Below are 144,179 nucleotides of genomic sequence, written 5' to 3' on the forward strand. Positions count from 1 at the left end.
ATTTGAATATTACATGCAGCTTTAGCTCATAGATATCTTCAGGTGATAGACACTGTCCTATTTTTACTTTATTATACTTCTTGTGAACTTTGCCTTTGACTATTGTCTTCATTGCCTTGCAGGGAAATGCGATGGAACTCAGCCAACCATAAAGCCACATTCCTCACCGTAACATCTACCGAAATAAACCAATCGCATACATTACATGCGGTTTCTCAGTCGAAGCTAACATAGTAACCTAATTAAAAATAGATTCATATCATATCCATTGACCGCTTGGATTTAAGGGAGGTGAGGAGGTTAATCATAGCCCGTGAGAAGCAGACTGTAATTGATAGCGATTCCTTAATTAGTTCAGTTTTAGTCAAAGTTATCTGTGTCAATAAAAACATAGCATGTATGCTATAGGATTGACAGTAAAGATATTTTTAATAGTCTCATGTGTAACCTTGACTCATTTTTTTTTTTTTGATTGACATGTTTTGTTCTATTTAAAAACTGTTCTTAAAGTTTAGTTGAGTGGAAATTTTCTTCACCTTTATGTTCCTTTGTATCAATTATGCTTAGCTTTGTCACAGTTCAGCAAAACAATATAAAATTTAATTAAATGAAGAATAAAAATACAGAATATGCTTATTTCACATGGCCGCCATTTTAAAGAACGGAAGCGAGGCAGAGGTTGGATGAAACCCGGTGTCACGGCTACACATGGAAGATAAAGAAGGATTAACTTTAAGGGTGTTTATTGTGTGATGCAACAACAGCAGAGAGGTTAAGCATGTGAGTGGTGTAGCAGAGGGAGGGTGATCTCACGCACAGTTCATATGGTAAGTTCAGTTCTTCAGTAAACACCAATATCCTAATAGTCACTTCCCTTAATCAGGTGTATGTGCATACTAAGGGGAAAGGGGGCATCTACGGAAGAGCACAGGATAAATCAGGAGAGTTGTCAAGGAGAACCATTCGACTTTGATTCCAGGCAATGAGTCAATGAATGAGGTGAGTATATATAGTAAGCTGGTGATTGCAGGTGTGGGTGATTAGTAGTCTTGTGAGGGTTTACGGGTGTGGTGTGTGGTGGATGGTAACTGAATGAGGTGACTGGGACTGTGGAAGCGAGCAGAGGGCGTGACACCCGGGAGTATAGGATCAGCACTGTAAATATTGCAACCACATGCTGTGGACTAAAAACTTCTAGCTGTTGCCGTGATTTCACAATGCAGAAATGGTGTAAATATCACTTTAATATCATTCAATTAAGTTTAATCTAAATAAACAGAAGCATATCAGGCATCAAACAAAAACACAATCTCTGTAAAATTAATGCGCTTAAGTGTCCTCCTAGGCTTCAGTTCATGGCACTAGGTTAACACTTTGAGGACGCTTCTCTGCTTCACCCTATGTAACCCGGTAAGCGATAAAACGATGCAGTGCTCTGTAGCACACCTTCATGTTGTTTGTAATAGTGTTGTCCCAATACTGAAGTTTTAAAGAATTCCATTTCCTGCTAACATTTAAGTGACGCTGAGCGCATTTTTACACACCACTGATTTGCAATAGTATTCACCAGCGCTCAACAGAAATGACTGTGATTGGCTGTGAAGCTCATCAGTTCACAGCTCTTCTCTATGTGCAAACACAAATACAGGGACACTGGAGCATTTTAAAGCCACGAAGATCAGTTGATTCATCAGCTGGCTGCTTGTCTGTGTTTGCACTCGGCAATACAGTGGCAAATCAGCGGTGTTTAGGAATGGCATCAACAGTGCCTTAAATGTTAGCAGGAAATTGTCGTTTTTTTACATTTCAGTATCGAAATTCAGTATTGTGATAAGTTAATGAACTGATTCTTTCATCATGTTAGACTTGAGTTTGATAAATGGCATCTAAAATGTGTGTTTGGGAAAGAAAATGTTAGCTAACTAGAGCCATTTCCATTAACTTTACTGAAAATGAGGATATCCCTTTTTATTTTCACTATTAATTCACAAAGGACTTTCAGGTCACTCGGAAGGATGTGAAATTATAAATTTGTGTCACTTTTGCATCGCTGATAAGATATACAGCCAGGTACACAACATGTACAACACCGCAGCCTCAATTGCGCTTTTAAGTATGGCGGCTGCGTGAAATCAGTCTATATAGAAATAGCTTGCAAACAACGTTTTAAAACATCTTTATAAGAAACATGAGTGAAAGTGGATTACAGTAAATCTACACAAGTAATTAGTCGATGTTGATGCCAAGAATGCTGGTAAGGTTAATAATAGTGTCAAAAAAGAAAAGGCAAGAACATAAATATGCAGTAATAAAATCAGAATCCTTCTAGAGTTGCTCTGCCAAGAGAAGGGAAACAGCAAAAAAGAGGGAGACATGAAACCTTAATTTGGGAATCTATTACAGATCCTCCGCACAGCTCTTCTCTCTCCCTCACCCATAAACACACAGAAATGTGTTCAAGCGCCAGGATCCTTTATAAGTTTCCCTTCTCCAGGAGTAATGTGCTCTGAATGGCTGCTAAAATGGGCCGGGAGATTTCATTCCCTTCGCTCTCTCTCGACGCCTCACCTTTGGCCCTTCGATGATATGAGTCCTCTTGCTTTTCTCCCCACGCCAGTGATGGGAGGCTGAAATAAGCCAGAGCCAGCAGGGAGAGAAGGGAATAAAGCTTATTTACAAAAGCTCAAGCATGGCAGGTGTGCTGTCCACCACCCAAATTAGCCAATCAGCTAACCATCAGTCCAAGAATTCCCTGCAGTACAGCTAAAGTTGGACTGAATAATGCAAAGGGCTTTGGAATGTTGCTTTTGTGCTGTAGAAAGCTTTCCTGCTTTCATATATAAAACGCTTCAGAAAAAGAAAGCGGTTACAGACAATTACAGTCATTATATTAGAAACCTCAAATACAGCATTCTTGCTTCTGATTTAAGAACTATAGCTTGAGCTGGAAGGCTGTTTATTGTTTTTTTAGTGACTTTTTAAGCCGTTCTCATTAAAAGGCAGATCACTTGAAACCCTTCAAGACCTGGTGTCACCGATTTACTTTCAGTGCTCTAAGTTGAGATTTTCTGCATAAGCTCATGATTTTCAATGTGACACAGAGCATAATCCATATAAACAAAATCCTTTAAATGTTAAATAAACATCCTGGCAAAGCGAATCATTTCTTCCTTTGACAAATTTTGACTTTTGGCATTGATCCTAAAATGACATCATCCCGACGAGGGTGTCGAGCATTTTTCTTTCTTTCTTTGCTGGCATCCTTATGAGTGTGTCTGATCTTTCGACACTCGTGCAGAAAAGAGTGAATAAATAATGAGTGAAATAACCTCCAGGCATGAATCTTACAGATATATGAAATATTCATATGATTCTTAACACAAAACGTTTGCTGAAAGCCAAGCAGCGTGCAGATGTCATCCAATGGATGTATGTATGTAAGGTCTTATGAGAAATCTTGTACAGTGCTGAAATGTTGATCTCATTTGATTTATTGAAGTGTATGCCATAATTTGACCTGTGGCCTTTTAGCTTGCGAGCTAAATCTGAGTCATATTTTGTGCGAAGGTCTTCAATTTTTTTTTTTAAATTACTATTATTAAATCTACCAGATAAGTGAAGCATAATGATTCAGTGTCGAATTTCTTAATTAAAACACTTCTCTATGGACTGTATACTTACATGAAGCCTGCAAGTATGCGGTTTTCTTGTCGCCTGATGGCAGATATTATCTAATGCTATGCACACAGCACCAAAAATGGCAGTCGAGCGTGTTCAGCATAAGTTTTGAGACATCAATATTTATAAGTGTCTGTACTTGTGCGAGCACAAATGTTTACCCCATAGCTCTTGAGCGCAACACTCAAACAAACCAGAGTAAGCAATCATTCTTAGATGCAAGATACAGAGTATGGATGTATTCACAACATGCTGTCTTGTTTAAACAGAAGCCCTGTTTATACCTGGTATAAAGATGCGTTTTGGTCAATGGGATCACAAGTAGGCAAGTGAGACACATTATCGTTTACAATCTCATTTTTGGCTCATAATGTCATTGTGGTCATATGTGGGTTTTTTCAGATCTCATTCATTACTTTTTCTTGAGCTTATTCATCAGGGGTTGCCACAGCGGAATGAACCACTAACTTTTCCAGCATATGTTTTACACAGCGGATGCCCTTCCAGCCAGTACTGTGAAACATCCACACACAATCATTCACACACATACATTACGGACAATTTAGATTATTCAATTCACCTATATAGCATGTCTTTGGATTGTGGGGAAAACCGAAGCATCTGGAGGAAACCCACTCGAACACAGGGAGAACATGCAGACTCCACACAGAAACGCCAACTGGCCTGGCCGGGGCTTAACAAGCAACCATTGTTGTAAGGTGACAGTACTAACCACTGAGCCACCGTGTTTCTGTTTTTCAGATCTTTTGATCTAATTTTATGAATGAAGCACAATTTACATATAAACTTGAAATGAGAAAAAAAATTAACTTTAAAGACAGCAGTAGCTCTACTAGCTATAAAAACTACCCTGAGTAAACTTCCAGGGTTTGTGTTTATTTTGGGCCTGTAATAATAGAATAGTGTGTAATATATGTGTATGATGTTCTCAAAATGTTTTTGTAAAGTCTGAGTAATTACATGTCCAATTGGCCAGTTTTGGATCTGAGTTTCAATACATGTACACTGTAAAAAATATCTTGCTGCCTATAATTGTTTACTTGAATCAAATTAGCTTTTCTAGCCTTGCCAACTTGCATCAGTCAAACTGATTAAAACATTAAATTGAACTTTGTATGAGTAAACACATGTTTAAAACCTGAATAACTGATTAAAATTAAAGTAACAAAAACATTGTCATGACTTTTTTCTTTCTTTTTTTCTCTAACAAAAAATCTAATGAAAAGTTTCACTTAGCTATTTTCTGTAGGGTTTACAGTTTGAACCCAAAAACGACCAGTCTGTCAGATGAAAAAGAGTCAGAGATTCAATTAAAAAGAAAGTTTACTGAAGATAGTTTGCCATTTCATCAAGCAGAGGACAGCTTCAACATTTACAAAATAGTTTGTAGGGCGCTCATCTGACTTACAGTACAAAAACAAAGCAAGTATTCTCTTTATACAAGACCGGAAATGGTGTGATTCAGGTAAAAGATTCCGATTGGTTAAAGCAAAGATACACAGTTTTAAATATGTATGTCACTGTGGGGTCAGAAAAGATGTTCAGCATTGAATTTTCCAATACTGTGTGTATAAAGATCCTAATTTATGAATTATGCAGACAATTTTTGGGATATATTTCAATGCATTCAGAATATATTAACTGTACTTCAAAGTCCAAATGAATTGCTTTTGTTTTTATACACAGTATAAGTGCACAGCATCTCATGACATGGTGGCAGCAACACTAATGCTATTGAACTAATGCTATCTTACTTTTTGTGAAGACATTTGGGTAGCATTATGTAAATGTTTCCACATGTAGATATGTGAGGATTAGGTAATCCTTCTTTTTAGGAGAAAAAAAAAAAAAAAAAACCTTTGTGCATTATTTTGAGCTGTATAATGTGGCAGACCATATTAATACACAAACAGCACAATAATAAAAATGTATAATTTCACTCTTGAGTTGTTGATCTTTAGCATATATTCTACTGAAAAAGTGTTCAAATGTTCTTCTGGAAGTCTTTGTAAATGAAAAATCATAAATACAAAGATTTGGATCATGTTCACGTCTGTACTTAGCCATGTACATCTCAGATAAAAAATAAAAAAATAAATAAAAAACATCAACAGAAATAGAAACAGGTGCAGAAATACTTTCGAAGGAATACAATCCAACTCAATGCAATACAATAAAATTGTATTGTTAAGCATGTTTAAAAACAACACAAGTTGACCAAAGTGCTCCACAATTTTATTTTGTGATACATACATACTCAAAACACATACCAACAAACTGCACCAGTGGTTCCCAACAGAGGGGGTCATATTTTATTTTTTTTATTAGCAGTGGACAATTAGGAAAACAATCATGTTGCTATAGTTTATTATATCTCCTGGCTGAGCAAAATAATAGACAAATTTGTAATTCATCCTCCTGATAAAAGACAGAGTCTCACTTATTCACCTTCAGCAGCTAATAGCAATGCAAACTGAATCCAGGTGAGGAAGCTCCAAACGCTTCAGGTCGCAGCGCTAGCAATACTGAAAACACGAAATGCAGAAAATACCAAGATAGTTTAATAATTTTTTGCCATGAGCAACGGAGATTGTCAAAGAATTATTTAGAGAGGATGAATCAAACAACTGGCCAGGATACTATTATCAATTAATAGGGTGAAACGTTGCATTGCAACAATGTCAGAAGACGTGCAGGATAAGCTTTGTGCATGACTTGAGGATGATATGCATATCTTGCCCTGTAAAAGATCTCTTTACGTATTGATCAAATTATTGTTTACTGCCAGCAGTAATCCTCACACTGATTGATAAAGCATATCAAACAACATACATGTATTAAATAGTAATAGCCTATATTATATTTTTCCTACACATATGAATACTGATATTTTTGTTACGGAACTTCAAATAGAGCTAATTTAAAGGCCAATTTCTTACATTTTTCAGTTGCAAATGGCCTACTGATGATTTGCATTTATATTTTAAATGTTTGACTATTATTTGTGCATAAACATATCTAGATATATAATAAAAATGTGTTTGTTTGTTTGAAAAAAAAATTTTTGTCATGCTTACAGCAAACTTATGAGAGATAATATTATTAAATGAGGGGGAACAAACAGTATTTTCCGAGGAAAAGGGTCTCAGGTAAAAAAATGTCTGGAACCACTGCACAGCAAAAGACATCGGCACACTGCCACTCTTTAAAGCCTTTAATATCACTCACAACATTTCGACCAGCATGGTCTTCATCAGGTAAAAAGTCAAAAAATATTTTGCTACAATGTTTATTTTTGATCGAGGACCTGCCTTCAAGGTTTTTTAGATGTGCGCACATTTCTGTTTTTTGCTTGCGTAACCCCTGCACTACACCCTTAAGCCCACTAAGGGCATTTATACTAAGAACAATACAAAGACCTACATTATGTTTGGAAAGAGCCACCATTAGCAGAGCAGCATTTCATTACATGACTTCTAGACTTGTTCTGTGTCTAGATCCATAATAGCCATTGCTTTGACCCCGTCCCTTGTGGGAGTCGACGAAGTGAAGTGGAAAATCCTCTTGATTGGAGCACGAGCTGGTTTTTACACACTTATACACACACACACACACACACACACACACACACACACACAGTAATGGGTGTGAGAGTGTCAGAGACTGTAAGTGTGTCTCTCACCTTCCTGTCCCTTCTTCTGTCCCCTTTTCAGGTCAGTAAACCGTCAGGCGACTACCGACCATTTCTGCAAGGCTAAAGAGAGACAAAGAGACACGAAAGAAACAGGGAAACGGGACCAGACACCTCCGCGGAGGGTACCAGACAGCCAGGGTGTTGAAAGTTAATGGAGCACTCTTTCACAAACACTCTTCTCTCTGGGGGCCTCTTTCTGTTCTCCTCCCACCGCTGAGCCTGCCTTTATTTTATTTACGAAAGGCCCCTTTATGTGCTTTCATCAGTGCTGCAAATTATGTAGCCCGGGTTAATGCTGGATGTGACCAAGGGATTCCCTTCTGGTAAGACGATGCAGCTGAAGATAGTTTGCAGAACTGGCTCTTAACATTGGCCATGTCATGTATTCCAGTTTGTGCGAGACAGAAACGTGCTAGCTTGGCCTTTTTAAAGCGGTCCTCTGGGCTATGCCCCAAGTAATCCCCCCTCATTTCGATGACCCTGCTGGGTAATGCAACACCCCCCCCCAACCCCCCCACTCCGAGCTCTGCCTCGCTTTTTTTCTCTTTCTAAAGGCCTGTAGGCTAAAGCCAAAGAGGCTGTGGTCAAGTGTGAATGTTTGAGAAAACTGTGCACTGCATAAGCAACAAGCTTGAGAGGCCCCCTGTGTGAGAGTGTGTGTATTTGTAAACGTGTAGGTATATTGCATATGTCAAATGACATTACTCTACTGTAGTATTTAGACAAGACAAAGAAAGTTTTTACAGGGAGTCTACATCTTCAGACTTTTTTTAGAATCACAGCTCGTAACTTTATAATAACTACACACTATTAATTAATTATTAAGCATTAGCACATGGTGAATTCATTATTTGTTAAGCATTAACTCTACATTAATAGATGCTAGTAAGCAGTTTATAAATACATCTACAAAGGCTGTATTCTTGACTTAAGCACATTTATAATGTGCTTAATAATTGTACTTTCACAGTTTGTTACTAATTTGTCATTTCTAAGTTAAGTATTACGTTATTTACAAATAATTTGTATTTAAGAGTAGTTTGTAGTTTTTAGGTTCATTGAGTTAGTACATGATTACTCTATTAAAATCAATGTTTGTATATATTATTTTTCAGGCATATAGTAATGGTTATGTTAATAAATTCTTTAATAACACAACTTCATGCAGTTTTGTGACCTAATCTAACGTGAGGACTATTAATTTGTAATATTTCATAAATCCATTATGAATGACAATTAAAGACTTAGGACCAAATATATATTACATCTTTGCAATCTTATCTGAAAAGTAAAATTACTGTAAAGTTTAAACATTGCTGAATAACAGGAGTGTCAAAATATAACATACAATTGAACAAAACAACAACAATAAAATAATTCAACTGTATATTTTGATACAACATTTTTAGTTAAAGTTATTAATTGATGTTTAAACGGCACAGTAATTTATTTTAGATAAGGTTCCAAATATTTATTTTCCTTTTGATACAGTTTCATTTGTATATCTTCAAACGAATAGAAATGAATAAAGTCATTTATGTTTTTTTTTCCCCAGTTAAAATAACCGAGCCTTTAATTGTCATTTTGTAAGGAATTTATAAAGTATAAATAGTCCTCACTTTAGATTAGGTCACAAAACTAAATGAAGTTGAGTTAATAAAGCATGTATTAACATACAAATTAACTTTTAGTGCTGTATATGCCTGAATAATAAGAATTATGTGTTAATTTAAAAAATGTATTAATCATTTACTTTTGCATGCTAAATAATCTTTGAAAACTAACAACTATACTTTGATAAGTTGTTTTGTAAATAATGCATTACTTAATTTAGTGATGCAAAATGAATCATTAACAAAATATAAAAACACAATCATTAAGCATTTAGCTGCAGTTATAAACTGCTTACTAACATTTAATAATGTACAGTAGAGTTAATGCTTAATAGATAATAAGTTCACTATTTGCTAAAGCTTAATAGGTGATTTATGGTGTGTAATTATAACGTGTAAAAAAAGACTGAAAATAATCACCTGAATTTAATAATTTGGAAAACTAATTTGGTGACCCAAACCTTTTGCTGAAGTGTGTTTTTCAATTGCAATTCTTCTTTTTATAAATGTTTTACTTGTAAAAAAAATTTATTAATTAATTAACTTAAAAGTTAAACTGTGGGACATAACAGCTTTTAAGCCTGTAAAAGAAAATGACCTCCAGTATTAATAAAACAATGTGAAAAATAAAGTTACTGAAATGTATAATTTAGAACAGGGGTGCCCAAACTTTTTCTTATAAAGGGCCAAAAAACTAACTTTACTGAGGGCTGTGGGTCAAAGTAAATTGTAGACATTAAATTTGCCATGCATGGGTAATTTCCTAAAAATAACAAGAAAACATTGCTCTAAAACATGTTAATTAATGATGCAGTATAATTTTAAACATTTTATAAAAAACATATAACAGTAAAAGCATAAGCAATCTCATTTATAACACAGTGGAGTTCAATGATTACACCAGTCGAGCTGCTCCTGCCTTTACCTTGATTTGCTCACCGACGTCTTCGCGTTGACCTCTATCCGATAGTATTTATGTTTTGAAAGTCTGATTCATTTACAACATTTAACTGAAACCTTTCATTTTAATTGGCTTTTGTAGCTCCTCAATAAAACAAAGAAACTAAAGTTTACAATAAATTCAAAATGATGGTTTTCTGATTAACTCTGCATCATTCTCCCTCTCTTTTCAGATGGGGTGGCGGGCCAAACCAAGGGTTCCTATGGATCAACTTTGCTCCATGGGCATTAATTTGGGTATCTCAGATTTAGAATATATGATAATAATATCCCCTGATCTCAACTTTGTTAATCATTAATTTACAATGACATTAATATTCTATACTTTACTTACAAACTTTTAAATGGTTGTTAACATAAAAAAGTCTTAATTTAATACCCCAAAAACTTACTTATTTTTTTGGCAAAATTGTTTGTTTAAAAAAAGATAAAAATGCACACATTTCATACATAATTATCCAAGCACACACTTGCACATGCACGTCACTTTCTAAAAGAAGGCAGAAAGCACTGGTGCGCAGAATAGTGTGCTGGCCACATTTTAAAGTGAATGTGGTTACTTCATTCGTTCGGTGGCCATGCCCTCCCACCCCTCCTCCTCTCCTGTTATTCTTCTCCTCATGCTGCTCTGTTATTGGAACTGATGGGTTTATTGAGACTTTCACACTTTGCAAAAAGGGGGGGAAGGGGGCCGCTGATTTCGTTTGTTTTTCCTCTCTCTTTCCCCTCTCCTCTGCTTTTTCTCTTTGCCGCTCTCTCGAGATCACTTTGGCATCCACCACAGTTCTCCCATGCATGACTATTTACATGTTAGCGCTTACCATAAATTACAACTGAATATAACAAATGAGTAAAATCTCTGGGAATTAACTGAAAGAAAGACGCAGGAGGCCGGAGTTGGTTGTCACTCAGGAACTCGATAATTCAGTAACTAAAAGGTTTTGAGTCAAGTGTAATTAAACAAATGTGTGTTTTGTCTAGTAGTGCTTTAGTACTCCAGTCTGTGGCAAATAGTTCAGATCCCTCACAAATTAAAGTGACCTTTATGGTGTTCAGCCTTTATTAAATTAATATAAAGTTAGATGTGTGAAAAAAATGTGTAATAAATGAAATACACACAATACAATCACAACCTAACAGTCAACTTTGTTAAATTAAATGAGTGTAGTTAACTCAAAATTTACTAAAAGTTAATTCTACTCATTTGAAAAGAGTTTTAAACTCAATAATGAAGGTAATGAGTTGTTTAAATACCTCATTACGTTAACTTGAATGGAGTAAGTTCACAGTACTCATTAGGATTAGTTTTTGAACTTAAAGGTCTGTTGCAATCAGTTTCCTCAAACGGTTTGAGTTACCTTAACTTTTTGGGTTTTACAGTGCAGATTTCTTTTACATTTTTGCTATTTCATAAATCATTCTGTGGTTTTCTTTGAATTTCCTTTTCATTCCCCTCATACTACACACATGGGGTGCGTTGTCACAACACTTCATCATCAGCTTGCAGCTTTTCACTCCTGAAAGTGAAGCTAAATAGAGGTTAGACATATGTTACGGTAACAGACAAAACATAACACTTGTTGCTTTTTTGTTGTCACTGTCCTCACAGGAAGGAGAGAGGCAGTCAGTGTCAGGAGAGCCGAGATAAATGAAAGTGTGGCTAAATGGAGGGAGCAGGATGGTAAATGAGGCATACGAGAGAGGCCCCCACTGTGAGCCTCTACACTTACACAGGTTCAGCATAGATATTGCTGAATATATATTATATTTTATCCAGAAGAGGGCAGGATCCATGTGTTGTTTATGTGTATAACAGTTGAAGTCAGAATTATTAGCTTTCCTGTTAAATTTAAATTCTTTATATTTTTCCTCAAGTTCTGTTTAACAAATAGATTTTTTGACATTTCTTAACATAATAATTTTAATGACTAATTTCTTATAATTTATTTATTTTGTCTTTGCCATGATTACAGTACATCATATTTTACTAGATATTTTTTCAAGAAACTAGTAGCTTAAAGTGCAAGGTCTAATTAGGTTAATTAGGTTAACTGCAAGTCATTGTATAACAATGGCTTGTTCTGTGGTTGGTAAAAAAAAAAAAAAAAAAACTTTCTATAAAAAAAAAAACATAAATACCTTGCTCTATTAAACATCACATGAGAAAAAATTGTAAAATTATAAAAATTACAAATTTTGCAGAAGACCTTATCATTTTGCCCTCAAATTATAGTGTTTAAATAAGGTGTAAAGTAGCTGTTATAAAAACAAAATGTAAAAACAAAATCTTAGCAAAGATTTAAGTGCATACTTAAAGACCTAAGTGGCTGTTACTCAACACCAAAAATGAACAACAACAACAAACTGACGATCTCGTGGAAGCTGGTTATACCAAATAACCTCAGAAGAATAAACTAGGAAGACCACGAGAAAACCCAACACAACCTGTGAGAAATGAGATGCAATAATCTTCATGTTTTTTTATGAGTTTTAAGGCGTCTTGACCACAATATATAGCATTTAAAAGCCTTACAGTGATACTTTTGCACAATACAAAATAATATTAATAATAATTGAATGAGGCGAAGCAGTGGCACAGTGGGTAGTGTTGTTGTCTCACAGCAAGAAGGTCGCTGGTTTGAGCCTCAGCTGGGTCAGTTGGAGTTTCTTTGTGGAGTTTCCATGATCTCTTCACGTTTGCGTGGGTTTCCTCGTGTGCTCCATTTCCCCCACAGTCCAAAGACATGCAGTACAAGTGAATTGGGTAGGCTAAATTGTTCGTGTATGAGTGTGAATGAGTGTGTATGGATGTTTCCCAGAGATGGGTTGTAGCTGGAAGGGCATCATCTGCATGAAACATGTGCTGGATAGGTTGGCGGTTCATTCCGCTGTGGCGACCCTGGATTAATAAAGTGACTTAGCTGACAAGACAATGAATGAATTATATTATTTTATATGACTCTCAGCAAATAATATTCCATGTGTTTATGCCTTCATTAAAATGTTCAAGTCAATGTTTACATCTGAGATAAACAAGTTATATATCCAAACTGTAAATAGTGAATATAAAATGCTCTTCCAGCCTTCTTTACTTGGCCAAAATCACTTGTGGGACCTCAAGAGAGTACACAGACTCAAAAGTCTGCATCCTGCATTTAGATACTATCATACATTCTCTGTTCTTGTGGTCTTGAGTATCGCAATTGAAGTTTGGCAGGTGATGATGATGATGTTGAAGGCAAAATTGCTTAACAATACATTTTGAGAAAGATCCATTGTCAACCAAAAAGAAAGAACCAATTCTGAACTGCCTGAAGTGAGCTGTCAGTACTTCCAACTGCACAAACCTGTTTATGTTTGTAACAAATTTGCATCAAGCCAGCATATGGGCTACCATGAGCCATGTTTACTTTGACCCTCATGACATTGTAATTGTAGCGAAGACCTGGAAGACTTTGGTTCATGTTGTTGACATGTCACTTTGCATATTCTCCCAAACAGTAAGTTAAAAATGTTGCTGAGGAAGTGCACATTAATGAATGACAAATTAAATAAAATCTCACCACTGAAAAATACAGTTTCGTATAGTCGTTGGGATTGATTAGCTGCTTCTTTGTTACTGTTGGACTCGTGCTCAAATTGAACCTATTGTCATGGTTTAGATCTTGGCACATACGGTACATTTGCTGTAGAAGCATCAAGAGATAAGAATCAGACACTTAATTTCTGATATGTGCTGTAAGTAGTAGATCAATTACACCACACTTGGTCATATAATCAGAGCAGAGTCTTCAACTGAATTAACAAACTTCTGTATTTCTGACACAGCTTGAAAAGATATTATGCTGAAAAGTCTTATGTTTTTTATATACAAATTTTGTACTGTTATTAATTTTTTTAATGATGAGCTTTTTTTCTATCAGCTGTAACTCTAAAATGGTTAAAACAGTTTACAGAAAAGTTTTATAGTATTTTTCGTAGTTGAGTTTGGGACAAGTTGATTATTGGTTTGGTTTCTGTTGCAGTGTCTTCATTTACCCCAGTGAGACAGCATCTTCTGCAGGGACAAGACCATATAAGAACTAGTCTGGGATCAGGACTAAAGCATATCTCACTTTTATAAGGCACAAATGATGCTCAAAACATTACTGTGAAGTTGAAAGTATGAATTTTACACTGCTAGTTGAGATACAGAAATTGGGGGAAAAATAAACAGGGGAATTCAGGGGGGCTAATATATATATATATATATATATATATATATATATATATATATATATATATATATATATATATATATATATATATATTCTCTCTTTAATTTATTCCTAAAATGTTTTTCCTTCTTTTATTAATTTCTGCTTTCATTTTCCATTTATATTTTTGTTACTTTAAACTGTTACCTTTTGTAGTTCTTCATTCTTAATTAAATTACTCAAAAGCACACTTTCGGGCAAACCAGATCGCAAGATCAAACCAGATCTGGCAAACCATATATAATATAATATTTGTTTAACTGGTTAAACAATATTATTATATTTTATGCAAATATTGAGATTGTGAACACTAGTTTATTCACTTTATATCCTATAAACTGTTAAACATTTGCGTTTGTATAAAAGTATAATTGCGATATGTTGCGTCACCGCGTGATTACGTAAGAAAACTCGTGAATCAGTTTGAAATTGAATCTCTAACAAATTAACCAGTTGGAGCCAAGGAGGGTCAGCAAAGACGATTCAGTCTTATCTGGGCATCAAAATCACGACGAGAATAAACAGGTAACGTAACGTTATATAATGTACAGCTTTTTGCTTTAATGTATCGCCAGGAAGCACTCATTTTGTTTTGTTGGATATGCCTTTTTGATTCTTAAAGTGACCGTAGCCGTTAGCGTCCACGGTTTCGGCTAAAAATCTTCTCGAATGTTCATCTTCATCTGAAAGTCAAACTAACCCACATCTTGGATGACCGGAGGGTGAGTAATTTAATATCACACTTTCACTTTTGTGTGTAACGTTAACGTTATACTTGCTTATAACCTTATCCTTGAACATGTAACGTAAGAGAAGTCGAAAAGAAATCATATAAAAGCATTTTACCGGTCAGTGGTTGCTTAGGCAAAAACGAGTATATTTCATATTTCTGTTCATAAGTTTTGTTCGTGTGATATTTAGCATTTGATAGTTTATTATGGACGTAACGTTACTAAATATTTACAACAAAATAATAACAATAACATAATAAACACTGCTTTCTCTTTCAAGGTAAAATAAACACGTTTTACATCACAGCCACCACTATATATATATATATATATATATATATATATATATATATATATATATATATATATATATATATATATATATATATATATATTACAGGGGTTTGTTTTCTGTTCTTATTGCATAGTTTTATTGTTTGTTAGCCAAGTTTGGTCCCTCATGAGCTCATAGTGAAAAGACAAAAGCTACAGGCAATACAGTGGTCTTGAAACTGAGCCAACGTTACCATATTCATCATGTTAATATTTATCTGTAAACTAGTAAGAAATGCTTTTTGATTGACTCGTTTTTTTTTAAAAGAATTCCTTTGCTGTGTAGTGTATATTTCTTTTTAAATTCAAAGTGAACACTTTAACACAAAACATTGCGTTATGTCTGCAGAACATGTGATAAAACCTTACTCACTATATTGCAACAGTGTTACTAAATTTTTTTCCGGCTGTTTTAGTCCCTGCTCCACTGCCCAGGGGAGGCTGACCCAGTCCGTCCCTTTTCCGCCACTCAAGTCAAGTGACTATTAAAGCGATGTGAAAACAGCCAGCCCTTCGCCCAATCTTACAAAGCCTCCCCCCTACTGGGCCCATAAGACCACCAGAATCAGCTGGGCGTGTATCTCCACTATAACCCGTGAGCCTTCTTTATAGACTTGAAACCCTTCTGGATTTCTTTCTTTGCTTCTTTTGATCTTTCTTTAAGAAGTTGGCACCCCATGCCACAAATAAATTGTAAATAAATTAAATATGCATCACAAACATCTTAGCACACTAATGTATACGCAAATCAAATTATTTCATTTTAAAAATGAGCACAAATAAGTGGACCAGTATGGTCAATGCCACTAATAGAATATAATAGAATACAAGAGAAAAGAATTGAATAGAATAGAATATGTAATTATATTATATTGAGTAAAACACTTTACTTTATACAAATCATATTTGTACAGAGTTCAGAAATTACTGGATCAGCATGGCCTGTGGCACAAATTGTAATTTATAATGAAACAATCAAATATTTAATTTCTCTTTTAAATATAATAAACTGTAATAAAAAAGTGTAATCATACATTTCATCACAAATTAAGGGATCAGGAAGGTCATTGTTATAAATTATAAATTATAATTGAACTGAATATAAAAGTAGTTATATTACTTTGAACAAATTTTATTGCATTTCATTTAAAATAATCTAATTAGCACAATTTTATTTTGTATTACAAATTACTTGATCAGCACAGGCATGTCACAAATTAGGATTTATGATGAAATAAAATAGGATATTTAATTATACATTATAGCCTACTGACTGTACTTTATACAAGTCATTATATTATTTACATACCATATGATTAATTACTAGAACAGCATAGTCAGTCACAAATGATCATAAAACTAAATACAAAATTCTATTATTTTGAATTTTTTTTTTATAGATCATGATTTTATATACATAAAATCACAAATCACAGCATCAGTATGATCACTCAAACAGATTGGTTTATTTAATTATAGTCAGGTAGACAGTGTAAACATATGTATATGCAAATATACACATTTCTAAATGTATTTTGTTTATTTGGTTGTTAATTTACAGTGTACTTCAGTTTACAGTGTACTTCAAATGCACATGATGCCTATTTCATTTTTGTCCTGTTTTTTAGTTTAAAGGAATCTGATCTTTGATCTGCTTTGAAAGACAACCATCATTCAGAGTATTAAAGACAGCAGTTCTTTATTCTAAAACAAAATATTTCATTCATTCATTCATTCATTCATTCAATTACTTCATTTATTCAAAAGACCCTTAACTTTTAGTTTACATCAGCATTATTATTATTTGTATTATATTATATTAATGTGTTGCTGTTTTTATGCAAACAGTTTTGTTTTGCATTAAGAAACTTGGTAACACTTTACTGTAAGGTTGAATTTATTTATGTTAAGTTGTGCGTTAACTAACATAAATAATGGACAATAGATTTATTACAGTATTTATTTATGCTTGTTAACATTAGTTAATGAAAACACAGTTGGGTAAAATGGCTTATTACCTGCCTATTAATAAGATTGTAACTGTTCATTAGTAGTTATAAAGCATGAGCTTATTCTGCATCACAATTTTTTTTTAAACCTTAACACAACTTCTGCCTTCCTAATCATTAATAATCAGCTAATTAGTAGTTCATTAAACTACTAGTGTTAGTTTATGGTTTATTAATACCATGAAATGTGACCTACAGTAAATTAAAGTGTTACCCACAGGTGTTTACTGTTAGTCCATGCTAACTCACACTCCATTAACTAATGTTATCAAGCATGAACTAGCATTTTAGTAATGCATTAGTAGATGTTGAACTCAATAATAAATGACGTAGAAGTATTCTTAATACTTGGTTTATGTAAGCAAATATACATTAACTAATGAAACTTAATTGTAAAGTGTGGCAAGAAACTTAATCCATGATCATCTTTGAAGGACAGCTGGCATTCAGAATATAGCCGCAGCAATTCATGGTGAACAGCTGCAGTAAAGTCCCGCATGTGCATCTGGACTGTGTTTCCAGACCTGGAAATAGAAGCGTGAAGCCGTAGTAAATGTTTGCTCTGTAAGGTGGCTTTAGGAGAAAAGGCACCTGTACCGCAGCCCGGCCTAGTTTAATTCTCCTCCTAAGCCACACGCTTCCTGCTCTGGGACAGGCCTAATTAAGATGTTATTGGATGGAAGAGGGAATGGGAGATTTGGAAGCACAGTGGAGCGGATTTGAGGGTATACAGTGGCAGAGAGGGACCAGAGAGAGGGATAAAACATACGTGAGGGAACGCACAAACATGGACACAGACACTTGCTTTTACAGTAATGCATTATGTAGAGCATAATCAACCGCAGACAGATTGAGGCACAGTTTCTACAGGTGGAAGATTTACATAAGAGAGAAACCTGGAGTTTATTGATAGTGTGAGGCTGCCTGCTTTAGTGTTTGTTCACATTTTTTATTTTTTTTATCTCGTTCATGACTACATCTATCAATTACAGAACATTCACCTGTAAATAAAGTATAAAAATGTTAAAATAATAAAGAAAAAAAAACATGAAAAAAATTGTGCAGAAAAGCAATGTTTGTGTTAAAATGTTCTTGCCATTTATAATATTTTAAGTACAGTAAGTCATGGTTGTATTAAGCAACCATTTAACTTATTTATTGACTTTTAAAATCCATATTTAATAAATTAGTAAATACTTTAATTCAAAGTAATTTATTTTTGTGTGTGTAGATGGCCAGTTAAATAACATCTCTCTGTTGTAATCTAGTTTATTCCTTTAGTTAAGTTTTATGACTGTTTGATAGAAAAATAACGGGTTCTTTACTGTAAATGCAGTGTGATTTAAATATGTTTTAGTTTTAAAACGCATACGTTTGTTATGGTTAAGCCTTCCGTCCACACTACACTAGAGTTTTCGAGCCCTGAGCATTTTGAAAATGATGAAGAGGCTGTTTTCAGATCTTCTCAGAAACACCAGGTGAAATGCCAGTGTGGATTGTTCTAAAATGTCGTTTTAAAACTAAAACATATTAGTGTAAACGAGGTCTAAATGAGGGATAACAAAATGTTTTGCACTCCATAAAGAGTAGACTTATATTTCACAATGTCTTGCTTTAAATAAATATATTTCACTCACTAATTTAAACTTAACACATGACACAAATATAACAAATGTGCAGACATGCACTATTAATACTAATAGAAAATAAATGCTCCATATTGATACAACCAACATTGTAAGTAATGATGCAGCTCAATAAGTCAGTACGGTGTTGATTTACTGTCTGTAGCTATGTTTGATTGATTCATCTTAGTCAGGGAATAATACGTCTGAATGATTCAAACCATTAACATGTTATTTTGTACTATTTGTTTGAAGAACCAACTAATTTTTTGGGAATCACACTACACTGGTCTTTGTCCCATACTGCCACAAAGTGTAAGACTAAAGGCCAAAGTTTTGTGCTCTTTAACACAGGCTAAAGCCACGTAATCTGCAATAGCACATTGGGGCTAAGTGTATCCTATCATACATCATGTTCAGGAATTCAAACTTCCAGATTTCATGCTCTTTGTGCATGTTGTAATACATAGTTTATTATTTAAAAGTAGATAAATAGAAAACAAGTAAATAGGCAACTGGTCAAGTGCAAATACTTTGTGGATATTAAGACATGTCCTAATTCACTGGATATTAAGACATGTCCTAATTCACTGTATATGTTTTTAATTCTCTAAAAATTATTAGCTTACAAGAGTTCTAGTACTTGTTCATGAGTCATAGTGCACTAGTCCCTTGTATGCTTGTAGATGCACTACTTGACTATTGAAGAAATTGCATGCCTTTTAAATGCATCACATTCAAAACGAAGTATGCATTCACAAGCTGAAGTATGTCTTTTTATTGTTACTTTTTTATAAAAGGCATTAATTCAACACAAAACAGTTAGGTTCAAACAGGGTTTTTTCTTTCTTTAAAAAGACATTTGTGAGTTTACATGTCGCATGATTAGATGTGTGTGAATGTTTAAGAACAGACTTGTGGCTTCAGCACACACACACATTCCATGGGATGGAGAACATTTCAATGATCACTATGGCATTTGTCAAGTATGATAGCTATTTTACAGTCACACGCACACCCACATATACGGATGCACACACACGGGTCAATATACACAAACCATACACACACACACACACAAAAAAAACATTTCTCACTTTATCAAATGGCAGGATTTGTAGGCACTCAAATAAGAAAGAAAAGCAAAGAATTGTCAAGTGGGTAAACAAAATGAAGTACTTTAGACTACCAAGTAGCTGAAGTTTTCTGCACACTGGAAAAATGCAATCAGAAAAATCTGTATATTTTCTTTATACTAAAGTCAAGAAATAACAAAAGTGCAAAGTGTTGTAAAACAGACCAGGGTGTAGATTTTTTAGCTTTTCATCGAATCTTTCTCTTCTATACATGGGAAAGAAGTTGGACATGGGATTTATACTTCCTGAAAAAAAAAAAAAAAAAAAAATTATATATATATATATATATATATATATATATATATATATATATATATATATATATATATATATATATATATATATATATATATTTAAATATATATATTTATATATATATTTATATATATATATATATATATATATATTTAAATATATATATTTATATATTTATATATATATATTTATATATATATTTATATATATATATATATATATATATATATATATATATATATATATATAAATATATATATTTATATATATATATTTATATATATTTATATATATATATATATATATATATATATATATATATATATATATTTATTTATATATATATATAATTTTTTTTTTTTTTAAATAAAGTGATCATTGCATTAAATAGTTAAATAAATTAATTTAACTTTTGAGATTTCCTGCTTATAAATGAGTAAAAGCTTTTAGTTTAAAGGATAAAGCATAAAAAATTAATTAATTAGTATTTTTGGGTGCATTGTAATACTTGAATAGTGCATTTTAATTTGCTATGACATTTTTGTTTTGATGGTGTCACGGTGGCTCAGTGGTTAGTACAGCAGGAAGCCTTATAGCAAAAAGGTTGCTGCTTCCAGTCCCAGCTGGGTCAGTTAGCTTTTTAGTGTGGAGTTCTCCCGTGCTTATGTGGGTTTCCTCCGGGTGCTCCGGGTTTCCCCCTTGAGTCCAAACACATGCGCTCTCGGTGAATTGAGTAAACTAAATCGGCCGTAGTTTACGTGTGCTCATGTGAGTGTATGGGTGTTTCCCATTACTGGGTTGCAGCTGGAGGGGCATCCGGTGTGTAAAACATATGCTGGATAAGTTGGCGATTCATTCTGCTGTGGCTACACCTGATGATTAAAGTGACTAAGCCAAAGGAAAATGAATTAATTATTTTTTTTTATCCAAATATTTCTGACAAGATTTAATGCTATATTAATTATTTTTACACTGTTTTACATTATTTTAAAGCATATTTTTGAATGTGTCTTGGTTAAAATGTTATTATTTACTGCATTTTATTTGACCAAATTAGCCGTCTTCACTAATAAACACTACATAAACAAAACCTAAATATGCAGAAACAAATTTATATAATGCGGCCAGAAACCTAAACATCTTTTAAGTAGCACCTAATTTTGATCTAAGAGAGCATTTGAAATATTGCTTTGTCTTATCATACACGGCACTGTAGATCAGTGGGCAGGTCTGATAAAATGTGTCACAGACAAAGACAATCTATTTGTACAGTACAAGCACCAGTTTCATACTCAAACACACACGCTATCATTCATATGGTGCTTGTTGAGGACTATAGAAGTCCCAGTGCTGGGGATTGAAATCCATTATGACAGCAACATCTCCTCTCACCTTTATACATTTGCTCATCCTTCTCTCTCCCAACATCAGCTGGTTCCCTCCACTTCCACTACTCTAAATATCCGTCTTGGATTCCTTCCCAGAGGCCTGACTGGTATATATTCCACTACTCCATTCATTCTGGGAGCTTTTCCAGGGGAATTTTTCAAATGACCGGATATTTTCTCTCTTTCTTTTATTTGTAGTCTTTTACTTAGACCATGCATTCTGACACTAGAAATATCCTCTCTTTCTCTCTCCCACACTTTTCGTGTGAAAAACAGAGCTGGATTCTGAATCCCAGCATTTTTCTTGCTCCTGTGGGGATGGTCCAAGCAAGTCCTAGCGCTTTCTTAAAATAGAAAGAGAGAGAGGGGGGATTTGACACTGTTCTTTTCCTCATTTTGTTGTGTGTGGTTTGATGTAAAGCCATGCTGAGTCAAAGGCGCAATGTTGCCAGGAATACACTCTCATCACTTGGTTTTAACTTACTTAGAATTGTAATACTGCCATACAAATTACTGCCACTCAGATAGATTGAGAGTAGGTAATTTGTATGAGGAGATACAAGTTTCATAACTGTTGCAGTGATCGTGTTAAACACTCACAGTGGGGCCGCATACACACTATATTCTAGTATCAGTTCACATTTTAGTTCCTCATTTTGTTCTGTGCACACACAGTTCAGTAATGTGACAACCATGTTAACTGAACTGAATTTACACATATTTTGTGGCATACACATACACTCACTGGCCGCTTTATTAGGTACACCTATCCAACTTCTCGTTAATGCAGTTTCTAATCTGCCGTTTTTTGGCAGAAACTCGATGCATTCAGGCATATAAGATGATCTGCTGCATTTCAAACCGAGCGTCAGAATGGGGTAGAAAGGTGATTTAAGTGACTTTGAACATGGCAGGGTTGTTGGTGCCAGATGGGTTAGTATGAGTATTTCAGAAGCTGCTGATCTACTGTTTATTTCATGCACAATGATCTCTAGTGTTTACAGAGAATGGTCTGAAAAATAGAAAACATCCAGTGAGCGACAGTTCTGTGGGAGCAAATGTCTTGTTAATGTCAGGAGAATGGCCGGACTGGATCCAGCTGATAGAAGGGCAACAGTAACTCAAATATCCACTTGTTACAACCAGGGTATGCAGAAGAGCATCTCTGAATGCACAACACGTCCAACCTTGAGGCACCACACTGGGTGCCGCTCCTGGCAGCTATAAACAAGAAACTGAGGCTACAATTTGCACAGGCTCACCAAAATTGGACAATTGAAGATTAAAAAAATGTTGCCTGCTCTGATGAGTCTTGATTTCTGCTCCAACAGAATTTGCAGTAAAGAATTTGGTGTCAACAACATGAAAGCATGGTTCCATCCTGCTTTGTATCAACGGTTCAGGCTGGTGGTGTAATGGTGTAGGGGATTTTTTCTTGGCACACTTTGGGCCCATTAGTACCAATTGAGCATCGTGCCAATGACCATGTCCATCCCTATATGACCACAGTGTACCCATCTTCTGATGGCTACGCATGAAAACGTGCCATGTCAAAAAGTGTGAATCATCTTAGACTGGTTTCTTGTACATGACATTGAGTTCACTTTCTCAAATGACCTCCGCAGTCACCAGAACTCAATTCAGTAGAGCACCTTTGGGATGTGGTAGAATGGAAGATTTGCATTATGTATGTGCAGCCGACAAATCTGCAGCAACTCCATGATGCTATGATGTCAACATGAAACAAAATCACTGAGAAATATTCGCAGTACCTTTTAGAATCGATGCCACGAAGGCATAAATGCAGTTCTGAAGGCAAAATGGGGTCCAACTCGGTACTAGTAAGGTACACCTTATAAAGTGGCCGGTGATTGTATATTTTGGTGAGAAATCACAGGAAACAAAGTATATCTCTTCATTAGCACTGACACATTTTGATGCAAAAAACAGTAAGAACAAGCTTTATGATAAACTCATATATCGTTGAAATAAATAAGATGCATTTAAATTATCTTAACATGCCTATATGGATGAATAGCATCACTTATGCCCAAAGATGCTGTAGAAGCATTGCTTAAATTAAGTGGACATGGCAACAGTTCAAGAGATCACTCTGTTAAAGAATGTTAAGACTGCATTTTCAAGTCTTTCATTTTTAAGTCTCGATGCACAAATCTGATCTTTTGACCATATCCATTTTTTCCCACTGTATGTTTCTGTTTACTGATACAGGATTTACATTAATCCTAACCTAAAACTATTGTTGGGGATTGCTTTACTATTGACACAGGGGATTCTCTGGTTTTGAATGTTCCTTAAAATTATTATGTAGGAAATTATTCATCCATAATTCATTTTCTTGTCGGCTTAGTCCCTTTATTAATCCTGGGTCGCCACAGCGGAATGAACCGCCAACTTATCCTTCAAGTTTTTACGCAGCGGATGCCTTTCCAGCCGCAACCCATCTCTGGGAAACATTTATACACACACATTCACACACACACTCATACACTACGGACAATTTAGCCTACCCAATTCACATGTACCGCATGTCTTTGGACTGTGGGGGAAACCGGAGCACCCGGAGGAAACCCACGCAAAGGCAGGGAGAACATGCAAACTCCTCACAGAAACGCCAACTGAGCCGAGGTTCGAACCAGCGACCTTCTTGCTGTGAGGTGACAGCACTACCTACTGCGCCACTGCCTCACCTTCATCCGTAATTCATATGGGAAAACAACTACACTGTAAAATAATCCTGGTTGCCTTAAATTTGTAAGTTGAATCAAATTAACATTATGAATCCATTGAATTTATATTATGTTAAACTGACTTAAAACAGCCTGCATTACTTATAAAATTAAGTTAGATTGTGATTAACTTAGTTTAAAAAGTTACAATGACCTAAAAACATGCTGTCAGTACTAATTGATCATATAATTTTTTACAGTGTAGAGGTGGGTTTCATATTAATTTGAGTGATTTGGGTTCCGATTCCAGTTCTGCGTATCAAATCCAATTCTTATCAATTCAAAGTTCAGATTTCAATATTTTTAAAGAGATTTTTTGTTTATTCTTACCACAGTTATACTATGACCAGTAAAATGTAACTGTTAAATAAAATCTTTAAATAAACTGTTAAATACATTTTACTATATTTGCTCACCCTTAAATAGTTTCAAACCTTTATGAATGTCTTTTTTTCTGATAAACAAAAAGTGAATTTTGATGAATTTTGAATTTTCATGTTAGAAAAAGCAAATATATACTATAGATGTCAATGGTTTCCAGCTTTCTTCAAAATATCTTCTTTTGTGTTTAACAGAAAAAAGTAAAGCTTTGAAGCAATTAAAGTGTACAGTGCTTTCCACAGGTTAAAATATACTTGTGGTGGTAGCTAGATTTAAAAACAACATTTACCCACATGACATAAAATGTTAACTATATGCCACAAACCAAACATAATAAAATTTTTAACAATAATTTTATTTATTATAACACTGTTATGCACTGTTTCTTTTCAATGGGTTAAAGTAAAAAAGAATGTTGTAATAAAAAAAGAAATCCACTATTTCTTTTTTTATGCTATTCACGAGTCATGTGCACACAGACAGGTTAAATCTGCCTCTCAAGTTCAAAGCAAACTGGAACTTAAAACATTTCAAATATGTATATAAAATAGCTTTTGCAATATATTAACATCATCAAACTTAATAAAATATACAGCAAATCAGCAATAAATGACAGAAAAGGAATAAAAACAAACAATATCTCAAAAAATTTACAATAATTACAGGATTAAAATGTGTAGATTATTTAAATAAGGCAAATGCGGTTGATTAACCATTACTAATGGTGTACGTATATTTTGCAGCCAGTTTAGACCAGTCATTTCATGCTCTCCGAGTATCTACTAAACACGGAGTCATTCAGATTAAAGAACGAATTATTTCATGTTTCATTCGCAAAAGTAAAAAGGTAATGCAAAAATGCATACGAGCTTTAGAAAGTGGAAGCATATGTTGAATCCTGGACAATTTAGGAGATTTAGAGGCCCGGGCCAGACGAATTTTTAAATCCCAAAAAGGCACATCTATGTGGATCTACAGAGCATGTCTGAGACTGTCTATGGGAGTGCTGACAGGTCTCGCACAGACAAGGCCCGTGCGCACCAGGACACTTTTTGCTCATGTTTTCCGCCTATGTTTAACACCTCGTGACTAAATTAAGGGCGGCAATGTGATCGTGCACACCAACACGCAAAACGCCAAGCATCATTTTTAAAGAAACGCCTCATGCTCGTTTTTTGTTTTGATGAGCTGCATCAAAACCTTCTCCACCAATCAGATTGGAGCTTTTCTTCACGTGCACGGAACTGCTGAAGGTACAGTAAACGTCACTTGGATGCGCTTAAGCACTTTTTCTTCTGTTACAAGCGGGTGTCAGACGTTTAAAGTTGTGTAGCGCCATCTGTCAAGAAGTGATTTTGCATACTCTTCTACTCGACGCAAGTGAAAATCGATTGGGATTGAATCCGGAAAAATGCCTTGAAAAATGCTGACGATAAAGCCAAACGAAAAGCATCCTGGTGTGTACAAGCCTACAGAGCGAAATGGGAGAGTTAGAGAAGATTTTCCACTATTTAATAGATTGTGGATGTTTGGTTATATTGGGCTGATACTAAAAGAAAGTGTAAAAGCATGTTAATAATAGAAAAAAATGTGTTATTAAAGATATTTGGGCCATTAATAAACCTGGGCAGTAAAGTCTATATGTGGGAAACATTAGGGTGAGTAAATGACAGAATTGTTCATTCATTCATTTTCTTTTCGGCTTAGTCCCTTTAATATTCAGGGGTCGCCACAGAAGTATAAACCTCCAATTTATCCAGCACATTCTTACACAGCGGATGCCCTTCCAGCCGCAACCCATCCTTGGGAAATGACAGAATTTTTATTTTAGGAAAACTATCCTCTTTACTGTGGGAATTTGTTAAATAATTTAATAGTTTAAATGTAGTAGATCATATTATGGTTTCCACCACTGTCGCAAGTCCTTGCAGTTTCACTCACTCAAATACATGTAAGCATAGCAGTGGCATAAGCATATATTTAATTGACACTTAAATAAAGCATGTTGTATAGCACAGCATTTTATAACAGAGACAAGCGAAATAACATTTAACTATAATTTTCCTTGACAGTTTGTATTAATACACAACACTCTTTGTGTCACTCAGGTGTTCTGTGGATCCAGCAAAGATGTCAAGCTAATTTTATCATATCATAACTCTGAAATGAGACTAGACACACATCCTGAAATTGTGTCCGTTATTTACTGACTGTAATCTGTAGTCAACTAAAAGCTCAACTGGTGTAGGATTACACTGGTGACACACTGTGGTTATGGGTTCAGTATAATATAATATAATACACTTATAATTACACAAATCTTTATATCATAGGATTATCCATTTATTTACAGCCTAAAATGAGGTTGAGGTTGTCAAAGTCATGAATATCAGATGTCCGTAACACATGGCCTCTTGATATGAATGAGAGATTGCCATTCACAGTATGCAGTCAGTAAACATGCTCTTCTGTAATTAATAGATACGGATGGGAATTTTGTATTGGTGTTTGAACCCTTGGTGCTAAGAAGTGTGTACTGGCTGTAATAGGTGGCTTAGCTTTAAATGTCAGAGAAGGGTCTCAGGTCCCAAAGAAGGCAGGGGGAAGGGCACGATGAAAGGTCACACAGGCACCGACGTTATACCACAGATCACTTTTGTGGATGACTGGCCCTGTAGACACTGCACAGAAGCAATGTCCTTAAAGATCACCTGAGGCGAAGACCCCCACTTGACTTGACTCCAATCTTCTCAAGACCATGTATAGTGTGCAAATGACATTTTATGATTCTTAGATCTAATCTGGCGCAGGCAGAAGTGAGAGGAATGAAAGGGTATACATTATTAAACGTATAAATGAATCAGTTATGTAATGTACATTAAACGAGAACCAGACGTCATATCCCAGTGGCATGGCATCAGAGTGGTCAAAGACTAATGTAACATATAATGCCTAGCATATAATATAATATAATATAATATAATATAATATAATATAATATAATATAATATAATATAATATAATATAATATAATATATTATAAGTTTTGTATATTATAATGTTTGACAGTGTTATTCAAGCATATTGCTGTGATTTAGCTTGTCAGTTCTATACACTTGTATAAGCTTTCCGTTTCATTTTTTTGTAATAAAAAATTAAATGTGCTTTTTGCATATTAAGAGAAATATTCATTATAAGGGCTGCATACTTCATTTTCAGTAATCTTTTTTTTGTACATATACCTTACAAAGGTAAATAAAGACTAATATTCCTTGCTGTAGTTTGACTTTTTATCAAGTACTTTTGTTATCAAATTATAGTGTTTCCATCCAATAGCATGTTCTTTAGATTATGATTATTGAAGGACAGTCAGAGTTTTTTTAAGAATAATAATTCTGAGTAATAGCTGAGACAAATACAGATTATATATATATATATATATATATATATATATATATATATATATATTTTTTTTTTTTTTTTTTTTTAGTTATCTGTATTTATATACAGACTACTGCATTACAACAGAAAATATATATATATATATATATATATATATATATATATATATATATATATATATATATATATATATATATAAAGTTATGGGCGACATGGTGGCTCAGTGGTTAGCACTGTCCCCTCACAGCAAGAAGGTGGCTGGTTTGAGGCTGGGTCAGTTGGCATTTCTGTGTGGAGTTTACATGTTTTCTGTGTGAGCGTGGAATTCCTCCGGGTGCTCTGGTTTCCCCCACGGTCTAAAGACATGCGCTACAGGTGACTTAAATAAACTAAATAGGCCTTATGTAAATATGAATACATGAATGCACAACGTTTGGTAAATTCAGCAAATTTGTAGGAGCTATTCTAAAAATAAACAGCAATAGGTGAAATCTGTGAAGTAGTCAGCTTTATTTTCACAATTGCTAAAGGTGTTTTAAGGATGTAAAACCCCTCACTACACTATTTTCTTGGATAGGCATTAACATTTTCACACTTTTTTCTCTTGTTAAACACTCGCTTACCTTGTACTTTTCTTTAGCATGTCCAGAAGTCCAACTTTTTGTGCTATGGTTAGCATTTTCCTCTGCCTTTTGGGTGCTGCCGAGAATGCCTTTTACAGTGCAGAATGTTTTGTCGACATTTTGGGGTTTGTTGGGGAGAAAACTTGCAAACATACATTATAGCACTTTAGAGTCACATTGCAATTGATCAAAGAAAGGGCACGAAATTAACTTTTTTTCTTAGTAGCACCGGTGCTCCTAACCGGACAAAATTTAGTTGCACCCACCAAAAATCATGAGCACTGTTACTACACGTTTTATATTAACAGATTCTATAAAATATTAACACTCTAATCAGTGGCAAACTCTGTTACCTGAAAACTCCGTCCCACCAGCTTTACAGTTAATAGCTTTAGTCATTTTCATAGCAGACTTAAAACACTGGAAGTCTTTTATTCACTCTTTACAAGTGTAAATGCTGGATTGACATTCATTACATGATCACTAATCAGATCTGCCATTATTTGTAACTTAAGGTGGTTTCTAAAACTAAATCTTTCTGTGTTGTTTTTATTCTTTCGGATCCAGATTTTTACATTTTCGTGGCTGTAGCTCCCCGTCATCCGAACTGAGTGATTGATAGATATTAACCAATCCATTCTTGTTCAGTTCTAGCGCAGTGGGCCAATAAGAAGAGCTTGAAAGGTGGGGAAAGCATTGCAGCCTTTGTTTACTCCAGCAAGTTGACATGTCAACTGTTTTAAACCATTCCCGAGTGCTACGTTTGGTGTTTTTAGGTGCAAAGATGCTTAATGCGTGAAAATGCGTTAACATTTTGCTGTGAAAACTGGTCGCACGACATCAATTTTATGCACTCGCACAAATGCTCCCAAATATATTTTGAGGTCGCATAGATAAAATTTCAGGCGCAAATGTGACCAAAACGGTCACAATTTTGAGCCCTGAAAGATTTATGTAAATTTGGCAAGCTGAACGTATTCTGTACTATACAGGAGACGCGGCACAGAGGAGATTGATTGACAATGGTCTACAGCCAATCAGGAAGCAGAACACAATGCACTGTTAAAAAAAAGTCCCACTTTATATTAAGTGGCCTTAACTAATATGTACTTACACAGGGATAATTAGGACATTAATAGTTTGTCACAATGTACTTATTGTGTAAATACATGTATTTAATCAAGCATAAGTGCACAGTAAATACATGTATGTAATTACATCTGTAATTAACTTTTGTAATTACATTTGTAAATACACTGTTGACCATCCCTTACACCTTAACCCACCCTTAAACCTATGCCACCAAACCTGTCCATAACCCAACCACTATCCCAACTCAAAAGCACCACAAGTGTTCTCAAATACATTATAAACACAGTAAGTATATTGTATTTATTTTTTTATGTAAGTACATAGTAGTTAAGGACACTTAATATAAAGTGGGTCAAATTGCACAAAAAAAGTCAAATTGCACAAAAAAAAATTCGCAAAACTGGAAGACCGCGAAAGATGAACTGCGTTATAGCGAGGGACCACTGTATACCATACATGCAAGTTTGTCTGTCTGTCTCATCATGTAAGGCTTGCAGACGAGGTATGAAAAGGAGACTTAGAGAGACAGTGAAGCAGACGTAGACTGATGGAACGAAACGCACATAATTAGACAGATACATGGCTCTTCCCTCCTCAGTGGCTGTGGATTTATGTGTTGAGTGGTGCCAGGAGGCCCTCAGTGAGATGAGATCAGGGCAACTGTGTTGTTTCAGGACCTGTATTTTACTGTTGGCCAGCAGTTGGCTCTTTAACCATTTGGAATGCTCCACATTCCTGAGGGTTAATAATACTCAGAGGGGGCTGCAGAGCGAGAGAGAGAGATGGGGGAAGGGCTTCAGTGTCCGATGGTGGTCACCCACCATTTGTCATTAAACACCATGGCCCCGCTCCTCTTCAATTACTGTTTACCCTGACGAAACATTACCCTCTGAACTTTGTGTCCTTTTGTCTCCCTGAAGCGCTCTGATTTCTTCCAAATCTACAGATGCACGCTTGCACTGTGTGCTCTCATAGTTTTACGTTTCAAGATGAGTTTGAACTCGCTCTTTGATGAGAAGATGAATGTTTGCTTTTGTGAGTGTGTGTGTGCTCATTGAATAAATGTACATAAGCATGCGAGTGTTTGTGTTTGTGTGTTGGTCCACTGTTATCACAAATTCCCGTCTCTCTCTCTCTCGCTCGCTGGTGTTGTCAGGGTGTTTGATGTTTGTCTCAGATAGCTGATGAGTATCAGTGCTCGTTAAGAAGATTAGAGAACGGGCTCATTTGCATGTGTTCGTTATCTCATTAGATTGATATCGGGGAGAGAAAGGGCTTGACCGCAGTGCCTTCACACTCTGCTCTTGCTTCAGGCAAACTGATGCATGCTCTGCACTGTAAAGTATTACTCACAATCAGCTCTGTTCTGGGCCTCTGCGGAGCCCAACACATAATTAGCAAGTTTTTCGCATGCTCCTTTGCTTAAGAGGGTCAACATTTTAACCTTACTCTGCCCTACATGAATCCACAGGAACTTTCAAAGGGGGTTTGCTTGTATCTTAATGAGAAGAAAATGTATCTTTAAGCAAAATTTTACAGTTAAATGTTTATTTATTTTATTGTTGGCTTGCATTCTGCATATATTCATTCTGTTCTCGAGAATCACGGTGAAGGTCTTGTAGCACTTAAACTAGCTCATTAGCTCAAAGGTCATTAGCATCATAGAAAGCAAGTCGCAAGGACAATCTTTTACTCTAAAAATGGCTCATAAAGGATTTTGCCTGTTGTGCCTGGACAGAAAAAAAAAATCTCTTTTCACTTTCAGTATCAGCTGCAATTATGGGAAAAAAGATGATCAGTGATTGTGTGGAAAAAGAAAGTTAACATTCAATGTTAATTTTTAAAAATTAATTTGAGCTTTGTGCCGATTTGATCTTGATAACCTGGATTGAATTTGTTTTAATGGATCTAAGTGGAAATATACAATGAGGCTATTCGAATTTCTAAAAAAAAAAAAAACACTGTGAAGTTTGAATATGTCTACATATATTTTTTTACTTTCTCCAGTGGTCTACATGTTGACAGTAAAGGTCACCAATGTTCTTCCAGTGAAATCAAAGAATGAAGTTTTGGGAGAGTTTTCAGAAAAGTTCACTTGGAAAAGTTCACCATGGCTGGTAAATGACTTCAAACTGCTGTCGATCCACAATTATTAGTCAAAGTAATAGGTCTTCAGCAGGGGTGGCCAACCCTATTTCTGGAGAGCCACCTTACTGCAGATTTCATTTGCTACCCATATCAAACACACCTGAACCAATTAATTAGGACTTGAACACCACGTGATGATTACAGGCAGGTGTGTTTAACATGGGTTGCGACTGAAATCTGCAGGAAGGGGCTCTCCAGAAACAGGGTTGGCCACCCCTGGTCTACAGCATGGAGAATACATCCACCACTGAGAGAGGATTAAGTGAGCTCTACTGGTGCTCCTATTGACTGTTGCTCGTCACGCATACCTGGTCGCCAACAGCCGCTGTCACTCGCATAGGTTGGCGGAAGTAGCACACTTTCTGTTAAAATGGGCTCGAGTCGCTCATAGTGTGAATGAGGCTTAATGCTGATTTATACTTCTGCGTCAAGCGCAGTCTTATCGCGGTCGCATAGCTGACACGCACCTCTCAAAATATGTAACTGCACATCCCAACAACGCATAGCACAAGCTCTGGGGGCTATATGGATGTGTGGGCGGTGCGGAGAGCTGCGAGCCCAATAAAGTGAGTGTTTACAAGTGTGGAGTCCTGTGAAAGAGCTCCAGTGAAAAACTTTTGATTTGTGTTTACCTTATGGTTCCCACCTCTGTAGGAGCGAGTTTTAGCTACTTGTAGTGTTTAGAAAAAAACAAAACACCTGTGAAGAAACTCGACACAGAGGAACATAAAATCCTACTGCCAGCTAGTGTTTTGGAAGTGTTATTGCAGTGCAACATTAACAGAACGCAGAAGTATAAATGCACCGCTACGCGCAGGGCCGCCGATCACTCGACACAGAAGTATAAATCAGCCTTTTAGACATCTGTGATTTAAATATTAACATTGGAAAGCTGATTTATAGTATAACCTTTACATGTACGTCTGATTAAAAGCATCATGTATCTGCTTGTTGTGCAGTACAATACTGCATTAAAGGAATAGTTCACCCCACAATTTTAAGTTCTGCTATTTACTTCACCCTCCAAACCTGTTTAATTTTTGTTCTATTTGAACACAAAAGAAAATATAAATATTTATTTTCCCTACTATGGATGTCAGAGGTTACAGATACAAGAAACAAAAAAATACAGGGTGAGTAAATTGTGTTTTTATTTTTAAGTGAACTGTCCCTTTAAATGGCTGCATGTATTTACATCTTTAATACTGTCCCAAAATGTGATGTGCTGTTAAATTGGATTCACAGTTAAGCTTTTATTTGACAATCTTTACATTTTACCACAATTATGAGCCAGCTAATATATGCCTGTTATTGATTTGCAAACTAATGGCAAAATTAATTAAGTTCCGTCAGCACAAATTCAGATTCACTTTATATACTGTACATGCAATGGAGTTTCCTGCTTGGGATGGATGTGGATAAAAATACATTCTAAAGCAGTGGTCTCAAACTAAATTCCTGGAGGGCCACATCTCTGCACAGTTCAGCTTCTACCACCTCCAACTTACTCCTGCTTAATAGTCTCTAGTAGTCTTGAACACCTTAAGTTGATCATCTGTTTTTGATTTGGGATGGAGCAAAACTGGGCAGAGCTGCAGCCCTCCAGGAATCTAGTTTGAGACATTTGAGCTAATGTTTACTGAATAATCATTATATGTTAAATGTAATTTGCCTTATCTATCTTTATGCAAAGGCATATTTAATTGTTTGGTTGTATAGGTATTTTGTAATAGACATGTTGACCTGGCAGCCAATGAGCATAAAGCAGTATAGAGTAGAGGGGTAATGTCGATCATGCAAATTTTATTTAACTGAAGGTCAGAGGATTCCTCAGAGGGCATGCTCAGTGCTCTGAGTTTGGCCAACATGTTTATGTAATATGATCAAGATACTATCTGGGACTGATTTGATAATCATAAGTGAAGGAAGAAGTCATTCTTAAAAGTTAAAATGTTGTAATGTTATATGATTTTCAGTTGATATGATGTCTACATGGTCAGCATTCTGCTAATGGGGAATTTATTGTTGTATGACTGTGTCTTCATTTAATCAAGGTTTCAATGTAACAAATGATTTCAAAGTGCATTTTAAGTCCACTGTGTTAAGTAAATTAAACACATTAACAAAGCTAAATTAATTCAGTAATTAATTACTTATTTAACTTTTTTATTTTATGGTCAATTTAATGTGTTTTCTGCAATCTCTTTGTAATTATTTGTAATTTACTAGTTGCTAGTTAAAGGTGAAAGACTGTAGTTTTCAATTTAGTAAATGTTTGCACAATGCAATTTTCAACTAATAACAGAAATGGGCTGTTCATTATGTCTATGTAAACTACAAAAATGTGATTTAGTAAAATCACTGATGTGATGTGCTTGCAGATTATGTATGAAGTCTATTTAGGCATCCATGAATGCTTTACAGTGTTTCTTAGTACATGAGTGCTCAAACTTGGAGGGCCGGGGTCCTGCAAAGCTTAGTTCTAACCCCAATCATACACTTGGGCTAGCTAATCAAGTTCTTACTAGGCTTTCTAAAAACATCTGTGCTGGGGTCCATTCTTCATACGTGGATTACTCAGTTAACTGGATTTGATTGTTGACGATTTGACATGATCCACGATCGTTTCGTTCTTCAAAACTACTGTGAGAATTGTTGTCATAGCAACAATCTGCTAGCTCAAACCTGGTCCTAAGTAGGTTTGTTTATATAAACAGGATTAGATCGGCTCAGTTCAAGCAAAGATAATATAGAAAGTATGTACCGAATTCTGATATTTTCTTACAGTAGTAGTTAAATACACTTAGGAAAATACAATTTTTTTTAAAACTATACAAAGTTATAGTTATTAATAAAATAAATAAAGTTATATATATTAATAAAACTTATGGAATCTGCACCCCTCGAAATGAAAGTACAAAGACGGATACCTGGTGGTGCAAAGAGAAAACTTATTGATATGAACTTTTTAGATCGCTTTAGTACAATTTGTGTGTGATAATAGACATGCACAATATGTGACTTTTTTAAAAGCAATAATACATTTATGCAGTCATAAACATGTTTTGACAGTTAATATGCCAGTGATTTGATGCTTCACAAAAGTTGCAGACACCTTTACCAATATCAAAATGCTTTTGAAAACATCCAGTTATTCTTTTCACCGATTAAAAAAAATGGCTAATATAATACTACGATGCATACTATAATAAGGAAAAATTAAATGAATTGCTCTTGACACATGAAAGAACCAAGCATTATTATTGCGTATCATATTTATCAAACCGTTGACTGCGAATTTGATGTAATTTTGCTCACATGATAATTGAATATTAATCAGGTGATGTCATTACGCTACTGTGCCGTCAGCCAATTGTTACATTGCAGATCATGATTTCGAGGATTGACAGATCTGTCCTACACAACACACGCAGCGATCTCAGATCAGTTCATCCAGACATTTTAATTTGATTCGCGAACTTGTTTAAAGAACCAAATTAGCCAGAGATCAGTTATCAAGATTAAAAGATCCAAAATTTGCCAAATCATCTTATATCATTTAAGCGAATCACGAAGAACAGAACCCAGGTGTGTTGAGGTAAGTTTGGGCAGCCCTGGTCTAGAATTTTTTTCCAACTGTGGTGGCAGGCCTTTTACACTGATTTTCTAAATACCGATGTCCTTATTTCAACGACAAATGTTGTGAGCGCAGTATTACAAGTCGAGATCACATGCTTGTATTACATTAATAAATCTCTTTGCCTGGCAATTTTCTCTGTTCTTACACAAAACTTCTTGCATGCCCTTCAATATATACTTCTCAAGCTCAGATTTTCTTGTGCACTCTCAAATAAACACTGCTTAAGTGCGATTTATTTACATGTAGTGCGATTATGTAACATGTCTGCAACATTTATTTAAATTTGCTGGGAATATTTATTAAGGTCTCCAGTAGATCTACAAAATGACAGAACGGCATTGATGCGTCCTGAAGCAAAGTAAAACAGCCATAAACTCCAACAAGTTAAATTTTTGTATGCAAAACCATAGACCTTTATCTAATAAATAAAGTTTTATTACAGAAACTGTGCTCATTATAAATGAAAGCTACATCATGTTTGCTGGCCTCATGTATTGCGCAGCCCATTCAGTCAGTCAGTCAGTCAGCATGTAACTTTAAAGAGTTAAACAAATAATGCACAGCACTACTATGATTACAGAAAAGTTTTCTCTATTTTAATTCACTTACTTTTTAACCAGTTTCAGTGTGATTATAATTCGAAATAGAAAAAAAAAAACAATGACAATCATTTCAGTCAAAAGGTGTAACGTAGCCCTGGCGGGAATGAGTTTTTGTGTCGCGCCCTGTCATGGAAGAATGAATGTAGCAGAAACCATGCTTGACAATTAAAACAAAGTAACATACAACAGCACTGTATGTATGCAGTTAAGCGTATCTTTACAGTAACTTCAAATTCTGTTATGTATATATTTAAAACCTTTCAAAAAACTAGTTTTAGGTAGGGCTGCACGATTAATTGAAAAAAGATTGCGATCTCGATTCAACTCTACCCACGATCTTAATTCAGCTTTTCTACTATTCAGCCAATTATATTTTTAAGATCAGGAGAGAAGTGTAAAGGCGGACGCACAAGTCTTTACATTGTTTTATATTCGTTGCTCAGAAACATGGACACCGCCAAATGGTGTGAAGTTTTACATACTGTATTTATAAGGTATAATTCACCAAAAATGTAATTTCTGTTATAATTTAATGACGTATTCACGGCCGCAAAATAACACATGACCTAATGCACTGTTGTTTACTATAGAGAGGACGGGTGTGCCAGCCAATGATGTCTACTTTAGTAAACAGAACCTGCATAGGCTGTGAATAACAGGTAATAACGTTGCAAATAACTTTCAGTTTGTTGCAAACTGAACTCAAAGTGACGGCAGCCAAGACATGAGCGTGCTCTGCTGTGAAAAGTGAAACTGAAAGTGCGCACATTATTTAAATGACCATATCTCATTTTAGAGTTATGATTACGACAAGCATTTAATATGTTTCTTTAGCAAACACTGAGTATTGTGCATGAAAATACATTTTTAAAAGTGTCAGTATAACTACTCTAGCCTATTTAATGTTGTGTGTAAGGCAAAAGGGAATGTTAATAACAAATTTCTTATTTTACCAGTGAAAAAAGGTCTAATAATACCTTTAATGACAAATGACAAGCATATCTCTTAAACATAATAATTCAACTTCAGAATTATGAATAGTTGTATTCTGATGTCATCACTTTACTGTGAATTAACAACCTGGACAAAGTCCACCATTCCAAGTCATTTTAGCCAACAGTAGACCTACACATAGGTTTAATATTATTATTATGTTGTTTATAATAATATTAATAATAATGTTATTTATTAATGTTGTTTTACCATATATTTGAGAATAATAATAACCTTTAGTTTAGTTGATTAAGCAGAAAAAAAAAAAACTCATTTAAGCATGATTCTCATTTTAGCCAGAATTGTGCAGCTCTAGTTTAAGGGTTCCCCCTCCCCCCAGTTTTCAGGCCATTTTTCTTTTTCTCTGTCTTGCAGCATGGGTAGCAAATTCAAATGACTTAAGATTCAACTTAAGAAAAACTTAACTACATGCATGTTATATTGACCATCACATGAATAAGACACGCTGCAGTACCTCTTACCAGCTTACAATTTATAGCATTGGCCTCCTCTGCGTTTAACATCTCATATTCAACAGTCTGCAGAATTTAAGCCTGTCCCATTGACCTCTGCGGTGTGGTGAAGCTGACAGTGACTATGGTTTCATGCTGCTAATCAAATTCTAGCTGTGCGGCGATGTTTCCCTGAAAAGTCCTCTGCATTGCCCCCAGCTTTGAATTGAAGTGTGGAGGTTCTGTTTCGTTACAGCTCATAGGGAATTGTGTAGTCTTCTTACCTGGAGGGCAGAGGATAATGGTGATGACAATGGAACGAGGTGCGTATGCATTAAGTCGAGGGGGTGCGAATGCGTGCACGGCAGCATGTTGTGTTACGCACCTGACTATCCTCTCATGTGCCATAGTAAAAATCCCCCCATATCAGGGTATTAAAGCAAAGCATGAAAGTTATTTTTCATGAGTGTGTGATCCCTTAGGTGAGCAGTTAGACGGGGAAGGGAGGAACTAGACATCTTCTTACATCTTTATTCACTTCCTCAGGCTGATTTCTTATTTATCAGGCTCCCTCTAGGTGGAGTATTCAGGTCCCAGCGCAGCCTTCTCTGCAGGTACCACCACTGATAAAAAAAATAAAATAAAACACATCCTCCCTGCCATCTTCTCAATTTGGGTTCAGGTAAAGCACTTCCGTGCTGAAAGAACTTAGTGCCACTCTTTACTTGGAAATCTCCATTTGCGCCCAGATGTGACTGTCCGACAACTGTAAACGTTTGGAAATCCACGGTCTCTTCCTTCTCTCGCTCTCCCCAACCTGCATTTCTGGGTCATGGAAGACATTTAAACTCCACTTATAATTAACAGCTATTTTTAAACGGAGTGAGAGAGAGTGGAAATGGAGCAGTGGTGAGGTAAAAAAGCATTAAAATTGCCCCAGATTCGCTATTGAATGGGACACATCACAGCAATGTGCTTGCTGATCAAAGTGAAAGGGGGAGAGTGGAGACGGGGGCCGATCAGTGGGGATAAATGGATCTCTTTATAATAGCGTAAGAATAGGGCCCCTCTTTTACAGCTGAAACAATTTAATAACCGCATTCATTACAGGCCACTCGCTGTCCACTCGCTATCTTGCGTTACAACCCCCCCCTTTCCTCCCTTCCTCCTTTTTTTGACTATGAAAGGAAAGCTGGTTACTGCAGCCCAAGCTGAATTAAGGCTGGTTGAGGGCCGAAATGAAGATGTGCTAGCTCCCTCTGACACTCCTAAATGAAAACCTTATACAAGAGCAAGCAGTTATCACAGAAGCTCCCCAAGGACACGCTACACTCCTCAGCCTGCTAATTATATCCAATGCAAATGTGCTGTCTGCATAGTTGGCACCTGGCATTTATTTATTATTTTGGTATTATTTCAGTCATTCATTTATTCATTCATTCATTCATTCATTCAGACTGTTCTCTGTCAGGGGGGATAAAAGATGTGGCTAATAGCATGAACTGTGTGAACTAATAGAACCCCCCCACCCCTCGCTTTTGTCTGTCTCACTCATTTGCTCAATCTACTTTCCTTTCTGATCCTTCCTTCCGCTTTCTCTCCTGTTGATCTGGTAGGAATGCATGCAGCCCTCTGAGGGGAAGTTCTATAAACACGTTCCGGTGGCATTCATAAGGGTATGGCTTGGAAGGATGCCTTTATTAAAAGCGTTTTGTCTTGCAGCCGGTGTGTGCATGTTTGCCATCTTATCTGTCCATTAGCCTGCGGTGACCTGCCCACTGCTCTGTTCCTCTTCCTGCCGGCTTTAATGGCTAATTTAGTGATGCCGGCTTGACATATACTCCTTGTTTGTTGCTATGGTTACAGGGTCTTATATTCTCGCTCTCTTACCTGTGGAGAGTTTGGTCAGTAAAAATACATTCATTTCCCCTGAGAAGCGGGGTCAGAAGATAGCAGGTTGCCGACTTGTAATTTCCTACTCTTCTTAAACAATTTTGATATATTTTTAATAAGTCTCATATGAAAAAAGAGGTTTGTTACTGAGATAAATTAGATTTTCCTCTAGACTAAATACAAAGGCAGCATGATGAAAATATTGTTGTTTCTGTGATTTGTACAGTAAAATCAATACCAAAACTAAAAATTAAAATTTTTAATCAATTGACAGCGCTAATATATATATACACATACACAATTTTTTTATGCAGTCTGGTGTCAAAACCTGTGGAACATCAATTGCCTAATCGCATCATGAGTCTCTACCAAGTGACTGTGCAGTTTGAACTGTGAGCTTTCTCTTATTTCTTGCACACTCTTTCACAAGGTCATTCTTCTGAACTCCTGTCAGCAAGAGAGGTATGAATTAAAAAAGCTGTTTCATCTGCTGCTCTATCTGTTTTGGTTTTGTTTTATTGTCCATGGATAGGGAAATAATAACTTGCTGTGGTCCAATGTGTGGTGTTATATTTTTCACCAGGTTTTATGGTCTCCGTCTGTATGTTATGACAGAACTGAGGCCGGGTGCGGGCCTGCACGTCTGATAAATGGCTTGCTTTGTACCCCCACCCCTCAAAAAAAGAAATCATAATTCCACTTCCTCTCCAAAGCCTGTGCTGTGGCAAGCATGATGGGTGGTGCCATCGTACCCAATATATATGTCTGCCTGCTGCTGGGAGATGTCATAATACAGTGGCTGTGTGTTCAGAATATTTGATATTTGATAGTGGGATGCATGCATTGCATTCAAGCACCTTTAGCAACTTAAGAAATACAAAACAAGGATCAATTTCAATCTCTGCATCCTGCTTGTCTGAAAATCTTATGATGGTTGTTGTCCCTGTTCAAGTCTCTAAAAGTTGCCCCATTGCCCTTCTTGGTCCTCTTCCTCTCAGGGGTTAAAACACACCTTCCCTCTAAAGGTTACAGAGGTCGCACATCTGCATGTGAAATGTGAACCCTTTGACATTCCACGGCTGGTCTGAACCCACTCAAGCCCTTATTGTTAGCTTAAACACTAAAATTGTGCCTAACAAGCTCACCACAGAACTAAATACGGTAACACAAGCTCTCTCCAGTGACCATTTAAGTGAACATAAAAAAACTAGTGATTAATGAGATGGCCGCACTTAAAATGCAAGGAAAGGTGGATAGAGTGTCACTGCATGTAGATTACCAAAAAAAAAAAAAACTTCACAAGTTCTATGTTGTATTTATTTATTGTGTATTTATTTCTGGACATGCCTATTGAAGAAGATGTTTGGATATGAGCTCTATATGTATAATTAAATACAATCAAAAACTGACTATGGTATACTGATTTTACATAGTTTATGTATGCATATTATGTAAAAAAAATTTATTAGAAAAATAAAAGATATTTGTATGTAAAAATGCCTGTTTCAAATAGCAGCAAATCTAAAATATACAAAAAAATTATATATATTGATGCTGCACTGGGATCCTTAAAGTGTTTTAATATGTTCATTCATTTTCTTTTTGGCTTATTCACTTTAAAAATCTAGGGCCGCCACAGTGGAACGGACCGCCAACTTATCCAGCCCATTAGGCGACAGCACTAACTACTGCGCCACTGCATCACTGTTTTAATATGTCATCAAAATTGTTTTTTAAAATTAGACATTATTCTTTTGTATATAAAAAAAAAAGTTACATTTAATGGAGTTTTAGTTAGTGTCTACTAAAAATCAATGTAAAAAATCTACAATAGTCACAAATTTTGCTGAGAAACAAAAACAGAGAGGCACACACACATACAGCACTGTGCAATAGTCTTATGCTGCGCTGACACCAGACGCGGAATGTGCGTCAAGCTTGAGTGATTTAAATGATAAGTCAATGCAAACGTGCGAATAGACATCCTGCGGCACAATACACGCGAATTGCGCAGTGGGAATATCACGATACGCGCTTAGATCGTTTTGTGCGAATCTCTCGAGTTCGAAAATCTGAACTTCAGCAGACATTCGCACCGCATTAACCAATCAGAAGCTTGCTCTTGTGGGGGGCATGATTGTGACGTAGAACCTGTTGATGGTGTCCCGGGGGAAATCCTTCTGCCGACACCAACAACAAGTCATTAAACTGGGCTTGGCTCAGTCAGAAGCACCGCTGAAAGCCTCCGTCAGCCATGTTCCGCATGTGGTGTGCACATAGCATAAGGCATCTAGTATTTTCACCAAAAAAAAAAAAATAAAATAAAAAATAGTTTAACTCAGTTATTCCATAATTTTATATAGCATGTTTTTTTATATAGCAAGTTATTCCATATTTTTTTATAGCAATACCAGTATTATTTCAAAACATTATTTTTGTCATTAATTGTAACTATACAGTGAGATTGTCAGAACAAGGAGTCTTTCAATAGGCAATGTTCAACACAGAGATTTGATTATTACACAGTCTATTTAGAATGCTGTGGGGGGGGAAAAATAAAAGAACTAACTGCAGAAGAACTCACGCAACAACTCTAAGCTTTAAAAACTATGGGTTGTGTACCACATGTTCTAAAGGCAAAGTGTGGTCATACCAAATGTTGACTAGTTAATAGATAAAAAATGTATTTTGTACATAGTTTTAAAACATCCTCATATTACAGCTGTAAAGTATCTAAAACTATGACCAGTACTGCAGCTGTGCAGATAAGTTTCTTTTTTTTTTGGTGATCTACTTTACTTTGGCAGGCAGGTCCTATTTAAGGGATTTAAGTTGATTGCAAACAGGTGTGGCTTAATCAGGCCTGGGTGTGGCTAGAGAAAATACACTTAGGTGTGATAAATTACAGTTAATTTACTTAATAATTTAATTACAGTTGTTTAAACAGTAAAAAGCAAATATTTTTCACAAATTACTATGCAGTTTTGTATTTTGTTTTCCCTTAATAATAAAACCTTGTGTACTTGTGTTATCTTTGACTTATATTTAAATGTTTTTTATTGATCTGTAACATGTAACATTACAATATCTGTAAGTGTGACAAACATGCAAAAAAATAATCAATCAGTAGATGGGCAAATATATATGTAATGCCTAGAAAGCATGTTTTAAATTTGGAACTTGAAATGCCTATGGTTGTTGTTGCTGGAGGCTGCACCTCCAAATAGTAGAGAGTGCGTTGTGTAACATAAATTGTTTGTACCACATGAAGACATGAAGTCATCATTAAATTCCTGAAACAAATTAAAAATAATGTCTTGGTAAAAAATAGATCTATGTTCAGATAATGTTTTTTTTTTTTTTTTCTGGCATAAAATATTCTACCTTGCCATGGGATGCAAAAAAGCAATAAAATACTGGACTGTCCTGGTAAATCTAGGCCATTTTTCTATTATAAGAATTGGAGAATAAAAAGCTGAGATGTAAGCCTTATTTCAGCTTATTTTTTTTCTCCTGTAATGACAACCTTATCAAAAATAACTCTCATTATAGAACAAAATCCATCCATAAACGTTCAACACAAAGCGATTAACTTAACTTTATAGATTTAAGTGGATTGAGCATTAAACAATGGACTAAATGCACATCTACTGTTTTTCAGCCAATGGTGGAGAAAGGTTTGTGTGACTATTTTAAAGTTCATACGGTTTCTTTTACAGCATCGATGTTGTAATGTAATTAAAATACAATCAGTTAAATAAACGTAAGTATTTGTTGAGTTGTTCAAGCATAAAACGAGGCAATAGACTGTGTAATAGCTATCGCTGTCAGTAGCAGCAGGCTAGCGCAGAAACTCCATTCCAAATACTGGGGTAAAATAAATGTTAATTATTTTTTTTTATTAATTTTTTTTTAAAGATTTTTTTTTTTGGCCTTTTTGCCTTTATTAGATAGGACAGTATTGAGTAAGGAAGCAAAGTTGGAAAGAGAGAAGGAAGTACTGCTACGTGCCACTGCACCATATGTTGCCGCACTAACCATTAGGTATTGCGCCAACTGAATGTTCATATTTTAAAGAGATGGCAGGGAAAATGGAATTGAATGCAGTGCTTCTTGTCCGGTCTGAGACCCTCTTTATATAAAATATCTATTAGGCAGTGAAGAACACTTATTTTTAAAGAAAACATATCTTTAATGTGGCACTTTTGTAATGGAAAGACAGTTCGCTGGAAGCTGTTGGGCTGGCTAGCTGAAAATTAAAAGTCTGTGTGCATATTCCCCATTTAGAAGTGCAGAATTGTGTTGTTCATTCATTCATTTTCTTGTCGGCTTAGTCCCTTTATTAATCCGAAGTCGCCAAAGCGGAATGAACCACCAACTTATCCAGCAAGTTTTTACACAGCGGATGCCCTTCCAGCCGCAACCCATCTCTGGGAAACATCCACACTCCCATTCACACCCACACTCATACACTACGGTCAATTTAGCCTACCCGATTCACCTGTACTGCATGTCTTTGGACTGTGGGGGAAACCGGAGCACCCGGAGGAAACCCAAGCGAAGGCAGGAAAACATGCAAACTCCACACAGAAATGCCAACTGAGCCAAGGTTCGAACCGGCGACCCAGCGACCTTCTTGCTGTGAGGCGACAGCACTACCTACTGCACCACTGTCTCGCTAGAATTGTGTTTCAGCTCATTTTAAATAAGCAGTTTGAACAAGCATGCAGAAATCTTTTTTTTTGACAGCATCTTGGTCAGTAATCATGGGTAAAACATCCCATTCACCATGCCTTCCGAGCACTGGCCATTTTAGCTCTCATAATATCCATAAAATGGAAGAGTGCAGCTTTACTTGAACTAATAAAATGAGAGCTTACAGACGGTGATTGATGATCTTCATAGAGAGGTGGATCGCTCTCATCTTTCTTGAGATTTTTACCACTGCCTTGTTTGCAGTCATGTGCAATCAGAGGATCCAGGGGGGGTAACAAATGTTTGATCTATGATGCTCACACTTCTTTTGTCATAGATACATCTCCTGCTTTGGATCTTCCTTCCCAACCGTGGCTCAACACATCTGATACTTTGATTGTGAACCCTGTGAACAATCTGTTTGTTTTTGTATGTTTTTTCCCCCAAGTGGTGGGAATGTCTGCACTCGGGGGATGGGTCAAGACGTGCACATTTGTCCAGTTTGAGCACTGCCAAGAAGTCATAGTAGAAATAATAGCGAACCACAGCAATACCCCCACATGAATGCATACAAACTCACATACACTGGCTCACCTACATATGCTAACTCTTTTAACATCCTCCTATCAAAGATTAAAAGGTTTTTCAGATGAGGTATGGGCCCTTTCCCTCCCTTTGAGGACTTAATATCCTTCATAGCATGCCAAGAACGCACAACTTTTTAAATAATATAAATCACGTTTATGGGATCGGCTGTTTGCCTACTTTAACTCTTCTGCTGCATATCAACGACAGAGGAAATCCTCCTGGTGATGGTTGGGATTTGCTCTTGTAGTTTGTTAAGGATAGAGGGAGGGACATGGGCAGGCATCTTTCTCATGTGGCCTCTGTTCTGTTTGATAAGAAGCATCATCCAATGCGGAAAGCACCTTAGCTTAGCACATTTGACTTTTAAAGCCTTTTCCCTCCAAAAAGCAACACAATTTCTCGGCCTTTAAGGGAACCCGGCAAGCTTTTATGAGATTTGTTTGTAGCTGCATCTACCATTTTCGAAGAGTCATGCTGTCCGACTTTAAATGCGGGGCGCTTTTACGACGTGACAAAAATGACCCTGTCTTAGGCTGTCTGATAAAATGAATAAAGGGTCGGGGTGACGGAGTCCAATTACAGGCATAAATGGACGTAAATTGTAACCCAGGTTGACGTGGCCTTTCTTGCTCGTGTCCTTTCTTAAACTTGGACTTCTAACAAGAGTCATCTCATATTCATAGCTTATACGCTGCTCGTCCTCAAACTCACCGTCCTCTCTCTCCCTCGCTCTTCCTCCCGTGGAGCAGAGGTACCTCCTCCAGTTGTCAGAGGATCCCGAAATGATTGATTGTTTCTCAGTGTGTCCTGACAGGAAATGTAGTAGCGTGGGGCCCCTAGGGTCCGGGAAGCCAGCGCCTCCTGATTAAGACCCCCACAGTAATCATTCCCACTGAGCCAACCCTACACAACACCCGTCAACAGCACAAAAAAGAGAAAGCGAGTGAAACAGTGCTTTTCTTTTCTTTTGAGATAACACTGCCATTGCTAAGAGGCTGCTGAAAGTTTTCAACGCAGCCGTTTCATTTACACCCGGGTTAAAGAGTAGTTTATATCAGTTGCAACTCAACAAAGTGGAAAAGCAAAAGGTCCTACACCCAATAAACTCTCACTCTCCCTTGCCAATGTAAACCAGACGAGCTCTAAACCCATTACAGGCGCGTAATAGCATTAAAGATAAACATCTTATTGTTCCAGAGAGAGGAGGAGAGCAAAAAGAATGAGTCTCACTCTGTCTTACATGAGTGAGGTGAGAAAGAATTCAAATTATGCTGAAGTTAGTAGAATCGCCGTCATGCAGAGGATTTGACTCCTGGGGTCATCTAAAAACAAAAAAACAAAAAAAAAAACAAGAATCAGCTAACCCTATTAAACATTATATCTATCAAATTTCATCTATCACAGATTGCAATAGTGTTAAAAACAACAACTAATATCAATAGTCTATTTGCTGTGCTTGTGCACTTAAAAGAACATTTCAGTTTTCATACAAGTTTCAGTCAACAAATACTTTTAATTCATCCCTCTTTTTTGTAAAAGGTTATGGTTTTTTAAAAGTTCAAAGGTTAATCTTACAATACTTTATTTAAAGGGCAATAACAGTTTAGTTCACCCAAAAATGGGTGCAACGGAGTGAATCAGCAATCTCACAGCAATTCGTAACTTTTTGATTTAGTGGCTAATTCGTATAAATTCGTACGATTTAATTCGTACAATTTAGTATGATTTGTTCATCACCCACTGATGGTTGTGGTTGGGTGCCAAGCCTTCTTTTTAAAATCTTACATTTTCGTACGATTGAACTTGCGTATAAATTAGAACTAAACAGACAAAATGTAAAATACTTACGTTTCCTCGTGAGATGAGGCTGAACCAGCATCCCTTCATCCACATCCCTTCATCAACACATGTTTGCATCTATCTAATTTGCTTAAACTAAGCATTCTAAAGTTTGGCTATATTTTACAGGCAATGAACATAAACATACACTAAAAATGACAGCAACATATGTAAAGCTGTTGAGAATGGGTGAACCATTCTGAATTGTACTGTGCTATACTAAACTACCATACCGCTCAGAGGGTATGGGGCATTAGGGTAATTGTGCTAATGCCTAGTCATCGTTAGGGATTAGAGTAATTCAGAGGTGTTTCAAAGTCAGCTGGAGCAAACTTTTGCAGAAAGTTTGTTTTAGCAAGCTGCTTTGAATTCCTGAAACTAAAACAAAACTTTTTTTAGGCCTAATTTTATTAGTAATCACATCATACCAGTCCATTCTTCAATTTTGCCTTAATTTAGACGTCTCTTCCATTTTTAGTGTGATCGTGTTGTCAACAAGTTTTAAAACACAGTTTACTATACTTACAATCATTGGCTGCATTTACACTGCAGATTTTGATAGTCAATTCCGATTTTGTGACTGTATCCGATTTTTTCGCTGACCTGCTTACATCATCTTTTAAAAGTGACTCGTATTCGGTCATCTGCTTTTACACAGCACACGGCAAAGGAGCAATGACCAGAAAAAAAAAAAAAAAAAGAGCGGGCGCTGACTAACAGCTTATAATTAAAGATTGCTCTTTTCTATATTCACGTATGTAATTTGTTCGCAGCTTTTGATAAGCTGTTTTACTATACTTTATGATAGAAAGGTTTTCATTTGTCCATCTTCTTTTGATATATAGGCTTTTTTAAACCTTTAGGCATCTTAATGTAATGTCCATGATGTGATTTATGCACTAGTTTTATATTAGTTTATATTGGTTTTGTGGCGGACTTTGCGCTCTCTCCCTCTTGTTAACATGCTTAAATACCTGTGCTATGTGACAATATGAAAGCTGTTTAAGTCTTCGTGTATGAGATTTGAGGTTTGGGACTCTGCTGAAGTCTGTTCTGAAATGAAAGCGTAAGACTTGATGTCATTCGCTATGGTTTTTAATGACTCGCGACTCTCATTGACAGCTGAAAATCCGATCTACCTGCTTACACTGCAGACACAAGAACACAGATCCGATTCATATCGGATAAATTTCCACATATGAACAAGGCCTGAATCTGATTTGAGTAAACCGGAATCCATGTGATTTGTTCCTGCTTACACGTACATCGGTCTCGGAATTGAGTCACTTGAACAGTGCAGTGTAAATGCAGCCATTATTCCACAAATGTTGATTGAACTGAACTTTATTTGGACCCAAATATTTATGTTATGTAACCTTTGATATTTAGACAAACTATGCATTGTAACATTTTAAAACTTCCAAAGCCGTATTTTATTCATAATCCCTTTACAGATCTTATATACCTCAAACAAATTGAACAAATCCCAGTAAACCCCAATGCTATTTGTGCCATGATTTGTGTAAGGCACTGACTTGTTCCACAAGCAGATGCAAAACATTACTTTTGTCTTTGTTTTTGTTTTTTGTTGCTAATGCTCTTTTTAATAGTCTTAAACTATAGAAATTAGCTCATTATTTCCCTTAATACACTATATGAAACACACAAAGTGACATAAATTAAAGTTAAAAAGTACCAATAGGCCTGTTCGATAAAACCATTCTAGTCCCACTCATATACTTGAATTCATTAAAGCAAATGGGCAGCAATGATTGCAGTTAGATGCTGGGCCTGGCTCCAGAATAGAGGTGTATAAGGTGCAGGAATCATAGTCAAAGTTTGGGCCTATTCCAACCTCATGTATTACCGGCTGTGGGCTCTGTTGAAAGATGGATCATCACACACTTAAGTTCCACAAGTGGAATCACTTGTCCCTCATTTCGCCGAGGTCATAGTAATTCAGTCTTTGACTGATAATATTCTTAGGCACAGCTCCACATGCTTCCATGTCACTTCTAATGCATTTCTTGTTTTATTAATTAACTTTTTGACACATATGCCGAGTGGCAAATATTGATTTTCTTGGTTAGCTTTAATTGATCCTGTGCTGTATGTTAGGGAACGGGGTTAGAGTGTTATGTGAGTATGCAATAGACCTTGAGCATGCTCAGATATCTACTGCCAAAGTGCTACATTTTATCCTGACATATTTTAGTGAGAGTTAACTTATGCAGTGCTGTCTGTCTTAGTGACGGTTGTGCAGTTCAGCATGGACAGGCCCAGCTATTGCATCTGTGTCTGGGAGAGCAGTGTTGTCTGGAGGAGCACCAATCCAGTCACATCCCTCCCTCAGAGTCCCAAACACAGATGGTTCCAGCTGCAGCAGCCACAGCATGGTGCAACATCTGACAGCGCCACACAGACACACACATGCTGATACAACCATGGAGAAAACCTTTTCTAGTTAATAACAAAAAACTAACAACTGAATGCTCATAGTAACGATGTTAGACTGTAAAAAGAAATCTAAAACTCTGAATTACAAAATTAATAAAAGACTAAACAACATAGCCCAATAACTGGTTTGAAATAACGTGTTTTCGATTTCGATTCCATTTGTTTGGGACTCTTAGGGCCTACTCACACTATCAGAACAATGCCCAGGCCTGTTTTCCGGATCGTTTGAGAAGTGTGAGTGCGCTAAATCGGGCTCAGGCATGGTTCACTTGGCCGGCCCTGGCCCGGTTGAAAGAGGTGGGCCTGAGCGCGGTTCACTTGGGCTTTGGCGCGGTACGCTTGTAGTGTGAGTGCAAAATGCGCTGAAGCCCGAAACTGAAAGCAAGACGTGACTTTTAAGGGACTGTTTCATATGGATTTATTAATCAATCTTACTGTTCAATGAACGCAAACTGCCGTAGTTTATTAAATATGCAAACCCCTCACTGCACGACAGCTGCGCACCTTCAGCAAACCTCCTCATACCTGCAGCACAAAGACTTTATGACTGTTTATGAGCGTCAAAAGTGGCGGATTTGTTCGGCGAAATATCTGACTGCGTGTCATTGCAACCCTAAGGACTGTTTGGCGAAATATTTGGCAGCATGTCACTGCATATCATACGACTTAAACAAGCAAGATCGCTCACTGAGAACAGCGCAGAAGCGGTGACAAAAGCGTGCCCAGGCCCAATTGTATGTGAGTGCGGGCTGTCGGGGGAGAAGGGAGGGGGGACAAGCGTGCTTTAGCCCTGTTCGAGGCAACTGTACATAGTGTAAGTATGGCCTTACAGTGGTTTGCTAAAGTTTCAAAACTTTACAAATAACTTTATAACCTTTTCAAACTGATAGATATCAATTATTTTTTTTCCTTTTGTTAAGTTTTTTTTTTGTATCTCGGCATGATGACTAGCTTTTAAGGATCTTTTCGTCTACTTCTTTTTGTCAGGCAGGTCCTATTTAAAGGATTTCCTGATTGAAAACAGGTGTAGCAAATAAAGCATATGCGTAAGAAAAGAAAAATATAACAAAGAAAAAAATTAACTTGGGTGTAATAAACCAGTTCTTTTAACTGGGTGGCTATTTATACTGTCAGGTCCATAAATACTGGGACATCAACACAATTCTAACATTTTTGTCTCTCAACACAGTGGATTTGAAATTAAACGATCTGCTCATTGCAATTGGGATATTGAGGAATAAACACACCTGGCCATGGAACAGCTGAGAAGCCAATTGTCCAATTACTTTTGGTCCCTTAATAAGTGGGAGGCACATATGCACACTGTTGTAAAACTGTGGTCACACTGGGCTTTTTCTCCGATGGACTTCCATTCATACACACGCGAATGCGTCAGACCGGAAACACAGGGTCATGCCTTCAGTTTCGCAGGTTGCTGTGGTGCAAAGTTCAAGCTTGATGAACTTTGACCTGCGAAATCGCATCACTTGACTGCGTGAGACCAATCAAGAATCAAAACATGTTCTTTCTAGACAGAAATTAAAACATGGAGCAATTGCTCACTTTTTTTTAAATGTCTAATAATCCTGTTTAATCCCTCCCCTTTTCACAGCACCGCACAACAGAATATTGCATGCTCAAACTCTAGTGTGACCACAGCTTAATTCCTACACCGTTTACCTGATTTGGATTTAAATACCCCTAAAATTAAAGGTGACACTTTGCAGTTAAAGCTAACATTGTTTATTTCATCTCACATTCATTATGTTGGCGTATAGTTTTTTTTTTTTTTTTTAACCTTTCATTCCTTACGTGAGTGCCGAAAAAAACACGCACTGTTTTCATGAGCAGTGTGAAAGAGGCTTTACTCTCATCCAGTAACTCAGAGTTTGTCGCTGGAAATGTTTCTGAATGAAAGTGATCTGCTTAACTGCAGATGAAGCCAAAAAATGACAAGAGAAACTGTGAGAATACGCTGGTTAGCATGGTGATGTAATGACATTAATCAGTCTGTGTACAATAAGATGTAAAATGGGAACATGAAAGGAACATTCCAAAAGCAACTCATATAAACACTTTAATAATATTTTATTGATATTCATTAAAATGATTACTGACGTCCATGTGAATGTAATCACTTTATTAAATTTAGAGTGTCAGTGGTCCTTTAAATTTTCTCTTATAGTTTTGTTGTTTTAAATAATGATTTTTTTTTAATAATACATACACATTTATAATTATCATATATGATAAAATATAGTAAAATACTTAAGAATTGTATAAATATATTGATATTTGTTTTCCTTATTTTACATTAAAGAGTCAACAGATTTAAAGTCAATATCCATTTGTACACAGGATCCGTTTCTCTTTAGAAAGCATTTTTGACAATGGTATTTTCCCAAGCTCCCACTGACAAATTACTTGTGGAAACAATCTAAATATATCCACCTGCTCCTGAAGAGGTAGAATCCTTACTGGAGCTAATGGAGCTCCTCCTTTCATACAGATTTATGATGCATGCACATTATTTATGCTGTCTGCAGGTAGGGGGATGATGAGACATGGTGTTGTCAGCCACGCTACTTTGATTGTAGTAAAACAGGGAAACATTGAGTTTGTCTTGTTAGTAAAATTTATTTCCCCCCAAATGACAATTCTTTAAGTAGAAGCCAGGCAGCCGGCCAGGGCTGTGTGTCATACATTGCCATTTGCGAGCACGGTGCATATATTTTAAACTGTTTTCTAAGGATTGTAAATGCATAGATCTTCCCTTTGCATCCCCGCTATAATGAACAGGCCTGTCTGAACTAATTCAAATTTGGCATTTTGCATTGAGAGAATGGAGAGAGGTAGACAAGAGAGAGACTTCATCAGGACCTCGTGGTCAGAGGGCTGTTTGTGATTATTGTCAACCCTGCATACATAGCTCTACCCGGCTGGTCCCCGCAGGCCAATCAATAGAAATGCATCTGTATGTTCAGAGGAGACGGAGAGGAGTTGTTATGCCCACCATAAACAGGGTGGAGTTCTGAGCTTGGCTGAAATATGATGCTTTGTGCAAAAGGCATTCATCAGCTCCATGCAGAAATCAATCGGAAGATGAGGAAGAATTATTGCTTTGACATGCAACAGCAGTCGTGCATATGTCTGGCTCACAAGACACGATGAGGGCAATTTCACACTATGTCTGAGAGTTTCTGCAAGATTCTGTGTCTTTCTATCTGGATGTCTATTTGTCTTTCTGTCCATCTGTAGGTTTGTCTTTCTGTCTGTATCTCCTTGTCTCTGTCATCCTGTATGTCTGTATATGGGTTGTTGACATGACATTGCAGTTTTACTATTAAACATGACCTAAATTAAAATGCAGTAAATGCTTAAACATCTTTTTGTCTTCCATAAACTTTGCTGTTATTAAATATAATAATATTTTCTTAATGGGTGGTGCAGTGGGTAGCGCTGTCGGCTCACAGCAAGAAGGTCGCTGGTTCGAGTCCCAGGCGGCCCAGTTGGCATTTCTGTGTGGAGTTTGCGTGTTCTCCCTGTGTTTGTGTGGGTTTCCTCCTGGTGCTCTGGTTTCCCCCACAAGTCTAAAGACATGCACTATAAGTGAATAAACACAACCCTCTCTGGCCTTGCACTGGGATGCAGAGTGTATTTTTCCGTCTTTAAAATAGCAAAAGTGACACGTTCTTGATTTTTTTTTTTTTTTTTTTGCACCATCCGCTTTAGACTTTGTGCCTAGATCGTCAAAATAGAGCCCACAGTGTGTGATGCAATCTGTTGGTTTTACTTCAAGAAGGTAGCAAGTGCAGAGGACAAGCTGTGTGTGTGTGTGTTTGTATATGTGTGTGTTTCCTGTACAAAATGCCAGTACTTCATTATCTCAAACATACTCACATATTGGATTTGCACATTTCAATTCTCTGGACATCAGATTTTTCTTTTTTTTTCATTTTGCTGTGGTAACGTGTTTAGCTGATCTATAAAACATTATTATTTAAAACAAGACTCTTTATGGATTGCTTATGAGGCATGCTTAGCACTAGATTGATTTGACCTTTCTGTGATGGCTGTTCAGAAGAAAAAAACATAATCCTTGCCCTTTTTGCCAATGTTGTCAAATTTTTCTATAAACCTACTGGGATTAGATATACCAGCAAAAAGAAATGGAAACTTTGTAAAACATTTATTTTGATAATGCATACACATTAAAATCATAGTCATATTCTGATTAAAAGACATGTTTGTTTTATTAAAATGAATTAATAATGACTTCAAATCAGTTAAATTATTTAGTAATTGCAATAAATCTGACTGTTGATTTTAATCCATTAGGAAACATTTACTAATGGCACTTTGTGTAGTGTTACATATTGTTCTTTAGAATCTTTTTGCAATTTAAATGGGTTAAAAACAATGTTTACACTGAGAATGTGAATACAATAATGCAACACACAAAAAGTTTTGTTATTATATAAATCAAAGTATCATTTTTTGCAGCTTACGCCAATATTGTGACATATTGTCAATGATAAAAGCTTCCACAATTAATCACAATTTTTTACTGTCATAATTCTAATACATATTTTTACATATTTATGCATATTCTACAACTATCATTATGCAACCCAGGCTCATTCTGAAAACGTACCATTATATACATTTCTGGAGAGTGCAAATACATCCCAAGAGCCATTTATTTATTTATTTTTTATTTTTTGTGCAGTTTGTTTTTGCAAATCCACCAGAGGCAGTTGTGTACGATTTTTGAGATTGCCATTCACATCTGTTGTAATTGCATAAATCCACCAGAGGGTGCTGTCGACTGACTGACTGACTGACTGACTGTAAAAAGCACATATTAAGCCACCCACCCACTTCCTTAAACCCAAATGACAGTTTTAAAAAGCAATTCAGAAAAGGAAAAGCCCTCAGCGGATTTTCAGATATTACCACATTCTCACCCTGTTTTTTTACTTGTTTATTATATATTTTTGGCTTCTGTTTTTTTCTTTCTTCTTTCTTTCTGTTTTTGTTCTTTCTAGAACCGTTCTTGGCCGAACTGCTCTATACGTCTCATGTTCGCTGACATACATGGCGAGTTACTGGACAAACTGGTAACAGTGTAAAAGCCGTCCATATGGAGGTAAGCGGTCAGCTGGTGAGCCAGAAAAGGAACAACGTCATACCGCCCCATAGCTTTGGTTTAAAAACGAAATGCAGCCGTGCGTACTTGCAAGATTGCCAGAAATGTATACAGGGCAACGTTTTTAAAATGAACCTGTTGAATTTTGAATGCAGTGTATCCATACTTAAAATGAAGTATGAAAAACATAGTTTGAATTAGAGCTGCACAATTAATCGAAAAAGATCGCAATCTCGATTCGACCCCCTAGACGATCTTAATCCAGCATTTCTACGATTCTGTCAATCATATTTTCAAGTTCAGGAGAGAAGAAAAGGCGGCTGCACGAGTCTTTTCATTGTTTCTCACACGTTGCTCAGTGACATGGACACCTCCAAATGATGTTGAATGAGTCACATACTGTATTTATAAGGTATAATTCACCTTAAAATGTCATTTTTGCCATCATATAATGATGTTTTTACGGCCGGGAAATCACACATGACGTGAGCTGCTGACCGTGAGCTGTAATCACAGAGAGGGAGGGAGCATGGCCTACTTAATGATAGACGCGCGCGTGCCTATTTTAGTGAACAGAACCTGCATATGCTGTAACAGATAATACAGTTATAAATAATATTGAGTTTGTGGCACAGAGTGATCGTTTGGGAGCTGCGCGCGAAGTATGAACAAGCGCTTAGCAGTCAAAATGAAACCGAAAGTGTGCACTTAATTTAAATAATCAAACCGCATTTTAGAGTTATGATTACAAGCATTTGATATGTGTTTTCGTTCATAGTGAACAGAGTTATGCATGAAAAAAAATGTTTACAGTGTCAGTATACCTACTCTAGCCTATATATTGTTGAATATAATCTAATAATGACAAATGTCTGATTTTACCAGTGAATAAAATTGTCTAATAATGTTGTCAATGACAGATTGCAATCTCAAACATAATAATTCAACATCGGAATTATTATAAGTAGAATAGAATTATTTATAGAAACCAGTAGACCTAAACATAATATTATTATTGATGTTTTGCCATATTTTTGTTTTTACCATACCTTTATTTTACATCTACAGAATCGTGAGAAAATCGTGATCTTTATTTTAAGCAAAAAAATCGCGATTCTCATTTTAGCCAGAATCGTGCAGCTCTAGTTTGAAGTACAGAAAAATAAATAAGGGAAAAATTGGTATACTGAAAAAGTGAAATGCAAGGTGTAGCTAACTGATTTAATCAGTATAGCATTAAAAATTAGATCCAACGTATAAAGGCAATAGTTAACATCCGCTTAAGGGACAAACACACATGTACAGGCAAAACAAAATTAATTCTAATACTCAAAGCTCTTTGGTCTGTCATATAAAGTGAAGGAGAACACAATTATTACCTTTAATCTTGAGAAGGTACAAAAAGGGTGACTTCACAGACCCCTTATAGCTTTTTAATATTCACTAGGCAAAGCTTAGTGTTTTATGCATAAACATTTCACACAGTGTTTTATATATGTATGTACATATATTTTTGCAAGTGCTTGTGCATTTGATGTGTGTGTCTGTAAATACTTGTTTTTGTGGTTTATGAGGACACATTTTACGATGGCATGGGTATGACTTAAGTGTTACTTTGTTAAAATGGTTTAAAAAGAAAGTCTTGGGAAAAAATGAATGTCAAAAGACTGTGTTAGGTATGATTTTTAAGCCTTTGAATTTATGAGGAAACTCTTGAGTATTGGGTTTAAAGGTGAGGGTACGGTAATTCTTATATATAATACATTTTACCAATGGAGAGTCCTAAACTAAATAAACTACATATACATATATGTGTGTGTGTGTGTGTGTGTGTGTGTGTGTGTGTGTGTGTGTGTGTGTGTGTGTGTGTGTGTGTGTGTGTGTGTGTGTGCTGGTTTTGGTGGTTTACAAGGAATTTGTATAAATACATTGGTGTGACCAATTAAGGTGGTCTATGAGGACATACCTTTTGTCACCTTGTAATTAAAAATGCTTAAAAATCATACTTAATGCTTAAAATTTGCCACGGGTTTCCTGTGAGAGTTGGGTTTAGGTGTAGGGTTATAATAAGTAGGTTTTACTGTATTAAATACATTCCTCTTATAGGGAGCCCTAGTAAACCACCAATACCAACATGCGTGTGTGTGTGTTTAGATGCGCATACTATGGGTTGATGCAGCCTCGGCATTGAAAGGTAATCTCCGTTGTCCCATCATGATAATTAAAATCAAGCTCATAAACATTATCGACTCCTGTGCTGCATCTGCTGCAACTCCTGCGACTTTGCAGGTTTGTAAAAATGCTTCTTAAAACAAGAAATACTGCTTATTAAGGCCACATATTTCCTGTTTATGTCATACATTTAGATGTGGTTAAGTTATCCTAATGTGCAATAAAACCTGCACGAGAAATCTGTAATCCACTTTGGAAAATTGCTTACGATACAGTGTTTAACATGATCACTGAAAAGAGCTTTTCGGAGGCGGATGCCAGGTTTATTGTGTCATAATTTAACCATACCTCAATGCAAAGGCAGTAAATATAAATTTATTAGTTGCATACTTAAACGAGCAGACCCCTGCGAGACAGGGGTCTAATAGGAGCTTAGACTGGTGCATGTTGCTTTCTTGGCTGCCTCTGAAAGCAGAGATGTCTCCGCTATGAGAGATGTCTGGTCTACATTAGGCCTACTTTGACGCTGTAATTGACAGTTCCGGGTAAATGGTTTTAATCAGAGTTCAGTGTGTCTCAGGCTAATTCCACAGGAAAGCATCAATAAAGAGATCTGAGTGAGGGTGTAATCTGGTATGGATTACGTTTCAGACGGTGGGCTGTCACTCTTTCATTCTGAAGGAGTGTTGACTGTACTATTACTTAAGCGGGTTTACTGTTGTGCACACTTAAGGAAGGAGTTGTGAACTGTAAATTTGGGTGTTTAGTGTCAGCAATAGCTGAAATAAGTGCTGGGAAGAGTGCAGCCTTGAAATATTTTATCTGTTGATGGATTGATTGTTGCAGAAACCACAGCATTTTTTTTATAGAAATGTCTATATTTAAAAAGAAGATACAAAATATTTACCTAGATATCATTACCTTGTTTATACTGTATATATATATACATACAGTTGAAGTCACATTTATCAGCTCCCCGATTTATTCACCCCCTGTTGATTTTTTTTCTCCAATTTCTGTTTAATGGAGAGAAATTTTTTCAACACATTTATAAACATAAAAGTTTTAATAACTCATCTATAATGACGGATTTATTTTATCATTGCCATGATGACAGTACATAATATTTTACTAGATCTTTTTCAAGACACTTCTATACAGTTTAAAATAACATTTAACGGCTTAACTAGGGTAATTAGGTAAACTAGGCAAGTTATTGTATAATAAAGTTTGTTCTGTTCACTGTCGAACAAAAAATAGCTTAAAGGGGCTAATAATTTTGTCCCTAAAATAGTTTTTGAAAAAAATAAAAACAGTTTTTATTCTAGCCGAAATAAATCAAATAAGACTTTCTCTAGAAGTAAAAAATATTATCAGACATACTGTGAAAATGTCCTTGCTCTGTTAAACATCATTTAGGAAATATTTAAAAAAGAAAAAAAACATTCAAAAGGGGGCTAATAATTCTGACTTCAACTGTATACATACACACACACACACACACACACACTCACACAGTTGAGGTCTGAATTATTAGCCCCCTTATTTATTTTTTCCCTCAGTTTCTGTTTAACGGAGTAGATTTTTTTACAACACATTTCTAAACATTCATTCATTTATTTTATTTTCGGCTTGGTCCCTTTATTTATCAGGGGTTGGCACAGCAGAATAAACTGCCAACTTATCCAGCATATGTTTAATGCAGCGGATACCCTTCCAGCTGCAACCCATCACTGGGAAACACCCATACTCTCATTCAAACACATACACTATGGACAATTTTTAGCTACCCAATTCCTGTACCACATGTCTTTGGACTTTTAGGGGAAACCGGAGCATCCGGAGGAAACCCACGCGAACACAGGGAGAACATGCAAACTGAAATGCCAACTGACCCAGCCGAGGCTCGATCCAGTGATCTTCTTGCTGTGAGGCGATAGCCCTACCTACTGCGTCACCCATTTCTAAACATAATAATTTTAATAACCCATTAAAAAATACTCATCATTAGTAAATAATATTTGACTAGATATTTTTCAAGACACTTCTATACAGCTTAAAGTGACATTTAAAGGCGTAACTAGGTTAATTAGGTTAAAAAGGCAGGTTAGGAAAAAAAACTGCTTTTGTTCTAGCCGAAATAAAACAAATAAAGAAGAAAGAAAAAAAAACTATTATCAGACATACTATGAAAATGTCCTTGCTCTGTTAAACATTATTTGGTAATTGTTTAAAAAAAATTAAAAATAAAATAAAGGGGGGCTAACAATTCTGACTTTAACTATACAGTATATATTATAAGTATACAAAAAAAGTTGCAGTTATTATTACTACCAGTTTTGGTGAATTAGTGTCTAGTTTTATTTGATTTAGATTCATACATTTCATACATTGTTACACCCTATTGAAAATAATGTTTGTGGCAGGCCGTTTCTTATAAATGGCATTGTGTGAATACAAATTTACCAGTAATTCATTGAAACGCTCCTAAATGTTAAATTTTTTTCCAGTAGGAAAAACTGAGTATAAATCAAATGAAGGGATATAAATGGCAACTGAAATATTGTATTACATCTTGTGACCTTCCAACTGCTGCAATTCAAGATTAAAAGAGAAATAAATATCCATGGATCTTTAAAGAAATATGCTCCCTGCAGCTCTGTCATCTGGGAAACTTTCTTCAAGATCTGAGTTTTCCTGATCATCGCTCAATCTATTCCCCATCTGCTTTGTGTATGTGTGAGAGAAAAAAAAACACACAGGGATGCTCAAAAAAAATGTCAGGTCCCAGTTTTGTTCCAGCTTTCCATATTTTTTGTCACACACCTAACATCTTAGAATAAGGCCCAATCCCAATTCTATTTTTTTACCCATACCCTGTCCCCTTAGCCCTTGAAAATGGGACACCACTACAACACCTGCACACGTCATTGTGATCTCTTGCTTCATATGAGATCAGATGATTACGACTGCTGTAATTATTTCAGTTGCATTTTTTTTTTTTTTGATTTGTCTTTAGGAAAACGCTGAAGACAAAATTAACATGTTATCATAATGATATTATGTAGCAATAAGCTCAAAACTGTGCATTTACATTGTAGCAATATTCATCTATGTAAAAATACGAAAACAGCATTAACACACTGTAAAAAGCTTATTGCCAGCCACTAGACTTTTCTGACAGGATATTCAAGTATCAAGTAAGTAAGTTGTGGGACTAATATACAGGAGTTATATAGGACAATTGTTTTAAAGCATGATGGTAAAACACAAACACTGTTATGAATGTATTAAAACAAATGCTTGTTTGTTGTAAAAATTTGTACTAATAACAAAAGATACTAATTTGTGGATCACCTTACTTCCGTGTGGAGCCATGCTGCCATTGTAAATGGTGTATTCTGTGAAATTTTTGTACTCCTTGGTTTCGAGTGTGGTCCTGAAAACTTCTTGTTTCAAGGGCTATCTAGCCCTTCCCCTTAGCCCTATGCCTTCAAGCTAAAGAGAATTGGGACGCCCCTACTTCATATGAATGCACAAACTGAGGGATAGAGGTAGGGGGAATGGCTAAGGGGTCAGATTGGGATTGGGCCCAACTGTCTGAGTATATGTGTTTCAGAACAAATAATGGTTCTGTGAAGAGCTTAGAAATGTGCATTTTTGGTCTTCGTGTGACTTAATTTCAACAGAAGCATGAAGACAGGCTGAGACATAGATTAGCTCCTCCCCTTTTTAAAAACAGCCTATAGCATTTGTTTTCATCCCAGCTCTGCCAGTCATTGAGCTCAAGCTAATCAAATGAAAAGCAAATGAGAAGCCAGATGTCAGATTTTATAATGCATTTAATTGTTCAGAAGACTTGATAAGAAACTGAAGTACGAGTTGTCCTAAAAAAATATTAATGGGCTGCACGGTTGTGCAGTGGGTAGCATTTTTGCCTCAGAGCAAGAAAGTTGCTGCTTCGAGGCTCGGCTGGATTAATTGGCGTTTCTGTGTGGAGTTTCTTCCTGTGTTTGCGTGTGTTTCCTCCGGGTGCTCTGGTTTCCCCCACAAGTCCAAAGACATGCGGTACAGGTGAATTGGATTGGCTAAATAGTGTGAAGAAGTGTATGGATATTTCCCCAGTGATGGGTTGCAGCTGGAAGGGCATCCACTGCTTAAAACATTTGCTAGATAAGTTACTGTTCATTCCGCTGTGGCGACCCCAGATTAATAAAGGGGCTAAACCGAAAAGAAAATTAATGAATGAATGAAAATCGTTAATCCATTTAGGCTGACGTGACAAACTGCAAGCTTTGGATCTTTATAATAACTTCTAAATATGAATTTTCACTGTTTTGGAGCCTACTAATTAATAGAAATACTTAAGACTAACATGCTAATACTGACATCTAAAAAAACTTTTATTTTGATCACATGAAGACTTTAATGTTTAGTAGAAAAGGCTTTAGCAATGGTCCACATTCCTGCAGTGTATAAGCTCAAGGACTCGTGAGCTGTGGCCTGTGAAACTTGTCATGCTGCAGTCATCACTAGAGGCACAGGTGGGTTACACACACACACACACACACACACACACACTGTCATACACAAGCTATTAGCCATATATCATTCCCAAAACAATTTGAAAACAATTAACGCTGAGCCAGGCTGTCACTGACTAAGGCAAACTCAGTCACCGTGCAGAGCACACAATGTAATTACTGTGTATCTAACTATTGAGCCTTGTCATGCATTAAATTTGCCTCTTTCTCATTGCGTGTGGCTCATTGTGTGTGCGCATGTGTACGTTTTGGAGAGAAAAAAAAGCTGCTTTAGAAAACCAACTGGACATCACTGATGGTGAAGGGTATCTTAAATAAAGTTTAAAGGAGTGTAATTTTAAGGCTCGGTTGTGTTTATAAGATGCAAAGCAATGTGTGCTCATGCTTCATTTGTAGAAAATCAGGTTATTTTTTCATATATTTTCTTTGACTATATACTGCTACTCAGCGATCATGAAAATTACTGTCATTTTTATTAGTTCCTCCTAAAGCCCTGCCCTCAAGAGACTCTGATTGGTCAGCTAACATAATGTGTTGTGATTCGGGGATAGGTTCAACGTCACCAGGAAAATCGTCACACCTCTAAAAGCACATGCTTTGCCTCTGCTCTGTAAATACTGTCAGTCAGCGCAGTGTATTAGTTTGAGACTGAATTAGACAGAAAATGATGAGGACAGAGCTGAATCGCATGCCTGCTCTAAAATAAAATCTGATAAGTGTTTTTTTTTACATGTATTTGGTTTATAAGCATGTGTAAGTAATATGAAATGTTCACATATATTTTGTGAGTTCATTATTTGAGATGTAGAACACAGCCGCATAAAGAGTCACTGCTCCTGCTGCTGAAGATTGTGGGCGTTTACAGCAGTTTGACTGATAAATATGAATTTGTAGCTAAATTGTTAGTAGTGCCTAACAGCATTTCCTGTTGTTTACATCATTGTTTACGTCTTTCCTACAACATACTATTAATGCAGGACACTATGCATGTAATAGATACATTTTACCAAATAAAAGTACTTACAGGTTTTAGCTCAATATCCACAGCTTTTTCTGCTATGGTTGGAGCTGCTCCTTCTTTGAGGAGGTTTCAGCTGAAACCAGCACTGAATTGGGAGAAATTCTGGAAGCTGTCCTTTGTCAAATGCTAGCTAAGTTTTTTTTTTGTTTGTTTTTTTTATAATTCTCTGTAACAATTAAAATTAAATTGTTAGCACTTCTCTCTTTGTGTTGTGTTGTTCAGAAAACCCAAATACGAAAACAGAACAAGCTCTGTGAAAACAGCAGCGCTTGGACGGCATTTTAGCTTTCTCTGCTATAACATTACAGTGCCTCTGGCCATGCCCCTTCCATGTGCGGGGTGTATGCGTGTGGTGAATGTGCGTAACCTGAAGCGTTTGTGATCCCATTAACCTAGATGTTTTTGGGGTTTTTTGTAGTCCCCAAATGTCGTTCACTGTAGACTTTGCTAAACTTTGTAAAAGCTAATGTCTCTTTTGCGTTGAACTTTAAGCATATTACATTCAGAAATGTTGTCTGAAACGCGTCTGGTGTGTGATACTTTAAACTGTCTTGTGCGCGCCGTGTGGCGGCGCCGAGCAGCGCTTCTGGTGTGCGACCTGCTTAAGGCTTCCGCCCAGTCAATAAGTATATAGGGGGATCTATAATCAGGTAGGTCTCGAAAGCTTCCCTTAGTAAAAGGAGAAAAAGGGGAAGATGGGGTGAAAGGGGGGATTCTTCAAAACGAAGATACAGCAGTGAGAAAAAAAAAGATCCATTTATTGTAAGCTTGGATCACTCTGATTGGATTATTGCCTGATGGAATCTGCGGATGTTTTTTGATATTTCTTTTTTGGGCTTTCTCATAGGTCTTTTAGGGGCTGTTGAGTGCTTGTCTGATTCCAGCTGGTTATTGAGTAAACAAATTTGCTCTAAGATCTCTTTGTCTAAGATCTCTGTCTTTTTAACCAAGCTTAGAAGTGGTCCATGTGGCTTGATATTTTGTTCAACCTTTCCTGTTATTGATGTTTAAAATGTTTAATTTGCAACAGAATAGCAGCACGTATCAGTTAACTAGCGCCAGCGCAGCTTCATTATTTTTAGGTGAACCATCTGGAGAAAATTCATAAAATGTGACCATTTAGACACTGTTCGGATCTTTGTAAATGATTGTTTTGTAACATTTACATTAATAAGTGTGTAATAATAGATATATTCACAATAATATATTTCTTTATTTTATATATTTTTTTGCTTTGCTCATTTTTTGAGAAGGTATGAGAGGTGAAAGGTCAATAGTCTGCCCTGGGCCAACCATTTTCTTGGCAAAACATCGGTCTCTTCAGTGACTCTGCCAGTCTGCTGTAGGTCTTATGCAAGCACTGCTCTTTGAAGCTGCTTGGCTGCAGACAATCCTGTTGTTTTGGCCCAAACAGGAACTGAGGTCAGGCCTGGCATCAGCAGGCCCCGCTTGCATAACCAGAGGGAGCCCTTTGGATAAGCTCTTTATGCATCTCCTGGACCAAATCTTGTAAAACACACCTATACACACCAAGCTGTTTTCTCACAAACACTGTTCTAGTGATTTTAGTAAATGCTGAATCTCATTCTTTTGTAACCTTCTCTAATCTGTTTGTCATTTTAAACTTTTTTTACATTGTAATACTGTCTAGTTAAACAATGAAGGAAAACCTCAAATAAAACCTTAATGAGTAGTTTAGCAAAAACATAATAGTTTAACAAAAGAGCTTATTAATATTTGAAACTAAAACAGGGAAACAGTATCCAACAATATATGGAAATCTATCCAGTATGACAAGAATTTAGCTAAGTTGTGACATGTCAAATGGCAACTTCTTTAAGGGTAAATGTTATTGTAATACATAAAGATTCAGAAGTGACATTTTAATTACAAACATTCAAATAAGAAAGCGACAGACATCCATATTCTAATGTTATTTGTTTACATAGTTTATAAACAGTAGTTGTTAGTTGAAATTGTGTCAGCCAAAAAAAAAAAATAAAATTTAAATTCCATCTGTGCATTCCTAAGTATTATCTGTGTATAGATACAGATACAGATATAGATCAGGGCGATAAAATCTGTATTTATTGACCGAACACCATTGTCAATAACTTTGTCAATAAACAATAAAAATTGTCAACATTGTCATAACAAAAAAATTATGAAGGCTATAGTTTTATTAAAATGTGGCTGCTGAGCGCGCATTGGAAGCATGACAATAAGCTTAGAGTATGCGCGTAAATAGAAGATGATGCGTACATGACGCACATGCTTTTTCTCATCAAAATGCCACAGGCACACTACAATTTATGTAGAAGTAACCAATCTGCTTCACACTTTGTTTGAGTATACACATTTCAGTAATAATGGCAGACTAAATACCTCAGACCCGAACACCCAAACACTGCAGTGCTTTTTACTTTTCTCTTGTATCGGAACTGCGGCAATTGTTAGTTAGCTCACTAAAAATGGTGAAGGAAACCACGCTCATGCATTTCACGTTTGAGTTCTGGGCTGTGTCTGACTTCAGGTCAGAATAACAACACCCGCAAAAATGAGTGCCGTGGAAATCAGCAATGAGGACATTGCAAGTAAAGGATGTAAGGATGTCACCAGAGTGGCCTTTTGTTTTTTGTTTTTTTTCTTGTGCATTCCATCCACTAGCTCCAGCCACTTTAGTTTGTAATGTAGTCATTCAACTTGCAATGTGTATTTATGTTTTCTAACAGATATTGCGATTGTGATTTAAGCTCATTAAAGAGCCCATATTATGGGTTTTTGAAAATTCCCCTCCATGTAGTGTGTAACACAGCTCTAAGTGAAGTGAAGTATCCAGCTAAGGCTTAAATCTGTAAGAATACAGTGTTTAAAACGGTTGATTCATCTATAAAAGAGTCGACTCATAGTGCTTCAAACGAGTCGCCTTGATACAGAGTCATTAGGTGTTTTGCCATGACGTACGAACGAAACCAAGTTATTCACGTGCACGCGCAAACCTGGGAGATTTCAAACCTGAGGCCCCGCCCTCTGACGCAGAAACCCAGACACACACACACACCCACAAACACACGCACACAAACATGCCGGTCGATTGAAGTCACACTGCAGATGGGTATTATATCGAGTCTCTACCAAGTGTGCCGCAAGCCTGCGTTTGAGTGAAGGTCTCGGCCGTTAGATCGCCCCCTGGGGGCTGGCTGCAGTACAAGTCATAAAGCCTGCTTCCTCCGTGTTAATGAAGGAGACTTGAGCCCAAATAAAAAAATTATTACACTTGCAATAAAATGTCCCAAAAGATGGTTCTGGTCGATTAAGGCACTGGTTATTGTGCTGAAATAGGTGCAGATCTTCATTTTTGTGAACAGTTTGTTTTTAGCAGTAATTTAATGCTGGGCGTGTCATCGTGATTGACAGCTGTGATTGACAGTTTCTCTTCGGCAGGAGACTGAAGTGTTATTATTCGATTTCTGTGTTATTTTACCATGACAAAATGAGTTCAGCAGTAAACTACAATTTCTGACATACATGATCCTGGTGGAACACTGTTTATTCGCTAAGGTCAGGGCTTTTTTCGGGCTTTATTAGTTTACTGATACACGCCTAACCACCCAGATAGCAAAATACACTCGGACCAGTTCGGCTAGATTCTCGCCTGCCGGAGACTTACCCCTCAGAGCTCAGACTGACTACCTCTGCTGGACCTACTCCGGATGCCTGGACTCACTGCCCGATTCCAGCCCGAGTCAATCGAGTCAGATGCGGCGGCCAAGTACGCGACGCCGCTAGTAGGTTTTGCGCTGCGGCCCGGAGCTGGCGCGATTGAATATAAAAAACTCTTATATTTGTTAACGTTATTACATCCATCTGTGTTGATATGACAGCAAACGCATGCTGTGAAGTTCGGGGGGCGTGGTTGATTTTACATAAAGCGTTTGGTTGGAAGCTCGCTCATTTTCGCGGCTCCTCCTCTGGCTCCATCAGACAGTCCTTCTGCGCATGTCAAGGCTCCAATTTCAGCAGTCTCTTGCGACAGTTTGTGCCCGTCAAGCAGGCGTTTTGCCCTCAAGGCGTTCAATGGGAAAAGGGGCTGTCGCGTCATCGATATTTTTTACAGTCATTGGTCTCTACCCAAAGATGAAACCTCAGCATTATAACCAAGCAGTTGAAAACAACATGCTACAAAGAATACTTCATCGGCGTTTGTTAAAGGAAGGATCAGTAAAGAGTAACTTACTGATGGACGTCAGGATTAGTTTCTTCCTCCATTTCTCAAGTGTAAGTACGTGCGATTAAAGTTGTTGCCTCGTTGACTCTAGGAAAGAAACACTGCAATGGTGAGCTTAAATTAAAATTGCATTTTCATTGCATTTTTGAAAATTTTTATCTACATACACATACAATTGTCAAAATAATTATTGTTCACACAGATGTGGGGAAAAAGTATTATGTATATGTAATGACACCTGTTTTGGTTGTTGAGTACACATGCATGATTTACAGAGAGACCCATTTTCAAAAGTTTACATTTTCAGACCACTAAAATGAGTTGCTAATTCTTATAAAACATTTTTCTTTTTGATTTGAAAATGTTGTGTAAACCCCCCCCTAAATGAGTGTTAACACCACATGATATTTTTAAAGTCATTACACTTAGAAACATTTTCAAAACATTAGAACTGCATGAAATCAGCATTTTGGATAATTTGTTTACAACGTTTGCAAAAACTATTATGTAGGCACTTTTGTCACAAACAACCACTCAGTAACACCCTAGCAAAAGCTACCTACTACCTAGTATAGTTTAGCAGCCATAATCAACACCACAGCATCCACTCGAAGTCTCCCTAAGTATGATGCTTCTTTAAATGACTGCTAAATGAAAGCTTGAATAATAACTTGAAGCTTGGGAAAGTTACATGTCTGTCTTACAGCTTGAGATTTTCTCCTTGGGTCTTTATATGAGCATGTACGTTTACTGTTGGCTAATCGGTAGCACTCAAAGAGCACCCTCAGCTCACCTGGGGGCTCCCAATCCTATTAGCCTAACTGTCCTAATGGCACGCATTGGGAGACTGCGGCGTTTGATCACCGGCGCTTAGTCGAGAGAGTTGTTTTCCGGCTGATAAGTGTGGAGGGAAGAGAGGGCTTTAAAACTACAGACTTGGCAAACTGATCTCCTTAACTCTCGTCAGAAAGAAGGAGAGTTCAGCACCCCACCTCTAGTTTTGACACCCCTGTGCGGTTGGAGGTCTTTAAAGTGCTGATAGTGGCTGAGAGGCGTGACGCCGCACATTACTCTGTAGCTGTGTTTGCTGAGTGTGTGTAGAATGTGAGCCTGGTAGTTGTATGTGCGCCATATCATCTGCTTTATCACGTGTGTGTTTGTCATCTGGGTCAATCCTGATATGCAGTATATGTTCATGCTCATCTTATACCTTAGTATATAAGATGCGAGAGTAACACATATTTCAAAAGATGGAAATAGTATGTTTATTTTATCATGTTAAAATTTGTCACACACCATTACATTGGTGGTGCTGTGACATCAATTGGACTGAGGTTTAGTGGGTCAGTGTAACAAAGTCCAGCTAGTAAGAATAATGAAGGTAAACCTAACACTCCTCGCCAAAAGTAGCACACTAGCATAGGCATTGGATGATTACCTTTACAAGGTATACTGCGGTTAGAAAAGGCAAGCTTTAAAAATGGCAGCATTTTCTGCTATATCATTCCTAAGGTATGTGAAAGATTTTTTTTTACGTTTTGAGTTTTTTAGGACAACAGTACCTCCATATATTGTATTCAAAGGGGAGAAAAGTTTTGGTTTTTTACCCAGACATTTAAAAAGAACATATTTTGAGGCAGTAGTCACAATACCGTGACACAGTGGTATTTTTATCCAAGGTTATCATACCAACAGAATCTTACATTGGCCTATGCCTACGCTAGCATTAGTCTTTATTGAATTTTAGTATCCTTGTTAGCATGCCCCCTCACTTGCCTTTGTGTCTTGAAGTGTACCTGCCCCTTGAGATGCCAGTTAAAATCCATCTCAGGGTAACCCAAGTGGTATATGATGCCAACACTATGAGGACTTTGCGGACAGCACAAGTTCTTAAGCAGTTCACAACATACAAATTCTTCCTTATTATGATCAGATCACTTCATGGACAATGTATTAAACACATAGACACCTTTTTTTTTAAATGAACAATCTATATTGTATAACACATACTAAGGCTGCACGATAATGAAAAAAATCTGACATTGCCATATTTTATTTTGCGGCAATTTATATTGCGCTATGAATACAATTTCGGCAAATTTGGAATAAATTAATTAACTTTGATTGGAATAATCTTGTAGAGAATTGGATCAGCAAAGATAAAAGTTAAATAAGTAGTAAGATATTCTAGTACAGTTATGTGATATGATATTTTGCCCCGATAAAGATAGATCACTAGCATATAATATCAGCGATATTTCAGCAATTTTTTCCTGCCCCTATTGAATAATCAAATGTATTGTAAAATGTAAACACTGTACAATGTTTGTTGCTGATCAACAATAATAATCCCAACTCCACATTTCAGATGCTGCAATGTGACTATTGCGAATGCACGCATTGTGAAATCGATGCTGAAACTATATATTGTGCACCCCTAACATTTATAGTCCTCCCTATACTCAACACCTTAAAGTACAAATAATGGCGAGGAGGTGTCTGTTAGATTGTATAAACTTATCTAAAACCCTTTTCCCAATCTTTCTGAATGCAATGGCTACTTTACTACATCCAATCAGCTCACAGTTGAAAAAACAAGCCACGCCCACTGATTTCTAGTTTACAATTTTTTTATCTTGGAATTGTCACAATACGAAAACGATCAATAATGGGACAATAATGGTCGCAGTTTCCGATTCATGCAGATTTGAACTCTTTCTGATTGTGATTGTAATGTAATAATTGTGCGCCTTTTGCAGCTACTTTGTAATGATAAAAAAAACTTCAGTTAAACATAGGATTAAGGTTAAAGCATTGAAATCTACTACTCTAAAATATTTAATTTCAATTGACACTTAAAAATTGAGTGCAGATTTCCACCTTCTGTCATTTATAGACATGTTAGGTACTTTCCATTTGGCATAATCTCTGCGAAGTTACACCTTTTGCATCCTGCCTTTATGTCAAGCTGTCCCTCGTTTTTCTCTTTGTGTTTTCTCAGTCGGGGGAGTTGTAGTCAGGGTGGTCAGTAATGCTTTGCTCAGGCATTACTCTATTGGTAAGCACCAGTCTTCTTTACCCTGCTCGCTGCCTCAGAGACCCATGTGTTTCCAAATGCCTCTCGATGGAAAATCGAAGCACCGCTTCTCTGTTTATCAAGGAGCCATTCCGTCACCTCGGCTGGCTAAAACTCTCTACAAATTGGTGACAGCACCAACGCACACATACACACACTCACACATACACAGCAACAGAGTTGACTGAAAGCAGTTTGGGCTGTGTTCATTTTTATTACTAATGTCAGGAGAGAGGTGAGAGGTGGCTAATGCACAAATACAGGCACACTCACACTGAAAGCCTTTTTGTGTGGCACAGCCAAAAGCCTCGAGCACTGTCAAAACCACACAACACTGCTTGGGTAACTGATTTCCCATTGGGAAACAGGTAGAGTAAGAGAAATCAACAGTAAAGACAAGACTGAGATTGAGCAAAGTTAGTTTGGTCACAATTTAGAATCGAATTTAAATTTAAATACACATGAAAATGCAAACTTTTGAAAACAGGTTTCAAAGTACACGTTTTCAAAAATGTGTAGCATTATTGTATCTATATAAATAATAAAAATGCAATTTTGTAGCAACTGTGATTGTCTACTGGCCTAGCATGAATAATACATTGTTTTCATTAAGGATGTGCTGATCGATATGCCAATTATCACTTTCTTGTTTTTTTGAGGAGGAAAAGATGTGCATGCATATCCGGGTTATACTAAAGTCCCTTTCACGACAAGTCATTTACTCGGCAACCATCTTTGAAACACCTCTCAGGCAGTATGTTGGGGCATTCTCTCTGAATGAAAAAACATCAAATTCTCCAAAACTGTTTGCCAAGCTTCTGATTACATTTCATATTTGGAACCACCAATACATTTAAACAACAACCGTCTCATAGGTTTCGTTTCCCGAGCTAATGTGCATGCACTCTTGAAGGAAACAAGATCACGACACCATCCACCAATTTATTGCCATGTTACACATTATCATCCTCTGGTTATTACTTCGTCAGATCGCGCTGCTCTTCTGAAGGAATTCACAACTTCGTCTTGATGACAAATCTACTCTAATGACAGTGATTTTTTGTTTTCAAGTTCGTTACAAAACCAAAAAAAACCTTTTGTCTTACAGTTTAGTTGATTAATTTAAAAGCACAGATTGCAACCTTTATGTGGATATATTTCTAATATATGTGAAGCAAGTATTTGCTGAGATTCCAGTTCGTTTGTTGATCACAAAAACTGTGGTAAAAACACACATCTGGTCCTAGCTTCTCTCCCGGAGAAACGTCAGTCCTGTACTGGTAGACGTTGCTTCATTCGCTATATTGATCATTACACTTTTCCCCATTCAAAACTATAAGAGTAACATGTCTTGATATATTATAGTCTTTGGTTAAACTTAGCAGTGTTACAATGATATGTGGGGATGTGGGCACTAGTGGTCACATTGGCTAAAAACTACAGATGTGGCCCAAGTGAAGGCCCCATATTGTTGCATCTATTGTTTTTATTGTAGCTGCTATGCAAGCCCCTGATGTCTCTTCTTACCTTCTGACCTCTCATGGTAGCTCTTGGAATTTCCCATATATTCATAGATGCTTCATGACGCACACAAATTATATATTCATTCATTCATTCATTCATTTTCTTTCGGCTTAGTCCCTTTATTCATCAAAGGTCGCCACAGCGGAATGAACCACCAGCTTATCCAGCACATGTTTATCCAGCACAGCGGATGCCCTTCCAACCGCAACCCAGTACTAGGAAACACCAATTCAAACTCATTCACACAAACACACACTACGGCCAGTTTAGTTTATTCAGTTCCTCTATAGCGCATGTCTTTGGACTGTGGGGGAAACCCACGCCAACACAGTGAAAACATGCAAACACCACACAGAAATGCCAACTGACCCAGCCTGGACTCGAACCAGTGATCTTCTTGCTGTGAGGTGAGATATCACAAATTATATATAATATTCTGTAATTCATAGAGATGACAGAGAATAAATAGGAGGAATGTCCCATTTAAGGTTCCAATCATAACATTGGTTAGGCTATATCGCCATAAAGATCATTTGAATTGTTGCTTGCGTTCATTCTATCAGCTCTCATGGAACGATTATGCTATTGTCATTACAATCTTATATCACACTTGCTCGCTCATCAGAAATATGCTGAAATTATTTTTCATTTTGTGTAGCTAAATAATTTTGAAGAATAAAAAAATGACACATTTAAAAATTATATAATTTTTTATGCTTGAATAACTTATGTAGCAATATATTTTTAATTTCTATCCATCAAATATGTGCTCCAAATGATTCTGTGAAGGCAAATGCAAATCCTTTATGCAAAGGCACAGTTATATAGTTTGAAGCATTGCAATCAATGATCTGTATTGGCCAGTCACCATAACAAGAATTCAATACTTTGTATAAGCTGAAAAAAAGAAAAATCCTGATTGTAGTGTCACTATAGTTTTTATGTAAACAGAGATTTAAATTGCAAAGGGAAAATCGATTTTTTTTGGCATGCTTGCATAATTAAAAAAATCATTATTCAATCTGTTCATTAAAATATTATTTTTATTATTATTATTATTATTATTATTATTATAAACAGCTAAATGGGTTTTAAAATTAACACCAATAAAAGGAAATGTTTCGTGAATAACAAATCAGAATTTTTTATCATTTTTGAAGTATCACATGACACAAGTGACTCAAGGCACTCTTGATGAAAAAATAACTGTAATAATTAGTACTATTTGGCAAGGCAAGCCAAATAGTAAGGATAAACCAAGGAAGGTTTATTTATATCGCACATTTCATAAACAATGGCAATTCAAAGTGCTTTACATAAACAGTAATAAAAGAGACGAGTAGCAGAAAATAAAAACAAGGAATAACAGTGATTAAAAACAGATAAAAACTGATTATATCCATAATGAGGAAGCACATCTGATCATTTTTAGGAGCTGATTCCAGAAGCGTTGGGGGGTGTTCAGACTCCAGACTTTGCAAGTTTGATATGAAAAAATGACTTTCTTAACAATAAAATGAAAACATGATATGGGGAACTGCCTTTTTTCAGTTTGATATTAGCCACTTAACAGACATCAAAAATGTTGAGGCGTCATGTAGCTGCAAATTTATATGAGCGTCATCTTCAGTTTATGCATATAACAAAAGGGAGCCTATAACATAACTGCCTCCTTTCATTTTCATTGATAATACAAAACAGACCCTGTCTTTTGCTGAATATCAGTTCTACTAGTAATACAATATAATACAATAATGGCCATTATAAAAGTATAAAGTACAATAAGTTTATACATTATAGGAAATAAAGGCAAGCAATCAGTCAAATGTGCAAAATCAGTGTACGTGGTGACATAATTTAACTTATCTTTGCGCTTAGCCAAAACACGAGAACAAGTAATGGATTCAACAGAATCAAAGTCAGGGAATATGTTGTTAGATATAGACAACAAGATGAATTAAATATCACATTGAACAAATATAATGAAATTAGATCCAACGGTTGAGCGGTTGATCCTTGATGAACAGTCCGACGAGCACAGCTATCATCTGGGTGGATATGCTGCAGTGCATGCCAGAGTGTGTGTGTGTGTGTGTGTGTGTGTGTGTGTGTGTGTGTGTGTGTGTGTGTGTGTGTGTGTGTGTGTGTGTGTGTGTGTATGTGGTCACATGATGTGTGTTTTCAGTTGTTTAGTGTAGACGGAGAGTTGTTTAAAAACGCTAGGTGAAACGCGAGTGTGGACGCAAATCGTTTTCATTCTAATACACTGTTTTAAAACTAAAATGTATTAGTGTAAACGGGGCCTAAGGCTAAGTAGATCTGACACCCTGCACTTTATTTTTATCAAATAAATCCTTGGGGAACAATAGAACATTCTTTGGTAAATAAGAAAATACTGAAACATTAAAAAAATATTACTAACCACAAACATTTAAATAGTGGTCTAAAACAAAAATTCAGACACAAATAGATTGTTACGTTATTGGAACTTGTTAGGGTTTCCAATAGGGCAAATAAGGGTAAGAGAAAGATGCATACATAGCAATAAAACAATGGAGACTCTTTGAATGAATAAACATTTACCCTCATAAAACAGAGCTCTGTTGAACTGATTATTCTTAGCCTTACTTTGATGTTCTGCTTTTGAGGTCAACAATGTTTCTTTTCTTTTAAAAACATATCCAAGTGATTTCTGAAATCCCATTATTTCAACTACAACATCTTTTTATGTGCCATGGCCAAAGGGTGGGAAGTCTTTGCGAGCGCCTGTAGCCTTGCTAATCGCCGACAGTGAAAGTAAATTACAGTGCTTGTTTAATGGGCCTGTGTTCTATGCATCCCTTTTTGGTGTATATGTAGCTTCCGCACACACTCAATTCTCCTGACCTTGTTGTTTCCTTTGTAATTTAGCGTCTTGCTCAGACAGCTTGCACAAAGAGGACAGAGGTTAAACAACAGCGTGCTGAACTCTTCACCGCTGTGACTCACCTCCGAATGATGGCATGTAATAGAGCATTGATCTGAAGGAAACCAGGTCAATTTTCTGGAGATCAATGCGGTGCTGGCTGCTGAATGACAGAGTGGAAGCAGATTTATATAGTTTTGAGGAAAATTTGAGGTAAATCTAGAAAAATATAAACGTGTGCATAATCCTAAGGTTATTTTTAACTAATATCCAGGCTGCTTATCAACCTTATGAGGTGTGTGAACTAAAACAAGTCACAGCACTGATTTCGAAACTCAGCCTAGTTTTGAATCAAATATGTTCCCCAGTTCAGATGTGAATCCTCCAAAAACATGCATTTCTGAAAGTATGGCACTCCTTCATTAATTTATCATTACAGGGCATGCATACACTGTTTTAAAGTCTAAATTCAGAGTAGGCAAAAAACACCAGGTGCTTTTTGCAGTTTGTGCCTCTAAGTAACTGTTGCATGTTTTAAATAAATAAATAAATGAATAAATAGAAAAGCAGAATATATACACTCTGAAATATAACAGCTGCCACACAGTTGCACGCTGAGACTCTCAGAGGTCGCAGTGCATGACAGAAGATTCATTTAAAATTCCTTATGAGTGATCAATTGTGGCCCGCAAAGATTTTCTGCGCTCGCATATTTGTAAATAGACCCTTTGTAAATAGTGCCTTTCTTGCCTGTCAGGCGGCTGCACTGTGCACAGTTGCATTAAAAATTGATCTACGGCAGTGGCAGGATAGGAAAGGCTTAGCACATTGCCAAATGACTGATTAAAAAGGAAGAGCTTTAATCTTTGCTTAAAAGTGTCGACCAGCTTGGCATGCCCTCCGCCCTGTGCCCTACCTCGCGCTGGAGGAGAGAGGGAGGGTGGAAGTGTGGGCGATAGGGGGAGGGAGCTACTGTATAACTGCATAAAGCAGGTCAAGAGTGTGGTGAAGACTGTGTTAAAGCCTTTGTTCTGGAGAATTAGAAGGAATTACTGTAGTCATGCCTTTTTTTTTCACAACTTTGGATTAAAGTTACGAATTAAAAAGTTGTTTATAGTAGTCTGTCATATGTTTCTCTTATATAATAATTTATTCACCCCAATATTATTCCAACCAGCTTAAACTGTTTGTTTTGCAGAAATTAAACGGGTATTGCACAGACCAAAAATAATATTCATTCATTCATTCATTCAATCTATCAATTTAGTCCCTTTATTAATAAGGGGTCGCCACAGCAGAACGAACGGCCAACTTATCCAGCATATGTTTTACACAGCGGATACCCTACCAGCTGCAACCCAGTACTTGGAAACATCCATACACACTCATTCACACTACGGCCAATTTAATTTATTTAATTCACCTCTATCGCATGTCTGTGGACTGTGGGGGAGTTGGAGTACCTTGAGAACTCTACACAGAAATGCCAACTGACCCAGCCGGGACTCGAACCTGCAACCGTTTTGATGTGAGGCCACAGTGCGAACCATAAATAATATATTAATAATAATTTGTTTGTTTCTTCTGCATTAATATGCAAAGATAACTATAAGGAAGCAATAGTTACACTACCTAGGGTAAACACTAGCTATGTTTCCATCCTAAAATGCGAATTAAATTTAGGCACAACAGGGCTCGAAATGAACCTTTTTGCTTGGTAGCACCGGTGCTCTTAACTTTAAAAACTTAGGCGCATCAGCCAAAATTTAGTCACACCCACCAATTATAAGCACCTTTACTACGTGTTTTATACAAACATATTTATTGCATTTGAAATCAACACTAATCAAACTAACATGCAATATATATATATATATATATATATATATATATATATATATATATATATATATATATATATATATATATATATATATATATATATATATATATATATATATATATATATATATATATATATATATATATATATATATATGAAAAGCGTGATGAAAATATGTCTCAACGAAATCCCGTTATCCAAAGAAAATAGATTTATTTATATTTGTAGCGCAGTAGGTAGTGCTGTCGCCTCACAGCAAAAAGGTCGCTAGGTAGCTAATTTGAGTCTCAGCTCAGTTGGCGTTTCTGTGTGTAGTTTCCATGTTCTCCCTGCATATGCGTGGGTTTCCTCCGGGTGCTCTGGTTTCCCCCACCGTCCAAAGACATGCGGTACAGGTGACTTGGGTAGACTAAATTGTCCGTAGTGTATGAGTGTGTGTGTGGATGTTTCCCAGAGATGGGTTGTGGCTGGAAGGGCATCCGCTGCATATAAACTTGCTGGATAAATTGGCGGTTCATTTCGCTGTGGCGACCCCGAATTAATTAAGGGACTAAGCCGACAAGAAAATGAATGAAGGAATGAATATCGCCGAAAAAAAATTAATATATATATATATTGCAATGTGTAAATTTTCCAATATCATGCGGCACCTATTCCAGAATGCACAGAGAATTAAAAGAGAATCACAGAGATTAAATGTGTATAATGTTTATTTATATACATTTGTTAGATCCGATTTGGAAATTTATAATCTGAAATCTAGAAATTATAATTTGTTGTGGTCTCATTTAGTGGTGTAAATACACCATTGGCTGCTGATTTATCAACCACCATTAAACAAACTGAAGAAGCGGATGTTACATATTGATTTCATACGCATAGTGTGAGCAATTAAGCTGCTGATGCGCAATCGGACTGTATAGTGTGAGCACATAAATCCTGTGCTTTGCATTTGCATCGCATGCGATCATCTCGGAAAGTGTGAGTTGATATCCTGCTGAAAGGCTGGACAATCTATGTCTAGGTTTATGGTTGTGTCTTGTTATAGCTTCTTTTTTGTGTATGTTCCATTATAAAAAAAAAGGCATGCTGCTTTAGAACATAGGTCTCAAACTCAATTTCTTAAGGGCCGCAGCTCTTCACTGTTTTGCTCTAACCCTAATCAAACACAGTTAATCCAACTAATTAAGGTGTTCAAGACTACTAGAAACTACTAGATCAATTGTGTTTGATTAGGTTTGGAGCAAAACTGTGCAGAGCTGCGGCTCTCGAGGAATTGAGTTTGAGACCAATGCTTTGGAATGACATGAGAATCAGTCAGTGATGACCAATTTAAATGTTTGGTGAACTATTTTTAATGCAGAAACAATTGTAAGAAAGCTATAGCTTTATTTATTTGAAAGTATAAAAAAAACTTTTCGCTGAACTGCTTGAGTGTCCCAACTCACCCTAAATTGTGTTTGTCTGACCAATGCCAGACAGGGGTGTTTTGTACTGTATAAAATCGGGGTACTAATGTCACAGAAATTACATTTCAGTTGCACATTTAAGATGAAGTCTCGGTTTTATCCTCAACCAACAATCAAATTAAATTCATACTGGTTTAAAAAGACATGAGAGTGAGTATATGATTCTGGTTGGACTAACTCTCTAAATGTGAAGTGAGGTTTTACTTTTTTTTTTTTCTTTTGTTTACACACAGATAGAACTATAAGCGATTCATAGAATGATTCCCCAGAAAGTAGAAACACTCAGTGGTGCTTTTAAACCATTGATCTGTTTGTTTGAGAATCTATACCTGCCCAAAACTGCAGCATTGAGATGAGCATAACTGTTTGTCTAACCACTGGCAGACAGGATTGTTTTGCAGTTGCAAATAAAGTAATACCAATAACATAAATATGACAAAGGTCAGTTCAGTTACAGTAAAATCCCTGTAAAATCTCCTTTTTCATTTCTTTTTTGCTCCACAACAAGAAACAAAGTCATTCAAGTTTGGAACAATATAGCAATGAGTAGATTATTACCGAATTTTTACTTTCACTTAAAGGGCACCTATTTTACCCCTTTTTCAAGATTTAAAATAAGTTTTGTTTCTCCAGAATGTGGAGAAGTTTCAGCTTCAAAATACCCATCAGAATATTTATTATACTTTTTAGAACATTGGAATTTTCTGCTGTAAACACACTGTAGCTGTTTTTGTTGCCTGTGCCTTTAATGCTGGTTCTCCCTGTCCACCATTTCCACGTGCCTGTTAGAGTGTGCCTCAATCTCCGCATCAGCTGCATCAGATAAACAGCAGATTGACAGACATAAACGAAGCAGATCTCACATAATATTTGTGAGAAATCCTACTGTAAGAACTTTCCTAATGATTGTTTGATGTATTTGTTGTGGCGTTAATGAGTCGATGAGAACGATGACTCACACAATGTCATTACAAAGTTCACACACACAGAGTGTACGCGTTTAACTTTACACTGTTTTTGCACAGTTAATAAGACAGGATACGAGTTAATATTCACTGCTGGATGGACATCCGTTATGTTAATGTACAAAATAAATCTGATTTAACGTCGACAAACCAGGACTGAAGCATCTTTTTTTATAGTTGTACTGACATGTGGCTGTAGTGATAAAGTAATAACGGTAAAATCACTGTAATTCATTACAAACATGCACTGTTTTAAAAACGTTGTAAACTTGTAAAATTCATTTCTAATCACATTTGATAATTATTGATGAGCACAGAGAAATAAACAGATCTTTTAATCCCAGTTGCTTTGCACACATCCTGTCTTGTTGATATGATTATAACCATTACTACGGAGACATTTTAATACACGGCTGTCAATCAATTCGGTGGGTAGGGAAACTGTAATCCTACGTCATGTTGTGGTGGCCCTCAAAATGGGAAGGATTAGGATCCTATTTTAACATTAGGAAATTTTTAAAAAAAGAAACGTGTTGTCTTTATATTACCCCAATATGACAGTAGACACACTATACCTACACACACTTCTGTCCAAACAGCTTACAAAAAATGATTTTTATCATAGGTTCCCTTTAAAAGAGAAGTGTAAGACTCTTTTTTTTGTCTTTGTTAGGCTGGCCACATACTCAAAGCAAGGTTTATGTGCTCAATTTGCACCTCCCAGCAATTGGAGAGTCATGAATTTGTGCTCCGTTGTGTGGTTTCATTGTTTATTTTACTGCTTGTAGTCGGAGCTTCCACAATTCTGCAATGTAATTGTTTAACATTTAAGACTGTAGCTAATGGGATCGAGCAAACTTCACCAGCTTTTATAACTGAAACATAAAAAACTTAAACGTTACACAAAAGCAGAGTTCTGACAAAGTAAATTGACTTGTAATTCTATGGCAGCTGTACTTATTTGATATTATTGTTCTTTTTTTTCATTGCAAAACAGAACACATATCAGAAGAGCCAGCTGATGAGATACAGCAAACATTTGAAGTGGATCAAAAAAGTGTTTTACAATTGGCCTGACAAGAATGGGCTTTGATAAAAAGTTTTGATCCACTTCAGATGTTGACTACTGTAGATCATCTTCCATGTTTGTTTTTCTTCTGTGATCACATTTGATCATGTACGTTTCTGTGAGACAGTGTGTTTGTTAAATTTCCAATGAATAGGTTGCTAAAATCAGCAGACCTGTGATCTTGCATCTAGCTTGTGCATATTCAGAAGATAAAAATTGGTTGACACTTTCCTTATGTCTGTGATCTGTCTGTTTAAACAACCCAGTATCCATGACTATCTGTTTTTCTGACCAACGGCAGACATGAGTGGTTTTAACTCATGAATTAGTGACACTAGCGAGTCAGAATTTACACTTCTGTTCACTTAGAATGAAGTCAAAGTTTGCTTTGTAATGAGGAAATCACTATGACTAAAAGTGTTTCAAGAACAGAAAGAAACAGGATGAGGAAAGACATTAGATGTAGACAGACATGTTTGTAGAAGCCAAGCCTTATAGATGGGGTGTGTGTGCCTGTATGTGTTTTCACTGGCATTGCAGAGAAGAGCAAGGGGAATAGAGAATCTGATTTCACAGAAACTGGAGCTCGCTTCAAAGAAGACAGCAACTATCCCCCACTGATAGAGCTCAAGCAAAAGAAAACAGCAACCAAGTATGTAACGCAGACAAACACGCATACGCACATTGACACAAGCACATTCGCTCATGCTTAAGACTCAAGCACTCAGACACAAGTTATCTTTCCCTTCAGTCCTGCTCAACATGAGCCCCCCATCATTAATCACATCCCCAGCTTCTACACCCAATTTTTATCCATACTTGAAAGTCATCCTTTTTCATATTGTCAGTCAATTTTATTTTCATTATTGCTGACATTTTATTCTTGATCCATAGATATCAAAAGTAACGTAAGTAAACAAAAATGTAACTGCAACATATTTTCAACAGAATCACTTTCCACTGAGCGATGCGGTTTAGTACAGTAGTTTGGTATAGGTGACTGTGATCAGGCTTGCATTTCCACTGTCAACAGTTGCGATTGATATCATTCTTGCTTAAAAAACTAAGCCATTCAGCCATTCACATACCGTTTCTATTGCAAACTCAAGATCAGTATTTCAAATGTAGATGTGCTCGCAAGTAAAGAAAGAAAGTAGCCTGACTCATACTCTCCACATGCATTAAACAGCCCTGTAAACAACAATGGAGAACATGTGGCTGTTTGTCACAAGCTGACGATAAGCTTCATTTGAGCATGGTTCGTTGCTGTGTGCAGTCATTGTATTGGAGCATGTGTTGGTGACGTTTCTTTGTAAAAACAGTAATATTTATCAGCGAGTCTAGCAGCACCATTTTGGTCCTGTTCTGTTGTGCTAGATACCCCTAGGAAAGGGTTTCAAAAAAGTTGTAGCATACATTTCGCTATATTGGTAACTTTAACAGTGGAAACGGACGTAAATGTGCGCCATTTACTGTACTGTATCAAACTATACCACTCAGTGATAATTATTCATAACTTGTAACTGTGAGGTAGTGTGACTGCATTATTATTTACAATCTTCTTGCTCTAAAAGTTTGTCTGGTCAAATATCTACGTAAGCAAAAATGATTTGTTATAAAAAGTCTAGTATGTTAATACAAATCAACAAAACTGATAGAGAGAAAGCGAGCGTTACATTCTGCTATTTAATTATCATCTTATAGACTGTTTGCTTGACAATTACAAGTACAACATTGGCTCAGACAAGATTACTGAACTACTAAACTGTATTTCAGTATGTAATTTTGCCCATATTTCCATGGAGTATTTAAGTCTTGATGGTTCTAGGGGTCTCGTCTGTCACCTCTCAGCTTTAGTTCCTATTTTCTATTGGATTCAGGTCTGGTGATTGGCTGAGCCACTGTAAAGGCTGATTTATACTTCTGCATTAAATATCGCGCGTATGCTATGACGCAGCAAACACGTTGACGCATAGCCCTACACCGTGGCCACTGGCGTCGCTGATGCACAGCCCTTGTGTAGCGCAAGCTCTGTGATTAGTTGGCTTGGTATCGCTGATGCGTCTGGGCAGGACCGAGGGCTGCGCGAGTCCAATGGAGCGATTGTTTACAAGTGTGGAGTCCCATGAAGGAGCTCTGGATGAAAAGTTTTGTTTTGTGTTTACCTCATGGTTAAAGTTTTTGCATGTCTGCTGGTTTCTGCCTCAAAATGAGCGAATTTGGGCCACTTGTACATTAAGCATGCTTTCAGGAAAAACAAAACACCAGCAAAGAAACTCGACATAGAGGAACATTAACACCTCACTGCCAACTAGTGTTTCGGAAGTGTTATTGCAGAACAACAGAAACTGCGCACAGAAGTATAAATGCACAGCTACGCGCGTTGCATGCGCCGTGGGTAACGCTGAAACCAGGCTTAACAGCTTTTTTTTTTTTTTTTTAAACCAATTGAGAGTTTCTTTGCCTGTGTTTGGCATCATTTTGTGAAATGTCCATCCTGATCATCCAAGTAATGTAGGTGCTGAGACAGAACAAGGTTTAATGACTTTACACTGATGAGGGGCAGTCATTCTGAATAACTACTGACAGATTTGAGCTGCTGTCTGGCATTTCTGTGCCATTTATTACACCAATTTCTTTGCATTTGTTCAGTACTTTTCTCTGGGTCATTGCATTTTATTACACAGCTTAATTTCTCAACTAATTAGTTTTGTTTGCATGGTAATGATTACTTTGGTTGTTACTGACATCTGGTGAAAAGTTAAGCACCTTTAGAAACATGTTTTCTGAGAAAAATTGTGTAACGTTTGATACTTTTAATAAGAATGCTTCAATCGATCGGCCAGGGATCAGTATCATCCGATAATCACATTACATGACTTGATTGGAACTCGCTAATCTGGCCGATCTCATGAACCGATCACAATTGCTTGTTTACGAATTTACAAGCAGAGGACATATAAGAACTGAAATCTTTTTGCATATCAGAGCTAGTAGATGGTTCTGTTTACAACAATATTGCAAGTGCATTAAAACCTGGCTGGAAATATTAGGGAGATAAAAAAACAAACAAATGATATATATATATATATATATATATATATATATATATATATATTTTTTTTTTTTTACTTGAATATTTAATAATATGATCGTATATACATCTTATTGTAATATACTTTTTGCAATAAACATTAGTTTATGGACCTATTTTCTTTGAGAAAAGAAGTAATGGATCTACTATTTTCTACAAAGCAGCTTTTGACTATGACATGTCCACACTAAATGGTTATAATAAACATGTTTAAGGAATTATATGCAACAGCTTTAATTTATTAAGAAGAGATCTCCATTTAAGTATCATAGTTGGAGGGAAAATGTGCTTCAGAGCTTAAAGCATCAGAATCTGTACTTGGTATAAGCCAATAACCACGACAAGGAATCGGTACTCGGATCGGCTGCAAAAATCCTGATCAAAGCATCCCTTCTTTTTATGTACATGAACGTACTAAATAGTACTAATTGCTTTCAATATGTAGTAGTTGCCTAAGTAATGTGTAATCAGTGGAATACTTGTTGAGGGACCATCAAAATAATGTAAACTGAAAGTATTTTGCTCAACATCTGAACCCTTATGACTGAACAAGGTTTGGTGAGGTGACTGAATTCTTTGTTTTGGGATGTTTTCAAGTTTCCCAGATATACCATTACTTCTCAATAATTATAACATATTATAGAAGAAACAAAACTGCAACCCAATGTCCATTGACTTACACCTGAATTTGTGTAACCTGAACAACAAGTCTTGAATCTGTTTCTTTTTTTTTCCCCACAAGTGAGACTCGAACTTCATGAGTCCAGATTCACTTATTTTCTCCATACCTGTCTTTCATCTCACTTTCTTCATTGGTTTTCCAAAATGCAAAAAATCTGAGCTAAACCAATCAGTTAGAAGATGATGGGCCAAAGCATATAGAATCGTTCGCCACAATATAAATATCAAGTTTAGAAATGAATCACTTAAAGACGCTGATAAAAATGGGCCATAGTGAGCCTGTCTGCTCCACTTTCACCCAAGTGAGTGCTTCATTAGCCAGTCTCTTTCCACTGCGAGAGTGCAGTGCGAGATTGAGGGAGAGAAAAAGAGAGAGAGAACCTGCTAAATTATTTATGGGTAAAATCCTACTTAATTGGTATCAAGTTTTTAAATGGGGTCAAATGTTGTTGTGCAGAATCACACAGGCTGTTCTTTTACTCAGTTCAGAGGCATCACATCAGATGCTGAGCGCACATCAATTGAGTTCACTGCCTTTGATGGGCATGGCTGACTGTGCCAAGTGAAGACAAAAAAGGGGGAGTTAATGAAAGAAAACACATAAAGTATATCAGATCTTTTGTGTGGTTCATTAGCTTTTATGTTTACAAAATTATAGTAGTCTAATGTGTTAGCCACCTAGCAAGTGCTAAAACAATCCACTTCACTGAAGTCTATTATTAGTGCGAAGTAAGTGATGTGATGAGCAGGGGGAAATCCTGTCATGTGTTACATCACTTTGAAATGCGGGTAAACTACTTTGAGAGACTTAACATATATTTGTGCTATGGAGCTCTGTGTTTCTTGTTCTGTTTGTTTTGCTGCATATTGTGTTGTCTAAATGGTTTGTATCATTCCATGTGTCTTTGAATGTCTAGCATTATGTGTTTCTCTAATCGCTGAGCTTTGCCTAAGGGAAATGCTGTTGCTCAGAAGTTGCTCTTTCATAGCTCATGAAACTTAATGGACTTCTCATTCTTAAAGGGACAGTTCACCAAAAAACAGACAATTTTTATTTATTTTTAACAGATAATAATAATAATAATAATAATAATAATAATAATAATAATAATAATAATAAAAATAATAATAATAATTATTATTATTATTATTATTATTATTATTATTAAAAGTATTATTATTATTATTGTTATTATTATTATTAGCATGTTTTTATCAATAATACTAATAACTATTATTATTATTAATAAAAAAAAAAACCCTGCTGTACATAAAACTAATGCAACACAGGGTTTAGGGTAGTTTTGAACCCTGCTTGCATTCGTTTTTATGTACAGCAGGGTTTTGTATGGACAACAATTTTTGTCACATTCTTGAGTATTTCAGAGACTGCTGATCTCCTGGGATTTTCACGCACAACCATCACTAGGGTTTACAGAGAGTGGTCCAAAAAAGTATCCAGTGAATGGCAGTTCTGTGGGCGCAAAGGCCTTGTTGATGCCAGATGTCTGAGGACAATGACCAGACTGGTTTGAGTTGATAGAAAGGCAACAGTGACTCAAAGAACCCTTCGTTACAACCAAGGTATGCAGAAGAGCATCTCTGAATACACAACACGTCCAGTCTTGAGGCAGATGGGCTACAGCAGCAGAAGACCACACCGGGTGCCACTCCTGTCAGCTAAGAACAGGAAACTGAGGCTACAGTTCGCACAGGCTCACTAAAATTGGACAATAAATGATCGGAAAAACGTTGCCTGGTCTGATGAGTCTTCATTTCTGCTGCGACATTTGGATGGTAGGGTCAGAATTTGGCATCAATAACATAAAAGCCTGGATCTATCCTGCCTTGTATCAATAGGTCAGGCTGGTGGTGGTGGTGGTATAATAGTGTAGGGGATATTTTCTTGGCAAGCTTTGGGCTCATTAGTACCAATTGAGCGTCGTTTCAATTTCACAGCTTACATGAGTATTGTTGCTGACCATGTCCATCCCTTTATGACCACAGCACACCCATATATATATATATATATATATATATATATATATATATATATATATATATATATATATATATATATATATATATATATATATATAATGTGTATAGTATATGTTTACATTACAAAATAATTATGGGGTTACACTTTATTATATACAGTTTAAACATAATAAATAAATTTGCACTGGTGAACACTGGGTGAAGGTAGTCATGTTCAGTAGTGTTTTCATTCATTCAGTTTCTTTTTGGCTTAGTCCCTTTATTAATCTGGGGTTGCCACAGCAGTATAAACCGCTAACTTATCCAGCATATGTTTTACGCAGCGGATACCATTCCAGCTGCAACCCATCTCTGGGAAACATCCATACACACTCATTCACACACACACACACACACACTACATACAATTTAGCCTACCCAATTCACCTGTACCGCATGTCTTTGGAATGTGGGGGAAACCGGAGCACCCGGAGGAAACCCACGCGAACACAGGGAGAACATGCAAACTCCACACAGAAACGCCAAATGACCCAGCTGAGGCTCGAACCAGTGACTTTCTTTATGTGAGGCAACAGTACTACCTACTGTGCCAACACATTGCGCAATAGTTTTTTGAAAATCAATATTTGTTTTACATTTGAAAACGAAATGCAAGGCAGATGATGTGCTTGCAGTTTTGCAGACTAATGAAGACACAAGTTGATGGTTTCACTGAGTATGTCACTACCACTTTTAGTGTGTATGCACTATATAAAACTGCAAACAATAGTGTTTTTTTTTCTGTTCCACAGGAAAAGGAATGTCATATAGCTTAGAACAAACTTTGATTAATTATATTTACATGAGCTATCAACTTTGTCTTAGATGTTTCTTTCAACAAGTTTCTTCCTTTAAGAAAAAAGAGATAGAGATAGAGATTACTGACCATAATTTAAGAGCTATACAACTGTAAGAAAAAGTTTTTTTCTTTTCTTTTCTTTTTTTTTTTTTTTGGTGTTTGAAATATCAATATTTTGCATATTGGTATGTTGTTGAATCAATTTTTGACTCTAGAGAAGAGACATACAACATTGCTGAAATAGGACAAGCGATATAATTCATTTGTTAAAGACATTAAAGAGATGTCATTGGTAACTTTTCTTTCCTGTGGGTTTCTCTGAGTCATTGCCTGCATATCTGTCTCCCATTCTGCGTGACCACTCTGCATCCAAACTAGACAAAAAGGCTGTCTTGTGGAGCATTGGAGACAGTCTAATGTTTATAGCACACACTCTTGTCCTCTTCCCATTCTCATACAGGCTGGCTGGACCAGTCTTCACTCACCCGCACCACTGTCAGGCTTTGGTCTGCTCGACTGCAGTGGCTGCAATCAGCCCAGCACAACCTCCAGCGCATGGACGCTTCATTTGATGGCTTGAAGAGAAACCCATCCCTCCGAGAGGAGTCTTCACATGGTACATCAGTGGAGAAGAGCCGGGTGCTGTCTGCGAGGGAGAAGTACGGAAATGGCTTCTCATCAATCACCTTCCGAGAGAGGCATGGCAGGAGAGGAGATCCCGAGGGAGCCGAGGGAAAAAGCGAGCAGTCAGGCATCTGTCTACACTGGCTGCAGAATGTAGACCCAGACTGGAACGATGTGTCTCCTGTGTGTATATGGTACACAGATGCAGGGCTAGACTCGCTTCTGTGCTTACAGGAGGAGATGCGAGATGGAAATGGACAGGTGAGCAAAAGAAGGAACGCATGTTATGAGTTGTGGAGTCTGTCTGCTGGGAGATAGTTATGGTTATGTTTTCACATTTTTGCCATCTTTAAAGTGTATATCTCATTACAGTGTTCCAGAATAGGCAAGTCGAGATATCCCTGAGTCATAAAAGCCCTCTGTCCCAGTATATACATGGCAAATCCTCTCAAACTGTCCACAGCAACCTCCATCTTGGCTCATTTTTCAAGAGTCTCATGCACACTAGCCTAGAGCTGTGTAAAACAGGCAGTGTATTCCTTTGGCTCAGACTAAAGAGATGTGTCCACGTCAGCTGGTCCAATTCTGTCTTGCAAACATCTAAAATCACCCCAAGCAAACCACACTGCCAGGACCACCACATATAGCCTGAGGTAATGCACAGCTTTGTAAAAAGATGGAGCCCAAAAACCCCATACAAGTTAAAACACATTTCTAAGAACTTCCTGTATTTTACTTGCTTCTCTATAAGAGCTTCTGACAACCTTCTTGTTTTTCATGTCATGGAACAGTACTTTCAAAATATTTCCAGTGGATGCTCACAGCTGCTGCTTCAGTATGTTTCATGGTGAGAAATTTGTGCAATTGAAAAATCACTTCATAATCTGAGCTTTAATACATGTATGTGCAAATGGATTTGCAAAACAATAGATATATAAAGACATCTCCTCCTTATTGCCTTTTTATTGCTTTATTTTGTTTTGATTTTATGTTTTATCGATAAGACTGTAAAAGATATGGACGTAGTATCTGTAACGTCACCTATAGGTTTCTAAAGAACCCAAAAGAAGCTAACAGTAGGCGTGGCTAACCGGTGCCATTTTGTTCGCACGTCATCGCACCGACCGAGGGATACAAAACAAGGACAAAAAGGCAGAGCGTGAGTGGAGCTACAGAAGCCTACTAGCATGTTGCTTAGACGGGCTTTTCTATGGGAGAAACGCTTAATACTTCATTACCTGGGACTTGTTTGTGTTCTGACCACATGTGCTTGGTTGTACACTATATCAATAAAGTGTTTAGACTTTTAAAAACACTGTTGTAATACACTTAGCCACTAAACATTGTTCTTATGACGTTTTTCTACTGGAGGAAAACACAAATTACATCCAAATACTTCAGATTTATAGTCTGTGTTTGTAAATGAAAGGTTGTTTATGAAATCCAGGCATAACACTTAATGACAACGTTTCAGATGACTGTTCTAGAGCCTACAGCTAATCAGTCTTTCAGATTATGTAGTGCATTACAGGTATAAAAAAATATAAATGATAAATGATGTTAAATAAAACAAATTTATTTATAAAGTTGCTATGTAGGTATTTAATTTCCCTCATCTGGAAACGAAGGCCACTTGTATGGTTTGTGAGCACAATAATGTGCACTCAGCATGCCAGATCATCTGATAATTGTAAGAAATACTTCCAAAAGGCAACTGACTGTGTAAAGCCACACAAAACAAAACTAAAATATGATGTACATGCCGAGTTCAGCGGCTAATCAGCTGTGAGGTGAAGTGACCGCGACCTGTGAGACCTTGCTGTTACTCAAGGGGCCACACCCTTAATTATGCAGACTTAATATAACCTAATATAAAGGAAAAGGATGACTTATAAAACATTCACCACCTCACTGTTGAATGGTAATATTAGCTATATGAACCAAAATCGTTCTTTGTACCAGGCTTTAAACACCCTTTTCTGTTGTAAAGTTGGCCATTTTAAAAGAGGGTCCATTAGAAATTTGCTCTATTATGGAGTCAAGACTAGCGAATTTCGATGAATTGCAGTTTCAGTTACTTCCGTATTTGCTTCACAAGGGAGAGCGGGAGGTTGCCGCTTGGTTTTATCCACCTTCAACATCTGCAAAAAGTTAGAAGACATATTTTCCAGGGTCTTTCAGTCACTTTAAATTTACCTGTCACTTTATTAGGTACATCTTGGTAGCACCTTGTTTGACCCATGTTTGCATTCAGAGCAACTTTAGCCTCTGTAGATTCAACAATGTTCTGTAAACATTCCTCTGGTCCATGTCAACATGATAGCATAACACAGTTTTCAGGATCTGAACCTCATTTCACCACTTCCCAAATGTTTTCTGTTGGGCTAAAATCTAGTGGACATGTGAGTATAGTGAACTCACAGTTCTGTTTAAGAATCCAGCTCATGTTGAGTCAAGTCATCGCTTTCTATGCTACTTTAAACAGGGTGGATTGTCTCAAAGTGCTTTACATTGACAAACATGACAAAATGGGTGCCACGGTGGCACAGTTGGTAGCACTGTTGCCTCACAGCAAGAAGGTCGCTGATTTGTGACCTGGCTGGGTCAGTTGGCATTTCAGTGTGGAGTTTGAATGTTCTCCCCATATTTGCATGGGTTTCCTCCGGGTGCTCCGGTTTCCCCCACAAATATACCCACAAATATAAAAGACATGCGGTACAGGTGAATTGGGCAACCTAAGTTGTCTGTTATGTGTGTTTATATAAAATCAGTTTGTCTTAAGAATGACAGTGTACTGTACAGTGGCCAGATAGATTTTGAGCCATATTTCTTGTCGGCTTAGTCCCTTTATTAATCCGGGGTCGCCACATGAACCACCAACTTATCGAGCCAGTTTTTACGCAGCAGATGCCCTTCCAGCCGCAACCCATCGCTGGGAAACATCAACACACACTCATACACTACGGACAATTTAGCCTACCCAAGTCACCTGTACCGCATGTCTTTGGACTGTGGGGGAAACCGGAGCACCCGGAGGAAACCCACACGAAGGCAGGGAGAACATGCAAACTCCACACAGAAACGTCAACTGAGCTGAGGTTCCATCCAGTGACCCAGCGACCTTCTTGCTGTGAGGCGACAGGACTACCTACTGCGCCACTGCCTCGCCATTTTGAGCCATAATTCTAGCAAAATAGTGACCAGGTCACTATATGATGCTGGTGGAGCAAAACATTTCCTGACTCACTCCACCAAAACACCACAAAGTGGCTCAAACATATCTAGATCTGGTGACTGTACAGGCCATTGGGAGATGTTTTACTTCATTTTCATGTTCATCAAACCACTTTGTCACAATTCTTGCTATGTGTATTGGTGCATTACCATGCTGATACATGGCACCGCTTTCGGGATGAAATGTTTGAACCATTGGGTGCACATTGTCCTTCAGAATGGTTAGGTAGTCCTTGGCAATGATGCGCCCATTTTGCACTAGTATTGGGCATAGGGATTGTCATGATATTGCAGCTCAAAGCATCTCTGATCCACCCCCATGCTTCACTCTGGCCATGCAACAGTCTGGGTTGTCTGCTTTATTAGGGGCTTCTCCCCAGTGTGAAACAATACATGTTTCACATTGTCCACAGCTCAAGATTTTTCCTGCTGGCACCAGTGAACCCAATGTTTGCCATTGACATTGTGGAAACTAGATAATTGTTGTGCATATTTAATTCTGCAGTAAATTGGGCAGCTGTGGTTTTATGTTTGTTTGGATACAAACTACCACAAGGACATCCCTTTCAGACAGCTTCCTCTTGGATCCACAGGTATTCCTGTTGGATGTGTTTTTATTTTCCTGGTGGTATGCTGACATTACTCTGCATATTATGGCTCTTGATACATCAACAAGACTTGCTGTCTTAATCACAGATGATCCAGCGAGACATGCACCAACAGTTTGTCCTATTTTTAACTCTTATATTTCACCTTTAATGTTGTGTCATTCAATATTCTAAGCAAAATTGTCCTATTACTCTGAACATCCCCACTCTGCTCTTTCTGGTGAAATGTGCAATCAATGAAAATTGACCACCAGGCTGGTCAAATTTAACCATGAAACCTCCAAAACTAAAATGGCCAGTGTTACAGTTTTATTGTCCAACCCCTGTATATTGAAACTGATTCAGTTTAGTTTAATAAAAATATCACTGTCCACTCATGATCCACTGACAAGATGCTCCCACCCAAGCAAGCCAGAGGCAACTTGGCAAGGAACTAAAATTTCATCGGTTGATTGAAGTGGAGAACAAACCATGGGAGAAACCAGGCTCTGTCAGGGGACCAGTTCTCCTCTGTCCAAACGTAAACGTGGAAAAGATAGAGTCTAAAACTGTTGGTGGCCTTAAGAATGACAAGTGTCTATCATGGTGGAAGTGCAGGTCCAAGAGGTTCCCAGGGTGGGTGTTTAGACTGACCAAAAGGATCTGTGTAGAGACTGCTCCATCACTAAAGTCCTTATAGACCATGTTACGGACCCTATAACCTGTATACCGACTGGATCCAAGTTTTCAAACCTCATAATGCAAGACAGACTGACTAATGTGAGTGTAGATGCAGTTTTCCATAAAGTCTAAAAACATCAAACCAGGCGACCTTCTATTGTGTGCCTGACAATGAACATAGCATGTTAAAAGTGATTTAAATGCCCCTTTTCCTTCATTCTTCCACATGTCGATTTCTGGTTTTAACTTCAACAAATCATCTTCGGCATGCCTCAGCGTATTGAGATTGATTAGGTTTTTTCTTATGCCAATTGCACAAGTGTACCTAGTAAAAGTTAGTTTTATGGGTTTAATTCAAATTCAAATGCCAACGTACCGACACACTATACCAATATGTGAAAGCACTAAGCTTTGGGTAAAATGCCTGCCAAATGCACATATGCATGATTATATAATAATTATATAATAATATATAAATCATTATATTAATAATTTTACATTGATAATCAACAATTGATGTTGTTTAAATGGTAATTGAATGAATGATGCTAATATGATCTTGTTTTTATATATTAACTGCTTTAGCTCACCTGGCATGAACACGTTTTATCAATTTATGAAATGTAAAGGTGAGACCTTAGCAACACTCTTTTTAACACTGTTATAAAATCTCTCTTTTGGAGATGTTGACATTTTCCGTGAGGTCAAATATAAGTCCTGATAAGGTTCCAGTCAGCCATGGATGGCAGTTCTCAGTACCTCACTATCTCACTGCCATAGAGACTCTCTTCACTCTGCCTGAGTTCATTGATTCCAGTGCAGGTGGTCGATCAACCTACCTGTGCTCTCAGTTTCTCCCTCTCTCCTGCACTATATCAATACTCTCATCTACTTTCCTATCGACCACCTCTCCATCTTCTTTTTCTCCATCGTGAAGTGGCCTCACCATAATGTTAATTTTGTGACAGATTTACAATAAATCTGAGGTTATTATTTAACTGTTCCGTCTTTGGTGTTTTCTGTGATTTACAGTTGAAGTGGGAAGGAAGAGTTATTGTCGACGCAGATGTCCCACGTCGAACTAGAAGGTAAGCCCGGTCATAACTCACTACCCGAGTGTCTAGTTAGTCAATCACTTGTTCTGTAATCACAAATGCTGCCAGATATTACATGAATGATGAGTGGCAATAAAAGATCTTGCGTTTTTTCTGTACCAGGGTCTTAAGTGTTATTGGCTAAGGCCACTTGGTCCCAGGAGAGCTAGACTGTGAAACACAATCCCCTGATATAAACTGCCTCATTGGTTCTGATGCTTCCGCCACTACAATGTATTAGTGTGGTGGTGTTACTTGTATTCGCGTTTGTGTGGAGTGTGAATAGGGTAGAATACTGACATTAATATGATAAACAGGAGAATGAACATTGAGCTTCCATCCATTCATCAAACTGCTAAACTTCGATACAGGGTAATGGAAATGGTACATGGTATATGGATATACATGGTAGTGGAAATTTGAGCATACACACATATAATGTTACATTTAATTCCTGGCTTTGATTAAGAATGCAGCAGACCAAATGTTATGTCACAAAACAGAATAGTTTTGGTCCTTGATTCTGATTGGTTGAGCCATGTTCAAAGCTATTGCAATTTCTCTATAAACATACTACTGTCCTGTGACATCATTATATTGTCTTATTATGTGACATTTCCTTCATGTTTGCTTCAAATATTCAGATCACGGCCCATAAAAAAAACTGTTCGCATGTTTGGGAAAAATGTTTTGTGCGTATATGTAACAGCAAAAGTAATACACTCACTGGTCACTTTAATAGGTACACCTTACTAGTACCGGTTTGGACCCCTTTTGCCTTTACAACTGTTTTAATCCTTCGAATCGCCATAGATTCAACAATGTGGAATTAGGTGAAATAAGATTTTGGTCCATATTGACATGATAGCATCACGTAGTTGCTGCAGATTTGTCGGCTGCACATCCATAGTGTGAATCTCCTGTTCCACCACATCCCAAAGGTGCTCTATTGAATTGAGTTCTGGTGACTGTGGAGTCCATTTGAATACAGTGAACTCATTGTCGTGTTCAAGAAACCAGTCTGAGATGATTCGCGCTCTATGACATGATGTGTTATCCTGCTGGAAGTAGCCATCAGAAGATGGGTACACTGTGGTCATAAAGGGATGGACATGGTCAGCAACAATACTCGGGTAAGCTGTGGCATTGACACAATGCTCAATTGGTACTAATGGGCCCAAAGTGTGCCAAGAAAATATCCCCTACACCATTACATCACCTCCACCAGCCAGAATTGTTGATAGGCAGCATGGATCCATGCTTACATGTTGTTGACACCAAATTCTGACCCTACCATGCAAATGCCGCTGCAGAAATCGAGTCTTCTGCTGCTGTAGCTCATCTGCCTCAAGGTTGGACATGTTGTGCATACAGAGATGCTTGTCTACATACCTCGGTTGCAACAAATGGTTATTTGAGGTACTGTTGCCTTTCTATCAGTTGGAACCAGTCTGGCCATTGTCCTCTGACCGCTGGCATTAACAAGGCATTTGCGCCCACAGAACTGCCACTCACTGCAAATTCTCTTTTTCGGACCATTTTCTGTAAAATAAAAATAAAGTTCTCTGCTTAATGATGCTGCTTATTGGTCAAACTAGTACTACTCAGTTCCTATTTCTCTTGCATTTTTTTAAATCCATAAGACATTGTATCTAAAATATCACTTTGAACATTCACTAAAATTAACCAAAATATGCACATATTTTGGACATTCTGTATTTTAGCTCAATTTTCAGCTATATTTTTAGTTATTGAAAACTATTTAAAGTCATGTTTTGTCTTATATTTCACTTGTAAACTAGATATTATTTAGGGAAATTATAGAGAGCAGTGTCTTGGGACTTATTGCTTTAATTCACAGTTCTATAGACAATAACATTTGTGTACAGTTTAAAGCACTGCTGCACCATATGGCAAACGTTTCACTCTAGGTTGCTCAAACACAAGATTTTGAAAGCTTTTTTTAATGATTCTGCTTGTTGCGACTTTATGCCAGTAGGATGTGACAATTGTCTGTTCTACGAGTGATTAATTCGATGAACTGATTTGTTCAAGATTGCTGATTCTTTTAAGGAAAGAAACAAGGCTAACAGTTGTCTTTTTTTAGTCGATTTATTTTTAAAACTCTTTCGTTTATTTAAGCAAAATACAGAAACTATCTGGAATATTGTCTCAGTAATGTATATAACTCTATATAAATATCTTGTATAAAAACACAATATCACGCTCTAGCCAATCTGGTCTGAATATTAAACAGCAGCTTGTGTTTTGTCATTTAAGTTCATTTAGTCTGGTTAATTATCATCAAATACATTTGGTGTTTAAAAATACTCTATGGTCTTTTCCATTAGTGAAATAAAATGAGCAGGTTTATTGCCTGTTGAGCGATGGGCATGCACTTGACCATTGTTAGGATTATATATAGCTATGGACATAAAAGACCAAATAAAGCTAGAGATGCTTTTTGTCCAAAAGGGAGTCTGTATTCAGCCTGCTCACGATCAGGAGATCAAGCATGACAGCTTTATTGATACAAGAGGCCAGAATAATTACACAATGGCGGGCTGACAGTATTGATCATAGTATTGATAAAATCATATTTTAATGCAAAGCTCTGTTCCCAGAACACACAAGCAAACAAACAGTCATGTGCAAAGTCTTGATCTTCATCCATAGAAGAGACAAAACATTACACATGCTCATACACAAAATATGCACAGACTTTCTGCCATAATTCAAACACTGTGCAAAAAAAGCCCTTCCAAATGACTAGTGGAAAGATGAACAGCAATTTATAACATATAGGAGGACAGTACTGATGATGGTTCTGTCTGGTCTGATGATGATTTGTATTCTGTCTACTGGCAGAATGCTGGGCCCTTACAGAAAATGGCGTTCTTTTAAATGTCCCATATGACATAATATGACAAGAGGAAATAGCATTAATAACAGTCACCCAGAGGGGTGTGTGAAAAGGGGGTACGAGTGTACTTAAGACTTAAATTACATCCACCCTATGCCCTATTTCAAATGTCAGTCATCAAACCAATATTTTGGTTTGTTGTATTAACTTTTTTGTTTGACTTTTCCCACAGTGCTTCCTATGATGAAGTTGGTTACTCACGTCCAAGTGCAACATATAGTAAAAATGAAACACAAGTTTTGCGTGCGACACTAAAGGCATGAGCTGAAAGGTATTGATGCGTATGGTTTTCCGCATTATCACCCTTTGATCCACACCTAGAAAAACATTAAGCTTACATAAAATAGGAAAGGCCAAATTTATTACTATATGAGGGAACCAAAATAGTCCTTACGACTCGTTAAAATGAGCAGCACTAGACCGTGTTTCCGTTTTGGCAAAAAGTTCAAAGCACATCTCTCATTCTTTTTTTCCATTTCAGCCAGACCCTGAGCCACTGGGGTGCAGTTTCACAAAGATCTCACCAATGAGTGGTTTTCAGATTTAAGGGCCAAAGACCCACAAATGTTCTTGGCTGTGCTGTTCAGTGACAAAACGTCCCAGTTTCAGCTGTGAATATAAGGCTGTTCTGATAGCAGATCAAATTTACCTTTTGGAAGCATTACAGAATCCCAAAAGTTCTGTTTGCTTTAATCAAGATGAATAGTTTTAAACCTAATTAAACGAAACAAAGTGTGCAATAACTTTATCTAGTTATTGAAGCAGGTAGAAATGATGAGACATGCGGTCGCTTCTGAATCAGATGCCAAGTAAAATACAGTTTTCCTTTTATATGGCCAATTGAACGAACAGAGTCTGCTTTAGGAGCCTATCCACCCTTTAACTATGCCGTCTGCTAACATAGTACTGCTTTTACAATGGATTACACAGAGAATTAAATTGGTGATTACTTTTAAATATGTTGTGATATGGTATACTGTTTACTCAGACTGATGTAATTGCATAGGCTAATATATCAGGGTTCTGGGGATGTGGTATTCATACGCACATGCACAAAAATGATAAAACAACTGTTTTTTTGAAAGCACAGTTGTCTGTATCCAGACAAAAGCTGTTATTTCATCTGAGCCAGGGAACGGCGATTCCCTGTGACAGCGTGATGGATATAAGTAAGCTGCGTATTTACAGAAGCTGATTGCATTTGAAAAAGAAAGAGTTTTCCACCCATCCTTCCTCTTATCTCCGGTCATAAATCACCCCTGCTGGCCTGCATAAATGGGGCTCTTCATAAACTTGGCACAAGCAATTCCATTTTAACCTTTACATGTGGCACTGGTCATCCACTCTAAATGCAGACTGTGACCCTCATGACCTTGGCCATTCATATTTAATAGTCATTAAGAGCCAGTGGCAATCTAGACAACAAAACAGCATCTACCGCATGACGGCTAAAATGATCATTAATGCGTTTTCCATAAGACATGTTCATAGGTAAGATATGCATAAAGATGAGCTTGCAGCATGCTGCCTGCATCTTTCAATTTTGTCGAAGCCTCCATAATCAGTCTTATAGCCATGCTAACCTTTGACTTGGCTTCCCACTGTAAAGGCTTTGCTCTTTGGCCCTAGTCCATTAGACCTGCCTGAAGTATACCTTTATAATTGCCACAGCGACCATCAAATGAACATATGAAAGCATGGTGGGGATGGGTAGAGGAGTCTGGCTGCTAACCTTTTGGCCTCTGGGTCAACATGTGCGCCAGAAGCTTTTGTCGAGACTTTTCGTTCTGCCACAAGCTTTGTACTGTATAGGTCTGCATGTCAAGATTATTGATAGACCTGCGACGAATATTTTATACTTTGTGTTCGACCTTTGGCGTCAGTGGAGCATAGTGACTGCACACTACATGTGTCACCACAGCAAACTACTTCAGAAGGAGTGGATGCAGTGGTTAAATTAACTTGTTTTACATTTTTTATGTTTCGGTGATCAACGATCTGTGATAAACTGAGATAATAGATGTCTGGTTGCACTTGCTGACCCTTGTTAGAGGTCTTTTTAGTAGTAGATGTTGTTATTGTTGTTGTTGTTGATGTTTTTAGTGTTACCAAGGGGCTCTGTGTAGTGTTATGGATCCCGAATAGAGTTTTTCTCCAACCAGACCTCTTTAACAGTGGCTCAGTAGCAACATCAAAGGCTCCTCAAAGCCCCAAGTTACTGCACTTTACAGATATCCATAACAAACCATGACAAATGGATTGCGCCTTGACTTGCTTGTTTGGTTCTAGACAGCTCAAAGGTGTTGCTGTGTTTCTACTCCATTTGTTCTTTTTGTTTTTCCGCTATATGGAATATTGTTTTAGGTATCAACAGCAGTCCAACACTTTGTCCATATTATGTGTTGTAGCTTGACGCTAACTTACCATACTTTTGCTCTGGCTATCTCAGCACACCAGGCAGTCGCAAAAAGAGAAAAAAGAACAACAAAACCCCTCTGCTAGCCAACCTCCTCTTTAGCACCGTTAGCCTCTTCATAACACAGACCCAGGCTTAAGCTGAAGCACTGTGATTAAGATAAGCCCAACCGCAGCTGGACAATTACCTGACAACTAACCTTTTCTGGAGCCACTTAAGGATGTAAGGACCCCTGAGAACTGTTGTTTTTCTGAGAGGAACACAGCTCTTGACAGCAAGGAGCCTGGGAAGAGGCTAGCAATGAGCTAGTATCATAGCTGAGATCACCTTATTCGGCCCACAGCATCAGTGTTGAAGGACATTGTTTCTAGACAGAGACAAAAAGGGCATTAGGATTGATTTGGTCTGAGGATGTGAAAAAGGTGCGTTGAGTGTTTGCACTGCAGTACCTTTGGTGGAAGGACAGTGCATGATATTGCTCATATAAAAGGATATCAGTGTATGATATTGCTCAAATAAAAATAACTTAATTCTGAAAGAGTACACTTAAAAAAAAATTGCTTATGGAATTGGAGAATACAAGTGAAGAGTATAACATTTTTCTCTCTTTTAAAACAACACTGCAGTTATGAATTTAACAATTATATAGTTTTACACACATTTACTTCTGCTGTCTTCATTAGGTTCCAAAACAGAATTTTTTTACAATTTAAAGGCGCATATTTAGATATATTTTACGCTGGAGATACCTTTGTCTTTTAAAAAAAAGTAATAATAAAAACAAATAAATAAATAAAAAATCTTACCTTTACCATAGGAACAGTATAGCAGAAAATGTTGATGGTTTTAAAACCTTAACTTTTACAAACCGCTGTATACCTCGAAAACGGTTATCGTAACATGCATAGTCTGGGGTATGGTTCATGCAAACTCTGATCTGGTTCACTTCTGGTATGAAGGCAATCATAGCAAATAATTGAAGTGAACCGCAAACAGAACAACAATCTATCTTTTTCATAACGTTTACATGTGTGTGTGTGTCTTTGTATCACGTACTGTACCTTGGTGACAAGCGGGATTGAGTCAGGGCAAGCATGGTGATAATGTCTGCTTGTCTCTTCCAAAAACAGCTACTGCAGACATGCCCTTATGTCCTGAATGTTTAAAATATATTTGCGACAGATGGACGCGAGTCGCTTTCTATGTGTCCAAAACGAAAAGTTTCAGTAAAAGCAGAACAACTGTGATGTGTGGAGTGTGCACGTCTTTGATTTTTTGGTGCTTTGCTTCCATTTCTGTTACCTAGCAACAGCCGTACACACAACAGCAGCTTCGGGTTCTAAAGGAAAAAAGACAGTGTGAACACAAACCAACCGAGAAGGTGGCAAGAGGGGACTAGGCAATTGAACCAAGTGTGAAAGCATCCTAACGCAGGTCACATACCAGAAACACCACACAGCGCCATGCATTTTAGAATTCTAAACATAGGTCTCTATCAGGGTACACACACAGGAACTGCAAGTCGGCGGCTGTCCGCGGCGCCCAGCCACAACTCAGGACACTGTTCATATTATACTGTTCTGATTAGTTTCATTTTAAATAGCATGCAAATGAGCGCGTCTGGTGTGTGATACTTTCAACTGTTTGATAACAACCTAAAATTTGACAAACAGATCAGTGCTGTTGTAAAATCCTGCTTTCACCACCTCAAACTTAAGCCATGCCTTAATAACAACTCATTTGGATTACTGTAACTCTCTCTATCATGGTATTTCTCAGTCTTCTCTCTCGTCTGCAGCTGGTACAAAATGTGGCTGCTAGACTACTCTCTGGCACCCATAAGTATGAGTCAGTAACTCCAATTTTAGCTGCACTTCACTTGTTACACATTAAATACAGAATTGATTTTAAAATTGTATTATTTGTTTACAAAGCCATCAATAATCTTGCTCCTCAGAACCTTACAGACTTGCTCTGTCCATATACCCTCTCTTGTTCATTGAGATCTTATGGTCTTAATTTACTCACCGTGTCTAGAACACGCCTAAAAACGGGATGATCGAGCGTTTGCAGTTCCTGGTCCTAAACTCTGGAACACTCTACCAATTCATATTAGATTTTCACCCTCTATTTCTGTGTTTAAGTTTGTTTTCTGTCTATTTTCTCTGACTTTTAATACTCCTTGATCAGTTTTATTGCTTTTATTTGTCAAATGTTTCTTTTATGTTCTGTTTTCTTCTCTGTCTTTAGTAGTGGTGTCTGTTTACATAGTGTCTATTTACAGAACTTTGGTTGTTTTTAAATATGCTTTATAAAGAAATATTGCATTGTATTGTATCTTTATTTAACAGGTGCTTTACAAAATGATTTAGAATTTTCATTCTTTAATTTTCTTTTCAACTTAGTCCCTTTATTAATCTGGGGTCGCCACAGCGGCCCCAATTTAGCTTACCCGATTCACCTATACCACATGTATTTGGACTTGTGGGGGAAGGTGGGATGATGTAATATCAGTTATTTGTTTCAATGGGATGGATTTTAGCACTCATGTGGTGAGTGACCCATAAGCAGAACTGACCATCTGAAGATTTAATTCCCCAATGCTAAATTGAAGTATTGCATTTAAACTGAAGAATTTAGAACCACATCTTCGACTGAGAAAGCCCATCAGCTCATTTGTTTTATTTGTGTGTGTGTTTGTGCATGTTATGTATTCCAGGCCCTTTAGAGACCACATAGAGGTTCCTGGCCAGAGCTCTACACACTCTCTCATCCTCTGCCCAGGCCTGCAACATCACAACGACAACCCCCGAGCTAGCAAACACAGTCAGGGGTGAGTGTTTATAGGCTACATTTGTTAGGGTTCTCACTGTGCTGCTTAAATATAATATCCATATGTTCAACTAACGCACAGAAACTGTTGCTTGGTAGGATGGTGTTGTAAACAGTGCTCCTGTGATTGGCCAAAAGCGAAGAGCACGTAACCTGCACAGCCAGACAGTCGGTCATTACCAATCCATTCTGAGCTGTGAGTGGGGGATGTAAGTATTCAAGACTTATGGCTTTGTTCAAGTGGAGCGCAAGCTTTCTCCTGGGGTTAATGCCCGCTGTGAATGTGGCTGTCAGAATCGAGCTTCTTTCTGGTTTACACTCGTGAGGCAAAGTCAGGGGTTATTTGCTGCTATTTTTACAAGAAACGGGTTGATTTGTCTTAGGCCATTACCGTCTATTATGGCCGGGAGTCTCCGGGAAGGAGGTGGGAAGCAGCAAACGCTGGCATTCTGCCTAAAGAGAAATCAATGAAACAAATTAATCCTTCGCAGGCCGCACTGACACAGTAATCCATCATTCAGGGGTGCTTTTACACACCGAATCAGGGAGCCAGGGCTGAGGGAGAGAGCCCCAAGGGATCGCTCGCTCGCACACACAGGCACACACATACACACAAGGCAAGACATGAACAGTCTGGTGGCACCCGCCACACAGCTGCAATTCTGCAGCCCAGTGTCTAAAGGGAAAGAGATGAAAGACGTAACATTTTCTAATGGTCATTGTATGGGACGTGTTCCAAGGTCACGCCATAGTCGACTGTCTGTGGTGTTTACTGTTACTTGATTATCAGCGACACCACCTAAAAGCCAGTGAAAAGGCACTGACAGACATGGTACATGATGGAGAGTTGAAAAAGTAGAGAAAGGAAACAACAGAGGCCAAACACATCATGTGGTGTTGCATTTTGCAGGCATATTCGTTTATATAGTTTCAGTGATCAGGCACTGTACATGCAAGCATTTCCTCACAGGTCAAGTGTTATTATCGACAAAATAAGATAAATAATAATACATAAAGGGCATAATTACATTTTCGAATTTTTCAGATTGACTGAACATTTTACAATGTCAAAAATCTCTTTTAAATATCTTTAGTTTGCTCCTAAAATCATGTGAAATTGTAATTTTAAGCTTTTGTTATTTCTGTAATGTAATTCACAATGTAGACTGTGTCAAAGCAGATAAACAGATGAAGAATAGAATTTAAAAAAAGAAAAAAAAAACAACATTTCAGATTTTGGAAACATTCCACCATGTCAGACAGACAGAAGAGCTATGGTAGAATGCTGGTGTAGTTCTAACTAAATTAATTTAGTTTAATTTAATACTGTTGTCACAGTGGTAAAGAAACAAGTGAAAACTTATTGAATATATAACAATTAGCACTGTGCTTATCTTTCAGTCTCAATTGTTGAACACCATTAAGATTTTGTAATAGTAAACAAAGCAATACATTCCCATAAATAAATAGTCAAACAAATGTAATTCTGCTCCACTTTCTATTACGCAATCATTCATTTTCCTTCAGCTTGGTCCCTTTATTCATCAGGGGTCGCCATAGCAAAATGAACTGCCAAATTATCCAGCATATGTTTTACACAGCAAATGCCCTTCCAGCTGCAACCCAGTACTGGGAAACATCCATACACACTCATTCTCACACTACGGTCAACTTAGTTTGTTCAATTTACCTATAGTGCATGTCTTTGGACTGTGGGGGAAACCGGAGCACCCGGAGGAAACCCACGCCAACATGAGGAGAACATGCAAACTCCACACAGAAATGCCAACTGACCCAACCGGGACTCGAACCAGCTACCTTCTTGCTGTGAGGCGACAGTGCATACCACTGAGCCCCACTTTCTATTAAAGGTTAAGGTTAGGTTAGGGTTAATGATATTTTAGGTTAACTGATGGTTGAGGGATAAGGGTAAACAGTGTAATTACAGGTGTGACTACATAAGTTAAATACACTAATGTATTTAAATGCGAGTACATTGTAAAAGCATTGATGCACACACTACTTGTTTTGTATCAAACTATTAATTAAAATATAAGTGCATTGTAGTTAAAAAACGTTTTATTTATAGTGGGTCCCATATCTGTTGATAAACTACAACATAAATTGAATTACACAATATAATTATAATTAGTAACACTTTACTTTGGTGGTTTGTTTGAGTGTTAGTAGACTGTCTGCTTAATATCTGTTGATACAAACATTCAACAGACATTTAACTGACTATAAGAAACTTTGCAAGTACATGTCAACTTAGAGTAACCCTAACCATTTGACCTAACTTGTAATCTAACGAGAATTAGTTGGCATGTAGATGCAATGTAACTTAAATTCAACAAACGGGCCATCAAAATAAAGTGTGACCTTTTAATTTATATACAATTACGTAAACAATGTCAGCGAAGAAAGTAGACAGTGAGCTAACACTGACTGGTTCATGTGACCTGCTCTAGGAAACATCTCTGTCCTTTGAGAGCTGTACACAATCATATTCCAGACAAAGCGAAACACAGGAAATGAGAAACAGAAGAAAAAATGTTAATATGCACATATGAAAAATTATTTATTTAGAGGCTTTTACATATCTCAATAAACATGATACAGTTTGTGCAGGGAAAAAAAAAAAAAAAAAAAAAAAAATATATATATATATATATATATATATATATATATATATATATATATATATATATATATATATATATATATATATTATTTATATTCAGTTAATGCACACCTGTGTAGTAGGTAAACCCCAGGGGTTGGTGAAAAAAAAAAAAAAAGTACAAGCCTTTAAGGCTAACAAGGTTTAGGCCACTTACCTTTGAGCTCTTTCGTATATATGACTAGCAAAATGGGGATATTTCAGGACAAAATGACATAGATCACAAACATTGAATGCTTAGCTAATGAATATATTTTATAAATGCAGTATGGGGATGAAGAAACAACACATTTCAGTTCACATCTAGTGTCTACTATGAAGCCCTGTACAGTATATTAAGAAAATGCACTCCGTGGATAGAAATGCCCATCTGTTCTCCAGGAATATTCCCCACCGCTTGATTCCAAAAAAAAAAAAAAAAACTTTCAATAGTAAAATTATAGTATTACCAACAATCTAATGCTTGTGATCCACAAAGAATGCTATGTGACAAACCTCCATGATCATTTCAAAACAGAAAACACATGGTTTCAAATCAAATAAATCCAGCAAATCAGGAACATATGTTGACTGGTGAGCAGTTTGTTTCATCAGTCAATTGATAATAGCTCTATAAACACATTGGCAGACAGGGTTCACCGCATATGTTGTAAATGACAATGCTGTCCATGTAATAGTAGATGAAATCTGACACTTTCGTGGCTCTTAACATCATTGTGTTTTCAAACATAGAATGGACTAACAGTATTAGATGACCCTCTTGTTGCATGCATTTGTCATAATAAATTGATTTTTGTCCAGTGACTAGCTTAAAAGTAAAATATGTTTGCCATCAGGTAACATAATTTGCTTAATAATCAGGTCAGGAAAAAAAAAAACTTTATTATTTATTATTATTATTATTTGTACTTTTACAAACAAAATAAACTCTTGTTAAATACTTCCAATGGAAAGTAACTGTTTTGGTTATTTAGCTAATAATTTATCATTTATTAAACATTCCTATTCCTAAAATAAGTAATTTTAAAAAGTTGTACTGCAATAGTCTCTCATTGTTTCTTTTATCTCTGTCATTTTGTCTTGCTTCGCAGTCCTTCCTTTCCATGCTGTCTCTTGCTTATATGATGTGCCTAATTTTGTGCTCAGAGGTCAGAGAGTTTACTGCTGACTGGAATTTAAGATCTGCAGGATGTTCAATTCACTGAAGGAAAACATACACAACTTTCCATGCAGGAAGTCCCTCACTAACTGCTGTCCTAACCGTGGGGTGGAGAGGAACGTTTGGAGTGCCACAGCTGCCTATAATCGGTCCTCTTTCACTTTTGAAAACAAGCTGTTTCTCTGATTCTTTTTTATTAAAGCTCTAGTAACCTGACTATATTTATCAAAATCTACTGTTTTATTATGTGAAAAAGGGTCTTGCTTGCTTTGAGGAATGTGTGTTCAGGAATGATGGCTGCATTCTTTCCTTTAGAGACAGATAGAGCAGATAGAGTGACGCTCAATGTACAGTGCAGGAGGGTGACATGTAAACACAGATACAGGTGCTTTTTTTACATTCTATGTAACAGTATGTCTGGATAAGCATAAGCAAACCATGTGTGTGTGTTTTTCCACCTAAAGCCACATATCAGATCATCTTTGGAAATCTGAAAAAGAAGCAGAATAAAACAAATAGTGCTTAGTTCACGTTTTTAGTACACAAGAGAAGCAAATCAGTCAGTCAGATTCTTAAGTCATCTGTTCATTGCCTTTATAAAAATTAAATTTATCAAAGTTTGAAATAAACAGAACATCATTGGCATATACATTATACAAGAGTATACTACTGTATAACCATGGAACAACTTTCAGTTTTTATTTGTTTTTGTTTATAAATTTGACAACCAGTTTATAAAAGAAAACAAAAAGTTTTCATTTTTAATTCCTCCATGTCAACTTTCTAACATTAAACTCACTAACAAGGACTATTTTATTACCACTAACATCTAAGATTTTAATTTACAAATGTTCCTAGGAAGCTTTTAGTTTACTGATAGGAAAGACATCCTGCAGGCAAATCACAGTGCTGCTTTTGATTTGATTCCTGATTCAGGATTTGTTGTTTAAATCTAAAGAGCAGAAGATCTAGGATTTACTGTGACTGAGGATAGCTGATATTGTTAAAAATATGACTGTAAGTAAGACTAAACAGATACCAGTATGATATGCATTGTTTACATAGACTACACCACACCCGACACAATTAGTTTTGTAGCTAATTCCTAGTTATGAATCTTGAATTAAACAAAGCACATCTTCAGCAAGTCTATATAATTATAGTCTGATTATTGCGGGGGTAAATGTTCTGCTGCTTCATTACATAATGTGCAGGTTATGTGATAAGGAAGTTATGTATTAGTTTATTCACTTTTTGTGTTCTATGAATCTGAACACAGTTCAGCCAAAGTATCTGTCATCATAGTTTATGACAAAATTGCAAGTCCTAAACTTTTCTGTCAGAATTTATATCTCGAGCATTGTAGCTCTGCAGGGATTCATAGCTTGACAGATGTTTGGGAAGTAATATTGTCTTGCTTGTTATGTGCTCTGTTACTCAAAACTACAAAAGCAAATGTAAAAGCAGTTAATAATGTATAAAATGATGAAACTGTGCACAGAATGATGATACACTAACAGTTGTAATAGTTAAAATTGATTTTAAAAGTATCTGAGACAGGAATTTGTGATCTGGGCCAATATACGTTTCTGACAGTATGATAGCCTTGGATAAAAAATATCACGGTTTCACAGTACTGTGTTTACTACTGTAAAATAATTCATTTTTAAATGTCAGTAAAAATGTCTTTTTTCTGCATTTAAAATAATATATTACATTTTAGGAAACATTTATGAAATTTTGGAACAGTAAACATGTCAGGCTACAAAATTAAATAAACATTTGACTTCTACCTTCATTAGGTTCAAAAACAAAGATTTCCTTACAATGTTAAAAAAACACTTTAAAAAAACCTTAGAAATGATATAACAAAACATTTTTGCAGTTTTAATACCCTGACTTTTCCTAACCTTGAAACCAGTTATCGTCCGATGCCTAGATCTGAAATAAAGAAACTTTTGATAAGCATCTGATATTAGTGTCAGTCATGAAACTTTTGCTTTAACTCTTTAAAATTTTCTATGTAAAAGTCTGTATGAATAATGTTTTAGTATTTGCTTCAGAATAAGTCTAGTATTTAGTTGCGAAATATCCTCAAACGCTTTTTTTACAGTGCAATATTCTCTCTAGCATTATGCTATGTAAATTACTTTAATGTTGCACTACCCAACTTGCCCACTCATGTACATCTCTACTCTATTTAGATGTTTTTTGCATAATATGTAATTGCTTAGAGCTCTTGTAAACAAAAACAAATGCCTTTAATGCATACTCAAGGACACAGCCAGTGAACCTCTGTCTGATACTTATTTTATTTTTTATTTTTTTTTCCCGTGGTTCTGTTTTCTTGCAGGTCATCGAGTGCCATTTTTAAGCATATTTTCTCTTAAATAAAGGCACACCTCATCATCTACTATGAAAGTCCCCTGAATATACACAGCTGTTCCAGACACTTATGGAGGAAAAAGATTTCTTCACCCAGTGAGTCATCAGTTTTGCTGCCTGATGGAGCTCTAGCCTTAAACAACCTGCTAGTATTTGCCTTAAAGCCCTAATGTGAATAGCTGTTCAGCAAAGTGAAAATTACTCACAACCCAATTTCAATTACCTAATGACTCAAAATCACTTCACAGAGCTTTTTTTCTACTCTTTTTCAGTTTATAAAGAGAATCAAGGTGGAAACTATTCTCATTACTAAAAAATAACACTGTAAAAATTACATGTTAATACTTCAATTTGGAGAGGAGGTAGGTGGATTGTGTGTGTGAGTGTGTGTGTGTGTGTGTGTGTGTGTGTGTGTGTGTGTGTGTGTGTGTGTGTGTGTGTGTGTGTGTGTGTGTGTGTGTGTGTGTGTGTGTGTGTGTGTGTTTGTTAGGGAAGGTGATTACTTTCTGTAGTTTGAGAACATTTAAATAATATGCAATCAAAAAAAGAAGAAGAATAGAAGAATAAAAGGGTTATTGTTGTTATTTAATTTTTTTTAAAAAGTATTATTTAAAGTTAGTAATAATTTTAGAGTGCTTAAGTGATAAATAAGAACAAAACGGTATACGGTTTAATGTTAAGTAGTAAACATTCATGAGCTAATATATATTTATTATGGTCTTTTCTCATATCTGTCATATCCATCACTTTACCTCTGACACATCAGTCAACATGTGTACATGCATGTGAATTTGTGTGTGGTACAGATATTAGCATTCATAGCAAAACAAACTATTAACCGTAAAGTAATGGCAAGACTGATTAATTTGAATGTGATGTAAACTGGAATTTGTTTTTGAAACATCAGACATTAGGTCTCTTTATCTGTTCTCCTTCAGCACGTGTACATTATCACCCTGTTTAAAGCAATTAATCTCCTCTGTCTTCCAGCGTGGATGTGCCCGAGACAGACGGAATTCCAATTAAATTCCTGCTGCGGGTCGGTTTAAACAGACCATTATGAATATGCGAGGTGACTCTCTACCTCACACAACAAAAGATCTCCCTCTCAAACACGGTCCCTTATCTTTGCTCTTCTCTACTAAGAATACCTACGCTCGTCTTAAGCGGTGTGCTTATATGCGACTTTGCTCTTGCTTAGACATTCGTTGTAAACGCGATGGCAAAGTGGTTAAGCAGATAAAATTAGGGTGGACCACACTGGCTTCTTGGTCAATCTCTGTTATAAGGGAAACGGCGAGATGTACTACTTTTGTGTTATAAACTAATAGCAATCAATAATGCACGTTTAATTCCAATCCGTCAATATTAAGCTATAAACCATATTACAATAACTTTTTATTGTCTGCTAGGTTTGGCTGCAACTCATAACGCATTTATCGTACCTTTAATCTCCACATTAGCCTATTCTACAAACCTTCACATACACCTCGCATTATTAGTGCATAGTTTACATGATTTTTCCCTATTAACATCAAGTATTATATATCTTTGATAAGAATATTTCAGATAAATATATATTAATACTAAATATAATGTAAATGTTGAAAGATTTATTAATTAATTAATTGTTTATTGGGCTATATTGTAATAACTGGCATTATTATAATTAGTAAGAATTAAAGCTTATCGTTATCTTCTAAGTAAACCTCCATAAAATGTAAGTGTAAATCCAGGCCTATCACGTGACATGCGCAAACCGTTAATTGTACCTTTCAATGCGAACACTTTTATTCTCGGTTGTATACAATGACTTTTGGGGCAATAGTATTAGCCTACTATTTTTTATTAAATGCCTTTGCTCTGATTAACTGAAAAACGTGAGAAAAATTGGTTTAAATCCACACAAAGAAAAATGCCGTATATCGTTCGAGACTCAGCGAACTATTACTTTTACTTTGATGGCACTTTTGGGAAAACGCGCCTCGGGGATCAAGTACCCTTCTAATTTTGTACACCTGACGTTTCGCTAACGTTCCGTTCTTTCGGAAAACCCAAGTTCGTTTTAATTTAATTTTCAAGTGTTTTCCCTGATGTTTGCCCAGACAATTGAAGTGGCACGCACTTAAGTTCACAACTGTAGTTTTACTGCTATAGGAAATGTTAATTAGGCTATTTAAAATTAATTAAATAAATAAATAAATCTTGTTAGTGCTGTCAGCTTCTTTTCTATACGTCTACAGGGCACAATGACTAAAAAATGGATCTTGGTTCTTTATGATTGCTCTGCTGACAAAGATACGAGTGCTTATAGGTGTCATTGTTGCGGTTTTCGTGTCTTTTGAGGGAATGTCAAAGTGTAAGGTAGACTAATTATTGTTGGTCTGGGCTTGTTTTAACTGCTAACGGATTTATGATCTTGCTCGCTGAGACCATCCAAGGCAATTAGCACATAAGCTCTAAATAGATGAGGGTTTGTGAGCAATAAAACCATTACCTCCTGTATAAACTGACATTCTCTAACTAAACTAACACTCTAACTAAACTAAGCTATGGGCAAATTAATTCATATTAATAATTGCTAAAACTGCTATTTTATCATTAATTCATAATTTGACGATGTATTTAGAATCTTTACAAAGAACATTGCTTTCCTACCTGTCTTTATCCGCCGTGAAGGCCAGCATATCACAGAGCATCAACAGAGCTCCATATTTGCGGTTAGATGATTTCCCTCTTTTCTGTGAATTTTAAACAAAAAAAAGTTGATTAAAATCTTTGATAATCGTATTTTATTTCATCTAAATTTGGTTGGTTTGCGCAAAATGAAATGTGACAACGTGCTGTTTATATGACAAAAAAAGATACTTTTTATGACGGCGAAAGTTAGGTTAAAATGTTTAAATATTATAACCCGGTGTGCAAAAGCATGCTGGTGCTTTTAGGCCTCCCTTATAAAGCTGGACTGACGAAAATGTGGAGTGATTTTGTTCAAAACATTAACTAGTATTTTAAATAGACCATGCAGTAATATTAAGTGGCGTAGTTTTAAGATATTTTCCACATCTCTCCCCACTATCCTTTCCATTAAGAGCGATTAGATGATGTCCATTGAAAGTTGCTGATCCATAAAGAAAATGGCAGCAGATAAAAGGCGATTCTAAGTGACCTTCTCGTCCCTTTCACACCAATCTTAGCCCCAAATAGTTAGGGATCAAATTGAACAAAAGCACCCTCCTCTTTCCTTTCAACTCACCACTACTCAAAGTGACAAAACCCACCATCGCATTGGAGAGGCGCGTATAATGTGTTTAAGACTTTGAGATTATTAGACAGAGGAAATACATCTATGAACGAAAGAGTAAAATGTCTTGCTTTTACGTTAAACTCTTCAAGGCAACACTCAGATATCCTCAAAAGCACATCATAAGAACAATATTTATTTTTCTTTAAAAATAAAAACGTGTTGTGTTGCTTGCAAAGTAGTAATAATATACTTTACATAAAGATTTGGCATATTGCTTTAATGATTACTTTTTCTGTATCAAATAATAATTTTATTAATTTATGGCTTACGTTTGTGCTATTTATTACAATGTAGGTTAACTTATTTGTACATACGACATAAGTGTTAAATACTCAAGGTAGGCCTGCTATTCAGCAGCACAAACAATCCAAACGTCTTTACAATATAGCATTTAATATATACACTACAAAATCTTAGAAATGTAGTGAAAATTGCGTTTACTTTTACTTCTCTACGTACTAAATGCAAGCAAACAGAAATGATATCCCTTAGATTTATTTTAATCTCAATATGACTTTAGTTAAATGCAACATCAGGTGTCTAAAACGAGGAAAATCAAATATAGTTTATCCCTGCTGTGTCCAGTGTTTATACCACCTAACCCTAGCGTATTTACATCCGTGCTTACTTTGTAGGAGGTCCGCCATTCGTGGGATTTTATTACTCGAACTGCTCTTCGAGAGCATGCATTATACAAAATGGTATATTTTGTTTATTGCTATTTTCAACGAGGTGCACGTACATTAAGAAACATAACATCATATTACAAATTGCATGAGGTGCTTTGAAGCAATTTATTGTCATCACTTTTATTAGCATTGTTGTTGTTGTAGAAATTTTATCAAACGTGATAATATAGCACAAAGCGTACCTCTTAAACCATCACTGATTTCAAACAGGTAATATATTGGTACTTGTAGCATCATCTAAATAGTTAGCAATTTTTCGGTCATTGTTAGTTTATGGTTAACCTTTATATAGTCACGTGAATCCACTGCAACAAACTTTTCAAACATTAGTTTACATGTTATTTTAGTTCATGTCTGTCAATAAACGTTCATTACAGCTCATGACAAATGCTTTTGATGATTAATTTGCATTAACTTCTGGCCTAACTCTAAAATAAATATGAGAGAAAAAAATAAATGCATACAAAATAAATAATAGTTAATCATATATAGTGAATGTGTTTTCTATATTCTTATTTTGCAAAGCTTTAAGTATGTTTATATGTAATTTAAAGAAAGACATGAGCAGTCATTGGGGTAGACATAGTTGTAAAGCATTTTTTAGATCTGATTTAATTGCTTCATACTTACTTTATTGTTTATCGGTTTATACTTATTTTATCAGTTTTTCCAACTTTTCAGAATTGTTAAGTGTAGTACACGAGTCAGTCCTACTTTATTCAGAACAGGTCTATCGTATAATCGTCCTTTTAATCCGTTGACATTATCACTTAGACAAACAGACTGCTATCGATCTTCCCATTACGAGATCATGCAAGACGAATAGCACAGGTGAAAAGCCACTTCTTAAAGTCGAACGTTCAGTCATGTTCAGAATCACTACATTCTTAGTGTTCCTCTTGTTTTTTTTCTCTTTATTTCAGATTGAGTAGACTAGTGCAAGTGATCGACGGAATTCGGTCTACCGATCGCCCGTGGACTATATTCATATTGCTTATACCTGACAGTCTAACGTTATCTGTTTGATAGGTTTTTATTTTTAAGTTTGATACAAGTTTACACACATTGCTGTCTATATCTATATGAATTGCAACTAAATTTGGGATTAAATAAAGTGTTAAAAGTACCTACCTTTCGAACACGGACCAAACTGAGAAATCACCGATCCTAAGTAGCTAATACCAACCAGTCGCTGGGCGCTCGCACTTTGAATGTCCAAGTGTCCACTTTACCGTTTCTTCAGTGCTGTTTTCATGCGTGCCTTGTGTTCCCATTCGCTGTCCCTCTCCCTCTCTCCCCTCTCGCTCTCTTCCCTATCTGTGGAGTAAAACCTTGATGGTACACTTACAGAAGTTTCTCTTTGTTCGTTTTAATCTTATTCGTTTCACCTTTGCAATGAACAGAGGACAACAGCGTGTGTTTCTATGGATCTGTTTGTGGAGGGACGGAGAAGCTCCGCGGTCGAGTTGAAAATAAGCTACCTTTTTGTAACTAGAGGGTTTCTTGAACGGTCGGGTATCGGGGTTTTGTTTCCTCTTAACTTCACTTACACAGTTTTGGACTTTGATGCATTGTTTGTACAAAAAAAAAAAAAAACTTATGGTAAAAATAGGTGTTAGGTGATAAAGGCTACTAAAATATTTATTAAATACTTGAATTTTAAACATTGTTGTTTGTCCGCTAATAAGAGGCCAAAAAGCTTTTCTCCGAAAACAAAAATAAAATAAGCATCTCAAGTGGAGACATTGATAAAAAATAAAAATAAACTTGATGCTAAACAAGTTCCTGCAAAACATAATCAAAATACTTTTAAATCTGATGTTTTTATTAGCCTACTTCACTAAAAAAAATCAGAAACATTCATCCCACCGCGCAATTTGTCTACGAGTTACATTTGGAAACATGCTTTAAATGACAATAAATTACTAATTTTTCATGTCGCTGTAATTGTCTACTGTACGCTAGATGGCAGCCCGATCCAGACATTATAAGTCTGTACAGCGCAGCCTTCAGCATTCATGCTCAAAAAGCCGGTTTCCCTGCGCATTATACCAAAACTTCCCTCGTTAATAAATATGTTAAAACATGGATGGATCCATCGATGTATTTTTCTATTTTTCAATATCATTATACTTTGATTCCTCTTTTGTGCCCTGGTTTACTGCTTGATATGTTTCCTATCACTGAGAAAACATTCCGTTATAGCCTATACTGATATATCCCTCTAGTCAAACTAGTGGTAGTCATCGCGCTTCCCGGTGCTTTTTAATTTAATCGTTGTGCTGAGGATTAAGTGTAATATTGACACGTAAAAGCGAATTTTATACATCGATACGCAATTTCGAGTCGGTGGGCTATATCGGTCTGTCAAATTGCGTTAAACATTAATGGGACCTTCATAGTTCAAATCTGGACGCCGTTACGGTGTTTTTTTGTAATTAAGACTAGGGCTTTGAACAAAACACTTTCAACTTTGTGAGGTTCGCACCAGTCCTTTTGCCTCACACGCATTTGTTTATTTTTCACGTGCGCGTAGTTCGCTCATTGCTTTCATCCCGCTTTTCGCCGCTTCTTTCTGGGGTTTCTTCCTCTTTTTTTGTGACAATAGACGGTCCATTCTAATCGGGTTTCAAAGTAAATAGCAGCGCAGGGGCGAGAGCAATGTAAATTGTGCTTGTCAGAGCCCTCAGTCGTAGGTAGCGAGGAGCGAGGACTCTAACCAATGGAGTGAAGGAGGCTTGGCTAACCTTAGCCTCCCATTTTCTCTCTCCCCCCTCGATGCAGGGTTCTGACCAGTCAGTCGCCTTTGATTATCAGTTGCCAGCAGCCCCTCTCTTGGCTCCTTGACACGAGCACCATATAAGGCGCAGCGATCTCCATAGAAACGTGTCAGTTTCAATAGTAGTGTCAAAGTTCACTATATACAGACATTCGCGCAGATCTCCGTTTCGGAAACATTGCTCCGCTGGTACTCCCGTTAAAACGCATTCTTTTTTGGGTCTCTGCTTCTTACATATTCCATTAGTTGCTTTTTTTCTTTTCTTTTCCTACTGGAGAGGTGAAACTACATAGCCAGTCGGGCGACGTTGCTTTTTTTCGCTGGACCAGATGAGCTTTATTCATGAACATAGATAGAGAAATCCGTTCTTCAGTGTTTCCTCCTCTCCAACCGCGAAGACGGAGAGAGGAGCAAGGAAGAAAAAAGAGGGGAATTTATTTTGCACAGCACTTTGGATCTGCGGTCCACCAGAAAGCTATTATTTTTGCTTCAACGTGAAGATTTTGTTTTTTACTGCGGTATTTTTTAAGAAAACTGTTTTTTTTATATTACGTCTGGGATCGCTTTCTTCATTCACGATTGGGTTCCCGAATGGCTGACTGCAATTTACCTTGGAACTGGCCTCCCGACAACTGCATATCCTGATCGGGTGCCTTTCTATCGACTCCGGTATTTTGAATGTATTGACCATTTTCTGCTTCTACTTTTTTCCCTATGAGATTGAGTGCTCCGATTTGAATTCGCGCTGCCGTTCGTCCAAGACTTCCCTTTTCCCTGCTCCGATATCCGAGCGACCAGTTCGCTTGAAAGCACTTTTCGGGCCCGAGATATGGCAATGGTAGTTAGCGTCTGGCGAGATCCGCAGGAAGACGTGGCTGGAGGACCTCCGAGCGGCCCCAATCCAGCAGCTCAGCCGGCGAGGGAGCAACAGCAGGCGGCGTCAGCGGCACCACACACTCCGCAGACCCCCAGTCAGCCAGGACCTCCGTCCACACCAGGGACGGCTGGCGACAAGGGCAGCCAGAATTCTGGACAGAGTCAACAGCATATAGAATGTGTTGTTTGCGGGGACAAATCAAGCGGCAAGCACTATGGTCAATTCACCTGCGAAGGATGCAAAAGTTTCTTCAAGAGGAGTGTCCGAAGGAACTTAACATATACATGTCGTGCCAACAGGAACTGTCCTATTGACCAACACCATCGTAATCAGTGCCAATATTGTCGGCTGAAGAAGTGTTTAAAAGTGGGCATGCGGCGGGAAGGTGAATATATTTTTCTGAATACATCACACTTGCTACACAAACAGGTTTATTGTTTAAAGCAAGGTTATGCAGACCTCGCAATATTAATATGCAAACGCAAAATACTATCGTATTGAATTATTGCTAAAGAGTGTCAGAGGGCGCGTTTGTAAATACACGCGTATATATGCAAGATCAGCATGGAGCATGGATCTATTATAGTTTTTTTTACATAGATTGGCAAATATCGTATGCACCAATTTCAACTCGCAAATAACAATATATATTATAAAGTCACCCAGTAAACACTGTGTGTGTCAAGAAGAAAGATAAAGATTAAGTGTGTAGCTAAGCCTACGTGCTTTTACGTGTGTGCTGAAAGACGAAAAAGCTAACTACGTTCACATGCACATATAGTGTACCCTATTGAAATAAGAAGCTATAGCCTATGTTTATCTCTCGAAGTAAGATGTACAAGTCTGTTTTCACGCCGTAGCCTAGAGTAAACGTTCAGAGAGGCCTGTCTGTCCCCTCTCAGCCTAAGCTGTATGTGAACAATGGCCTTTACAACTTACACTCTAGTCTTAATAACGAGTAGTGCGAAACTGCTATTGATAATATTTAGATTCTTTTAAAAACTTAACACGTGCCCTTTGTCCTGTTTATTTTTATTCATTTATTTTTTACTTGAATTTAATAATGAAAACAAACTCTTCGTACTCGATTGTGGACATTTTCACTGTTCCAGAGTTAGTACTCATTATTAAATTGCCTGGAAACGTGTTACTACACGTAAACCTACACATACGTATATTACAAGTATTACATATAATATTATATAGCATTTATAATCAGACAGATGTCAGTGGCAGTGAACTAATTCTACTGAAGTCGAGATTTAAACCCGTTTTGTCCACTGTAATGTTTGCTACATGCCTATAAAACTACAAAATAACATTTCAAACGAATTTTCATGTGCGTGCGCGTGTTTGTGGAGACATAAATAGACACAAACACAGCGAGTGAGAGAGAGATAGCTAGCGTTTGTATGTCTCCATATTCTGTCCATATACAAAGGTAAACATTTACCATCCAATAATAAATGAGGTTAGTAGGGATACAAGGACCATGTGAAAATATTTTTCTTCGAAACGCAATGCCTCACAAATAAATATTAAATATTGTGCAATTTTGTTGCAATTTCGTATATGATAAACAGCAGTCTAGACTGCTCATGCACTCGAAGTAAAGCTTCCACATCAATGATGTTTCTCAGTTCTGGATGTACATTTCCTCTCCCTTTCTTTCTTTTTGTCAGCGGTTCAGCGAGGAAGAATGCCTCCAACCCAACCGAACCCGGGCCAGTATGCGCTAACTAATGGGGATCCTCTGAACGGTCATTGCTATCTCTCCGGATACATCTCGTTACTACTTCGGGCCGAGCCTTATCCTACGTCTCGCTATGGCAGCCAGTGCATGCAGCCCAATAATATTATGGGGATCGAGAACATCTGTGAGCTTGCAGCTCGTCTGCTCTTCAGTGCAGTGGAATGGGCAAGGAACATCCCTTTCTTTCCCGATCTGCAGATCACCGACCAGGTGTCATTGCTCAGACTGACATGGAGCGAGTTATTTGTGCTAAACGCGGCTCAGTGTTCCATGCCCCTACATGTGGCCCCACTGCTCGCCGCTGCCGGCCTGCACGCCTCGCCCATGTCGGCGGATCGCGTCGTGGCCTTCATGGATCACATTCGTATCTTCCAGGAGCAGGTCGAGAAGCTCAAAGCACTGCACGTCGATTCTGCTGAATACAGCTGCATTAAGGCAATAGTGCTCTTCACGTCAGGTGAGTGTGTGAGACGAGGCCTACTCGCAGACATAAGGGGCATTGCAATATGGTACGAATAAGCTTCGGCATCGAAGCTATATCTCACTAGTGGGTCTTAAGCTAGCTTTTTATTTTGGTATCTCTTAGCGCACAATTAATGACGTGTGATTGATTAAAAGCCATTTGCAAATATTTAATGTTTAATGTTATGCAAAATGTCACGTTACTGTTATTAACGCAGTTACATTTTGCATTACTGGTGCTTGCCATATATATATATATATATATATATATATATATATATATATATATATATATATATATATATATATATATATAATTCAATATATAATTCTATATGTTTAGAAAGTATTTAGATATTTTTAGACAATTAAATGTAGATATTGTTAAGAATATTTTTTTCTAAATCAGCTCAAACAGTTAAGTTGACAGCTGCACAGGGCATCACAGTGTGCATACACAAATATAGATCTGGGGCCCTGTCTATTGCGACAAGTTGACTACAGAGGCCTCTGATATTAATAATTGATTTTGAGCTCATGTTATATTGCAAAATCAGTTTAATCAAATTCGCAAAACTATTCATTAGACTATTGCCAGTCTATTTAATGACAGGGTAATTTATAAAATAGTCTTGGAAAAAAGCTAAACTCCTACTATTTTATACCATCACATTGATCGACACTAAATTACCCTCACACTCCAAGCATTGCAATTTATATTTACAATATACTCTCTTGTTCCGGCAACGGCAGAATATAATTAATATATTATTATATCATTTCAAGCAATGTCTAAACACACTGTTACAATATTAATGTTACTTTGCATGTTATTCGTAGGTATCTATTTAATTGCATTGTAATTTTATGTATAATGTAGCACAAATTTATTAGTTTACTACTTGACAAACAAAATAAATCATTTAGTACCTGCATTTCTTCAAATATTCAATAGAGGCATATATATATATATATATATATATATATATATATATATATATATATATATATATATATATATATGTATATATATATATATATATATATATATATATATATATATATATATATATATATATATATATGTATATATATATATATGTATATATATATATATGTATATATATATATATATATATATATATATATATATATATATATATATATATATATATATATATATATATATATCCCTTGGGAGAAAATAAGATGAAGCGTTCAAATTAGTTTTAGTAGGCCACGGCCAGATGGATACTTATTGCATTGATTTTCAAAACTTTGCGTTATTGTTGACTAGCATATGTATGATATACATTTTTTTACGTAAAAAACAATTGTTTATGTTTCAATCATCTAATCTTTTCCACCGAAATGAAAAGTTGTATTTGTTTCTTAATGACGTCAGTCTCATACTAAACCGTGCTTACCCATCCTAGCAATGTATTGCTTACAAAGCCTTCACATTTTAAAAGGTTTGAACTTGGTAACGAACCAGTACACTTGATAAGAAAACGTCTAGTCACTTTGCGATAAATCAGGTTTTTCTAATCTGTAAGAAGTGAAATCTGGTTTGTTGGCAGGCCGAAATGTTGCATACAGTTTTGGACTTCGTGTATATTTAATATTTAATAATATGCACAGTTGTTTCTAAAGTGTAAATCGTTAAGTAAACTATTAATAAAAAATATCCACTTACGAAACAAATAACTTTATATTTTGCTAATTTCTCTTCTTTTATAGCAGTGCGTTATGCACATGCTAGCCGCAGCTGAAAGTGGCCCATGAGGTCACATTACTAAGAGATTTTAGCAAGGACTTAGCTCAGTTCAGAAGTTCAGAAGGTTATTGTATTTGACCGCAGTGTGTTCTTGTCCAGTGCAATTAAGTTCATTCTCCGATGCATGTTGCACTCCATGGCTTTAATTTTTCACTTAAAATGAAGAAAACTTAAACTCTTATTTTGAATATCTTCAACAGCCGCCATATTAGAATACTGACACAATACGTATTGGCCGAGCGATAGTCTTGCTGAGAGGGGACATTTGGCAGCAGAATGAACTCCAATGGTTTGGTTGAGCGATATGCTTTGAAGTGTTGCATCTGTAAACATTTTAACAAAACGCCATTAATCGACATACACTACTCAACCTAATCATTTTACTATATATATATATATATATATATATATATATATATATATATATATTTTCTGAAATTCTGGCTGTTGTGTGTGCCACAAGTAAGTCCACTATAATAGATGTGATTGTTTCCAGCGGCCTTGCCTCCTCATTCAAACTCACAGCAGAGGCAACTGCTGGTACAGGGAGAAATAACTCGGTAGCATCTGGAGAGCAATTAGGTCATAATTTGGTTATTACCATGCCCAATTCTCTGTCAGATATGCGGCTGGATATTTCCATATTTGACACAAGACATGAAGGCCTTCTCCATCCTCTTCAGTCGAGCTTACTGTGCACCCTCGTCTCAGCGTACTCTTTGTTTAGTCTGATTTGTGAGCGTGCATGTGGTATGTCCCCTACGACGCAGGGAATACGTCCTGTTACTCTTGAGGGATTGCACAGTCGTATTGTTTATTTATATTACAGGCAGCCTCATACGCTGCGTGATGCATGATGTTGGGCTCGTGTTTGTTCATCTCACTTTGTCAACAACACGTAATGCTGATGCTGAATGATAACCTGGGCCTCTTTTCTGTGCTGTGTTTTGTCTACTCAGACGCTTGCGGCCTGTCAGATGCTGCACACATCGAGAGTCTGCAGGAGAAGTCTCAGTGCGCCCTGGAGGAGTACGTGAGGAGCCAGTACCCGAACCAGCCCAGTCGCTTTGGCAAGCTTTTACTGCGACTGCCTTCTCTCCGCACTGTCTCTTCGTCAGTAATTGAACAGCTGTTCTTCGTTCGCTTGGTAGGTAAAACTCCAATTGAAACCCTCATCAGGGATATGTTATTATCCGGGAGCAGCTTCAACTGGCCCTACATGTCCATTCAATGATCCGAATGAGCGAGTGAAACAAAAAGACTAAAGGACCAAAATTCTGCAAGCCCTTTCAAGAAGACTATATATATAGGACCTAATTTCTGACCACTTAGGAAGACACTTTTTTGTCTTCTGGGACCGAATGGAATATGTAATGTACAAAGATTAAAGAACTGGACGTACCCCCTGTAAATCCATCGTCGTCATCAAGAACACTTTCCATTTTGTAAAATACTAGTCTTTATTTTATTTTCTTTTTTCTCTCATTTTTTTCTTTTTTCTTTTTATTTTTTTGTAAAGAACAAAATACGTACAAATAAAACGAAGAACATCATATGCGCAGTAAATGAGCAAGACTTAGCGGGAAAGAAATTTCCAAGCAATTATAAGAAATGTCCTGTGTCTATGTATCTCTGTTTTGTATTTTTTCTGGTTCTAAACCAGTTTTTTTCTGTGATTCTATACTAATGATTTTGATATAACCTTTTGCTTCTTATAATGAGTGCGATATATGTTGTTGAAGATGTTCTCCAAGAATTAAAATTGAAGTGAGAATTTAAAAATAAAGAAAAACATTAGACAAATAAGACACAGTCTAATCGCAATGACAATTTTACTGATGGTTGAACCTTCCCCCACTTTGATGCTATGGACATGCAACTTCGGCAAATCTGACCTCATGGACATTTTAAGGAGAGGACACCGGTGAAACTTTTTCTTGGTCGTATGTGTGTGCGACTGTGTGTGTGTGTGTGTGTGTGTGTGTGTGTGTGTGTGTGTGTGTGTGTGTGTGTGTGTGTGTGTGAGTCAATCATCAGTCAGAGAGAAAAGACATGATAAATCAAAAGCACTTTTAATATATCATTTTCAAATACATTTTGTTTGTTTCGTCTTGATATTTCCGCTATTTCTTTTTTATTGAATGTTGCCTTTCATTTCTGCTCAATCCATGATATGCCTGTGCAGAAGGGTCGCGTGAAGTTGTGTGATGGTGACTATACTATTAAAAAGGAAATAGGCAACAATGTCTCGCTCTCAGAAAATTCAATGTTTTTCGTGTCATTCATGAGCTTTTCTAATGGCGGGGTTTTGGGATGTGCTTTTTCTGGCTGTTTATTTCTGTTTGGTATGGGGTGTCAACGAAAACGCATAGGTTTATGTCATTATAACGTTTTGTTGCTGACCCGTCTGTTGTCACAATCTGAAGCCGACCACACAGAGTTTTGAAATACTGTAAAATATCTAGAAGCAGATTATACTCAAATGCAGGCAATTGATTACTTTTAGTAGCGTATCTATTCTCTGTGCGAGTTTTGGTGAGCACGTGATTAATATATGGAGTCACCGCATCGTGCGCAGAATAAAATCTCTGTGACGTTAGTACAGACTGGTTCATAGATCTATGCCTGTTTCAACACATTAATGTTTAATATTTTTCCCAGACTGAACTAAGAGGCTTGCTCATAGTCAAAGGGAATGTACGGATAAATGCCATCCATCTAATAAGGCAAAGAGAGTTTCTTCTTCTGTCATCACAGTTTTGAGAAACGAAGTGTATGTGGGGGAGGGGAACAAATCCATCTAAAGTCATATACTATTATTACTTCGAGGTGATCGCGAACAATCTGTGTTAGGACAGATGTTTTCCCTAGGAACGCAGCAGCAGTTATATGTGTGATCAATCTAAGATATGTATAATGCTGCATGTAAGCCGGTCGATAGGAGCACTAAATGTGATGTATTGTACTGAGAAATAGAGAAATTCATGTGCAGTCTCATATGATTGGTTAGAACCATGAAAGGAAATCACTTGATGCTCAGACGTCCCCGACTGTTTTTTTCATATGCACGTAAATATATTTCACTGCCGATGCTTACAGGCAAGGCGTGCTTTTTTACTTTGCAAAGAAGGTTCGCTTATCAATATCCACGGAATTTGTTACCCCTCTCTGTTTTTATAACTTATCATGTTCGTTATCATTCGTCTACTGTAAGAAAACATTACCTAATCATAATAGGGAAATATGGATATGGCCCTAATTATTCGTCATTCAGACTGTTTTCAGTCAAACTACCTGGCAATTCTGACGTTGGCATATGTTTTATTTAATAGCCTTCGCATTATGTCGCCTTTTAAAGCCATTCGTGGTTCAACTGTTTCAAAAGGGGCTTGAAAGAAAGCACATAAACACGTTTGTTGTACTTATAAAAATTTGTATATTTAATAGGGAATATTCGTAAATTCCATAACATCATTTGTATTATACAACTGTTTGAGGGGGCTGTTGGCTTGTGAATAATAAAGTTAACGATCACATTTATGCTTTAAATTTACATAGCCGTATACACAATGCTAAAAAGTAAAATAATTTTCATCATTAAAAAATCACGCACAAGCAATACTTTTTTTATGTTTTATGCTTTATTTAGTTTTGCAACAACTTCCAATGTATTCGTATTGTTTAATCAAATACGGTCAGGATAAGCTATTGAGCAAAACATATGAAATACAACAGGATTTAATGGAACAGGGAGAGACTTTGCTGTTGTTGTTGTTGTTTATTTCACGCAAGGATTAGCTATACATGTAGCTTTTTCTACATTCAAAGTGCTGTCGATTTTTATCTCAAAGTCAGTAGGCCTGGAATTACACAAATATGACAACAAAGGCAAGTGTGCCCTTGTTTTCTTATATAATGCTTCTACTGGTGTTGACCATTACATTGGGCTGAAACTTAAAACACTTTCATGTTCAGCAGTAATGAGATCAAAATCCCTGAAGATTTTTCTGCTATTTCACGGGAAATAGCAGAAAGAGAGAAACACAATCTATTGAGATTTACATTTGTCGGACTTGAGGCTATATAAAGCAATACTTGCTTATGACTGAATTTGTGTCATGTGTTCCTAATTAACAAGGCACAATTTATATATAAAGTACATGAAGCATATGTAACAAGAAAAAAAATGCTATTCTTGACTTATTTGAGATGCACGTTGGCTTTTATTGTTTACAGCGACTTTCTGAATTTAGCCTTGCTTATGTGTTTTCATACTACTTGCACTTTAACTGCACACGATCTCATAATTGTTAGTCAGTGGTTTCAGTCGATTTCTTCACTTAGACCTAAAGTGGGTTAGGAGGTTAGCATGACAGTTTTACTTCACGAAAAGCACTGATACTTTTTTTTCTACAGAAAATAAATAGTTATTGCGGGTTGGAATGTAAGTGCTGTTAGTTTAGTCACGCGTGACTGAGGTACGAGTGTTCATCTGACACATTTGGGATATTATTTATGTTTTTTCATGTTTGTGTGGAGAGGATTAACGAAAATGTAAGAAGTGGACTGGTTTAAGACATTTATGTTTTTTTCGTTCTTGGCCTTTTCATCACATGTGAGCTAAATGTTGTGTTGGGTCATCTATATTAGCCTAGATGCGATTTGAGCTTGATTTGTTTATGTGACCCCTTAAGATGTCTATCTATCTATTTATAGGTTACACATTGTTTATCTTGTGTATAAAGTACAGTGCTTAATTCGACTTGGATATGATGTGGAAAAAAGTTGTTGTTAAAGCATTTTAAAAGGCATTTTAATAACACAGATTGCCTATTTACATTATTCCACAGAGGCCATATGCAGGCTATGACGCTACATTTCTGTTAACATTCTCAATGATCACTGCATAATTCTCCATCCACAGAGCTCCCAGCAAGCTTAAGCTGTGGATCAAATCCAACACAACAGGATATAAAATATCCCCAGTTGTGAACGTAACATAAGGCGACGCCTGTGCTTGCATGTGTGTGCGTGCGTGACTTCGTTGAACCATATAGTTGTGTTGTATGTGTGTTCCACTTCGAGTGTGTGTGTGTGTGTGTGTGTGTGTGTGTGGTCGGGCCTGGTGTGAGGTATGGGGAGGCGAGAAAGCACAGATCGCTGTGTAAGCGATCCCTTTGTGTTGATTTAGGTAGACGTTTGCTGTATATAACGTTCAAGGCTGATAATATCATTGCCTTGCCAGATAAATAAAGCTTTGGCCAAACCATCGGGTCAGCTATCGATCCCTTCTGCGTGCAGAGAGAAAGGGAATGAGACGGCACAGGGACAGAGAAAAAGAGGGGGGTCTTATTAGCATTCCATACCCATGACCGACCACTGACAAGTAAAAGAGATATCTAGCTCAATGCCACACATATCTTGCTTTGTATACTGTCCATTGCATAATAAAGTTTAAAAGGCATATTGTCAATGACAAGAAACGGGAATACACAAATTCTACACACACATGCACAAACATGTTTTGATTAATTATATATTTTAAAATTTTAAATGAAAAAAGTTCAGTCGATTCTAGTATAAGGGTAAATTAAATATTTTTATTTTTGCAAAAAAGTGGCACAATTGTGCAGTTTTTCTTAGACAAAGCGACTCATCTTAAAGTGTATCACAAAGTATGTAACAATAATCAATTTCTTTAACGAATACGCATGTAAATATAATAACTATTTACACAGACAGCTTTTTCACAGGGGAATTGTTGCAAGTTGATCCACAACTGAAAACGCGCTTAAATCTGGTCCAACAATGACAGCATTTTATCATTTGGTTAAAGTTTTCTCCAAACGTTTTTTTTTTCACTCCCACCCATCGTCCCGTCTTTATCTTTCTTTGTTGTTTTAAAATATGCATGTCTCTCCGGAATGCTAGTCACGGGTCCAAACTTTGCGTCCAACCTCCCACATGAAATGATCCCCCTTAAAGGGGGCTCAATATGTCTCAATCTGCACTTCAGTTCACTCAAAGCATTTGGGTACAGGGGACAGACTCCAGAGAAGCATAAATTAAAGGACAAGTCACCGAAGAGCGACTTTATCAACACGTCATGGCGAAGACTGGAGTCAGCCACAGCAAGATTTTGAAGTATTGCGCAGATGTCCTCCAAAAAAGTAAGAAAATTTGTTTCATTTCGTCCCCCTTAAACGCGCGCGTGTATTAGTCAGGGCTGCTGGGTGCGCGCGCCAGTGCAAGAGTGTGCGTGAACGCGCCTTGTGGAGAATAGCTCAATAGAGATGGAGAGAGCGCGGAGGTGGAGGGAGGGAGCTCTGTGGGAAAGCAAGAGACTAGAGGATGTCTCGACGTGCGTGTATGTATGACTCCGACTGTCATTAACAACAAATCAATCAACACGTGGCATTTAAACTCGAGAGTGCCAGTTTTCCGTGTTTGTCTGTGTGCTGAAGAAATAAATCACTGCCGGAAAAGGGAGCTTTGTGAAGCGGAAAGTTTGCTTTGAAAGGAAAACATGTAACAAGAGGTAACCGAGGCGAAGCGACGCAGACGTTATTTTAACTGCGAAATATGAAATGCATGTTTAGTGTCTTTTTAAAACTAAGCGGATTGAAGCGAATGATTACAATATTTAGCAGCCATTCGTGTAAAACTTTGAGTCTCATATATTCTGTTAATTTCAGGAAACGGTTGTAAATACGCTTACAATTCTCGATATTCTACTGTGATGAAATAAAATGCCTGCTTGTTACCGATAAAAAAAAAATTCGCCTTTCACAGCTAGACAGAGAACAGTTTTCTTCATTCAGTTTTTCCTTCAAGAACAGTAAACATGCTGACGTCAGATTATCGTGAGATCTTCAGGACAAAGCGCGTGTAATTAGTGAATTCGTTCTGTGATGCGAGTATGTTTCCAGAGACATACACGAACATGTTTTCTGATCCCAACCAAATGGACAGTACAGAAATGTCGTTGCCACATACCTGATAACGTCCTGGCTTTTTCAGCAATATTTACTGCCCGATTGTATAATGCACAACAGATGGTTTGCGCCTGTGCTACCGCAGCCAGTGACACTCCCAATTTTACTCAGAAGCATTGTTGCAGTTGCGCTTCAAACTGGAAACAAATTAACAATGACCCACTTTCTACATACAGCTGCACATAAAATCAATATACATATTTCCCCCATATTTATTAAAATGCAATTTCTTACGAATTAGTATCCCCCAGAAACTGCTAAATCCAACATTTCTATCTATCTATCTATCTATCTATCTATCTATCTATCTATCTATCTATCTATCTATCTATCTATCTATCTATCTATCTATCTATCTATCTATCTATCTATCTATCCTTTATTAACATATCTTAAAACACATAAACAAGCATGTTATGCACTGATTCGTAGCAGGCGGCCTGACAGGCTTGGTGAATTATGTTGTGGTTAATATAGCCCTAATTTCGTTTTTATTTGCCTAATTTCTCAGCATGACTTCTATTTTCTTTCATAATAAATGACTGAAGCGTTTTGTGGAGGGATATTTTTCATCCCCGTTATATAGACCGGGTCTTGACAGAGGCATTATCTCTCTTGCTCTAGTGTTGGTCCCTGCCACGGCTCTCTGATCCCACGCCTTTTCCCCCTTTATACTGCCTGTCTTGCCTATAGTTGTCGCAATTTGTGCGTTTGATAAATTCACAGGCATTCCCCCTCTTCCAAGGAGACGTGAACGCGTCTAGTGACTCAAATAAACTTTAGATGTGGAATAAGGTACGTGCCATCGAACGTTTACAAAACACAAAAAAAATCTAGATATCTGGATAGTAAACAAGTGTACAATTAGATATCATGTTCATGCATGTTCCAGTGCTCACCGATGTTATGTAGAAGGTGCGTTGAAATCGCCATTGTGATAATCTTAATTGTATTTTAATAAAATGTAAATATTATAAATAAAAAAAGTAATTAGTAATAGATTTATGGGTTGTTGACATTTTATGAGACGTAAATATTTAAAAGGCCGTTATTTCTTTGTGAATACACACTTCAAGGCCTGATGATGCAAGAAAGCAACCTCGTCATGCATAAGAAGCCACATCCCTCATCATCCACGGGCTAAACCACAAAGCAAGATTTCTCGTGCGCTCATATAAGTGTGCGCGCGTTTGTCTGTGTGTGTCTAAAGATGGGGGTCGGATTGAGGATTCGGGCAATGGGGAAAGAGAGAGTAAGAGAAGGTGGGCTCTGACCTGGCTTCGCTTATCAAGAAATGTATAGCATTACTGAATGTAATATTTCAGTGGTGTTCTATTTAACATATTTGTTTCCCATGCTTTTCTTTCATCCTTTCAATAAAAAGCAAGAAGGTCTGAACCGTTACCACAGACACTCCCAAATATCCCGTCCGCTGTAGAGCTATCTCGTGGTGGTTTTTATCCCTGAAACTCAAACCCCCTGCCCCCCACGTCCAAATTCATTTGCATTCGTTGATGATATCAATAAAGAATAGCAGGGATCCTATTTAGTTGTGGCAGGGCTGGGGGAAGGTGGCTTATTCGGTCAAAACTGGACAGAGTGGACGAAGACCTTGAGGTCAGCTGACCATTCAGTGCAAGGTGGCGGGAGGCGGAGGGGTTTGGAGAGGCTTATTTGAGAGCAGGCGTGTTTGTAGCCAGGCAATGAAAAGGAGTCAACCACAAAGCTCGTCATACTTCAAATACACCCCATCACGTCTTCAGTCTTACCTCTCAAAGACAAATTCAGAGGATGGGAAGCTAGTTACTTTAAGAGGGTCATTCTTCTAAGTTTGATTTGATTTTACAAAAGTGAACGAACCGGAAGTTCGAATGATCGTAATACCAAAATCTGATCTAAAATACAACGTAAAATATAATTAATAAAAAAAATTAAATTAAAAATTATCCGTATTTTAAACATTGTATTAAAACGTCTTTTTAAAATCAGATTGTAGCCTACATCAAATCTGTGTAAGTTATAAATATAATTTACAAATGCAACAACATGAAAACGGAACAGTCACGTCCTTAAACAAACAGTAAATGGCAAGAGAGATTGTGCGTGTCTAAATGTGGAAATGGTGTACGAGGCCTGTCGTCAAACGGCTCATTGGACGAGCTACGGCCAATCCGCATTTGCACCTTTCAATCATTTCAAGCTGGATGACGAGTCCCATGTCTTTTAATTTATAAAGATTTACCCTACGTTCATCACAGTGCTGGAAGATGTAATGCATTCATTGAACAGATAAGTTACAATTTTATTAAAGCTTTTTATATAGGCAAATTGACGTCTAATGTTATATATGCACAAACACAGCCTAGGTGCTACATACATTGTGTACATACAGAGAGAAAGAGAGAGAGAGAGAGACAACAAGGATAATGTTAATATTATTGGCGTTGTGCATTTATGACGTTGCCGACGTAAGGAGTGCATCAGTCATAAAAACAACACACACACACACACACACACACACACACACACACACACACACACACACACACACACACACACACACACACACATATATATATATATATATATATATATATATATATATATATAATTTTTTTAGTAAAAAAAGTAGGCTAATCTAATTAAGCACGCGGAATATGATGACTAGTTCGTTATTGCATTAGATGCATTATAAATCCTTAGATGCATTATAAATCATAAGATGGTTATCTCTGATAATGTTTAATAAAATTTGAATTTATTTGTATACCTTCCCTTCTAAATTTTATTTACTTACTTAAGTACTTATTTTATGTATTACTTATTTGCGTCATTCCTGAACACACACACACACACACACACACACACATATATATATATATATATATATATATATATATATATATATATATATATATATATATATATATATATATATATAGAGAGAGAGAGAGAGAGAGAGAGAGAGAGAGAGAGAGAGAGAGAGAGAGAGAAGTTTTTATTCCAAATTAAATGTGTAAATGTCCGTGTAAATGACTTTGTAAAACTTCCAAATAATGCATCTTAAAGATAGACTGACTGGCAACGCACAAGAACAATAATATACATAGGCAACCAACTTCCACTTAAGACATAGTTATGCCGTGTGCTGTCGTTTATTCATTCAGTTTCACCAGAAATTTAACAGGTATAACGTAAATAGTTCGAATAAAATAAGAGTTCGAATACACCACTGTATTTCAGAGCAAAGCAAGGTTCGTATGGTCATGTCTGCGTAAAATACAAAGTTTACACTTTTTAAAATTACCATAAGGGTAATGATTGGCTTTATTGTTACTGTATACTAGGGCAAATGTTCGACCAAACATTGTTTTACAAACTTTACATTTTTCTTTCTGGTGTGTTTTAGGAAATCATGTGAGATCGGTACTGGCGGCTTTGTTATGATGCTCTGGTGTTCTCATGCCCTGTAAAGGGTGCTGTCTAGAGCTGTTTATTTCTCTCTTTATTTGCTAGATGGCGCTCTGTGTTCTGGGACCCTCAGTTAGAGGAACAAACGGTCCTCAGTTTATTCTTTTCCTTTTTGCCATTGTTCATCCACACTCAGTGTTAATGCTTTTTTTCTCGTTTAGTCCTCCACGCTTGGGATTCGCGAAATATGGGATATTTGAATTTGTAGTAAAAAATAATTTAAGAAAATACATAAAACACTCAATTAATATTATGCAGTTGACTTATAAAAGTAAATAGACTTGTATGGATGTGCTTGCTGTTTTATAGCATCTTATGTGTTTTTCCCTCTAAAATAAAAGGGAAATAACATAATTATGCTCTATATCACATATTAGCCTATGTTTCTGTGGGATTTGGATATTTAATTGCGATAGATTATGAAAACCTTTATTGAAGTAGGCTACTACTGTTTTATAATAAATTTATGTAAATGTACGTTGCTGCAAATAGCCTAAACATTTTAAAGCCATAATAAATATTTTTTATGTTCTCATGTCGAAAATTCCATGATTTTAGTAAATTTTAGTCTCTAATCAACTCAGCAAAATGAATGGACTACACAGTCGATAAATTAACATGTGAAAACGATGAGACCATTTTAACAGCTTTCTAAATATATCTTTTAGACCCTTCTGAAAAAGCGTAATGTTATATTATTTCATATTTTTAAGTGACAGAAATAACTGGATTTATTCGCATTTCCAAAGGAAAAAAAACGAACACATTTTGTTCTGTGAGTGTTAAGAAGATATATTGCAGCACTTACACTTTCTCTAAATAGCGGCTTGTCCATATTTGACGTTGATGAATGTGCCCACGACGTGAAGAACATTTAAAGATGTCGTTTAAATGTTATGCCAGATTGCTCAGCGGACGATGAGGAGCTATAGTCCGACACCAAATAAATTACACATAAAATGTAACAATAAATATATTATTTTATATGGCTTTGATATTATTATATAAATTTGCTGAGGTGTTAATAAATATTCAGCTTTCAGTTTTGTTTTATATCATTGGGCTTTTTTCCAAGCCATGTACTTGTACTGTTTGTAGGGGATAACAATAGTAATTTTCATGTTATTTAATGATAAATAAATTATATATATATATATATATATATATATATATATATATATATATATATATATATATATATATATATATATATATATATATACACACACACACACACACGAGATCTTACATAATACATAAGCAAATAAATAAATAATTAGAAACATTTCCAGAATGTATTGTGAAATTTATTTGTGCCTTATCTGCATTATAATACTGATAAATAACCATCCAATTAAAAGATAGTATACATTCTTGTATTGTTTCTGCTTTTTGTAGGAAAACGTCACATTTCAACAAATACTTTTTATAGTAAATATGGGATATTTGAAGCATATTAGGAAATATTTTTTAGCTACACCAGCATTAGATAAAGGCGAAATGTTTGCTGAGAAACAAGTACAAAGCCTTTTCTCGTGCTTGTGACATTGCTCGCTGTCGGGATAGTTAGCAATGTTCTAATATGGACGGTGGCTCCAGAGGCTCATCTCTTGGGGTTTTAATTAACAAGCTGTCTCAAAGCTGTAGAGATCCATCAAACAACCTCTCCCCACTAGCAAACCCCCCTTCAGTCTGAACAGTCTCGCAGCCTCTTTGGCGTTACTTGAGAGTTTTCCGTGACTCCCCATTCAGCTTTGTTCCTGGATGAATTCGATTGCTTATCGTATGTCAGATTACATCGCAGCGGAGTTTCCTAGGTTTTTAGTTTGGGATGGTGAGTGAGTGTTCCTGAAGAGAGAAGAATATGAGACATTTAGAGCTTTGTTTATCTTGTGCACAGCTAAAGGAGCTATGCACAGTAAGTTTTAACTTTTGCCTCATCCACACACTCACCACACCCCTTGCACAACTGGATGTGACCGTCCCTCTGCGAAACAGACAGGGGCGAGTTCAGGGTCAAGAAAGAGCGCTGTCCATGGTCCTATTCAGAGGTGCGGGTGCTCTTATCAAATTAGACAGGACAAGTTTTAAATCGATGCCATCGCCTGTATCAGGAGGCTGCCACTGGTTTACAACCTTTAACAAGCCACCCTGACAGTCAGTGCTCTAAGCGCAAATACACACCTCTGTCACGGTGATGGAGCGATCATGACCGCTAATGGACGGGGAAGAAAGGGTGAGATAACACACAAGATAACAGGTGATGGTGATCCGAATTCACGTTAGAAATAACGCGCATGGTCAAACTAACAAGTCCCTTTTTAATAAAATCGCAGGTACGACTAGAGATGTAAAATGCAAATAACTACATCGACATGACACCTGTGTTTATTATTACTTGAAAAAAACATGTTAATTAATAAGATGCTATAAAAACTAACTTGTCGATATTTTATCATGAAAATCCGCATTTAAAAATAAATAGTAAAGACACACACACACACACACACACACACACACACACACACACACACACATATATATATATATATATATATATATATATATATATATATATATATATATATATATATATATATATATATATATATATATATATATCTAATAAACAAGTTGTAACATCGAATATGTAATATTTGACTTGATCCAGCTAATTTAAACATCAGTATACTGTTTGTTTCCTTCATGTAAGACATTTAATTACCCACACAATAAATCAAAAACTTTTAAAATACTCTAATAACCTTTACGAAAACCGAAAGAATGAATTATACTGCAGCAAGCCAAATTCATACAGACGCTGATATAAATGAAACATTTTTATTTCCTTTTTTAGTGTTTTTCACTAATCAAATTCATTTACATTTTTTCTTCGAGAAAGATATTTAATCGTTTGACTAATTTGACTTGCAGTGTTTATCTCTAATTCCCTCGCAATAAATATTGTTAAATTCGTAGTGCTGTAGGAAAGTAATCAACAAAGCCTATCCTTTTTTTCTCTTAACATTGTTCATAATAATATGAATCTAAAGGGCGTTTGTTTCAAGCTATAAACGAAAATGCAAACGATGTAATAAATTGTCGGCTTTCCTATTTTATCCACAAGTTCCTTAATTAAATTTACCTCGCCTCTCATCTCGACGTTCAGGTCACAGAACGCTGCATATGATACATTTGAACTTATTTTTAACTCTTGGTTCTTATTTTATCTTTTGCGAGCGTTACTTTCCTCCACAGCCTCACATTTTGACGTCTAAGATAAAGCGAGCAGGAAGCACTGTTTGTCTTCCTTGCACACTGGAAACCCTCGTCAGTTTCTCATTCAGTGACAGATTTGCTTTAGGGGAGTCGCCTAAAACAATAATAAAGACCTATTGTTCTCGAGCTCACTTTAAAGACTAACTGGGCACATTTTCTACGCCTTCGCTCAGGTATAAGAGACCTCGTCACAGACACATCATTCCCATCAAAAGTTACGCTGTCAGCTGTCGTCGGATCTGGGTGGCGTTTTTCATCCTGTATGCTGATTCAGATAGAGACATAAAAGAGCAGGTAGTCAAATGGAGGGACGCAGCGGTTTATAGCGGTGACGGTTGTCAGGCAGATGAGAGGAAGAGAAAGGGAGAAAAGCAGCCTATTTTGTATGAACACCACACGCTCTGAAGGGTGAGAGACGGCACTGAATTCAGAAGAGACAGAGACGGCCTAAACCTGCATGTGCAGCCACCAATCGCAGACCAATTAATGGATATTAGCCATTCATCCATTTTATCACTTCATATACGCGCGAAATATATATATCACACCTTCACACTCATACAGTCTACCTTGTTGCCTGTCAGGTTGTTTTTAACGGCAGTCCGTCAGACGGGCACCTCTGTGGCCTTGCTAATTTGGGTTCATTGGATGGCAATAACTTAATTTAGAGCCTCATCTTTTGGGGCGTTTCTTAATGAGGATGCGCTGTGCAATAACGCGCCGGATATTCAGGTGGGAGCAACCAGCACCGCGCACCAATGTGTTTAGCCTCCGAGGAACCCGTTAAGCTTGATGAGACTCATCTATAATGCGTGATTGAATACCAGGGTACTATACGCGTCTGACGAGACTGCACCGACTGAAGAGGCCTTCAGCCTTTCCTCCAACCTCACATCTACAAAATCGAGTGGAGAGCTCGGCGCATAATAGGAGTTTTAAGGCGCTGTTGTCTGGTTTCATTGAAAAGACCTCTTGTTGTTTAGAGAGGATCAGGTTTTATCGTGGCCTAACCCTGGGTCGCTGGATATCATGGTGACCCGCTTGGCACCCTATGTGGGAATTCCATCCCTAGTTGTAAAATGACAGGTTGTAACGCTCCGAGCGCTCCGGTTACTATGTGACCTTAACCAAGTGATTTAAGCCCAGGTCTTCTGGCCCTTGCTCTTAAAATCCCCCATTAAGAACTGAGTGGCGAAAAATGTTTTTAGACACTGTGGGGCGACCAGATGTATAGCTAGTGAGCTTAGTTTCATATAATGCATCTAATTTAAGCTTAGTTTTCATCCAGTTTAGTTATTATTAGTTTGCTACAGTTTTCAAACCTGAATTCAGTAAACTTAGCCTGGCAAGAGAAGATGTGTGCACTATTATTTATGCTGTTGCTATGGCGCCACTATTTCTACTAATACTATTATAAATGTACTAATGCAACTATATATATATATATATATTTGTTAGTATTATTATTACTATTATTATTATCATTATTATCAGTATTACTAATAGTAGTATAAAGATTAGCAAACATGGCGATGTTCTTCTAATAAAGTTCACAGAGTTTTTATTAATTTTAATTAATAGTTTTAATTATGAAGGATATATTCTAACAAAAGCTGTAGTAGTTTAAAAGTCTACATATTCTCTCTCTCTCTCTCTCTCTCTCTCTCTCTCTCTCTCTCTCTCTCTATATATATATATATATATATATATAAATTATATATAAAATATATATATAAAATAGACATAAAATATTTTATTAAAAAGTATTTAAAACGTTATGGCCTACGTAAAATTTTATTCATGTTTCATTTATAAGTAATACTTAAAACATTTTTGATACATTGAACACTTTTGCGACATGATATTTGCGAACAGGCTTCACCCAACAAAATTATTATTGTTGCTGTTTTTTTTTTTTATTAAGCCTGTTTGTGAGATGGAACATGTTATTTTATTCGTTTTCCTGTTGTATGACACATAATAAATTTGACGGGAATTTGTCTTAAAAAAGAAGAAAAAAGGAAAGTGTGTTCAGAGCTAATAATCGTTTAGATGCCTTATCGCCATTCTTTTTCATCACGCAAACCGAATTCAAAACATTATATTCTCTGACCTGCACCAAAATCAGTTTATACGCGCGCCTACTCATATTGCTGAATTCCAAAGTCCGTTTATCATTGTCCAAGCAAGAGCAAACCAATATTTATCCACAAAAATATCCCTTTTTTATTGTATTTATTATTATTTTCCTTACGGATCTGTCGGCATGTTAAATTAAGCACCTGGGATCCCAGGATGTGAGAGACTGCTACAATTATTCTCAAAATGCAATAAATCACTTATTCGAGCAAGTGTTGCGCAAACACTGCAAAGCAACTCGGAACAAATTCAATCTTTTCTGTCTTTTTCTGCATATCATGACATCCTCACATAACTTGATGAAAGTTGCATTCCTTTTTCCAGTTTAGAAGGAAGAGTGTGATCTATTTTATGCACCGCGTTGCACTCACGCACATATTGTCTTTCTAAAAATATCGGGATCGAAGACAGAAGGGGGACAGAAACCTGAAAGCAATCATTAAAAGACAAGCCTCTGCCAACAGCAGCTGTCCGATTCTCTGTGGCGTGATCACCCCAAAACATCTCCCACTCTCTCGACATTAACGGAGCTCTTTCGCACGAGGAAGCGGAACCTCGGGGAGTCAAGGTGCGCGTGTGGGTGGGTGTGAATGTGGGCCATGTGTGTTATATGAACTAATAACAATCAATCAAAACGGGACGTGAGGGAACGATAAAAAGGGGAAAAATTAACAGACAGACACATTCAATTCAATCCACCTTTATTTCTATAGCACTTTTTACAATGCGAAAGGAACTTAAAAAGATGATAGATAGATAGATAGATAGATAGATAGATAGATAGATAGATAGATAGATAGATAGATAGATAGATAGATAGATAGATAGATAGATAGATAGATAGATAGATAGAAGTGGAAGTAAAGAGGAGCAATTTCAGAAAGAGTTGTATTAGTTTTTTTTTTCTTTGTCAGGACACAATAAAACATTTATTGTTGCAGTTTGCTGACCCGTAAAATTTGAGGGCTAGATTTCCCTTCAGAACCGAGCATATAATTATGCAAATAGAGATCTGACAGCGATCTGGTAAAGTACTCCCGAAGACAAGGGCCTGGAGGAGTGACAGTCCAGCTTCGGCAAGTGCTCGGCTCTTTGAGAATAGTTCATATTTGGCGGTGCATGAGAGTATGGGAGGAGACGAGAGCGTGCGGGACAAATCGCGGATAAAATTGAAATATTAAAGACTTCAAATATGATATGTTTGGAGTCAAATGTGACTCTTGTGGAAAGAATGAAAAAAAGTGTTGAAAATTCAATAAACACTGTACGCTACAATGCAGTGAGTTCTAAGTATTTTAGGCGATATATTTTAGAAGTGTATTGTCTGCAATTCATTCATCATGGGTGTTTGCACACAATAAACCAACAGTTGAAACTTTTTTGATCTTTAGAAACCTAAACTGTGTTAAGCAACATCACACAATTTGTAAAACTATTAAAATAAAACAAAACTGGTTTGTGACTATATATGAAACCCCTTAATGTGTCTGCTTTTTGTATAATCTTTTAGAAAATTTAATAGCAAATAAAACTAAGCTTTTAATGATAAGTTTAGGCTATGTGCTTACACAGTTGTTTTACGAGATTATCGTGTTGGGTAAGCCTATATCCAAATACTCAAACATTTTATGCATTTTGACGGATATATCTGATTTATAAACAAGTTGTAATTTCTTTATAAATGTCTTGTTAAAAAAGAAGTAGAAAAATTAACAAAAACTATACCTTTAGTTTTTGTTGTTTTTCCTGTTTTGAAGTTCACTGCTTTTGTATAGTATTTTTTTTTATCTTTATACATTTTTATTTATTTTTATGTTAAAAAACTTCACTCTAAAGATAACTGACATAACAAATCTTTTTTTAGAATGTGACTGATAAATCATAAAACGGAAAAATCCCATCTGAGTAAAGCCATTATTTTGTTAATAACATCTTTTGACATTCTTGTTAGGTTTCCCCCTGAAATATTTCTATTTGTAGACAAGAAGAAACACGAGAAAAATATTTTTGGGCATTTCATTTGTATTTTTGAAAGATGAAAATAAGTTTTAACAAATTTTATTTCTAATTTTGATTAAAATTTCCTTTTATTATAGCCCTTAATTCGCACTGATCTTTACACATCTTTACACAATCGAAAGCTGTTTTGGAAACAGTACAATTGTGTTGTTTCCCGTCAGAACAATTGATAATCAAAAGCAAACAGAAGCAGTGATTATTTCTTTCTGTGGGACAGGTTTGCTGTGACCGTGTCACTTTTAGGCCATTATTACCGCTGGTTTGCGAGTTAAGGTCTAAAACAAGCAGTCGGGACATAAAAAGTAGGTGCTATAGACATGGCTTCATCCGATACTTCTCCGTCTTTGACTGACACTTATTTTGGTTAACATTGGTCTCATTGTAAAGGCCTGGACTCGATCTAGACACAAATATCAGCTTTCGTGATAGAGTTCCACAGCTGTTACGTGAGAAGAGCGAGTCATTCTCCGAGCAGGCTCACCTTCCCTGGGAACAGAGCAGAGCGAAGAGCCGCTGGAGCAACAGGCTTTATCGGGCTCCGAGGATCTTTCCCCCGTTAGACTGAACTTTAACCCGACAACTCCTTGGGTTGAAAGCGATGCCTTTACGATCATTACATTGTAAATAAGAGTACCCTGTGCATCGGTGTCTTTAAGTGGAAGGTGAGATATGTCCATCAAACTGCTCGCAAGTGCGCAGGTTAGTTTATGTACTGAAAAAAAAAAAAAACACAGAGAAAGTCGACCGCGAGAATCAAACGAAGGGATCTCGACGCACAATTGTATAAAGAATTTTATTACTGCATGTGTGGAGATCATTATTACCTTCAAATAACACGGACATGAAGAAATCAGGGCACCAAACTGCCATTAATTCAAAGACAAAAGACAAACATATTTTAACGAGTTATGAAAAGTGAAATATCAGATCAAGGTTTAATTTCAATGCATCCTAATTAAAAGCGAATACAAACGTGAGAAAACATCTTAAATAGTGAACAGCTTCACGTGTGCAGCAAACAGCATACCTCTTCAGAGTGACTGGAATGTTTCAATAAAAATGTAGATCTCTAAGATTAAAACATGAATTGTTAAAACGAGTCCTAATTTAAATACCAATTAAGTTCGATTTGGTTTAAGGCTGCGCCTAGTACAAGTGAAGTTCGCATATGGCTTGTCAGGTTTTACTTGAAAATAAAATATATATAAAATTAAATATGAACTTTGTGTGTTATTTCCTAAGGCAACAATATTTAGATCTGAGCAAAATATTTTTGACAGCATTTATAAGCAACTTGCAGTTAATCAGTGCCTTTTAATGAACATTTGCAGACATTTTTAAAAGTTTAATTGGTTGTAAAAAATAGTTTCCTAATATGAAAGCATCTGGGGTGTTAGCTTTTCCCCCAGCTTTACTCACATTTCTATTTTTGGATAAAACATATTTAGCAATCTAAATATCTAATGACAAATTAAATCTCTAAAAAAGTGACAAGACCAGAGCAGCTTTTTACTGAGAGATTACTTTCAAGTTAAAGCAGACTGATCTGTTGACATGCCTGAGCGACATATCTTTAAGCCTCCACTAATACTACATTGTCCAAAAGACAATACCTCTTGTCTCAGCTGAGACAGAAACATAACACACGCTTTAGCGTTAGCAGAAGATGACAATGAGATGTTAAAACAGTCCGAATAGTCATGGACTCTGCCAAAAAAATTATAATAAAAGGGCAGGTTCAATTAGCAAACATCTAAAGGAATGGCTTTTATACTTCAGATACCATTAAATCTCCCTGATCCTGACACACAGGAAGATATTACCTGACTGACATATCTGCTCCGTTAAAGGGAGACATTTCTAAAACTCATGCTCGCAGAAGGTTTTAAGGGATTTAAAAACAGAGGAGGATTCTTCCAATCTGTCATGCTGTCAATGGCTTACTTCATTCTATTCATTCGTAATCTAGTCTCAAGTTAGCCATTGAATTTGACTCTGCAAGTTGCCTTTTTCCTGTTAAAGTGTTATGCGTATGAACAAACAACCTGTAAGCCTTTAGCATCTGACATACAAAGTTTCTAAGCACTCCAGTACTTTAACTGCAAGTGAGACTCCAGTCAAAAAGAAAGAAAAAAAGAAAGAAGAAAAACAACAGGAAACCAAATAGACTTTGCAGGCAGGCACTAGGACCTGTCAGGCATGGGTGTGTGTGTGTGTGCAGGTGCTTCCCAGGCATTAGCTCAGTTCAGGACAATGTCAGGATAATTAGAGGTGCATCAAGAGGCGGTGTGCGGCGCCGCCTGTCAGCCTTAATCTGGCCACCGATGGGCCACCACCAAATCCACACAGCGGCCCACAGGAGGCACAAGCAGTGAAGCCATATTGCTTTGACAGTTGCACTCATCCAGAAGTAATGCAAAACGCTATTCTGATGTATACAGCCTGACCCTGCACTCCACAGAGTCATACAATACACTGGGAGGAGGGCTTCAAGGAGGAATATGTTTTCAGAAAAGGAAAAGAGGAGAAACAGAATCAGGAGAAAGGGAACGATACTAGACTCTATGTTGGGATCTCTAGAAGTCTTCATGTTTGATTCGGTGGGAGCTGCGTGTGGTGACCGGACTGGATGAGGAGTCGTCCTCATGGTCTTTAAGGGCATTGCTGAAGAACTTAAAGATGGACTGGAAGCTTTTCCATGATGTTAGCTCGTGCTTCTCTGTACCTGCAAAACACATACCATCAAAACAAACACAGATTAAACCCAGATTAACAGTTTAGAAAGGGATAGTTGACCCCAAAAACAAACATTTATGAATATTTCCTATTACTATAGAACGTCAAACTGAACACAAAATAAGCTACACTGAATTTCAAGACACAATAAAAATTAATCTTCATAAAAAAAGGTACTTGTCACAAGCACAAGACTCTTAAATTGATTTTGTACCTCTAAAGCATGTATTTTTGTACTTCAAGATGGGTTCACACATGTAGTTTAATTTTATTAGGTCATCCAAAAGTGAAAACGATAAACAGGCTACAGTTCTGGCTCAGTTAGGATTCACACTGTTATTTTTAAAACAAGTAAATATAAAAATATGAAAATATAAAACAAAACAAACATAACATTTTACAATGGGAGTGCACCAGAGTTTTTCCTCACATTTTCACTGGTCTTGGTGTGCTTCACTGGACCAGTGTTTGCATTGTAGCATCCACACTGCATTAAACATTTTCACCCCTTAAAGAGTAAATCAGTTGTCACTTTAAAGGGCACCTATGATGAAAATATTCTTTTGAAGATGTTTGGACAGAACTGTGTGTATGTAGTGTCTCTACAGCCATACTGGGGTGATATAAATACAATAGCTGCGTCCCAAATGGCACACTATACACTATGCACTTATACATTCAACAGCATAGTATGTGTATGTAGTGTCGTCTCAAATAGAACACTGCTTTTTTTTTTAACTACGTGGAAATTCAAACTGTTCCCATATGATGTTTGATGGTTGCCAAATTAGTGAAATGAATGACCAAACTACCAAATAATACCTGCCTGAGAATAACCGCATTCACTATCTGGAGGCGCTTTAATCACTCTCGTAGGAGAAATTTGCTTTCACAGTACAAAATAAATTATCCAACATGCCAGATAGCTCCGCACCTTCTGCTACATGAGCAAAGCTGCAACGTTGAGTTTGTGACGTGTCCATTATTATTACTTCATTGTACCCGTTGAATAAGTGCATCATGTGGGTAATTAAAGTGCATTTATTATTTTTAGAGTTTGTGTGTGAAGGCACTACTTACACTATTTATACAACAGAATGGCATAGAATAGTGCGTAAGCAAGCAATTTGGGTCGCAACTAATAAGTGTCTTTTTTAAAAATTCATGGCATGACGTTAAAAAAGGATCCAAATCCCAACCATTTAAGGCCCACTGCAACATGATGTAGGAGTGCGGTTTCCCAGCCCATAGATTTGATTGACAGCTGCGTATTAACTTGTCTCCATAGTAAAGGGTATAATCATATCAACATGACAGGACGTGCGCAAAGCAACTTGGATTAAAAGATCTGTTCAGCTCAAGTTAAATGTGTGTCTGTATATGTGAACTTTGTAATGACATTGTGTCTGACTCATTGTTCTCATCGACTCATTAACTCCACAACAAATACATCAAATAATCATTGGGAAATATTTTTTCTGTAGTATCTCTCACAAACGCTACAGTAAGATCTGCAGTAAGATCTGCTACCTTCATGTCTGTCACTATGCTGTTTATCTGACGCAGCTGAGGCGGAGATTGAGGCACACTTTGACAGGCACGTGGGGACGGTGGGTGAAGAGAACTAGCATTAAAGGCACAGGAAACAAAAACAGCCACAAAGAGCTGAAAGTTACAAACTTCTGAAATCTGTAATAAATAATCTGATGGGTGTTTTGTGCTGAAACTTTACAGAAACATAGAGACACAAAAGACTTAATAAAATTAGACTTAATAAAACGTAATAAAATTTAGAAAAAAAAAAAGGGGGTAAAATAGTTGCCCTTTAAGGTACAATTCAGGGTTAGGGTTAGGGATACCAAGTTGCTGTACTCCAAACAGCACCATTTTAGAATTAAAAAGGGCTACAAATTACTTTTCAGAAAATCTTAATTTATGAACTCATTCATTCATTTTTTTTTTCGGCTTAGTCTCATAATCAGTGGTCGCCACAGCGGAATGAACCGCCAACTTGTCCAGCACATGTTTTTTTGCAGCGAATGCCCTTCCAGCTGTAACCCATCTCTGGAAAACATCCATACGCACTCATTCACACTCATTACACTACAGACAATTTAGCCTACCCAATTCACCTGTGTCACATGTCTTTGGACTGTGGGGGAAACCAGAGGAAACCCACACTAATAAGCGAAACCTCCACACAGAAACACCGACTGACCCAGCCGAGGCTCAAACCAGTGACCTTTTTGCTGTGAGGCGACAGCACTACCTTCTGCGCCACCGCGTTGCCCATCATTAATGAACCGTGCGAGCTAAATCAGTTTAATACTCTTCTTAGATTAGGGCTGTGTTATCTGACTACTGTACATACAGTAAATAGTTTAGTGAGTTTGTTGGTGTCTGTGTGCAATGCATACTGACATAATGTTTTCCATCTATTAGGATATTGCGCACTTAAGCACAATGGACGAAATGGCCGCCATCCATGGAAGATTAAATTTTCTCTCTCTTGGGTTTGATACACCTATCAGTTAATCCACAAAAGGGCTCGGTTTTCCCTCTGTGGCAGCAGGTTAAAGAATTCCCATGTTTGGGTCATTGGATCCAGGTGAAGTGACATGCACACCTTAAGTCCTCATCAGACCTTTTAAAGTCCCACAAGAGCCTTTCACAACCCAGCCCATTCAGGCAGGTAGAGTCTGGCGTGGAATTGCCCAGGTAGTACGTTTGGTCTGTTTATTTATTGTGCGATTTACGAGGAAGCTTGATTTGAACCTCGGCTGGATCAATTCTACTTTGAAGCATTCACACTGTACGCAGCTTAAAGCCTGCATGGGTTTGTGTGGAACACAGAGGATCAGACTGATGTGCTTTTCCCTCTTCAATCAGGATTTCTCATACTTTTCCCTCCGAAATTGCAACTGGTGCATGAACTTGCCTGGAGGGATCCAATTAAAGAGTAACTTTAAGGCCCATGCCAAAAGTGTACTCAGATGGCCATGATATTGACCTCCATGTTTATTACATTGACCCCTGTCTGGGCTGTATTGATGAAGATAGTTGCACTGAGATGGGAAAGAGGTGCATGTGTGTGTGTTTCAGAACGGTCGAGACTTTCTCACTCGGCCAATGATCAGTGCCTCAGGTCAAGTTTACCAAGCTGACGATCAGCGAGTCGATACCTGCTGCCCAAACAATCTCTTTAGCAGTGTAGGTCCTGGCACAACACCACTCTAGAGGAGAAGACATTGCCTCCACCGCTCTTATTTATAATTTATACCCAATTTGGAGCACACAGCCTTTACTTTCCCTCCCCCCTCACCCTTCCCAACTAACCTTTTTATTTGTCTCTCTCTCTCTGGTTTTTTTTCCTCTATTCTTCCTCAGGACCAATTAATGGCGAAGGGTTCACTTTTTTGTTACCTTGAACCGGTGGTGAACCCCTGATCAACGGGAGCGACTCATACTGATCCCAGCCATGGGGTCAGGCACAGTGCGTCTCCGAGCAGATATGCAAATGAGGAGAGCCCCCGTGGCGACCCTGCGGGAGCTCCGCCCCTGCCGGCGACATCACCTTTGATGAGGGTTCACAAGCAAGCCTCGCTAATGACCCTTTATTACTCTACCTTGCCATCTCTTAATTGCCAAGATGTGTTGAGTGTAATCAATAGTGTATGTGTGCCGCGGCAGGTCTCGGCTACGTCATTCGCTCGCACAGACACACACGAAGAATGGGGAAGAGGACAGACGTGCCTGGCTGGCCCACAAATTAAATGAATGCCATTTAAAGAGGTGGCCATTGATTAAATGTCATCTTTCAATAAAGAGAGCAATGTCTACCTCGAAGAAGGAGGAAAAAGTCTCTTGTTCTGCTTTTCCTTGAGATGTTTAATTTGCTTTCACAAGATGTTCTGTTCATCAGGGAGATTTTTTTGAAGTTATTGAAAATAGAAGAGACAGGGCTGATACTTTAATGCCTAAACATAATGGGATGCTACAATTAAAAATCCATTAACTTGCAATTGGGGAACAGATTATTAAAGCCATGACAAAACTTTAATCTTGCAATTACAATTTTTTGACAATAGGCAAAATGAACTTAATCACTTGTATAAAAAATGCTTTTATATAGTTCCTAAGGTGGAATTTAACTACTCACTTCTTCAGTTTTAGAAAAACATTTTAATTCCAGACATTAAATTGCACAGTTGATGACAAAATGATTAGCCCTCCTGTGAAATCCAAATATTTCCAAATTCTGTTTAACGGCAAGATTTTTTTCAACAAGTGTTCAAATAACTAATTAATCCTCTTTTTGATATGAAGACAGTACATCATCTTTAACTACTCATTTTGATACTGGTTTTTAGCTTAAAGTGCAATGTAAGGTTTGAGTAAGTATGGGTAAATTAGATTAATTGGGCAGGTTAGGTTAATGGTTAAGAAACAGGGGTTTGTTGTTAAATAAATAAACACACGAGCTCACACACACACACACACACACACGCACGCATGCACGCACGCACGCACGCACAAACACGCATGCATGCACGCACACCAAGGTTATCATAATTTTGGATTTTTTATTAGATTTTATTTCGTTTTTGTTTTTTTGTTTTCAAATTCAGTTTGTTTTAAGGTGCTTTCACACCTAGACTTTTGTTTCGGAACCTGTTGCGTTTCCCCAGTTAGCGTGAGTTGTTTTGGCATTTGTGAATCCAGTAATCATGCTAGGATTCGTGCCAAAACAATCGGTCCGAAATGGCCTGAATGAGGTGGTCTCGGCTCAATAGAAATGAACTTTGGAGCGGATTGTTTTTAGTGAAAAAGCAATACGGTCCAAACCAGGCTATATCACAGTATATTATAGGTATGCAATATGCATACGGCCATATAAAGAGAGAATTAAGAGTAGGGCAGGATGTTATTCCTACCGCTAAATCTGCGTTTCATGTCAAATACGAAAGTGAAAGCGTGATGGCTACTAACAAGAGCTGTTCATCAGTCTTGGTTTATTTTTTATTTCTCTCTATAATGTAAAGCCTATAATGCAAAAGTCAACAGCTATATATGAAAAAGTCTTTGATTTATATTTGGTGACGACGTCTGAGGGTGTCACCATTCAAAATTAAAGTGCAGCTTTTCACTTATAATGTCTTATTGCTTATTGTCATGAATTAAAATAAGGACACATGACAGCTGAGCAGGACTCTGCAAAATAAACTATGAAACTCTGACCAATGTGAGGAGAGTTTACTCGCACGTGACTTGTTTTAGGTATTTTGGCCCAAGGTTTGTTTTAGAAACATTTCTGAGCTAACCGCACCAAGAACAATGAGCAACATTGTAACAGTTTTAATCCCTGTTTCAGAACAAAAGAATAGACCCACAGGTGTGAAAGCACCCTTAGATTTTAGAGGCAGATTTACTAGTTTTTATTATATT

The 144,179-nt window shown here is 36.9% G+C and overlaps 3 protein-coding genes and 2 long non-coding RNA genes across 14 annotated transcripts in view; 3 read left to right on the forward strand and 2 right to left on the reverse strand.

The window, feature by feature from the left end:
• The first annotated feature begins 14,673 nt into the window (after positions 1-14,673).
• LOC147844377 (uncharacterized) lies at positions 14,674-106,991 on the forward strand. 7 transcript variants are annotated; one of them, XM_087254164.1, is made up of 10 exons: positions 14,674-14,747; positions 14,845-14,944; positions 86,294-86,718; positions 86,830-87,110; positions 87,249-87,304; positions 91,992-92,047; positions 100,112-100,225; positions 100,324-100,433; positions 106,420-106,547; positions 106,724-106,991. In XM_087254164.1, exons 3-4 carry the CDS (start codon positions 86,389-86,391, stop codon positions 86,860-86,862), a joined length of 363 nt encoding a protein of 120 aa, XP_087110290.1. In that variant the 5' UTR covers positions 14,674-14,747; positions 14,845-14,944; positions 86,294-86,388; the 3' UTR covers positions 86,863-87,110; positions 87,249-87,304; positions 91,992-92,047; positions 100,112-100,225; positions 100,324-100,433; positions 106,420-106,547; positions 106,724-106,991. The 7 variants fall into 7 exon arrangements, 6 of the variants coding, with proteins under 6 accessions (XP_087110290.1, XP_087110289.1, XP_087110288.1 ...); XM_087254163.1 differs by having other exon boundaries at positions 106,420-106,991; XM_087254162.1 differs by lacking the exons at positions 106,420-106,547; positions 106,724-106,991 and adding an exon at positions 103,999-104,282.
• Positions 103,981-111,672, reverse strand: linc.0464 (lincRNA gene 0464). Its single transcript, XR_015491766.1, has 3 exons — positions 111,579-111,672; positions 109,110-109,192; positions 103,981-104,556 (listed from the first exon to the last, which is right to left on the reverse strand). It is a non-coding gene; the product is annotated as a lincRNA gene 0464 (long non-coding RNA).
• A 1,569-nt stretch (positions 111,673-113,241) lies between these two features.
• nr2f1a (nuclear receptor subfamily 2, group F, member 1a) lies at positions 113,242-120,339 on the forward strand. Of its 3 annotated transcripts, NM_131180.1 has the most exon segments (4): positions 113,354-114,488; positions 115,786-116,313; positions 119,055-120,080; positions 120,118-120,336. In NM_131180.1, coding segments are annotated over 3 exon segments (1,236 nt in total). In that variant the 5' UTR covers positions 113,354-114,055; the 3' UTR covers positions 119,330-120,080; positions 120,118-120,336.
• A 3,763-nt stretch (positions 120,340-124,102) lies between these two features.
• LOC137495630 (uncharacterized) lies at positions 124,103-142,593 on the forward strand. Its single transcript, XR_015491772.1, has 2 exons — positions 124,103-124,265; positions 142,122-142,593. It is a non-coding gene; the product is annotated as an uncharacterized LOC137495630 (long non-coding RNA).
• arb2a (ARB2 cotranscriptional regulator A) overlaps positions 134,767-144,179 on the reverse strand; it is a 319,558-nt gene continuing 310,145 nt past the window's right edge. For both annotated transcript variants that reach the window (NM_200418.3, NM_001431106.2), the window contains 1 exon segment: positions 134,767-138,723. In NM_200418.3, the coding sequence (NP_956712.3) occupies positions 138,575-138,723 (149 nt within the window). In that variant the 3' untranslated portion in view covers positions 134,767-138,574.

The sequence above is a fragment of the Danio rerio genome, chromosome 5, assembly GCF_052040795.2.
Source record: "Danio rerio strain M-AB ecotype USA chromosome 5, GRCz13ab, whole genome shotgun sequence".
Classification (NCBI taxonomy): domain Eukaryota; kingdom Metazoa; phylum Chordata; class Actinopteri; order Cypriniformes; family Danionidae; genus Danio; species Danio rerio.

Excerpts from the sequence above, each read along its gene's own strand:
- nr2f1a (XM_087251228.1), top strand. The coding sequence starts at position 114,056 with ATGGCAATGGTAGTTAGCGTCTGGCGAGATCCGCAGGAAGACGTGGCT. Across the intron at positions 114,489-115,785 it reads AGTGGGCATGCGGCGGGAAG|CGGTTCAGCGAGGAAGAATG; the intron begins GTGAATATATTT and ends TCTTTTTGTCAG. Across the intron at positions 116,314-119,054 it reads AATAGTGCTCTTCACGTCAG|ACGCTTGCGGCCTGTCAGAT; the intron begins GTGAGTGTGTGA and ends TTGTCTACTCAG.
- LOC147844377 (XM_087254160.1), top strand. The coding sequence starts at position 86,389 with ATGGACGCTTCATTTGATGGCTTGAAGAGAAACCCATCCCTCCGAGAG. Across the intron at positions 86,719-91,991 it reads TGCGAGATGGAAATGGACAG|TTGAAGTGGGAAGGAAGAGT; the intron begins GTGAGCAAAAGA and ends TGTGATTTACAG. Across the intron at positions 92,048-100,111 it reads GTCCCACGTCGAACTAGAAG|GCCCTTTAGAGACCACATAG; the intron begins GTAAGCCCGGTC and ends TATGTATTCCAG.